Source organism: Gorilla gorilla, chromosome 6, assembly GCF_029281585.2.
Source record: "Gorilla gorilla gorilla isolate KB3781 chromosome 6, NHGRI_mGorGor1-v2.1_pri, whole genome shotgun sequence".
In the NCBI taxonomy this organism is placed as follows: Eukaryota; Metazoa; Chordata; class Mammalia; order Primates; family Hominidae; genus Gorilla; species Gorilla gorilla.
The window spans coordinates 119,112,344-119,256,522 of NC_073230.2; the positions used below are offsets into that span (position 1 = coordinate 119,112,344).

Genomic DNA, 144,179 nt, shown 5'->3' on the forward strand with positions numbered 1-144,179 from the left:
TCCCAACACTCTGTGCTGAGATGCTATCTATTATGAAATAGGAAGGACAGAAAAGCACCGAAGTAATAATTTTGGTTCGATTCTATTGAGGTATTAATGTCATTTCAATTGGATGCTCAATTTAAAAATTGCTAAATTTTTCTTGCCAGGCTTTTTCAGTTTGCAATCTTTTATTTGAACTCCCTGGGGTCAGATGAGTTTTCAAATTTTGGAATGTTCTACGTATCAAAAGAATTATACAGTGCCTTTACTGCAAATCAGACAACACCCTAGCAGAATTAGGGCAGCACCTCAGAGTCCAACACATTAATAATTTGGCAGGAAATTGTAGGAATATTCAGAGTGAGAGGGATGAAGACTATAAATAAAGCAATGTCATTTCAGCTAAATTTTGCAGCCAAATGAGTTCGATTATGTAGTTTCACTACCAAGAAAAGTTTAGTTTTCAGAGTTCAGATATCTAATTTTGGATATCAAAATTGTAGACTTGTATTGGACTTTTACTACTGGACTTTTTGTTATGAAGTTTGCATTAGAATAATTTGTCTTAAACTATATCAACTTCAAGCTTATTAGAAATTGAGCTAATGGAAACCTCTTATTGGCAAATAAATAGTGGGAGAAGAGTAATGAGTAAATGAAATGTGGAGAAAGGAAACACTGACATCTTAAATATTATCTGCTACAGAAATGATTTAAAGTGTTAGAGATTATGTATGTTTCGTGACATACATAAAACACACACACATGCGCAGGCACACTGATAAACAACAGAAAACACAGAACATTAAAGGGTATATAAGCACGATTAAAATTACTTTGGATTCATACATGTGTTAGAGGTTCATTGAGAAACTATGGGGGGAAGTGGAATATGGAACAATGAGATTGCCATGGCCCCTACCCTCATCACGCTTAATCTTCACATATGGAGATTAGATGTACACTCATGAAGCGGTTAAAAATGAAATAAAGGAGCAAGACTTTCTGAGGACAGTGATATTTAGAAAACCTCTGTTTATAGTGTGGACTTAGTAGTAAAATTGTCTTTGGCAGGCAGTGAAAGTGCAGTTTATGGGTCAGATGTTCCAGTTAAGACCTTTCGTTTCCTTGTTTTCACAGGATGATCTACTCTAAATGATATTCACTTTAAAAATTGTTGGAACAGGCCAGGCGCAGTGGCTCAGGCCTGTAATCCCAGCACTTTGGGAGGCCAAAGGAGGGTGGATCACCTGAGATCAGGAGTTCAAGACCAGCCTGGCCAACATGGTGAAACCCTATCTCTACTAAAAATACAAAAAATTAGCTGGACATGGTAGCAGGCACCTGTAATCCCAGCTACTCAGGAGGCTGAAGCACGAGAATTGCTTGAACCTGGGAGGCAGAGGCTGCAGTGAGCCAAAATCATGCCATTGCACTCCAGCCTGGGTGACAAAAGCAAAAGTCCATCTCCAAAAAAAAAAAAAAAGGAAATAAGATCCATCAATATAAGCATCCTATTAAAAAGTAATTTCAGATGAGTAGAAATAAAATATGCTAAGACTGTAAAATGAGAAAAAGATGGAGAATTCTTTCATGCTGTCATGAACATTTTTTAAGTTAAAATGTTTTTTCAATTAGAATTGACAATAGTAAAAAGACTTCTCAAGAGCATGTTCATCAAAACATGGGAAGACAGTTTACTTATTCGTGTGTTTCATTATGACAATGTGTTTATCAATTATCAATTACAATTTCTAATATAATAAAACTTTGTTCAGCCACATATTTAAAATGCAGGCTTAACAAAATTATTCTTGGTAATAATGTTTTCATAAAACTATTTCAACATAACAAATTATGATCATCACTTCAACAGCATTATTCCCCAAAACTCAAAGTAGCAGCAGGTGCAAGGGTAGTAACCGAATTCTATTTGTTCCTTATAGAGCAGTAATTCATGGAACTGGGATTTGGGAGACCCTATGATCTACTGATCAGTGTATTCCATCCCCCACCCCACCAATATCTACCCTTTTCTTCAGAATATGCCACCATATCATTTCTTCAGCAATTATCCAAGGAAACCAAAGAGATAGTATTTCTTTGAGGAAAAAGCAACACTATCAGCTTCCTAGTGGGTGGCTTAAGGAGAGTGACAGATGCCAGCCGTGCTTCATTATCAGAGTAACGTAATTGTAATTGATGATTGTCACAGCTTTCAGATTTTCCCCTTGGAGTGTTTCTTTCCTCTGTTGATGTCTTTTCTTTTCTCTAGATTTTCTCCAGAACCTTTTGCCTTTGCAACTCACTTTCTAATTCTTATTTTTATAACTCTTGTTCTTCTACCTCCCTCCAAAGTCTAGAGCAAGTATATTAGAATGGGAAATTTAAGAACCACAGAGAGTTTGAAAATAAATAAATGAATACAAACTCTTTGGATTACAGGATATTTGATTTAGAAACATTCTGTAATAATATGAAATATATTAATTACTATACTTACGTTGTCTATAGAGATTAAGATATGTATAAAATGTGTGAAAGACTCTATGTGAACTAGCATTCACCACAAGGAAAAATTAGTAAACACGTTTTAATCAGATTTTCTTTCCTGTCTAGATTAAAGGCTCAGATCAAACATCTATTATTGATTGAGCTAATAAGAATTTAACTGTCTATGAAAAGTAAATAGCCGTATTCCCAAATTTGAAATGAATACAAAAGAAAAAAATATAAAGTGATTCTGACAAAAGGAAGAAAAAATATGAATGACATTTATTAAAAAAAAAGTCAGTAATGTAGTTACTCTGAAATCACTGCTGAATGAAGACTCCATCCCCATAAAACTGGGAAACAGAAATGTTTTGGACCCCTATGAATTCAATTAATAAAACATCAAATTGAAGTTCTAAAAACTACCCAGTGGGAATGGTTTATATAGAATTCAATGCTGAAGTGTTTTTCTCAAATCATTTCTGCTCCCCTCAATGCGCGCACACACACACACACACACACACAAAGACACACACACAAAATATGATGTACCACTGTATCATGTTATAATAGCTAACACGTACACAGACACACACACACACTCATGGACACACACAAAACATAATGTACCACTATATCATGTTATAACATATCAGGAGGTCATTCTCTGTGAGTTAACAAAAACAAATGTAGAATTGAACACACCATTTTTCTCTGGGTCATAAATAACTTATCTTTCAGAGTTACTGCAAACTTTCATGAAATTTGTATGGCAAGTATTCAAGTATTTAACAGATGACTCACTCATAAGAGATTTCAAAGACATGGGTAAACTATGTAGTATCTTAGAAGGTAATTTGTACTAACAGAAAAAGAAAAAAAAGAATGGGGTAAAGAGATGAAAAGTAATAAGTTATTATAAAATGTATTTTGAGAAGTATAAAAAATACCAATCCTCATTAACAGAGAGATCTGTATCTGGTGTGATCAGGTTGAAGTTTTCAAATAACACACCAAAGAATCATTTAAGAATTTCTATTATCAAGGTTGGTTTTCTCATGTAAACTCAGTTCTTCCCCTAAGAAAAGTTTCAACATTGGTGTAGGTACATCACAAAAGTATTTTCTAATGATTCAGAATTTGCATGTAAATATTTATAGTATTATAATACTTGGGAAAACAGGAAGGCAAATTTAAGAATACACTTAACAAAGTTCTACTTAAAATAAATCTCCTGAGAATTTCAACATTATCTCAGCTAATTACAGATAATATGCATTTAAACTCTGGCAGTGTCTGTAGACACTTCAGGGGGTATATTGAAGCAAGCATAAAAGTTGGTCTAATCCTAATTATTTTGATATTTCAGTTGTGACAAATGCTGTGTAGATTCCCGGCAAGAACATAAAGAAGAAATGATATGAAATGAATAGGTAGATAAGTTGTCATGGGAAAGCACATTAGAAATTTAAAAAAAAAAAAGGATTGTAATCTTAACAAACGCTAACCAAAAACAGACAATTTAATATTGAAGAGATAAGAGCAAATAAAAATCTCCAAGCAATTAGATCCATTACAAGTGATAGTTAATGATGTATCAAGTGAGTGTCAAATAGGGATCACCACAGTAAAACAAAATTTTATCCATTCAGCCTGGGATTTTGAAGCCATGAAAAACGTAGACATTGTTTATTGTTACTGCTGCTTGAAATGATGCCTGATAATATGTAAGATGAACTGAGGTCTTTCAGTTAGAATTTGCTGGAGCATATTTGATGGTGACGGACAAACTGATATCTTCTTTTTTGACCCTTCAACTGACCTTCAAGTCCATCCACTTGAACACGACTTTCCATCAAAAATCTCTTCCTCCTCCCCTGCCTTTCCATTTGCCTTTAACATCCTCTGTTTCAGCTTCTGGCACTATATTGTATTAGAACAAATCATCAGGACTCTACAGCACTCCCTTGTTCTCACGTTTTGTCAAGGTCTTTCCTGTCTTGTCTACATATCACGTTTTGTCAAGGTCTTTCCTGTCTTGTCTACATACACTTAATCAAGCTTGTCCCACCTGCATTCCAGGGACCGCATGCAACCCAACGCACATTTATAAATTTTCTTAAATATTTTAAGATTTTTTTGCCATTTTTATTAGCTCATCAGCTATCATTAGTGTTAGTGTATTTTATGTGTGTTCCAGGACCATTCTTCTTCTTCCAAAAGGCTGGACATCCTTCACTAGATGTTTGCAGGTTTCTGTAGGTTCATACTTTAGTAGTTAGCAAGGAATATTTAAGATTGAACATTTGAGAAAGCTGCAAACTTATTAAAAATAATGTTTATAAATAAAACTTACTCATTCTTCCTTCCTTCTACAACAGCATCTTAGTTTATCTCCGAGCTAGTCCAGCAGGCCACATGTTTTTCACTCACAGATGTTGCATAGTGTTTCCTAAAACCTTACATTTTCACTTACTTCTCTTATTACCCCCATTCTGGAACCAGTATATAAGAAGTTTTATTAATAACTGACATAGACAGAAATGGTAATTCCATGGCTGGATAAAAGGCCTCAGATGAATTTTAGCATTATCCCTTTTACAAGATGGATTGACATTAAAGGTCATTACAGCAAAGCTCTTCCACCAATTCACTTCATAAAGAAGAATGGAATCCCAGCACTTTGGAGGCCGAGGCAGGCGGATCACTTGACGTAAGGAGTTTGAGACCAGCCTGGGCAACATGTTGAAACCCCACCTCTACTAAAAGAAATACAAACATCAAACAAACAAACAAACATTAGCCAGGCATGGTGGTAGATGCCTGTGCTCCCAGCTACTTGGGAGGCTGAGGCAAAAGAATCATTAGAACCTGGGAGGTGGAGGTTGCAGTAAGCCAACATCATGCCACGGCACTCCAGCTTGGGTGACAGAGCGAGACTCCAGCAAAAAAATAAATAAATAAAAATAAAAAAGATGATGAAGAAGAATTGCTCTCTAGTATATTTTAGTTAATCTATGGAACTACTGTTTTCCTAATTGTCATCACAAAGACTATTAGACAAACTTGAATCTAGTTAATGTTTTCACAGTATGGAAAGCAACAAATATTAAAAAGTTGGGAGCAACAATGACAAAAATTAGGCAGTTAACTAACAAACTTCAAATGAGAAAAATAGCCTTTATTATTCTAAAAGGCTAATACATTTTATATTATTAGTGCTTTATTAAAACATTTATACTTTAATCAGATATTTCAGTGAAGTTCAAGTGTCATTGCTTTCATTTATAATGAGAATCTAATCACATTAAACATTCTCTTAATTTTGCATTTGGTTACTCATTTTAGGTTACTAAGTTAAAGCTACTCTTTCACATAAAATTGCTTAAGAGACAGGTTTTATTAATATATGGGATAAGACTAATGTTCTTCATATGTCTAAACAGCACGCAAAAAGAAGAACATGATAAAGTACACTTAAAACATAAAAAGACTGGAAATTATAGTGACTTGTAAATCATAGTATAAAAGGAAGTCTTTTTATTATTATTATACTTTAAGTTTTAGGGTACATGTGCACAATGTGCAGGTTACATATGTATACATGTGCCATGCAATATTTGCCCTATATTCAATTTTATTCTATACAGTATCTCTAGCACGATAGCTAATTTAATTTTTTTTCTTAAGGCTTCCATGTCTTGAGTTAAGAAAAAAATTCAAATTAGCTATCATGCTAGAGATACTGTATAGAATAAAACTGAATATAGGGCAAATATTTTATTCATTGTATGCTAAGATGTAAAAAGCTGAAATAGTAGCATATATACATGCTTCAAAGACAAATATTAACAAATATATGTTCACATAGCAGATAGGAGAAAATCTATAGCAGTAAATCAGTCTAGGGTTTTTTTTTTTTCCTTTTTCTTTTGTCTGTTATACGGCTTCAATAAAATTAGAACTCTGAGCATTTTTCCAGGGTACATATTTTATAACGATTTCTAAGTGAAGTGCAGCTGGCAAGCTCCAAAGCCACAGCCACCTTTGATCACACAAATCTATACAGTCTTATACAGTCTTTATTCTTCCCACACATGAGTAGAAGCTTGCTCTTTACTGGACCAATATAAAAAGTATTAATACTTTATAATGTAATTAATATACCATTTTATTTTATATATCCATCTCATTACCTTTGCCTTTGAAATTCCTACTCCTAAGAACAGTGCATTTAATTTAGTCACACTCAACTCTTAATTAGTTGGTTCTAATTGGCTTTAAGTTCTAATTTATAAAAGATCACAAAGTCTCTTTATTAAATGAGTATGTTTATAACATTATGACATCTCATGCAGAATAAATTTACAATTATATTTTCTTTTAAATTTCTGAAAGGAAACAGCTTCAGTGATAAGAACGAAAAGGCCAATGAAGAACAAGTAGTGAGGCTTCAGTAATGAATATGAGAATAAGTAACTACCAGAATCCCTGATGATTGGGCCTTAGAATTTAAAACTGTCTCTGGACATTATATTACTACTAAGAAAACATTTATTTTTAAGATACATTTCCTGGTATCAATGCATGTTTGATTTGAAGTGTTCATATTTTAAAATTTAGTGTAATGGATTGCAAAGGTGTTTACAGAGTAATTTTTTAGGAGAATAAGAAAAATAATTTTTTTTCAGATAACATGTTGTTACCATGTTGCTTTGTATAGTAAATAATCTTGTACTATTTGGATTAGGGAATGAAATGAATAGAAATTCAAAATGTCATTCTCAATCAATATCTTATTTATCTTTAGACTCTTTCTTGCCCAAGATACAGCATAGCTTCTTGGTCATGGTAGTTATTTCCAAATATTTTAAAATTACAGTCTGTTTAGGGAGAGGAGAAGTTCATTTATTATAAATGATCAGAAGTGGATAGTTATATTTCCAAATATTTTAAAATTACAGTCTGTTTAGGGAGAGGAGAAGTTCATTTATTATAAATGGTCAGAAGTGGAGAGTTTTAATTGATAGCCTGTGTATCTGTGTGACTGGAATCCTCTAAAAATATATCGATGAAAAAAAGTTTTCTGGTGGGCTTTTGACTTACTGAGAGACAGCTTTTCTATACTCTGCTCTGTGACTCCAGGGTTGAGAATCTCAAACAATATTCCTCAGACCATCTGAAAAGAGGAACTATTAAAAGGAGATTGAAAGGTGGGAAGAGGGATTCCTACTCTTTTTCCTACTTCTGTCAGCATCACACTTGCAGGAGGTTGGCTCTGGCCATCACCTTTCTTTTAGCATCCATAGTACCAATAACAGTTACAGAGCTTCCTGTTAAAAATCTGGGCACTACATGGAGTAACGTGTGTCTGAGCCCCTAGAATCAATTTAACATCACTGTTTCCTTTATACTCAAAGCTCTAGGTAGTTATTGTAGTTTTCTGTAGTTATTTCTGTAGTTATTTTCCTGGGTTTACACCACTGATCCTTTATTGCTCCTTCTACCTTCCAAATCCCAAGTATACAATCCCATCTATTAAATTCTCACTACTTGAAATATCTCATATGGTTCCTGTTTTTTAGACTGTAGCTTAACGATAGAACTATGTTAGGACCTAATATTTACTTGACTGCTTTAACCAAAAGCTTATAAAAGTGGTTACTTTTTTGTTTTTATTTTCTTTTTGGTATCTCAGAGAAATATGTAAGTAATAGGTGAGCCTGGATGACTGTCTGGGAGTTAGTGTTCCATTAGCTGAACTGAGAATCAAAGCATCTTTATATCAGGGTCAGCAAACACTTTTTCTGTAAAGGTCAAGATACTAAGCATTTTATGCTTTGTAGGCAAAGAGGATATTATGCAAGTACTTTTATTACAAGAGAGAAAATAAGTATCTATAAATTTTATATTAATGATAATCAAAATTTCTGTACACACTAATTTGAATTTCTTGCAGTTTTCACAAGTCACAAAATGTTGGTCTTCCTTTTATTTCTTACCAATATTTAAAAATGGGAGAATCATTCTTAGCTTGCAGGTCAAACACAGTGGTGGACAAGATTTGGCTGCAAAATGTAGTTTGCTTACCATGTTCCTATTTTTGCTTCACCATGGCCCAGAATGTTGATATCTTCCCGGGATTTAAGATGGCTCAACAAAACTGTTTATATTCCAGCCAGTATTAAAACAGAAAACTCCCTTTTAGGAACATTAATTAAACGTGTTGCTATTTTTGAACTTTATACAAACTGAAATCTATGTATTATTTTATGTTTTATTTCTTTAGCTCAGTATTATGTATGATAGGTTTATCTATTTTGTTTTAGGTATTAACAGCTCTACATCATTAATTTTCCTTTCTATGCAACATTCAATTATAAGAATATACCACTAATTATTTATCCAATATAGAATTGATAGTATTTGGGTTGTTGGCAGTATTAGAGTATTTCAAATAGTATTTCCTTTTAAGATTGAGTAATTTCTATTATTTTATCTTTAGGTTCACTGATTCCTTCCTTTGTCATCGCCATTCCTCCATTAAATCTATCCAGTGAATTTTTTAAAAATTGCAAAAATCATATATTGTTTTAGGTCTAACATTTAAGTCTTTTAATCCATCTTGAATTAATTTTTGTATAAGGTGTAAGGAAGGGATCCAGTTTCAGCTTTCTACATATAGCTAGCCAGTTTTCCCAGCACCATTTGTTAAATAGGGAATCCTTTCCCCATTTCTTGTTTTTCTCAGGTTTGTCAAAGATCAGATAGTTGTAGATGTGTGGTATTATTTCTGAGAGCTCTGTTCTGTTCCATTGGTCAATATCTCTGCTTTGGTACCAGTACCATGCTGTTTTGGTTACTGTAGCTTTGTAGTATAGTTTGAAGTCAGGTAGCGTGATGCCTCCAGCTTTGTTCTTTTGGCTTAGGATTGACTTGGCACTGCAGGCTACTTTTTGGTTCCATACGAACTTTAAAGTAGTTTTTTTCCAATTCTGTGAAGAAAGTCATTGGTACATGCACACGTATGTTTATTGCAGCACTATTCACAATAGCAAAGACTTGGAACCAACCCAAATGTCCAACAATGATAGAATGGATTAAGAAAATGTGGCACATATACACCATGGAATACTATGTGGCCATAACGAATGATGAGTTCATGTCCTTTGTAGGGACATGAATGAAGCTGGAAACCACCATTCTCAGCAAACTATCGCAAGGACAAAAAACCAAACACTGCATGTTCTCACTCATAGGTGGGAATTGAATAATGAGAACACCTGGACACAGGAAGGGGAACATCACACACCGGGGCCTGTTGTGGGGTGGGGGGAAGGGGGACGGATAGCATTAGGAGATATACCTAATGTAAATGACGAGTTAATGGGTGCAACACACCAACATGGCACATGTATACATATCTGCATGTCGTGCACATGTACCCTAGAACTTAAAGAATAATAAAATATATATATAAAATCATATATTTCACCTCTAAAGTATCCACTCACTTTTTTATTATATTTTTCTCAGTTGATTTTTTAATTTTTATTCATTGCAAGCATATTTTTTACCATATTAAACATAGTCAATATAAGTTCTTTTCTGATAATTCCACCATCTGGAACATCTGAAGGCTGATCTCATTTACTTTTCTTCTCCTTTGAGAATAGTTACATTTTCTTTTTTATTCTTATGTTAAGTAATTTTGAATTGTATCTTCGATATTGTAAGGATTTGTGATGGAGAATCTTGATTTTGTTATATTCCTCTGAAAAATATTTATGTAATTTTTAGTAAATAATTTGATTAGGCTTAAACTGCAACCTTTCTCTCACCTGAAATGGATAGCAACCCAATTCTTAAAATGAGAATTTTTTTTTTAGCTTGTTACCAAGATGCCTATGTGTGTTGTTTATAGATAAGGTACAGACACTTATTGATTGTACACAGAACACAGGGTTTTCTTTCTAGGTTATCTCCATTCCAGGAATCTCTTCTCATTTTCCAGAACAACTGATAATTTTTTTATTAGAGCTTCAACTTTACCTTTCTGTGCTGTGAACATAGTCCACCCTCAGGCCAAATCCACAAAAATAGGGAGCATATATACTAGTTCCTTTCTTAAAGCTTCAACTTCCCTCCAAAATCCACCTACTTTTCTTCACTTCCTGGAGCCCTCAGGTAGTTGTTTTTTGCGTTGGTCCAGAGTCTATTCATATTATATTTGGGATGATCAGTATTTTAAAGGTTTACTCTGCCAAGATAGTAGCAGAACTCCACTAATTCTAATGCTGTTTTTAGTGCAATCTTCTGCCTAACCCATCAATTGATTCTAAAATTTGATAATGATCTCTTTCATTTCTCAATCTTTTGTTGTTGAGTTACCGTTGTTGTTGTTTACAGTTGGTCAGGTAATTTTTTACAAGTTCTTATTTCTTGTTTATAGTTTCTAAATCCATATTTTGCTGCTTCCAACAATGTAAAAATAATTATTTTATATTATGTATTAAATAATTCCAGTATTAACAGTTCTTAGAAATATAAATACAGCGCTGGGCGCGGTGGCTCATGCCTATAATCCCAGCTCTTTGGAGGCCAAGGTAGGTGGATCACTTGATGTCAGGAGTTCGAGACCAGCCTGGCCAACATGGTAAAACTCCTTCTCTACTAAAAACACAAAAAATTAGCTGGGTGTGGTAGCAGGCACCTGTAGTCTCAGCTACTCGGAAGGCTGAGGCACCAGAATCATTTGAACCCAGGAGGTAGAGGTTGCAGTGAGCCAAGATCATGCCACTGCACTCCAGCTTAGGTGACAGAGCGAGACTCTATCTCAAAATAAATAAATAAATAAAAAAGAAAGAAAGAAATATAAATACACTGTTCAATGTCAGTCATGGGCTTTCTTCCTTGTGTGTTTTATGTTTTATTATATGTTTATATTAGGCTTTTTAAAGGGATATTATTTGAATTTTCATCTGTCATATTTCTTCTAGTTTTGTACACCCAGGGCCTCTTCAATTTTTCTATGTGGGATTTTCTGAACCTTAAAATTTGAGTAAATTTACATTATAATTAATGTGAGGAAGGTCTATGGTTGCAAAATCTCAGTTTTGTGTGTTTGTTCGTTTGTTTTCCCATTCTGAATCTTCCTGAAATAAACAAGTTATCTTGTCATATTCATTGGCTTTCAGGCTACATTTTCTATCGCCCCCTTCATTGACATTGTAGCCTTCTGGGGCTTTTGTTTTATATAATTCTCAATTCCAATTTGTCACTTTGTAAGAGGCCTAGTTATTGTATTAATTTCACAATAGTGCCTTTAAAACTGAAGTCTGGTTTCTAGCAAAAGCAAATGTCCAAATAGCAACTATGGTTTCCATATTTGCTTACTTCTTTGATTATATTTCTAAATTTGCATAAGCTCAACAATTCATTTAAAGACTTTGCTTCAATTTTTTTATACCTAGGTGTTTCATAATATCTAGTCTACCTAGGTTTTTCAGAATATCTAGTCTACTGTGTTGGTAGAAGCAGAACTTTATACTTAAAGAACCTATAATCTTTAGGCTACAATAGCAATTAAGTATTTTATTTATCCCCTATAAGTTAACATAAAATAATATGAAACTATTAAAATTGACCTTATTGCAAACTCTCACTAACTCAATGATTTATTCATATTGAATAGATTGCCTTTTCTATTTTCCTTACATTTCCAGTTCCTTTCACCACATAATCTTTACTTTTTTTCTGAAGCCATTGTTTATTCTTCCAATTTTTCCTGGCTCAAATATCTGTATTCATATAGAAGCCCATTTCTTTACCTTCTCTCTGCAAGAGTCATTCAGCCACTTGAGCTCTACTTTCATCCTGTCTTTATAACTATGTTTTAAAAATTATTTTCATTACGCTTTTGAACACTTAATTTTCTATGTCATGTCACTCTTCATGCTTCTATATCTTTTCTTGAACTTACTCTCCTTCAAGCAATTATATTCCCTTTCTTTACTATCAAATATCTTGGGAATATAGTATTCCCTTTATTATCTCCCATTTCATTTGAAATTATACTGACACAATTTCACCAATGATTTTCTCCTTCTGTGTCCTATGGCCTTTTTCTTATCTCCTTAACCTGGCTTCAAAATACACTAGACTTATGTTACATTAGCTTTACATCATTAACTTTTTTATTTTTCAAAATATCCTTCTTACTAATCTGGTTTTTCATTTTTGTCATTTTGTTTCTAAAATGTAGGCATCCCTCAAGGTTTCAGATTTTGTCGTCAACTCCCTATCCCCATAACTCTCTATACTACATTACTTATTGATGTCTTCTCATCCTAAGGTCCAAAATGTTACCTGCATTAAATTAATTACTAAATTTAAATCTCTAAGTCCCTCCTTCTCTGACAGTCATTTAAGCAATAATTGCTTATGGTATTCTTTATTCACTCCTCTTTTAACTTTGTTATCTAAGCAGTTGCTTCGCTAAGAAATTATACTTCCACTAAAAGCCTTCTTCCTGCTGTCATCGCTCTAAATCACATCACCTATCAAGTCTCTTTTTTTAAAGGTCATGAAAATATTAACTATTTTTTTATAATTTCAAGTTTTATTTTAGATTCAGGGAATACTAATGCAGGTTTGTTACATGGGTATATTACATGAAACTGAGGTTTGGAATATGAATAATCCAGTCACTCAGTTGGTGAGCATAGTACCCAATAGGTAGTTTTACAGCCCTTTCCCCACTCCCACTCTCCCCCTTCCAGTAGTCCCCAGTGTTTATTGTTCCCATCTTTATGTCCATGTGAACCCAATGTTTAGCTTCCACTTATAAGTGTGAACATGTGATATCTGGTTTTCTGTTACTGAGTTAATTCATTTAGAATAATGGCCTCCAGCTGCATCCATGCTGCTACAAAAGACATAATTTCATTCCTTTTATGGCTATTTAGTATTGCATGGTGTATGTATAACACACTTTCGATATCAAATCCATCATTGATGGGCACCTATGTTGATTTCATGTCTGTGCTACTGTAATTAGTGCTGCAATAAACACACGAGTGCACGTGTGCTTTTTTGGTGGAATGATTTATTTTCCTTCAGGTATACACCCAGTAATGAGATTGCTCGGTCAAATGGTGGTTCTGCTTTTAGTTCTTTGAGAAATTTCCAAAACTGCATACCACAGTGACTGAACTGATTTATATTCCCATCAACAGGATATGAGCATTCCCTTTTCTCTGCAGCCTCACCAGCCTCTGTTATTTTTTTTGTCTTTTTAATAACAGCCATTCTGGCTGAAGTAAGATGGAATCTCATTGTGGTTTTAATTTGCATATCTCTGATAATTACTGATGTTGAACATTTTTTCATGTTTGTTGGCTGCTTGTATGTCTTTCAAAAAGTGTCTGTTCATGTCCTTTGCCCACTTTTTAATGGGATTATTTATTGTTTTACTATTTGAGTTGTTTAAGTTCCTTATAGATTCTGGATATTAGAACTTTGTTGGGTGCAGTTTTTGAATATTTTCTCCCACCGTGTAGGTTGTTTACTCTGTTGATAGCTTCTTTTGCTGTGCAGAAGCTCTTTGGTTTAATTAGGTCCCAATTGTCTATTTTCCTTTCTGTTGCAATTGCTTTTGAGGACTTACTCATAACTTCCTTGCTAAGGCCTATGTCCAGAATGGCGTTTCCTAAGTTTTCTTCTAAGGTTTTTATAGTTTGAGGTCTTACACTCAGATCTTTAATTCACCTTGAGTTACTTTTTGTATACAGTGAGAGGTAGGGGCCCAGTTTCATTCTTCACATACAGTTAGCCAGCTATCCCAGCACCATCTATTAAACAGGGAGTCCTTTAGCCATTGTTTATTTTTGTCAACTCTGTTGAAGATCAGGTGGCTGTAAGTGTGTGACTTTACTTCTGGGTCCTCTATTCTGTTCCATTGGTCTATGTGTCTGTTTTTGTGCCAGTACTCTGCTGTTTTGGTTACTACAGCCTTACAGTAAAGTCTGAAGTTGCATCATATGATGCCCTCAGCTTTGTTCATTTTGCTTAGGATTGCTTTGGCTATTTGGGATCTTTTCTGGTCTCACATGAATTTTAGAATAATGTTTTCAAATTCTTTAAAAAATTATGGTGGTAGTTTGATAGCTATATATTTGAATATGTACGTTGCATTGGGCAGTATGACATTTTAATATTAATTGTTCTAATCCATGAGCATGGAATATTTTTCCATTTGTTTGTGTCATCGATGATTTCAGCAGTGTTGTGCAGTTTTTCTAGTAAAGGTGTTTTACCTCCTTTGTTATATGTATCCTGGGCAGTGTGTGTGTATGTATTGTAAACGGAATTGCATTCTTGATTTTGCCCTTAGCTTGAATATTCTTGCTGTGTAGAAGTGCTACTAGTTTTTTGTATGGTGAATTTGTATCCTGAAACATTGCTGAAGTCATTAATCAATCTTAGGAGCCTTTTGGTGGTGTCTTTGGAGTTTTCTAGGTAAAAAATCATATCATCAGACAAGCGAGATCATTAATTTGAGCTCTTGTTTTCCTATTTGGATGAGTTTTATTTCTTTCTTTTGCCTGATTGTGTTGGCTAGGACTTCCTATTTAGTTTACTAGTCTATTTGACCCTCTTCCCTTAATTTACTCTGCATATTCAAGTTGTTAATTTTTCAAGAATATAGCTCTGATTATTTCACCGTCTTGCTCAAAAACTTTATTTTATTGTTCCCAGAGTAGAAAAACTGATTGGAATCAGAGAATTCAATAATTTAAGATGCATTTACCTTCACAAAGAGTTCCCACTGATTTGCTTTAGGCCCTCTTGGTTCTAATCAAACTGCATTCAACATTTCATTATAATATTTTAGTTAAGATGCTGAATACAAGGAACAGAAACCTGTGCAAGCTAATTAAAATAAAGGAAAGTCTGTTGAAAAGACACAAGATCTTTAAATAGAACTAAATAATTACATCCTATGAAACCTGGAGATGAGTCTTGGGAACCCATCAAAGATTGAAGCAATTTCTCAAAGCTTTTTTTGCTTCTCAGTAGCAAATGCATCAAATATAGCTTCCACTGTCCCGATTTCAGGTGATATTTCTAGGATCTCTACCATCCTACTGCTGGAACTTTGTTTCTTAGTTCTCAGATTTAAAAGGCAGACTCTGATTGGCAGCTGGGCATCTAATAGAATGATTCCAGGTAGGCTGTATGTCCAAAGAAGGAGTCACAAGCTGGCCGAGCAATCAAAACTTGTCAATTTGAGAACATACACTATGTCTCCTGCTTTGGGGCCATTGTTTACATTGCGCCTTCTACCTGTAATTGTACCATTTCTTATTCCTCTTCTTTCCAAATACTCACATTATTCATTCTTTAAGCCCCCACACAAATGCAATATCCACCCTGAAGTTTTTCCTGATTGTTCAACTGAAAGTAATCTCTCCCTCCTGCCATGGCTCTTTCTCTGCATCTCTGCTACAGCAAGTCTTATCTCCCAAGTTAAGCTAAAAGCAGAAGCTAGAGTATCCCCTACAATGCTCAGGTCAGTACGTGTAACACAATACAGCTTGGTAAGTGTTTGCTAAATGGCAAATAGCATTCAGAAGGAAAATTAAAAGCAAAAGTACTTCTAAACCTTAAACTGAAATGTTTTTTTTTTTCAGAAAGTATGCCATGTATTGCCATAAGTATTCCCACAAAAAGGAAAAACGATGGACATTAATCTCAGTTACACGAGAGAGAGAGAGAGAGAGAGATGACATTTATGCCCCAGGTGGGAAACTCGCATGATAAATTTACTTTTACTTTTAAGAAGAAAAACAAGAACAGATTTAAAAATCCAATCATTTAATAAGAATTTACTGTAGAACTTAGAGGACTATTTCCATATGTTAAAACCTCACTTGTAGTAATAACATTCTTTGTTTCCTAGCAACAAAACTATTTTCTGTTAACCACGCAATTACCCTCCCCTAAACAGGACAACTGTTGAACTCTGCTGGATTGCTAATCAGTCTATTACCTTCTGCAGAGAAAGGCAATATGAACTCCAGGTCACAAGATAAGATATACAAGTATATTGCAATTTCTTAGTTTCTGCTAGTCTTTCGAGCTCTAAATTGCACAAATTTATTGTTCAGATTATCTAAGGCAAAAGTCTGTTTGCTAGGTAGGGACTGTGATCTATCATTAAGCAAAGGCTATGGAGCTACTGAAGTATGTCTGCACCAAACTATTAAAATTCATTAAAACATTAGCATAATAACCTTTACTATACTTGAAAGTGGGAACAGAAAATTTATGTTTACTTCAAGACAGTTGCTCTGTTCCTCCATAGTGTACAGTTGATACGTATGCTAGAGTTTGTTGGAATAGTCTGTTAGCTTTTGGGATGAACAGTTCAACATGACTTGGTCTCTGCGACATTCATTTAGCTCATTTTGGCATTCTTTCTTGAAATCTTACTCCTCATCTAGGGCCCTGTCTGGTTTATTAGAGTAGCTTATATTTCTCACATACTTTGCATAAAACTTTTGAACTGTAAACAATGAATTGTATTTGTAATCTCTATACTTAAGGACTTTAACTGTGAGGCATCTCCTACATGATTCTTAGATAAAGAAAGATAAGTAGTCTTTCAGTGTTTCATTCATTTATTTCTAGTAACCTCTCTATTCCTTGAGATTCCCAATAAATTGCATATTATTGTCTCTCACAATAATTTTGCTGGACATTTATGTTTCCGTGTCCAAAGTGGAGTCTTCTTTAGCAGAATTATATCAGGCGTTTGTGTTTTGCCTAGCCAACATTTCACCAGGGGATCCTTTTAATTGGATTTGTCCTAGGCTTGGTGAATGAAATTGCAATGAAAGTTTTTCTTTGACTTTTTTTCCTAAGCAAGTGTTTTGATTATAGTTAATGATGTCACCAAGGGGTGACATTAGCCCCATAAATAAACCCCCACCAGTCTCTCCAAAGTTCCCTTCTCCAAAATAAGCATGTATTATAAGTACAAATGACAAGTTTGCTATGCAAACACAGCTTCTGAAAACATCCCCTAGTGCTACCCTTTTCCCAACTTAATTATTATCATTATGTCCCTTATACATATGCATTATCTTCTAATACAGCTTTCTATGGGCTGTTTTCTTTGTAGAACAGGAAGAAGCAGCATTTTATCTGAGTTCATGCCTATCTTTAGCACCTACCAGTGAAACACACATAAACCATATACTCAATAGCTGTGTGTTGAAGAAAACTATTTTTGGAGAGGTTCAAGTTTACCTTTTGGCTGACAAATTTTGTGTATGAAGTGATGTGTGTGTGTGCGTGTCTGTGTGTGTGTGTGTGTGTGTGTTGTCAATCTGACCATTGGAGTAAATGTAATTCAGCATAACAATTTAAAAACTTTTCATTTAAAATAATGATAAAATCTATTATTTTCCCTAAGTTTAGTTTACATAGATATTGGTCAGATGTAGCATCTTTTGCATTTTTAATATGCAACGGTACCAGTGAATATTTAAGAGAGATAAAAAGTTATTTTATGCTTCAAGATTAATTATGTTACTGTGTGGCTGGCGACTTCATGTTCTTAGTCCTTTAATTTTTCCTGTTGGGTAATGATACAAACCTAAATGAAAGCAAAATAGAACTTTGAGATCTTAGAAATTTACAAATTCTCTTGTGTTTGGCTGACCCATTTGTTTTATGTATAATGTTTCTGGATTTGCTGCCTATAATGACCTCTACTTGCTCCTTCTTTTATGAGGAATAATTTAGCCCTCCCATATGTATACCTTAAGGTCCTGTTTAAAGAACACCTACTTTAAAAGCCTTTCTTATTTCTTTCTCTTCACCTTCACTTGTCTTACGCTGACCAAACTGTGATAGCAAAGACAGATATTGTACTGGAGTTGTTTTAGATATCTATCTCATTACACCAGAAGCTTGTTAGCATGAATGACTTAGTTTTATTTTCTTGGTATTCTTAAAGACTCAACTAATATCTAGACAACAGAAAGAACTCAGTAACTGTGTGTTATAGGTATATCACTTGATGTAAGTGTATTTTCAAAGGCTGAGTTAATAATATATGTCTATACATAACAAATATGCATACATGATACCAATGATCTTTTTAAATGCCACTTTAGAAATACTATGACAGTAAGTGTCAATGGTGGATTGCTAGCTCAGGAATGATTTCTGATTTATAAATAAAACCATTCAACCTTGTCATTGCAAGGTAATTAATGTAAATTTCATTTGCATATTCTTGGCTTCTTTTTTTTTTAATTCTTTAATCTTGTAATCACTCCTAGTAATACTCTGAAAAGGTGACCTTAGGAGGCGATTAACATATTTGTTTAAAATAATGGAATAATTGCTTGTTTAATAGCGTAGTGTTTCGACAAGTAAACAATTGATTAACCTAGAAAGAATGCTTCTCAAGCTGAAAAAATTAGTGTACAATGCTAATATATGTCATCTTTTAAAAGAACAAATAATAAATCTATTAAAATATTAAAGGAATCTCAGATTTGGTAGAAATGGACAGACTTGGCCGGGCGTGGTGGCTCATGCCTCTAATCCTAGCACTTTGGGAGGCCGAGGCAGGTGGATTGCTTGAGCTCACGAGTTCCAGACCAGTTTGGGCAACACGTGAAACCCCGTCTCTACTAAAATACAAAAGAAATTAGCCAGGCGTGGTGGCGTGTGCTTGTAGTCCAAGCTACTCGGGAGGCTGAGGCAAGAGAATGGCGTGAACCCGGGAGGCGGAGCTTGCAGTGAGCCGAGATTGCGCCACTGCACTCCAGCCTGGGTGACAGAGCGAGACTCTGTCTCAAAAAATAAAAAATAAAAAAAGAAGGAAAAAAGAAACGGACAGACTTCTAATAGTTGACTTCAATAAAGCATTGTTTTACCATCTTTTGTTTTCTTAGATTTTTTGCTTTGTTTTATTCCTTGATTTGTGTATCTCTTCTGTCTGAAAATTCTCACTTATACCTTAAGCTCAGCCCTGTGCTTTACCAATGTCTTTTACTACAGTACTTCCTGTTTCCACAGATTCTACAATCACTCTTCCATCCTTTCCCTCTTTGTCATTTCTTCTTGTTCTAGTTCTTACAAAGTTGTTATTTTCACTTCCTATGAAGCTTTTCATTTTTCTGGCATCCTCCATGTCACTTATCACATGTTTTTCTACTTTCTGCTGTCACATACTCTTCATTGTAACTGGCAATCTTTTTCCTCTATTTTGTGCCACTGTCCAATTCTTTTTTTTTTTATATATATATACTTTAAGTTCTAGGGTACATGGGCACATTGTGCAGGTTAGTTACATATGTATACATGTGCCATGCTGGTGCGCTGCACCCACTAACTCCTCATCTAGCATTAGGTATATCTCCCAGTCTATCCCTCCCCCCCGCCCCCCACCCCACAACAGTCCCCAGAGTGTGCTATTCCCCTTCCTGTGTCCACGTGATCTCATTGTTCAATTCCCACCTATGAGTGAGAATATGCGGTGTTTGGTTTTTTGTTCTTGCGATAGTTTACTGAGAATGATGATTTCCAATTTCATCCATGTCCCTACAAAGGACATGAACTCATCATTTTTTATGGCTGCATAGTATTCCATGGTGTATATGTGCTACATTTTCTTAATCCAGTCTATCATTGTTGGACATTTGGGTTGTTTCCAAGTCTTTGCTATTGTGAATAATGCCGCAATAAACATACGTGTGCATGTGTCTTTATAGCAGCAAAATCACAAGCATTCTTATACACCAATAACAGACAAACAGTGAGCCAAACCATGAGTGAACTCCCATTCACAATTGCTTCAAAGAGAATAAAATACCTAGGAATCCAACTTACAAGGGATGTGAAGGACCTCTTCAAGGAGAACTACAAACCACTGCTCAAGGAAATAAAAGAGGATACAAACAAATGGAAGAACATTCCATGCTCATGGGTAGGAGGAATCAATATGGTGAAAATGGCCATACTGCCCAAGGTAATTTACAGATTCAATGCCATCCCCATCAAGCTACCAATTACTTTCTTCACAGAATTGGAAAAAAACTAAAGTTCATATGGAACCAAAAAAGAGCCCGCATCGCCAAGTCAATCCTAAGCCAAAAGAACAAAGCTGGAGGCATCACGCTACCTGACTTCAAACTATACTACAAGGCTACAGTAACCAAAACAGCATGGTACTGGTACCAAAACAGAGATATAGATCAATGGAACAGAACAGAGCCCTCAGAAATAATGCCGCATATCTACAACTATCTGATCTTTGACAAACCTGAGAAAAACAAGCAATGGGGAAAGGATTCCCTATTTAATAAATGGTGCTGGGAAAACTGGCTAGCCATATGTAGAAAGCTGAAACTGGACCCCTTCCTTACACCTTATACAAAAATCAATTCAAGATGGATTAAAGACTTAAACGTTAGGCCTAAAACCATAAAAACCCTAGAAGAAAACCTAGGCATTACCATTCAGGACATAGGCATGGGCAAGGACTTCATGTCTAAAACACCAAAAGCAATGGCCACTGTCCAATTCTTCTGAGCCTATTCCTTCTCATACTCAAGAAGCCTGGTTCTTTTTAAAGAAGGAGAATTCCGGCCGGGCGCGGTGGCTCAGGCCTGTAATCCCAGCACTCTGGAAGGCCGAGGCGGGCAGATCACAAGGTCAGGAGTTGGAGTCCAGCCAGGCCAACATGGTGAAACCCCATCTCTACTAAAAATACAAAGAAAAAAATCAGCCGGGCATGGTGGCGCGCGCCTGTAATCCCAGTTACTCCAGAGGCTGAGAATCCCTTGAACCCAGGAGGTGGAGGTTGCAGTGAGCCGAGATTGCACCATTGCACTCCAGCCTGGGAGACAAACCGAGTCTCCGTTGGGGTGGGGGTAGGGGATAGTAAGAAGGAGAGTTCCAATTCAGTTTATCACTCTAACTCAGATTCTCTCTCTTTGAGTGGCCACATATAATTGCACCTGTTAATGCCATAAGAAGAGATGTCTTTGCATAGGGATCTTTCATATATTTCACAGACTGGAGTTTTTTTCTCCATTTCTAATAAAAACTCGGTTAATAACCTTAAGAAAATTAATCTAGAATGGTATATATTCTATCTTCAATTACTCCCCATCCTATCTCAATTATTTTTATTTTAATTCACAGAATATAATAATCCTAAGAAGTTGTATAATGGTTTTCTATTTATTTCAATGAAATTATGCTAGTCAACACTAAATTATTTAAAATATGCTGAACCTTTTTTATTCACAATTTATCGGCCTTTATGCAAATTAAAAATGTGGGCACTACAAACACTGGTAGTCAGGTATCCTCTTGAGTGCCCAAAGTGAAACCACTTAATACTTCTCAAAGAGCTATAAAATGACAATAATTTTTCTAAGAAATAGCTTATTTTAATAGAATATTTTCTCTTTGCCAAAGCATTATTCTAAAAAAAATTTAATGTATTAACTGAGTAGGTCCTCCCTACAATGCTATCAGGTATAGATTATATTTAATCCTGTTTTTCACAGATGAGAAAATTGAAACAGAGAGAGCCTGAGTAACAACCAACCCAAAGTCATCCTAGATCCAGGCAGCTTGCAGTCAGGAACTACACGTAGGAGATGCCTAGAAGCATGCCTAGCCACCAACATAGTCTGTAGAGGTTGGCAGATATTCTTTGTTCAATGAATACTTATTAAAATGAGTAGATGCAGTAAGTGAATGAAGTTCAGAATATAGGCAACTGTAAAGAGGTAGGATTCGTTGGTTTAGATTTCCTCAGTAGCTTAGGCATGCTTTGTGAGAATTTGTTTATAGAAATAATATAGGAAGCATCACATATAACTTAAATCATCTTTTCTTAATGAATTAAAAATAGAATCATCATTCAGCCCAGCTATCCCATTATTCAGTATATACACAAAGGAAAATAAATCATTCTACCAAAAAGACATCTGTACTCACTTGTTGACTTCAGCACTATTCACAACAGCAAAGACATGGAGTCAACTTAGGTGCCAACAGCAGTGGATTGAATTAAAAAAAAAAATATGGTACATATACATATGGAATACTACACAGCCACAAAAAAATTACATCATGTCCTTTGCAGCAACATGGATGCAGCTGCAGGCCACTATCCTGAGTAAATTACCACAGAAACAGAAAACCAAATACCACATGTTCTCACTTATAAGTGGGACCTAACCACTGGGTACAGACATAAAGATGGGAACAATAGACACTGGAGACTACAAAAGTGGGGAGGAAGGAAGGGGGCAAGGGTTGGACAACTACCTATCGGGTACTATGTTCATTATTTGGGTGACAATTTCAATTGAAGCCCAAACCTCAGCATGATGCAATATATTCATGTAACAAACCTGCATGTCCTCTGAATCTAAACCTTTTACAAAACTGATTAATCATCCAATGTAAGTAGTATGTAAGTTTGAGTCATATACCAATTTCATGAAAATGTTATCAATAAAATTGCAATCTTACATTGATTATAAAGTTAAATGTTAATTACATATACATGTATTTATGCAAAAAAAGGTTTTCTACCTTAGTATTTGTTAGAGTAAAATTATTTGAGAAAATAAATGACAAAGATTTCTGATTTTAATTATGCATTGTTACTTCTTTTGGACTTCATCCAATCCAGTGGATATCCAATGCTAGTTCTTTGCACACATTACATAATTTTATTCCCCAAACCACCCTTTGGATTATTATTGTCATTAGGAGAAATGTTCACAACATTAAATATCATGCATAGCTAGAGCATGGACTATTCAGAATGCAACCCAGCCATGAAGGGGCTGGGTTCTGAAGGGCACTTGCTGAGTCTAGTCCTGCCTTTTTCATTGATAGGTAGGGCAAATTCTGGGCAGGGCATTCTAGAGGAGCACTCAGGTGACCAGGTTTTTGGGGTGAGGCACTTAGAGGATTCAGAGCAATAATTATTTACCAACTGCTATCCCTTATGAAATAATTTTAATGTGTTTGTGCAATTAGCTGTCATTAGTTGCACAGCTGTTAAATAATCTTCTCTAAATTTCCATTAATTTTAATGGGAAAAAATTATGATGCATTTCACTCTGACCAAAGACACTCAAATAACTTTCAAAGACAGAAAAAAAATGAACAATCAAAAACAAGCCAATATCACATAAGCTTATCATGTTGACCAAAGGAAGAAGAGAAGTGTCAATAGCAGGTGGAGGTAGGTGGATAAAAGTACTAAAGACTCATACTGGGGAAGGAAATAAAGAAAGGAAAATCCAAATGACTGACTTTCAAACATTTTGGGAGGTACATGATTATTGTGCACTCAAATTGCACTTAAAAATGGTTATAACACAAAGGGAAAATACCCGTAGCACACACGTAAAGATACTAAACCTGAGATCACTTGGAAATTCGTGAAACTAGGGCATGCTCACAACAGACTGAAATGTCATAAAAGTACCTACTTCTTCATACCTCTCACCTGGTATAAGAATACAAAGCAAGCATACTAACACAGTTTATAACTGAAAATTGTTTTGTATGATAATCTCTGACCAAAAGCTGATGTCTTGAATAAATTGGTAAACTTCTGTCTCTTTGCCTGAAACTGAAGTGTTAACATTTTTCTTCATAGAGAGTATTCATTTAGTAAATTGTGGGACAGAAAAATGATTATGCTGAGATAAAGTAGTTGATATGGTTTGACTCTGTGTCCCCACCCAAATCTCACCTTGAATTGTAATAATCCCCCGGTGTCAAGGGTAGGTAGAGATAATTGAATCATGGGGGCGGTTTCCCCCATGGTGCTCTCGAGATAGTGAGTGAGTTCTCACTACATTTGATAGTTTTATAAGGGAGTTCCCCCTTCGCTCTTGCTAGGCACTCATTCTCTCTCACCCTGTGAAGAGGCATCTTCCAACATGATCATGAGTTTCCTGAGGCCTCCCCAGCCATGCAGAACTGTGAGTCAATTAAACCTCTTTTTTAAATAAATTACCCAGTCTTGGGTATTTCCTTATAGCAATGTGAGTACAGATTAACACAGTAGTCATCTGAAAAGTGGTACAACTTTTTAAGTGTCATTATGCCTTTTAAATATTTGAGGATTTAGCAACAAATAGAGCCATATGGGGCATACAGCTGAGTATTAGACTTGGTCATTCCTATTTCCCATTGAGGCAAATAAGAACAGTGAGAGGTTAATTAACCAAACCTCAGTAATAAAACTAGTAAGATATAGAGTCAGAACTTCAAACCAATTCTGTCTGATTTCAAAGCCTGTGCTGTAAATAGTTTTGCTATGCATAAAGAGTTTTCCTGTTTATGTCTGTTGCCAATATTTGAGTGATAAAAAATAATTATAGAGTTTTCTATTTAATAAATGGGTAAGCAAGTTATCAGATTTGCAAAGCTCTGTTTTATGTGCAGGTAAAGTTAGTAGATAGTGTCTGGCGACCAGAAGAATACTAAGATGACCCTTGTGACAATATTTCTCCTGCCAATACTCTCTTGCTAGCAATTAAAACTCTACTATGTAATAGTCTTCTACCAGTTCATAAACTTGACTTGGTTTAGAAATTGTCCACAATGTAATATACTCTGGGATAAATAGTAAAGGAAGTTTCTATCATACATAAACATCACATTTGAATTAACTAACCAGTTTCTTTCCAATGTAATGCCATTGGGAGAATGTTGAAGTATGAGTCAGAAGACCTGAGTTTTTGTTCTACCTTGGTCATTTACTAACTGATTGGTATTGGTTATGTCACTTAACCTTTCCAAACCATATTTCTTTATGTAATGCAGGTAACAACACCTTTACTACAGAACATTCCATGTGACCATGCAGGCGACAGTATTCTTAAAGCTATATGCCCCATCAACAGGTAACCTTTCAATTTTGTCATGTGAGAGTGCCATAGAATCATATTCTACAGAGGAAAACTTTATTTTAAATACTGAAATAAGGAGAGGCAGGCAAGGTCCTTAGGTACTTAGTATCAGAGAAGGGAGCTAAAAAATTGTGAAAAAGAGCTAAAAGGAAGGGAGAAATAAAGCAAACTTTACTTATTTTACAATTTTGTTTATAGATGGCCATGAGATTTAGTGTACAAGAAAACAGAAGTAAAGCTGACTAACTAAATGAAAAATAAAATGTAAGTTCTTTTTCACAGGCTGTCTAGAGTCCATTCTTTTGTGTTTCTTATCTTGGAAATGTGGATTTATTTAAAGTCGAAATCATTCTTGCATACTGTTTACAAAAATAAATCATTTCTAAGACTAAGTTAGTTGCCAGATAGAACAAATAAAGAGGGAAAAGAAAGGAAGAAGGAAGAAGCAAAGAGGGAGGGCAGGGAGGAAACAAATTTAAATATGAATATGAAAAATGCAACTACTTGTAGAGAGTTCCTGCTGTGGACATTGGCTTTAAACTTCCCCTGCCACATTATTCCTCTTGTGTTATGGGATTTTATTTGCCAGCACACATCCTGAATGTTGAGCCATTTAGAAATCATCCATTCATAGCTTGGAAAGCAAATAAGGTCAGAACATTTTCAGAGTACAAATAAATTATGACTACCACCTTCCTGACCATCGTCATCTCTGCTGAACTGCTGAATGAATTTAAACTAATCTCTGTCAGTTTTAACCCATAGCAGATATGACCCTGAGACTTTTCTTCAATAAAAGTCAGTCGCAGCAAAATAACTTTGCTTCATTAGTAAACAGCCATAACTTCAGCAATATCTAGCTGTTAGTTAATAAGCAATGACTTTTCCTGGAGGTACCCGGAGCACAAATCATAAAAAATTGCAACCATTGCCATTTAGTTTCATTTCAACATATAACTAAAGTTAATGCTAGTTTCAGAAAAACATATAACTTACTAATATATCTATCACTGTGCTATATTTACTATAGTCAGTGCTTTTACTTTTATTTTAATATCATAAATATCTTTTAAACTTGAGAAACAATGACAATATTTCTAAATATTACAAAATGTTAAAAATACTTGCAATGTAAACTCATGATTCTAGTGAAAAATGAGAATATTTTATTCACTGTTGTACATCCCATATGTTATTGTAAAGTAACTTATCCGTCAACCATAACTTTAAATGTGTTCGAGTATTTATATCTGTCAACTCTACCACTACTTTTTTCTTCTCTAATTTCATTGAAAAAAGCTTACAGATATAGATGTAACACTATTTTTAATCTTCCTTTCAATTTTGGCCATAAGAGAAACCTGAAGAACTGAGAACTCTTACTATGTCTAAGAAACAGCTGAGTGAGGTTGCTTTCATCTGTAATCCCAGCACTTTGGGAGGACGAGGTGGAAGGATTGCTTTAGGCCAGGAGTTCAAGACCAACCTGGGAGACAGAGTGAGACTCTATCTCAAAAAAAAGAGAAAAGAAACGAAATAGTATAGGTTGTGGTAATCATTATACAATGTATGAATACATCAAATCATCACATTGTATACTTTGAATACATACAATTTTTATTTGACAATTATACTTCAATAAAGCTGGAAAAAGTAAAGTACATCTTTTATAGGCAAAAAAGAGAGACTCAGAAAGTCAGTAACATCCTATGTACTTTTTATTCCTTTGGAAAGACAGAGGAGATATGTAAGGGAGAAAGAGAGATGTTTCAGTGTCCAAAGATGCCCTGAAGATATTGTATTAGTGATGAAAATATGAACACATTTGATTACAAAGACTAACCACCTGTTTAGTCTATCCTTAAAAAAGTGTCCTTACATGACCCCCAAAGCTAGAAAGTGCTAATGAAGGCCTAGATTCCGGGATATCCATTGTGTTCATACTTGACCTTTCTTCTCTCACCAATAGACCTATCAAAGCAAGCATTAATAATACATGTAATGTGATCCTTCTATTAGTATTCAGTCTTTATTTACCCACTGGAATCATTTTCTTTCTAGCAGAGTGGAACAAAACCTCGTTGACAACACAGTGACAAAATCATAACCTCCCTTGAAATAAATGTGGGCGTATTCCATAACTTACGATGAAATTGTTTTTTTCATACAAAACATATCCCTGAAATTTTATTAATTTCAAAGTAGAAATATGAGTCTACAAATATATAATTCATGTTTACTTGCCTTTCAATTATATATATGTTTATGTAAGTTTGTGTGTATTATGTATGCTTACCATGCGCCAGGCTTTCTATTCAGTGCTGAGCACCTAGCAATGAAAATCAAAGTCAAAATTCCTTTCTCATAGGAAACCAAAATCAACAACAAAACAAATAATAGAATCTCATGTAATGATTAATACTATAAAACATTTCCATCAAAATGAACATATTCAAATTATTAAACCTGGCTAATCACATATGTATAAATACATTTTTCTTGAATTAGGGTAAATAAATTTTATATTTAATTAAAAAACAAAAACAAAACAAAAATATATTTATAGTATAAAAACATTATTAAATTATTAAACCACATGGGTCATTCTTTTATGATTTTGAGTGCTTTTTTTTTTTTGAGGTGGAGTGTCACTGTGTCACCAGGCTGAAGCAATCTCGGCTTACTGCAATCTCTGCCTCTCGGGTTCAAGAGATTCTTCTGCCTCAGCCCCCCGAGTAGCTGGGACTACAGGCACACACCGCCACACTCAGCTAACTTTTGTATTTTTAGTATAGATGGGGTTTCACCATGTAGGCCAGATTTTTATAAAAAGTTCAAATTAATATACATAACATGTATAAATACTATCCTTCAGATAAAATACTAAATGGTTTTATTTAAAATGTTCCCAAAATAATTTAAAATGGATTAAAATTATTACTGCAAGTCAAGCTTTTTGAGTGTGTATGTTTTGCTAATATTTGAGCAATAGGAGGGTTATCAATTTCAGTGTAAGATCTACTCAAATTTATTTTATGTTATACATGTGCCTGTACCAAAATGGCATCTGGTATACTTCATTTTCTAGAAAGTATCATGCTTTAGGTAAAAATATACATTGATTATTGGTAAGATTTGTAACACAAAATGCCAGTCATGGGAAAGTCAGCCCTTGTTGCAGTACCAGCCAGACGAAATGTTTCTGATATTTTTACATAAGTGGCTTTTGGCGCTACTCAAATCATACCCAAGTGGTGACTTCCTATTTTGCTTCCCCCCAGGATATGCTGGATATATCTCTCAGAAGAGATCGTTCACTATTAAAATAAATTGCTTTCAGCTGTGAATATTTAATTGGCAATAATAAGCAGCAACGATGGTGTAAAATATCTGTTACTAGTTAACCATGATACAAGTAGGTTGGAATCGAGACCACGTTGTCCCTAAATTATTCTACTCTTACTTGGTGGGATAATTTAAAGAAACGTCTGACTGAATAAAAACCAAAAGTCCTGCTTCAGCTGTACAATTTAACAGGAAAATACCGAAACATTAAGCAGAAGATCCTGTTATATTCATTTGGGCTATGATGCGTAATTCGGGAAACACACTCTTAATAGGCTCTTCCAGAATACAGAGGCATCCCATTACAGCTGGCCAGGTGAAGCTTTCTGAAGGAATGAGTGACAGATGTAGTGCATCTGCATTGACCCCTGTAGGATCAAGGGATCCATCCAGGTTGATGAGGTCTTGGTAAGGTGTTGGTAAGGTGTCATGTGCAGCACCACAGGCAAAATACAGTATAAGATACTTTTCAAGAGACTCAAAAGGGTAATGAGTGTTCAGGTGCTGAGACAAACATCCCCCAGACGAGAACTGTACCCAACTGATAACGCAAATTTTACACACACTACATTAGGACAGCAGAGGGGTAACTTGCATTAGGAAAGGATTTTTCACTTCAAGTATCTTTTTAAAAAAGAATCCCCCAGGCCAAATGCAGTGGCTCACGCCTGTAATTCCAGCACTTTGGGAGACTGAGGCAGGTGGATTGCTTGGGCCCAGGAGTTTGAGACCAGCCTGGGCAACATGACAAAACCTTGTCTCTCCATCAAATACAAAGATTAGCGGGGTGTGGTAGTGAGTGCCCGTAGCCCCAGCTACTGAGGAGGCTGAGGTGGGAGAATCACTTGGGCCCAGGAGGCTGAGGCTGCAGTGAGCCAAGATCACGCCATTGCACTCCAGCCTGGGTGACAGAGCAAAACCTTGTCTCAAAAAAAAAAAAAAAGAACTCCCCTAGTATACTTTGTTCAGTAACTTTGTTAACAAAAAAAAAAAAAACTATATATATTTAAAGCATATCAGTTGATAAGTTTCAATATATGTATGAAATATTACAATCATGATAATAAATATATTCGTTACCCTCAAAAGATTGCTCACACTCCTTTCTAATTCATTCCACTCAGATTTACCCCTGTCCCCAGACAACCACTAGTTTCTTTCACCATAGATTAGACTGCATTTCCTAAAATTTTACATAAATGCAATCATCTAGTATGTATATCTGTAACTAGCTTCCTTCACTCAGCATAATATTTCAAGATTAATTCATGTTTCCACATACATCAATAGTTACTCTTTTTTATTGCTGAATACTATTCATGGTATGATACGTTAGTTTGTTTTTTCATTCATCTGTTGATGGCAATATGGGTTGTTTTCTGTTTTGGACTATTAGAAATAATGTTATTATGAATGTCCATATACAAAATTCTGTATAAATATATGCCTTCATATACCACATATTTGCAAGTCACATGCAAAATAACGTGTTTTTAGAATATTCAAGAAATTCTCAAAATTCGGTAATATGAAAACAAATGGTAACATCAATAAAAGTGAACCAAAAATCTGAACAAATACTTCACTAAATAAGATATATAGATGGCAAATAAGTACATGAAAACAATACTTAAAATCATTAGGAAAATACAAATTAAAACCACAGTGCTATTAGTCCCTTATCAGACAGATGGTTTGCAAATATTTTCTTCAATTCCAGAGATTTCCCCCCTTTCATTCTGTTCATTGTTTCCTTTGCTATGCAGAAGTTTTTTGTTTGATGTAGTCCTGCTTCTCAGTTTCTTATTTTGTTGCCTGTACTTTGGGTGTCAAATCCAATAAATCATTGCCAAGACCAGTGTCAGGAAGATTTTGCCCTGTCTTCTGAAAGAAGTTTTATAGATTCACATATTTACTTTTAAGTTTTTAATCCATTTTTAATTGATTTTGTGTATGCTGTAAAATAAGGGTCAAATTTCATTTTTTTGCATGTGGATATCTAGATTTCTCAACATGATTTGTTGATGAAAACATACTTTCCCATTGTGGGTTTTTGATACCCTTGTTAGAAATCAGTTGACTCTACATGTGTGGGCATAATTCTGGCTTCTCTATTTGGCGTATGTGTCTGTATTATTTTTACATTTGAAATTTCATTTTAGATACAGGGTGTACCTGTGCAGATTTGCTACATGGGAATATTGCATGATGCTGAGGTTTGGAATACAGATCCCCTCAACCTGGTAGTGAACATAATACCCAATAGGCAGTTTTTATAACCCGCCCTCCTCCGTCCACCATCTAGTAGACTGCAGTGTCTACTGTTCCCATATTTATGTCCACATGTGTTCAAAGTTTAGCTCTCACTTATAAGTGAGAATATGCAATATTTAGCTTTCTGTCTCTGCATTAATTTGTTTAGGATTATGGCCTCCAGCTCCTTCCATGTTACTGCAAAGAATATGATTTCACTCCTTTTTATGGGTGTGTAGTATTCCATAGGGTATATGTACCACTTTTCTTTATCTAATCTACCACTGATGGGCATCTGGGTTGATTCCATGTTTTTGCTGTTATGAATATGTGTCTATATTTATGCTGGCACCACACTGCCTTAATTACTGTAGCTTTATAATAAGTTTTGAAATCAGGAAGTGTGATTTCTCCAGCTTTGTTCTTTCTCAAATCACTTTGACTATTTGTGGTGTCTTACGGTTCCATATGAATTTTATATTATTTTTTCTATTTCTATAAAAAATGCCATTGGGATTTTGATAGGGAGTGCATTGAATCTGTAGATTATTTTGGTAGTATGGACATTTTAACAATATGGATTCTTCCAATTCATGAATATGAGCTGATTTTCCATTTATTAGTGTCTGCTTTAATTTCTTTCATATTTATTTTATAGTTTTCAGTGGACATGTCTTTCACCTCTTTGGTTAAGTTTATTCCTAAGTATTTTATTTTTGATTCTATTATAAATAAGATTATTTTCTTGATTCTCTTTTCAGATAGTCCCTTGTTAGTAGACAGAAATTCAACTATTTTTGTATGTTGATTGTGTGCCCTGAAAACTTACTGAATTTGTCTTTTAGTTCTAACAGGTATGTGTGGAGGGTTTAGGGTTTTCTACAAATAAAATCATGTCATTTATAAACAGATAATTTTAGGCCGGGCACGGTGGCTCATGCCTGTAATCCCAGCACTTTGGGAGGCTGAGGTGGGTGGATCACGAGGTCAGCAGATTGAGACCATCCTGGCTAACACGGTGAAACCCCGTCTCTACTAAAAATACAAAAAATTAGCTGGGCGTAGTAGCGGGTGCCTGTAGTCCCAGCTACTCGGGAGGCTGAGGCATAAGAATCTCTTGAACCTGGGAGGTGGAGCTTGCAATGAGTTGAGATCTTGCCACTGTACTCCAGCCTGGGCAACAGAGTCAGATTCAGCCTCAATAAATAAATAATAAATAAATAAATAAAAACAGATACTTCTTTTAATTCTTCCTTTCTGGTTTAGATGCCTTCCAAATCTTTTTCTTGCCTAATTGCTCTGGCTAGGACTTTCAGTTTTATGTTGAATAGAAGAGAGGATATTCTTGTCTTGTTCCCAATTTTAGAGAATAAACTTTGTCCTTCACCACTGAGTATGATGTCAGCTGTGAGCTTGATATATATGGCCTTCATTGGGTTGAGATGCATTTCTTCTATACCTTCATTTGTTGAGCCCTTTTTTCATGAAAGGGTGTTGCCTTTTGTCAAAATCTCCTACGTTTCAATAGCAAAGAAACAAATAACTTGATAAAAATATGAACAAACAACCTAAATAGACATTTATCCAAAGAAAACATACAAATGGCTAAGATGTATATGAAAGGTGATCAACACCATTAGTCATCTGAGAAAAGCAAATCAATATCACAATTAGATATCACCTTACATCTGTTAGGATGGTTACTATGAAAAAAAATAAAAGATAACCACCATTGGCAAGGGTATGGAGAAAGGGAACCCTTCTACATTGTTGTTAGTAATGTAAAACTACACAGCCACTATTGTTAACAGTATAGAGTTTTTCAAAAAATTAAAAATAGAGCTACCATATAATACAGCAATCCCACTTCTAGATGTATAAATCCAAAAGAATTTAAGTTAGAATCTTGTAGAATTTTCTGTGGTTTTATGTTCATTGCAGCATTAATCACAATAATCAAGATATGGAAACAGCCTGAATGCCCATTGACAGATGAGTAAATAAACAAAGTGTGATATATAAATAGGTACAAAGGAATATTATTCAGTCTAAAAAGAAGAAAATTGTATCATTTGCAACAACAGGGATGAACATAGAAGATGTTATGCTAAGTGAAATAAGCCAGTCACAGAAGGGCAAACAATTCCAATTATATGAGCTATCTAAAATCATCAAAGTCATAAAGGCAAAGAATGAAATGATGTTTGCCAAGGGCTAGGGAAAATTGTTGCTCAATGGATGTAAAGTTTCACTTATGCAAGATGAGTAAGTTCTAGAGATCCGCTGTACAGCACTGTACCTATAGTTGACACTATGGTGTTGTGTGCTTTAAAATGTTAAGACTGTAATCTATGTTAAGACCATAGATCTTAAAACCCATGTTAAGTATTCTTACTATAAACACACACTACACAGACTACACACACACACACACACACACACACATGAAATAAGAACAGAAGGAATTTTTTGAGGTAATGGTTATGTTCAATGTTCTGTGATGATGGTATCATGGAGTTATGCATATATTCAAACTCATCAAAATGTATGCATTAAATATAGGCAACATTTTCTGTATCAATTACCTCAATTAAGCTTAAAAAATAAAATTTTTAAACACAACAAAAAAGAACCCACAGTGAGATACCTCTGCATACTTGTTTGAAAGGGCTAGAATTTAAAAAGCCTGGCCATACCAAGTGTTGGCAAGATCTGGAAGAAATAGAAACTTTACACAGTGCTGTTGATAATATAAAAACTACTCCTTTGGAAAACAGTTTAACACTTTCTTAAAAAGTGATATAATCATTTAACATGTGATTCAACTATTCAATTCTTTAATATAATCCAATTTTATTTAAAATTATATTTTTTAAGCTTCAGCATTCTGTAATTTACTCGATTCTCACTGTGCTAGAAATTAAAACCCATTTTTTTCTGAAGAGAACATTTATATTTTTGTGGGTTTTTTACTGAACTAGCGTGATAACTTCAAAGCCTTTTATCCCACATCACAACCAAGGTAAAGTTGAGAAAAAGAGAGTAATTATTAATAAACTACTTCATTTTTGCCATTATTTCAGTCAATTTGGTGAGTTAAGCATCAGAATTGTGAGAAAGGGGATCCATCATTATATTTTTTGAGAAAATAGAAAGCAGCTGTTCTCTTTTCTGTTTGGAAATCCTCCAAAAACATCTTCTAATGGATTCGGCTGTGAAACGAAGTCTACCTCTGCTCTTTTCTTTTTATTGAAACTCAGTGCCATCAAATCAATGTCACAGAGAGCTCTAAGGGGCACTTGAACACTGCAATTTTGAACAAAATATGTCTTGAGAACTTTTAAGGAGGTCAGCAAAACCTAAAAATCACTAAAGACATGTATTCATCAAAACTTTTTTGCTATGTTCCAGTAGCCTACTTCGGTGCGTTCTTACAAAAGATTGCTGATTAGGGTCAGATATTTAGCTCTGCATAAAGGGAACCCTCCTGCCCTCACCATTCCCACAAACATAAGAGAGAATATCATGAAGTTGAGGCATTAGATATGTAGCCAGATGTTTTTTGAAGGGTCAAACTAAAACTTAGTTTGAAGAGAAAAGAATCTTTTAAGGTCACATGGGCTTTAGTTGCCTGTCATTTCATTTTAAAATGACTAAGACTGTGTTATCTTAATTTGGGTGACATGGAATCAATATTTATTATGCACCTATTACTCTCCAGTCGATTCTAGGAACACAGAGATGAGTCAAACATTGTTCTGCCTCTATGGACCTAACACACTAATCATGGGATATGGAAGAGAGACAAATCAGTGAATATGCAATCACAAGTCACCGTGTAGTTACACCAGACATTTGGTTTCATTTATATATTTTTTTCTTACCTAGCATCTAAGAACCTTTTCTACGTTTGAAAATCTGCTCTTGGATAAGCCTGTTTGGAAAGTAACTTCCCCAGTCAAATGGAAGTACTCAGGACTTGAATCTAGGATGCTGGATTCATTCCAGGAGTAGAAGATATACTGTCTACAACAGCCACCAATATCCAGCAGGACATGAGTACCCAGGAATGAATAACATCAGCATTCTGGCTAGGCTGCTTCTGTGGTGTGACCAAGACTGAGGTCATCTGGTCATCTACCTTCTTATGGTTCCTCTCTATTTTCTGAGTTTGCTTCTCCAGACTTTGTAGCAATTTTGGAAACCACTCAAAACATTTTTAAATGTTAATAGAGAATAATTAACAGTGATGACTATAAATTAGGTGGACAGGGAAGGCATATCTAATGTGACAACATGTAAGATGAGACTTGAAGAGAAGCTGACAGCCATGTGAAGAGCAAGGGTGCCTGCAGGATGAGTGATGTGCTAAGGTTCTAAGACAAGAAACATTGATTGTGGCATAATAAGGGAGAGGGGTTGGCGAATGGGTACTAATATACTGTTAGACAGAAAAAATAAATTGTAATGTGTGATAGAAGACTAGGGTGATTATACTTAGCAACAGTATGTTGTATGTTATATATTTCTAAGTGGATAGAAGACAGGATTTGAAACATTACCAACAAATAGAAATAATAAATACTCAAGGTGATGAATACCTCAAATACTTTGACTTATACATTCTATGCATGTAACAAATACCCACATGTACCCCATAATTATGTAAAATATTATGTATCAGTGAAGGGGAAATTTTTTTAAAGAACTTTTCGAGGCTGATACTACAATGGGAAAGTAATGAGCAAGACAGAGAGGCAGAGATTTGTACAATTAAAGACTTAAGGGGAGGCCAGATCATGCAGGACTTTGTAGGACATAAGGATATTAAATGTTATTCCAAGGATAATAGGAAACTTTTAAAATAATTTCAGCAGTAGAGTAATATAATCAAATCTACATTAAAAAAACACTGTGTCTTATATGTGGGGAATGGTTTGGAAAGACAAGAGAAGAATCAGGGGATAAGGTAGGAGGTAATTTCAAAAACTTTAGGTGAAAGATGGTGTCAGCCTAGACTAGGAATGATAGTGATGGATACCAAAACCTTTGCAAAGGGAAGATTTGCACCATATCTTGAAATATTTCTAATTCAAGTATAAGTGCATTCGATGGTAGAATGAGGGAGGAGAAGGCTATGAAGGAAAGAGAGAAATCAAGGATAATCTAGAGATATCCCAGTGAAGAAAACATATGAACCTTGGAAATAGCCAAAACTGGAGGCATCTATATTTGGGAATCACCAGCTAGAGAGGCTATTAAAGTGATGGAAGCAGATAAGGAAAAAACTGTGAGATATGTAACTTGATTTTTATTTTTTATTTTTTTCTAAAAGAACCTGGGATCAAGCCCTGAGGAACTTCAATATTTAGAATCTGGATGAGAGCAGGTAGTGCAAGAAACTGAAAGTCGTTCAAAGAGATACAGTGAAACCAGGAGAATATTGTTTCACATAATCCAAAAGAACTTGATTCATTGAGGAGGAGAGAGAAGTCACCTGAATCCAGTTCTGCTGATAAATTGAAGATTAGAAAAGAAAGTGTCCATTGAATTTAGGAATGGGATAATTGCTGACATTGAAAAGAGCAGTTCCAGCAGAAAACACGTTCTGGAAGTCTTATTAGAGAGGTTACAGACAAATTAGATTTTAAAGTGAATGAAGTGAATCTAAATGTGTCAACTTTTTTTTTAAATAGATAAATTAAACTTTAATAAATTAGCGACTTTTGGTTATCAAAAGACACCACCAACAGAGGGAAAGTAGCAAACCACCTGATGGGAGAAGATATTTACAATACATATAATCTCAAAGTATCCCTACCAAGAATAGATATAAAAGTCCTACTAATCAAGACAAAAATATATATATCACAATAGAAAAGTTGACAAAAGTCATTAACAGGTACTTTACAAAAGAAGGTTTTCAAATAATCATTAAATATGTGAAAAATTACTTCATTAGTCATTAGGTAAATTAAAATTAGAACCACTAAATATCATAGAATGGCTAAAATTAAAAACAGACTGACAATACCAAGTGTTGATGAGGCAATGGAGCAACTAGAACTCTCATGCACAGCATGCAGGATTAAAACTGGTATCCCTTGGCTGGGCATGGTGGCTCACACCTGCAATCCCAGCACCTTGGGAGGCCAAGACAGGCAGATTGCCTGAGCTCAGGAGTTCGAGACCAGCCTGGGCAACCAAAAAATAAATAAATAAAAGAAAAAAAAATAAATGTGTTAACTTGAATAAAACTCAGAAACCCAATGATGAGTCAGAAAAGATAACAGTATGATAAGATATTGATATCAGTTTAACAAAGGTAAGATGACACTTTACATTATTTATGAATATTACATATATATGGTAAAGGTTTAAACACATGGACAGGAAGGACTCACTCCCAATTTTACTATAGCAGTTAATCCTGGGGAGGAAGAGAGGGTTATGACAGAGGAATAGAGTTTCTTCAATTTTATTTATAGTGTTTTATTTTTTAAAATCTTGTGAAAATATGGCAAAAATGATCTGAGTGACAGATTGTATAGCTTTATGGATTACTGTATATTTAAATTTTGTGAAGAAAAAATAAAAATAGAGAAGTTTGAGTAAGAAGGAAAGCAAAGAAAGAAGACAAATTCTAGAGTTAGCAAGATACTAATTATTTTACCAAGTTAGTGCCATTCCTTGATAATGTTCCACACTTCCCACATTTCTTCTTTGGATAATCTTTTTCTAAAATTGCATCATATAGATAGATACACACACACACACACACAAACACACACATCTCTATCCTAAAATACATATAAATAGGCCAGGCACAGTGGCTGACACCTGTTACCCCAGCACTTTGGTAGGTCAAGGCGGGTGGATTGCTTGAGCCCAGAAGTTGGAGAATAGCGTAGACAACTTGACGAAACCCCGTCTCTACAGAAAATGTAAAAATTAGCCAGGCATGGAGGCACATGCCTGTAGTCCCAGTTACTAAGGAGGCTGAGGAGGGAGGATTGCTTGAGTCCAGGAGGTGGAAGCTGGAGTGAGCTGAGATGGTGCCACTGCACTCCAGCCTGGGTGACAGAGTGAGACCCTGTCTCATAAAATAAAATAAAATAAAATAAAATAAAATAAAATAAAATAAAATAAAATAAAATAAAATTTTGATACTCCCTTCAAAGCCAACTTAAACATCAACTTCTCTATCAAGCCTTCCCTTAATCTCTAAAAATAAAAAAGATTCATTTTCTGTCAATACTGTAACCACTTCATCTCTCAGACTTTATATTTATCAAATATTACTTTTGTTTACTACAGCAATATTTATTCTCATCCCCAGCCAGAATGGAAGGTACGGTAACAACCTACTAGAAGTTACTCAGTGAATTTTGTTTTGAACAGAAACCTTTATTCCAGCACATATTACTTCACTGTTTCAATTTTTAAGGAAATTCTTGCCTTACTTGTAATAAATGTGTCATATGTAAATATAAACTTATAAGGATACAATATGCTAATACAATACGTAAATATAAACTTATAAAGATACAATACAATACAATATAAGAATATGTCTGATGTGTGAATAAATTGAAAATACAAGGCACTGAAGTTAATGCTTTATAAAGATAATCTCATTTAGTCTTCAAAACAATCATTACACCTAAGCTCATCTCCTATCTTCACTTTATAATTGAGGGAACTGAGGCTTACTGAGGATTACCAAGCATAAGTAATTACAAAGTTTCCACAACTAGTTAGTGGAGTTTGACCTCATATTCCTGGCCTTCTAACTCTTTCTCACTCTCTCTTTCTCACCCTTTCTCTCTTACACACACACACACACACACACACACACACACACAGGGCTCCATATCTCTTGGTCCCTTTAAATGTAGATTGGAGCTGATTTAAAAGAGAAAACTATCACAATAGCTGATCAAATGACTGATTCACTAAAGAGAGGGATTAAAATTACTTTACATCTGTTTAGTACTTTAATATCCTTTCAGATTTCTCCCATGTCCATCATTTACTTGATCCTCACAAGTAGTTATTAAATTTATTTACATGTAATACATAGAAATGAGTCTCTAACAAAGATCCATACAAATCCTTCAAATATTGCTCAGTTATTTCTAATAAACTCAACATAGAACTGTTTTTATTACTTTGCCATAATAGATTTCATCCAAATTTATTATATAATGTATTTTCCCTTTTTGGACTTTTGGACTGTTCTGTAGAGTCCATTGCATATTCATAGGTTTATATATTTTTGCTACTGGAAACAGAGTCTATGCGTGTGTGTATATATATATATATATATTTTTTTTTTTTTGAGATGGAGTTTCACTCGTTGCCCAGGCTGGAGTGCAATGGCGCTATTTTGGTTCACTGCAACCTCCGCCGCCTGGGTTCAAGCAATTCATTTGCCTCAGCCTCCTGAGTAGCTGGGATTACAGGCATTCCACCACCACGCCCGGCTAATTTTTGTATTTTTTTTTTTCAGTAGAGCTAGGGTTTCACCATGTTGGCCAGGCTGGTCTCAAAGTCCAGACTTCAGGTGATCCACCTGCCTCAGCCTCCCAAAGTGTTGGGATTACAGGTGTGAGCCACCACACCTGGCCTAGAGTCTACATTTTGAAAGTATTAGTTCTTCATTCCTCACTGTTTTTTTTGAAATAAAATCAAATAATTTTTCCATAACTATAATTTAGACATTTCCTCCATGATCTTAGATAATTGGCTTTAAAAGCCTTTCAAAGTCTTTTAAAGTAGCACAGTTGGATGCTACATGTCATGGTGTCATCTCTTCTCTATATTCTTGATTTAGTTTGAGACTATCCCTCTCAACCTGAAACTCATTTTACCCTTACCCACAGCTCAGAGTGTAAGGCATCACATATGAACCTTTGTTTTATTCAAGTCCCTCTAAAATCACCTGCCTAGCAGGGATATTTTCAAGATTAAATAAAATAGCCCATATAAAAATATTACAGCAGCGACAGACACACAGTAGTTACTCAGTAAATAGTAGCTATTAATTTATTATTGTTGCCTTATAAATATATTTTAATAACTCCATCTTCAAAACTGGTATTTTCTCATTTACCTAGAAGCATGCTTTATATTTTCCTAAGCAATAATTTTCTGCCTTCCCACAATTTTCAATTCCTTAGGATTAACTATCCTTATAATGTTCTTTTCATGGCTTGGTTTTTTGTTTTAAAATGTTCCATTTAGCAAAACACTTTCTTATATTACAGTAATACCTGGTAGAAATTGAACCTGAGTAGTCATTATCTTAAATTATTTTCTGCTTTAATATTAAAAAATAAAACATCATACCTAAAAACAATTCTATATCAATCATGCCAAGCTCTCTTTCTTCTTGTGAAGTGTGCTATCTTCCAAATTGTAATTATATTCCATAATACATACAGGAATACAAGATGTCCTGTAGTATAAGGATTAAATCAGAAGATGTACAGGAAATGTTTAGAATCATGCCTGGGACATAATTGCTCATTAAAAGTTAGTGTCTTACTGTGGTATCAGTGCATCTGTATTAGTCCATTTCACACTGCTACAAAGACATACCCAAGACTGGGTAATGTATAAAGAAAAAGAGCTTTAATTGACTCATAGTTCTGCATGGCTGGGGAGGCCTCAGGAAACTTACAATTATGGCTGAAGGGGAGGCAAGGCACATCTTACATAGCAACAGGAGAGAAAGAGCAAATGGAAATGCCACACTTTTAAATTGTCAGATCTCATGAGAAATCACAAGAACAGAGTGGAGGAAACCACCCCCATAATCCAAATACATGCCACCAGATTCCTGCCTCAACACTTGAGGATTACAATTCCAGATGAGATTTGGGTGAGGACACAGAGCCAAACCATATCGTTCACTAAAGAACTGCATCTTCTGTGGCAATCCTTTATCATGCCTCCAGCCTTAATAAGGAAAGTTCTAGGAAAATCTGTAATCCCTGCTTGCAGATGCAAATGAACCCCACTCCCAGATTCTAATATCCTTTCCTATCACTTTTTTTTTTTTTTTTTTTTTTGAGACGGAGTCTCGCTCTGTCGCCCAGGCTGGAGTGCAGTGGCGCGATCTCGGCTCACTGCAAGCTCCGCCTCCTGGGTTCACGCCATTCTCCTGCCTCAGCCTCCCGAGTAGCTGGGACTACAGGCGCCTGCCACCACGCCCGGCTAATTTTTAGTATTTTTAGTAGAGACGGGGTTTCACCGTGTTAGCCAGGATGGTCTCGATCTCCTGACCTCGTGATCCACCCGCCTCGGCCTCCCAAAGTGCTGGGATTACAGGCGTGAGCCACCGCGCCCGGCCTCCTATCACTTTTATTAAATATCACTGACATACTTCATCTAATAGGCCCTTCATTCTTGTGCTGAACATTTCACCTTTCCCCCTCGTGCTACTGAAGAAGGCAGCGAAAAGTTGGTGCTGGCAGACTTCGGGATTTATGTGGAGATTCAAAGGGCGGCCAGGGCCCTGTGGGCCCACAGGTGGCTCCTCTCCACAGCTTCATCCTATCTCTCAACTCCCAAGCTGCAACATCTTTTGTTAAATTGGCTCTTCACTCTGACTAATATCCCCATTCTCTCATTAAATCTCTACCTGTGTCTGGAAAAACAAACAGAAAAAAGTCTAATTTTTGTGTTTTTAAAGAGTTCCATAAGGAACTGAATTTTCTAAAATTGCTTGTTTGTTGCCGTTGTGACCTAGCTGTTTCTCCTTCAACCTTCCCACCATCTTGTTTTAGTCCTATACATTCAGATATTAATCTGTGGCATTTGTCCTTGCTTTCTAGTACATCTCTAATCACTTTGCCCTGGTCTCTACAGAAAGATTTTATGGGTAGTTCATTTTTTCTCACTTTTTTTCTTTACTTTTGTTTCTGTAACATATGCTTTTCATTAATTGCTTTGTAGCTGTAAAAAACAATTTTCTTATCTAAAATTTTTTATTTAATTTCTTTCCTTGAGACTTTTCTCTATGTTTTCATCTGTGCTGCTCTTCTGAGCTCTTCACAAGTGGACAAAGAGAAACATTCTGATTCTGTCGGACCAGAAATTTGCTATCTTACATAAACCTATGCAAAATGTATACACTTTTGTGAAGTACATTCACCTACTATCAATAAGCAAAAACTGTGACGTCTTTCTTTCTCCTTCAATTTCCATTTTTAAAAATATATATTCAGTTCCTATGGACCCACCTTCCTAATTTTAGATAATATTTGATTGCTATCACATATTCAAATATATGTCTTTTGATTTGAAGGAGTTATGTAATTCTTATTCTAATGGACATTATTTATAACTGTAATAGTATATTTCTTTTTTTGGAAAATTTTCCATGTGATAGCCACTGCACAAAATGCTTTACCAGCAACTTCTTGTTAAACACTAACATACATTATTAATGCTCACTAATAGATAGCTTTCTGCACCTTCTTGGAACCTCTACTTCCAGCCACCCCTTGCACTTACGTAAAACTAGGTGATCAGTTGTGGCTAGCAAGCCAAAGGGTTTATGAGTGGAATCTCCATGCTCACTTCTGCTCCAGCCAACGAGGGCGCCAAGATGCTGGAGTCCCCATTAGCTGAAGTTGCTCTCTAATTGCATGGTACAGAGCATTCAACCAACTCACAGTGCCTGTGCAGCATGCATGGAAAGTACCACTTAGTTGTGTAGTGCCATTGAGATATGGAAGACTAATTCAGCATATTCTTACTAGAACAGCCCCATGGTGAATAGTAAATATTAATCTACTGCTTCTTAGATGAAACTGAGACTTAGAAAGTTAATTCTCTGAGGCTCAGTTTGCTTACATGCAAACTAGGAGGTATACAATATTACAGAGACGAAATAGTAGATGTAATTAACTAAAACCACTTCATCCACAAAAATAGCAGTTTATTGATGCTGTCGCTGTTCTTACTCATCATCCTGATTTTTTAAGATATTTTCTTAAAGTAAGAAGAGTCTCTTTCCTTGGCCTGATCAGTGAGTCTAAAACCAATTTCTTATTGAAATCCTTGTCCATTTTGACACGTGGGCACTCACAAACACACATATATTCATACACACTCATATACCTGTTCTCTTTACTGGAAACGTTAACACTGTATGTATATTTGTATGCCCCACCATCACTAAGTTAAAAAAGTTAAAACTTCCTATGTATCATTGAATATTCTTTTCCATCCTAATGTGATTATATTTTTCTATTTGCATTTTTATTCTTTAATTAATTTCACCTTCTTTTCCCACTTGCTTTAGCTTGTCCTTCCTTTAGTCAATTTGTCAAAATGAGTCCTGTGATCCTTTGCTAGTCACCATTATTTTTAATAGTATCTGCTGAATTTATAATTCTGCTCTATATCTATCCCTTGCCTTATTTTTATTTTACAAACTTGAATACTTTCTGTTAATTTTTATTGTATTTTTTCCTAACTAAAAGAAAAGCCCAAGAAGGGTGGAGATCTTACTCACTGCCGCATCCTCAATACTGAGAAAGGTGTCTTACATCCCAGAGGGGCTCAATGAATATTTGTTGAGCAAATAAATAAATGAATTTAAAACTATAAATTCTGATTACAGTGAAATTAAATTATAACGATGTCCAAATGTTTGAGTATGAAATGCGTATTTTTCCCCAATTGCTTTTTATTTGCTCTCAAAAACTTTATTTGATCATTTAAAAATATATATTTAAGTTTTTGTTCCTTCCTCAAGATTTAAATGAGACTATTAGTTCTTAATACTTAGGTATTTAAATATTTTACTATTATTTCATTTTTATTTATAATTATGAAATGCTAATTGTAAAATGTATACTTTTAAAAGTCTGTTTTGTTTTGTAACCAGTCACATAATGTACTTTTTTGAAAACTTCCATGAAGACAAGAAATAGGTTTACATTCTTTCTATAGGATGCAGATCTCTCACACCCTCTCAATATATATTCTTACGTATGTCCAAAACACAATCTATATGATCTCTATGTAATCGTTTGTTTATTGATAGATAATCATAATATTCCTTATTTTTTATCTAGATATTAACAATTCTGAAAAAGTTTTTTCAGTATCTCTCAGTACATTAGCAACACTATGTTTATTTCACAATTTCACATTATTTATATAAACAAATTTAGCTGTTCTCTTTCTCTTTTTTTTTTTTTGAGGCAGGGTCTCACTCTGATGCACAGTCTGGAGTGAAGTGGCATGAACACGGCTCACAGCAGCCTTGACTTTCCAGGCTCAAGTGATCCTCCCACCCCATCCTCCTGTGTAGCTGAGACCACAGGTGTGTGCCACCATGCCCCACTAATTTTTTTATTTTATGTTTAGTATTGATGGCATCCCACTATGTTGCTCAGGTTGGTCTCAAACTCCTGGGCTCAAGCATACCTCCAACCTTGGCCTTCCAAAGGGCTAGGATTACAGGCATGAGCCACCATGCCTGGCCTACCTGTTCTATTTTTTTAAAATACACAAATATGTGAGAATAATATCTAGTTTTTCTTTTGTCACTGCATAATGTCCTTTTAAACTATTCAGTTTTTTTAATGGTTTTTTCCTTAAAAATATAACTTGCATGTAATTATTTTTACTTTTGTTTTCCTTTTGATTTTTGAATTTTCCTATTTCTCATGTTTTTATTTTCATACTTTGCTAATTACTTTCTTCTAAATGTCTTCGTTTTCAATGAATATTTTATAACCATTCTCAGTCTCTATGTTTTAGCAGACACATTTAGATTATTCACATTTAGCATAGCAAATGTTATATTTAATTTTATTTCTTGATCTCACTTATGTTTCTTATTTATCTGATTGGGTTTTTGTTTACTCCTTTTTTATAGAATTATTACACAATTTGATAGAGTTATTACACAGCCTCCTCTTGTTAATCTGGAGATTTATGACTCTCCAGATTAGTTATATGCTCATTCTGAGGACAGTCAAGAACACATATCTCTACTCTTATTTGAAAATAAAATGTTAACTATTTCTCCCCAATTCAGGAAGAGACTTGGGGTGTCAATACTTCCCCCTGACCCCAACCCAATGTCAGAAAAGAACTTTGCAGGCTCTTACATCTGCCCCTTTTCTCAGACCAAAACCTTGGATTCACTGAAATGGCTTAGAACTTTTCATTGCAGACTCTTATTAGATTTTCTTTGCACTATGGCTCCTTGACTTTCAGAATCTTCATTTAACCTATTAATGTTTCCTCTCTACTTTGTCTTTCATGCTCCTGAGGCCTCTGATGTGATTCATGTATTCGTTTGCTTGGAATCCTTGCTCAAATATTTTCTTCATATGGTTTATGTTGGCCTTATATTCTCTGAGGGTTTTTTTTTTTCAATTTTTAGAAAAATGTTACTTTTAATTTTTGCATGTACATAGTAGGTGTACATATTTATGGGTTATTTGAGATCGTTTGATACAGGCCTGTAATGCATAATGACCACATCAAAGTAAATGGGGTATCCATCACCTCAAGCATTTATCCTTCATGTTACAAACAATCCAATTATACTATTTTAGTTATTTTTAAGTGTACAATTAAATTATTATTGACTATAGATACCCTTTTTTTCTATCAAATACTAGGTCTTATTCTATTTTTTTTGCACCCGTTAACCATTTCCACTCTCCCCCAAATTCCCATGTTGCCCTTCCCAGCCTCTGATAACCCTCCTTCTACTCTTTATCTTCATGAGTTCAATGGTCTTAGTTTTTAGCACCCACAAGTGAATGAGAATGTGAAGTTTGTATTTCCATACCTGGCTTATTTCACTTAACATAATGATCTCCAGTTCCATCCATATTATTGCATAGGATAGGATCTCACTCTTTTTTTATGGCTGAATAGTATTCGATTATGCATATGTTCCACATTTTCTTTATCCATTCATTTTGTGATGGACATTAAGATCGCTTCCAAATCTTGGCTGTTGTTAATAATGCTGCAAAAAACATGGCAGTACACATATCTCTTTGATATACTGATTTCCTTTGAGTATATACCCAGCAGTGTCATTGTCACATCATATAGTAACTCTATTTTTACTTTTTCGAGGAACATTCAAACTGTTCTCCATAGTGGTTGTACTAGTTTATATTCCCACCAACAGTGTACAGGGTTCCCTGCTCTCCACATCCTTTCCAGCATTTGTTACTGCTTGGTGTTTGGATAAAAGCCATTTAAACCGGGGTGACATGATATCTCATTGTAGTTTTGATTTGCATTTCTCTGATGATCAACGATGTTGAGCACCTTTTCATATACCTGTTTGCCATTTCTATATCTTCTTTTGAGAAACATCTATTTATATTATTTACCCATTTTAAATAAGATTATTAGATTATTTCTTACGAAGTTCTTTGAGCTCCTTATATATTCTGGTTATTAATCCCTTGTCAGATGGATAGTTTGCAAATGTTTTCTCCTATTTGTGAGTTGTTGTACCACTTTATTGATTGTATCGTTTGCTGTGCAGAAACTTTTTTTTTTTTTGAGATGGAGTCTCGCTCTGTCACCCAGGCTGGAGTGCAGTGGCACCATATGGGCTTACTGCAAGCTCCGCCTCCCAGGTTCACGCCATTCTCCTGCCTCAGCCTCCCGAGTAGCTGGGAATACAGGCACCTGCCACCACGCCCCGCTAATTTTTTGTATTTTTAGTAGCGACGGCGTTTCACCGCGTTAGCCAGGATGGTCTCGATCTCCTGACCTCGTGATCCACCCACTGCAGCCTCTCAAAGTGCTGGGATTACAGGCATGCGCCACCATGCCTGGCCACTGTGCAGAAACTTTTTAACTTTGTGTGATCTCATTTGTTCATCTTTGCCTTGGTTGCATATGCTTGTGGGGTATTTATTTACTAAAGAAATCTTTTCCAATCCAATGTCCTGGAGAGTTTCTCCAAGGTTTTCTGCTAGTACTTTCATAGTTTGAGGTCTTAGATTTAAGTCTTTAATCCATTTTAACTTGATTTTTGTATGTGGCCAGAGATGGGGGTCTAGTTTCATTTTGCTGTTGAATTTGGCTTGCTAGTATTTTGTTGAGAATTTCTCCATCAACAACAATCAGGGATTTTTGCCTGGAGTTTTCTTTTTTTTAATGTGTCATTCTCTGGCTTTGGTATCGAGATAACACTGGCTTTGTAGAATGCATTTGGAAGTATTCCTTCCTCCTCTATTTTTTGGAATAGTTTGGGTAGTATTTGATACTAGTTTTTCTTTAAATGTTTCATAGAATTTAGCAGTGAAGCCATTGGGTTCCAGGCTTTTCTTTCTTGGAGGCTTTTAATCATGGCTTCAGTTTTGGTGCTTGTTTTTAGTCTATCCAGGTTTTGGAGTTCTTCATGGTTCAATAATGGTAGGTTTTATGTGTCTATGAATTCATTCATTTCTTCTAGATTTTCCAATTTATGGGCATATAGTTGCTCATAAAAGCCAGTACTGATCATGTGAATTTCTGTGGTATCGGTTTTGATGTCTTCTTTTTCATATCTGATTTTATTGATTTGGGTCTTCTCTTTTTTTTTTCTTAGTCTGGCTAAATGTTTGTCAATTTCGTCTATCTTTTCTAAAAACCAACTTTCATTTTGTGGATCTTTTGTATTGTTTTCTTTTCAATTTCATCTAATTTTGCTCTAATATTTATTATTTCCTTTCCTCTACTAATTTTGGGTTTGGTTTGCTCTTGTTTTCTAGTTCTTTAAGAGGCATCCTTAAGTTATTTATTTCAAAATTTTCTTCTTCTTTGATGTAGCCCCTTATACCTATAAACTTCCCTCTTAGTACTGCATTCACTGTATCTCATAGGTTTTGATATGTTGTGTTTCCATTATTATTTGTTTCAAGAAATTTTTCAATTTACTTCTTAATTTCTCCATTCACTCACTATTCATTCAGGAGCATATTGTTTAACTTCAATGTATTTGTATAGTTTCCAAAATTCCTCTTCTTATTAATTTGTAGTTTTATTCCATTGTGGTCAGAGAAGGCGCTTGATATTACATCAATTTTGGGGACCTTTTAAGGCTTGTTTTTTGCTTTAACATATGGTCTATGCTTGAGAATGATCCATGTGCTAAGGAGAAGAATATGTATTCTGAAGCTATCGGAAAAAATGTTCTGTAACTATCTATTAGGTGCATTTGGTCTACAGCGCAGATTAAGTCTGATGTTCCTTTGTTCATTTTCTCTCTGGAAGATCTGTCCAATGGTGAAAATGAAGTGCTGAAGTCTCTAGCTACTATTGTACTGTAGTCTATCTCTCTCTTTAATAATACTTGCTTTATATATCAGTGTGCTCCAGTGTTGGATGCATAAATATATTTAAAATTATTATATCTTCTTGCTGAATTGATTCCTTTATCATTATATAGTGATCTTCTTTGTCTCTAATTATAGTTTTTGTCCTGAAATCTATTTTGTTTGATATAAGTATAGTGAATCCTGCCTTTTTTTTTTTTTTAGTTCCCTCTACCATGATATATCTTTTTCCATGCCATTATTTTCAGTCTATGTGTGTCTTTATACATGAAGTATGCTTCTTGTAGGCAACAGATCATTAGGTGTGGTTTTTTAATCCATTCAGCTACTCTTTTTATTGAAGATTTTAGTCAATTTGCATTTCATGTTATTATTGATAAGTAAGTACTTATTCCTGTTATTTTGTTTATTGTTTTCTGGTAGGTTTGTGGTCTTCTCTTCCTGCTTTCCCTTTTTCCTGTCTTTTTTTTTTTTTTTTTTTTTTTTAGTGATGGTAATTTTCTCTGGTGGTATAATTTCTTGCTTTTTATATTTTGTGTATCCATTGTACATTTTTTGATTTGAGGTTACCATGAGACTTGCAAATGCTATCTTTTAGCCCACTATTTTAAATTCACGATGATTTGACACTGATTGCATAAACAAAGAAACAAGAAAAAAGTAATAGAAACTCAACACTTTAGCTTTGTCCCCTTTTTAACATTTTATCATTTCTGTTTATATCTTGTTCTGTGTATGTCTTGAAAAGCTGTATCTATTATCATCAGTTAATCTTTTAGGATTCTTTTAATAGTTTCTACTTATAATAAACGTAGTTTACACACCACAATTACAGTGTTACAATGTTCTGTGTTTTTCTGTGTACTTACTATTACCAGTGAGTTTTGTACCTTCAGCTGATTTATTGATTTATTAATGTCCTCTTCTTTGTGACTGAAGAACTTCCTTTAAAGCATTTCTCGTAGGACAGATCTGGTTGAGGACATTTCTTAGCTTTTGTTTCTCTGGAAAGTCTTTATTTCTCCTTCATGTTTAAATGATATTTTCACTGGATATACTCTTCTAGGGTAAAAGTTTTTTCCTTCAGTACTTTAAACATGTCATGCCACTCTCACCTAGCCTGTAAGATTTCCACTGCAAAGTCTGCTGCCAGACGTACTATAGCTCTATTGTATGATATTGGTTTCTTTTCTCTTGCCACTTTTAGAAGCATTTATTTTTCATTGATCTTTGAAAGTTTGATAATTAAATGCTTTGATGTAGTCTTTTGTGGGTTAAATCTGTTTGGTGTTCTATAACCTTTTCTACTTGAATATCAATATATTTCTCCAGGTTTGGGAAGTCCTCTGTGATTATCCCTTTGAAAGAGATTTCTCCCCCTATCTTTTTCTCTATTTCCACTTTAAACCAATTGCTCTTAGATTTGTCCTTTTGAGGCGATTTCCTAGATCTCGTAGGTGTGCTTCATTCTTTTCTATTTCTTTGTGTTCTCTGACTGTATTTTCAAATAGTTTGTCTTCAAGCTCACTAATTCTTTCTGCTTGATAAATTCTGAATTAAGAGACTCTCATCCATTCTTACATATGTCAATTGCATTTTTAAATGCCAGAATTTCTGCTTGATTCTTCATTATTTCAATCTCCTTGTTAAATTTATCTAACAGAATTCTGAATTTCTTCTCTGTGTTATCTTGAGTTTGCTCAACACAGCTATTTTGAATTCTTGTCTAAAAGCACACATATTTCTGTTTCTCCAGGATTGTTTCCTGATTCCTTATTTATTTCATTTAGAGAGGTCATATTTTCCTGGATGGTCTTGATGTTTGTGGATGTTTGTCAGTGCCTGGGCATTAAAGAGCAAGTATTTATTTTAGTCCTTACAACCTGGGCTAGGTTGTACCCATCCTTAATGAGAAGACTTTCTAGGTATTTGAAGGAACTTGAGTTTTGTGATCTAAGTTGTATCTTCTTAAGGGGGTACCCCAAGCCTAGTAATGTTGTGGTTCTTGCAGACTAAAAGATATACTGCTTTAGTGGTCTTAGATAAGATCCAGAATAATTCCTTGGATTACCAGGCAGAGATTTCAGTTCTCTTACTTTTCCCCAATGAATGGAGTTTCTCTCTTTGCAGTGATCCAAGCACCCGTGTGGCCACCAGCACTGGAACTGCACTGCCTTAGACATGAAACATAGCACTGGGTCTCACTTAAGGCCCACTATAATAACTTTGTGGCTACCACCTATGTTCACTCAAGGTCCTAGTGCTCTACAATCAGAAGGTGGCAAAGCCAGCCATGCTTGTGTTCTTCCCTTCAGGATGGTGCATTTCCCTAGGCCCTGGGTCCAGAGGTGCGGTCTGGGAGCCAGAGACTAGAGTCAAAACACATAAAAATCTACTTGGTACTCCATACTACTGTGGCTAACCTGGCACTCCAACCAAAAGACAAAATCCTTCCCACTCTTTCCTCCCCTTTCCACAGAGGAGACTCACCCCATGTTACTCCTACCACAGACCCATGGGGAGTGCTGCACAGCTACTGTCACCGTTCACTTAAGTCCCAAGGGCTGTTCAGTCAGCTTGTGGTGAATGCTGTCAGGCCAGAGACTCACCCTTCAGTGCAGTAGGCTCCCCTCAGGCCCAGGGCAGGTTCAGAAATGCCACCCAACAGCTAAAGCCTCAAATCAGGGAACCTAAGAGCTCACTTGGTGCTCTACCTCTCTATGGCTGAGGTGCAAGACAAAGTCCCCTTTACTTTCCCCACTGCTTTTCTCAAGTGGAAGGGGTCTTGCTTTCTAGCCACCACAACTAGGAATGTGATGAGTCTCATCCAAAGCCAGCAAGTCTCAGAGTCTCACCCAAAATCCTTAATGTAGTATCTGGGTATCACTGCTGTTTATTCGGAGCCCAAGGGTGCTTTAGTCAGAAGGTGATGCATCCTGACAGGAATGGGTCCTTTTATTCAAGGCAGTGAGTTCCCTTCTGGCCCAGGGTGTGTCTAGAAATGTCATCTAAGAGCTAGAGCCTGGAATGGTAGTGTCATGACTGCCCAGTGACCAGTCCTACTGTGGCTGAACTGGTATCCAAGCTGCAAGACAAGCCCTCTTTATTCTTCCCTCTTCTCTCCTCAAGGAGAAGGCAGGAGGCATTTTCCTTGCTGTGAGCTAGTTTCCTGGGGTTGGGGAGCAGTGGCACAAGCACTGCCTTCCCTACTCAGCCAGTGTCTCACTAGGTTGTTGTGTCCCCCAAGTCCAGTAGCTCTAAGCTCATCACAGCACTGGGACTTGCCTAGGAGTTGCAGTCCTTGTGGCCTAGACTACCTTTCGAGTTTATTTAGAACCCCAAAGCACGTAGGCCTCTGTGGCAAGCCTTGGAGAATCTCAAGCTCTGACCAGTAGGATGGGCAATTCCCTGCTGGCTAAGGCTGATATAAGCACTCCCTCTATGGGTGGATGTCAGCTGAGTTCGGCCTGATTTTGCTTTCCACAGTGGCAGGACAGCACTGAGTTTCTACACAAAGTCTCACAATCTCTTCACTTTCCCTCCCGCAAGTGCACGGACTCTGTCCACACCAGGCAACCCTTGAGGGGACAGGGGAGGGGTGACATCTGCAATTTAAGACTGTCTTTCCTACCCTCTTCAGTGAATCATTCAGCAATATGAAGTTAAAACTGCCTACTGGCATGCTCACCCGATTCTTTGGTCCTTATGAAGGTGCTTTTTATGTGTAGAGACTTGTTAAATTTGGTGTTGCTGTAGGGGTTATGTTGAGTGGAGACTTCTGTTTGGCCATCTTGCTCCAACCCTCTCAGTTCTTACATCTTCTTACCCTGATAGGTGAATGTTATCTCATCCATGTGCGGAATGGATGCTTGAGTTGCAGTGCTTTTCTTTCAGTAATTAGCAGATGTTTTTAGACTGTGCTTTTATCTTCTAGCATTAAAGACAAGAAATCCCATGAAAGTTTACATGTTTTTCTTTGTGTGTAACTTTTTGTTTGAAAACTCATAAAAATTTTCTCTTTATTTTTTGAATCAGAAACTTCAGGACGATTTGCCTAAATGTGTCTTTTTCCATCAGTCCTTCCTGGAACTTAGTAAACCCTTTCAATTAACAAACTAAAATAATTCTGCAAACCAGAGAAAACTGCCTTTTTCATTTCTTCAATTATTATAGTAGTCCATTTATTGATTATTCTTCTTCTAAATTTCTATTATCTAACACTTTCCTAAGTCTCTCATCTTTTTCTTTATAATTTCAGTGACTTTGTATTTTTGCTCTGAAATCTTGGCTGTTTCTTCTGCTAGATCTTACAGGCCATTAAACTGATCCTGAATAGTAATTATTCTATCCTCATCTTTCAAGATAATTTATAAACGTATTGTCATGGAAAATTCCAAAGTTGTACATAAATTAAAAGAATCCTAATAACACACCCTTTTCCATGTACCATTCATTACCTGTCTTCAGCAACTACCAGCAAATGGCCAATTCGATGTCATTTTTGTGTCAACCTACTACCTTCTAAGCCAATTGGATTATCTTCCAAAACATCCCAGACCTTATATCCTGTCACACATAAGTATTTCAGAATCTAAGGTAGTCTTATCTAAGGTAGTCTTTTATGCCATCTTATGCCTTTATGTGTCCAATTATTTTGTGTTAAAGTTCCTCATTTCTCCTCCATATTTTCCATTTTTTAACAAAAGCCAACTCTTCTGTGGGCTTTTTTTTCTTTGTATACACATGGTTCCAGTCACCCTGAGGTCAAGCTGCTGCAATGCTTTACATTGTAGGTATTGGGTATATTTAGTATTCCTCTTATCTGCAAGCTAAGGAGACAAAAATAACAAAACTTCTTAATCTGCTTCCTTTCCTTTTTCTCCTTGTTTGACTTCCTACTCTCTGCCTCTGGAAGCTGGCAAACTGACAGCTCATAAATCGTCATTCTCTGAAACCAGGAAGAAGCCTCTTTTCTCTTTCTTCAGCTGCAAATCAGTGGTCTGCATGTCTCAGAGTAAAGATGGGTTAAAGCCATCTGTTTCTCTACTGTGTAAATCCTTGGGGTCTAAGGAGACTGGCAGGTCTTCCTCCCATGACCACTTATGCAAGATAGAGCTACCCTAACTCTTATGGGTCAGTGAATCTAGACAGGCCCCAAGACCCACAGAGTTCTGAAGTTTGCCTCAGAGCTTTATTCCCAGATTTAGTCAGGCCTAGAAGAGAACTGAGTCCTGAGCTCTAGTCCTATCCCTTATCAAAACCAAAAAGCCAATTGTTCCCACATACCTGCCATTCCCCGCCTGCCTGCTAGCATTGATAGCTGTGCTGGTGGACAGATCAAAATTCATATTGGAGGGAGATAAGGGTATGCATTTGCACCACCCTTTCTCCAGAATTCCTCTTGTCCTTTATTCATGGTAGTATTTCTCAAACTGCATGAAATCCTTTGGGAGTTTGAAACATAATAAATACCTTGTGCCTATGAATCTGAACTTAAACATATATGTCTTTTTGGCCCATCAGAATATAACAATATGTGTTTTATACTGGACAACATGGAAATGTCATTTTTTCCCTAGATACAAAGTTATCAAGTCTTCACTCTATGCCACTTTTCTAAGATAGAAACTTTATAAGAAACAGGATAGGCTGGGAGTGGTGGCTCATGCCTGTAATCCCAGCACTTTGGGAGGTGGAGGTAGGTAGATCATCTGAGGTCAGGAGTTTGAGACTAGCCTGGCCAACATGGTGAAACCCTGTGTCTACTAAAAATACAAAAAAAGCCAGGCGTACTGGAGCACACCTGTAATCCCAGCTACTCAGGAGGCTGAGACAAGAGAATTGCTTGAACCTGGGAGGCAGAGATTGCCATGAGCCAAGATTGTGCCAAGATCCAGCCTGGGCAACAATAGCAAAACTCTTGTCAAAAAAAAAAAAAAAAAAAAAAAAAGAAAAAGAAAAAGAAAAGAGACAGGTTAAAGTGTAAAAGAAACCTCAGTTTCTGGCCTGGCCTCTGATTCTAAGAATGCTCACAATGTCTAAAAGGAGGCTTTTCCATGACTGATCACCTGCATATGGACCCCACGGGAAGATGACTTAGTCCAACACTAGAAAGACTTGAGTATTTGAAAACTATAGTATCATGAAATTCTGCAATTTTAGCATTTGAAAGGGTCTTAAAGATCATCAAATCTCTCTCTCTCTCTCCCACACACACAAACTTCTACACAACTTCTATTTTCTCCTCTAGACTAACAGAATTAGAATAATGTGATTTTTATGAAAGTGACTTATCCAAATTACCCAAAGGTCATCAATATGTGTTTTATAATGGACAACATGGAAATGTCATTTTCCCTAGATATAAACTTATCCAACTTGGTTTTCTGTTATGCTTGGTTAAAAATACATAATAAAATAACATTACATGTGTTTATATACACAAAGAAGTCCATCAAAATTATGTCTGGCAAAAATAAGTGTAATACATAAGGGAGGTAAATGTATGCTATAAGGAAAAAAAATCCATAAAACTCATGTAGGCATTTTTTTAGTGTAAAAGAAAATAAATTGATGACACTATCTGCTTGATAATATTTGAAACTGAGGTACCTAAATGAGCCATAGAAAATCTGTGTCTACTCACTTGAATTGCTATAATGCAATTTCTCTGAGGATTTATATTAGAATCAGATTGACCTTTATACCAATCAGAATATAATAGGTATGGGGAAACTACATTGAACCACACATTTCATCTTTGACTTTGCCAAAAATATGAAATCCATATTGTTTTTAAATAATAGAATTAAATGCATGTGAAATCACAACAAAATCTTAAAGAAAAAAAAATTTATCCTTAGCAAGACATATGTATTAAACTGAACTACAAGGCACAGAAAGAACCATTCATTAAGTCAGGAAAGTACAGTGGGTTCTTTCGGAAACAGAATTATGGCTGAGGAATCTGTGTGTGTGTGATAGGCCTCTAACATTAGCCATTATTCTGTCATATCTACTTCATCAGTGAGTAAGAAATCTCATAATGTTGAATGAAATTGATTGCTGTTGTTCCAAGGATTCTGTATCAAAACTCTGATATAATATTCTTGCCAAACTACAAATCATCTCTTCAATGCCTCTTTCACAATGCAGTGCGGTGTATCTTCCAGGTTCTTTCAATGAACCAATCTGATGAATGCAAAATTGTAATCTGAAAATATAAAAACTATCTGTACAAAGGTATACAGTTTTTAGAAGTAATAAAATATTTTATATCAAGTACATTACTTTTATGTGTTTGATAGGTAAGGGTTAAATATGGATATTAGTTTGTCAAATAATAATAAAATAAAATAGGTTCTCTCGTGTTAAATGCATTTTTAGGTTTCGAAGGACCTTTTAATATTAATGAAACATCGTCATCAAAAGATACATATTAATAGTTGAAATCATTTAATTTTTTTCTAGTATTGCAAATGGACACTATGTCCCTTAAAAAACACATAAAACTTGGCTGGAAAAATATTGAAAACCAAAAAAAAACGCATGCCATTCCTACACATCTTATGAGGCACAGTTATTTTACCCCATAATCCATTACAATTGTACCAGTCTTTAAGACCATGGACAACCAGTCTTTAAGACCATGGACAATTTTTTCTCATTAATCTGGGAAAGGGAAGAAAAGTGAAGCTAAGACAGAATTCTAATGCCTCCAACTGCACATAAAAGAGGGATATAAACAACAAAAGATTATGGCCACAAGGCACAATTCTTTCACTATGGTATCAAGGGGTCATCGTATGAACCAATTCTAAAACATAACAAAGATTCTCATTTAAGAACAAAATCTTGGGCAAAGGAAATGCATAGAAATTTAACAACAAAGAAATCATAAAGACAAATGGCCACAATTAAACATTTAATTATATTTGTAATTAAAGAAATGCAAATAAAAACAGAAGAAAATTGCTATTTACCTTTCATATTAGCAAATATGAAAAGATTGAAAATACCCAGCATTATAGACGGCACAAAGCACTGTCTATCCCACATAGTATAAGAAAATAAGGTGCCTCTTATCCTAGAATTTTGTTACTAAAAATATATCTTAAGGAGACACATCAATAATTATACAAAGAATTTTAAGCAGGAATGTTCACAAAACATTTTTTAATAGCAGAACTTTGGAAACAACCTAAATTTCTATCAATTAGGAATCTAACTATACAGAGGTATCTAAACTACATTTTAAAATGATTATGAATATTGTTTTTCCTGTAAGCCTTTAAATTTACTGCTTTCCATGTATAGATGTGCTCCCCCATACATCTATGTGCTCTCCCACATTTTCCAACACCCTTTTAGTTAAGCCAGATTATATGACTACTTATGGATCATCAGTGGTGAGTAGAAGTGTTGGGTGATATTTCCGTGATGAAACATTTAACAGCCAGTACGCGACCCTCCATCACTCTCTGCCCTTGATCTAGAAACTGTATGTTCCAAATAGCAAGGCACATGTTGTCCAGATCAGTGAGTCACTGCTTGGAAGATAGCTACTAGGTCCACGACAGACTTTATAAAATCAAGAAACAAACTTAAATGTGTCATTAGTGAGATTTAAGCATTTATGAGTTACTATCACAGAGACCAGCTGACTAATAAAAAGACATTTATAGCAAAAGTAGGATACTTTTGTAATTAAAAAAAAAAAAGAAAATACGTGGCATTGGCTTAGTCGTCAGATGGAAGGCAGTAGGAAAACAATTCCCAGACAGTAGTGAAATATTGATTTATGTTTGCAGTAACAAAACATTGGACAAAATTAAAGACTTGATAATTTGAAAGAGATAATGTATCTAATAAACTTGTACCTCTGGGTTCATGATCATGATTAAATGCAGCCAACAGTAAGGGTTAATTGTTAATTGACTGTGTATGACGAGATATCACAAGAAAACAATGAGCTCAGGATAGAATTAGTAAATGCACAATAATAAATAAAAAGTAATTTGGGCTTTGCAAATTTGCAGAAGATATTTATCCTAGACCTTAAGAAGTGAAAATGAAATTAAAGGTGACTTTGAGTGACACAACAGCTTGAATCCTGCATGAAGCTGGAACGGAAGGTTGTGCCCCTGCAGCTCCACCTGCACAGGCCTTTGCCCTTTCTCAAGAGCACCAGCAAATGAACACACCATACCAATGAGTGACACTCAAGAATATAGATTTCAGGTAATTATGGCAATTCCTAGATCCTGCTCAAAGGACCTTGTCAAAAATCTAATGATACAGATGTAGACAAAATTAATCTCAGTGAGTTACCATGGGACTAAACTCACACTCCGGTTGGAGCAAGGAAAAGAACTCAAGTCAGTAGAGGAGGAATTTCCAAGTTAGACTTAGCTAGAAGAATTATGGAGAGTTAATGATTAGATGACAGAGAGAAGGCAGGGTAATCATTCAGTGTGTTCAACAACAGCAAAATTTTGATATGTTCATCAGCAGCAAAATACTGACAGAGATAATGTATTTGAAAAATATAAACACACATATCTAATCTGGGTTTAAAACCCCTTCCTTCAAAAATGTTTCCTGTGAATATGACTCCTATCAAAAGGATATAAAATGTTATTCAGAATCAATGTTTTCAAAGAAAAGCCTTTCAAGAAACCAAAGTTTCAATGAAATTAATTAACCTAGAAAATCAACAATTGATTCCAACAGTGAGAAAATGCATACTCAAGCAAATTTTTACAAATATAGTCAAAGTAGATGTTTTAGTTATTTACCACTTGTCTCTGAGTCCCAAATATATCAATCTTTGCTATTCTCTGTGATTCTGGAGCTAGGACTCTACAAACTACATTTATGTGCAGCTGGCTTTCTGTTAGATCTGATAAATGGGGGCACTTGAATAGTTAAGAGAGAAGTGAAAAGAAGTTTGCTTTTTTTCTGTGCACTTGCTGTTACTGGAAGCATTGTCTCAGCAATGTCTCCTGACCTCAGCAATTGCTGACCTCAGCAATTGATGCCAGTCTCCAATTTCTTTCAGCTCCTTCAGAATCAACTTCATTGCACCCTCTTCATGGTTTCCAGCAGAATCCATCTAGGCAGCACCGGTCCTCAGAGGCTGAACTCCAGCTCCATAAGTTACTTCCTCCAAAATCTTGAAGTACTAGCAGTAGCTAGGTGTCCTCTTCTAAGAAGTTAGAGTCTCAACCCTGCTGGGCCCCTTTTCTGAAGACCCATCCTGTTATATATTCCCATTTTCTGGCTACATAGTTTATATAGATGTACTCAGCAACTGACAGAATCCCCACATTGGTTCCCTTCCTCATGGAATTAAGGCTATTATGAAAGACAGGACGAAGTGTGATCCACTGGAACTTCCTCTTCCTACCATAAGCCTGGGAAATCTGCAGAGAACAGACACCAGAAGAAAGCAGATGGACCTTGGCAAATAAATATGTACTACTATAAATTTAATAAGGCAATTACACCAATTACGGCAGCTGTTCTGGAAACATTGTTTTTATTAGAGCAAATTTTCAAAGACCCTAGTACCTGGTATGCACTTATTGATTTGGAAATTGCTATTTTTTTTCCTTAAAAATTGTCAAAAAACATGAAGAGTAGCCTACTTTTTCCTGACATGGTCAAAAATTGTTTAGAAAAAATTAACTTCTGTTCTTTGCATAACTCTAGTCTTCCTAGAGTTGGATTATCACAAAATCACTCAGAATACCTCATTTCTTTGCCACATTAATATTATCATGAAAATTGGGCCTGAAGAGCAAGAAGCAGAATTACCATAGATGATTTAGTAAGATAAACATAAACTAGAAAGTAAAGGAGATAAATCCCATGGAAATTCAGAGACTAATCACTTCAGTGATGTTTCTGGAATCTGGTCATTAAGACATTTCCTCTAAAGTAAAAGACAAATTGCTATATTTTCTCCTTTTATTAAAAAAGATGCACAGTGTTTGGAGATATCTTTGAATTCTTGAAACAATGTACAGCCAGTCCTCCATATCTGTAGGTTCCATTTTCATGGATTCAACCAATAGCAAATTAAAAATATTTGGAAAATAAATAAATAATACAATAATAATACAGATTATAAAACAATTAGTATAAAAACATTACATAGCATTTGCATTGTACTAAGTATTATAAGTAACCCCACCTCTACTAAAAATACAAAAATTAGCCAGGCACAGTGGCGCGCACCTATCATCTCAGCTCCTCAGGAGGCTGAGGCAAGAGAATTGCTTGAATCTGGGAGGTGGTGGTTGTAGTAAGCTGAAATTGTGCCACAGCACTCCAGCCTGGGTGACAGAGTGAGACTCCATCTCAAAAAAATAAATAAACAAGTAACCCTGAGATGATTTAAAGTATACAAAAAGATGTGTGTAGATTATATACAAATATTATGCCATTTTATATAGGGCACTTGAGCACCCACATATTTTTGTATCTGTGGAGTTCCTGTAACCAATGCCCTACAGAAACAGAGGGATGTCTATCTATCACTTTGGAATGTGCTATTCTTACTAATTTACAGAGGAACTTTAAGATTAACAGTTTTGAATGGGACTCAGAGCAAGAGAGGGGCCTGTAGTTGGCCCAGGCTTTAATGTGAATTACTCTGCTCCTTGAGCCTCTCGACACAACAGATCTAATGCTACAGTGTCTAAGAAAAATAGGGATATTATATACAGCTCTGGAAATCCCCAACAGTGCAGACCCATAGGAGTTGGGAACAAAACCATGGTTCTCTTACATGGGAATTTATTTTTTTGAGAAATACTTCCTTGCTTGCTAGGTGGTCCTGTTCCATTTTTCCTCCATGAATGTCAAGTGACAATGCTCTCTCAGCATACACTGAGCATTATCTGATACACCAGACCATAAAGATCAAGCATGTATGGTGGCAATTCATCATCAAATAGCAATGATTCATAAGAGATTGTACTCAAGTCAGGCAAGAAGGCATGCGAGGTGCCTACAATTCCCGCAATACCTACTGCTTCTCCACTGTCTCTTCTCCTTCACTCTACATTGTTGCAGGAAGTCAGAGACCCCAGATGGAGGGACCGGCTGAAGCCATGGCAGAAGAATGTGGATTGTGAAGATTTCATAGACATTTATTAGTTCCCCAAATTAATGCTTTTATAATTTCTTATGCCTGTCTTTACTGCAATCTCTAAACATAAATTGTAAAGATTTCACGGACACTTATCATTTCTCCGGTCAATACCCTTGTGATTTCCTACGCCTGTCTTTACTTTAATCTCTCAATCCTGTCAGCTGAGGAGGATGTATATCGCCTCAGGACCCTGTAATAATTGCATTAACTGCACAAATTGTACAGCATGTGTATTTGAGCAATATGAAATGTGGACACCTTAAAAAAAGAACGGGATAACAGCAATTGTTCAGGGCATAAGAGAGATAACCTTAAATTCTGACCACCGGTGAGCCGGGCAGAACAGAGCCATATTTCTCTTCTTTCAAAAGCAAATGGGAGAAATATCGCTGAATTCTTTTTCTCAGCATGGAACATCCCTGAGAAAGAGAATGCCCACCTGGGGGTAGGTCTCTGAACTGGCCCCCCGGGCATGGTCGTCTCTTATGGTCGAGACTGCAGAGGTGAGATAGACTCCAGTCTCCCATAGCGCTGCCAGGCTTATTAGGAAGAGGAAATTCCCGCCTAATAAATTTTGGTCAGACCGGTTGATCTCAAAACCCTGTCTCCTGATAAGATGTTATCAATGACAGCGGTGCCTGAAACTTTATTAGCAATTTTAATTTAGCCTCAGTCCTGTGGTCCTGTGATCTCACCCTGCCTCCACTTGCCTTGTGATATTCTATTACCTTGTAAAGTACTTGATGTCTGTGACCCACACCTATTCACATACTCCCTCCTGTTTTGAAACTCCCTAATAAAAACTTGCTGGTTTTTGTGGCTTGTGGGGCATCATGGAAACTACCGTCATGTGATGTCTCCCCCAAATGCCCAGCTTTAAAATTTCTCTCTTTTGTACTCTGTCCCTTTATTTCTCAAGCTGGCCAATGCTTAAGGAAAATAGAAAAGAACCTATGTGAATATCGGGGCAGGTTCCCCGATACTACATCTATGCCCTCATGAAAAGTTCTGATGACCTATTGACAAGGGAAGAAAGAAAAACTCAGACTTTCAGTGATGGCTCTGCACTATATTACTGAATCAACAGGAAGTGAACTTTGTAGCATCATAGTTCCATTCAGAAGTATCCATGAAAAGCAGTGGTGGAGAGAAATTCTTTCAAGAGAAGAATTTTGAACCATAAATATGATTTTTCAATTTGTCTGGACTAACTGGATGGCCTGAATATGGGTCTATCCTGATGCATGTTAGAGTAGTTAACAGTCCAACAAGATTTTTAGTGACTTGCAAAGGAGAGATTAGAGGATTAGTGAGAAGGTTTGGAGAAGAGACATGTAGATGAACCACTGCAACAGGGACAGCATATAAAGATCTTTGTAGCCCATGTTAATGTTTGTCAAAGGCATTCATTGTCAAGGAGTCTTTCAAAACTCAGTTGGAAAGGATAATATGCTTTATTGTTCTCAGACAATCTCCTTCCTCAGCCACTCAATAGTTGTTCAGTGGATCATGGACATACTAAAAGTGTCTATGGTGGCTGCTCTTCATGGGTCAACAAATGAACATTTCCTCATCAATTCTAATCTTTATATTGCTACTGTTGCTACTTAGTCTGCCAACATCAGAAACCAAAACTGAACAGCATTCCTCAGGAGTGGTAGAAAGACTGGCCAGATTCTGCTACGTGACACCAAAGAGAAGATTCCCACAAATGGGGAGAACTATGAGACTGTAAGGCAAGAGGTTGGAAGATGGATTTAGTCCCTCATAGTTTCTTTCTATTCTTGTCAGCATTCATCCCAGCTATAGTCCTTCATCCCAGAAGCAATAGTTCCTAGTCCCTGGCTATTTTGATATTCCTAGGACCAGCCTGATTATAATCCATCAAAGCTACCAGCCACAGACAAAATGTCCTCTTCTCACAGGTCTGAGCCCAAGCTTTTCAAGGATCTTCCTTTGATATTCTGCCAACATCAGCCAACAACAATTATCTCTTAAATGTGTGAATTCCAGTTTGACAAGCCCCTCCTTCATGTTTCTAGCCTATAATATCCCCAAACTCTTCCTATTTTTCCCTAGCCGTGGTGGTGATCATTTCTTCCTGCAGTTATTATCTCTGTGGGACTTCAGTGTCCTTTCTGTTCAGTCTCCAAAATCTTTTTAAATTAATCCCTACATTAAATTATTTCTACACAAACACCTACTATGATTTCTGTGTCTCTGACTAGAACTAGAAAATACAATGAGAAGGTCCATATTCATAATCTTATTCAGCATCGGATGTTTGAAAATTTTTAGCGCCACCTTGTCTATAAGCATGAAAAAGGCTTTGAAAATAATAAGGTTTTTATTTCAACTATGAAGACTCAGATGATGGAGAAACTCTATGAATGTAATAATGAATGTGAGAAGGAGAAACTCTATGATTATAATAATGAATATGGGAAACCTTCCAATTTAAGTCAGCCCTCAATGATTATCAGAGAACATAAAAATACAGGGTGAAAGAGCCCTAAAAATATAATAAAAGTGATGAACATCTTCCATTTGAAATGTATCTCGCTAAAAATTAGTCAACATCTACTGAGGATAAATCCAATGATTGTCACATATGTGGAAAAATCTAACTACAGCCAGCATCAACATTTATTACAAACAAAACAGAAAAAGTGTATGAATGTACTAATCGAGATAAAACTTTTCATGTGAACACATATGTCACTTTACATAAGAGAACATACACAAGGAAGAAACATATAAATGTAATAAATGTGGGAATGCCTTTAGCAAAGAGTTTCATGTCATTATTTATTGAAACACTCACATCAATAACATCTTTAGATCCAGGAAACTGGTGGTTTTTCTTAAGTACCATAATTTGAAAGACTGCTTTTGATCTTCTTGAAGCCATAGCCTTCCATGGTGCCTGAGCCCATAGAACCTAAAAACCTGTGGCATCTCTTCTAAAATATGCTTTCTGTATCCCAGAACTCATAACCTCCTGTCCAAATAGCCCAGAGCCAATTGTAGGGCTTGCAGCCTGTTACTCAAGTTTGTCCTCCAGGAACAGAGGACATGCAACAGTATGTAATCCTTTAGGCTTATATAATGGACAGGAAAAGACTTTTGGAAAAAGCATGAATATACACAATGGAGTGCCACATGCCCTTGCAAAAGGTCTCTCACAAGTCAGGATTATTCTTGATAGGAGAAGAGAGGGGGCAGGTAGGATCCAGGCCCAGAGGAATTCAGCCACCTAGTGATATCGCCTACGAATGCAAGAACCAACACACAGGCACTGATGAATGAGAGAATTAAAATAGGAGTAAAATGTCATAAACATTTGAAAGCGTGAATGTGTTCAATGATAAATCAAAACCTATTATATATCAAAAGGTTCATGCTTGGGAAAAATCTTATCAAATATGATATTATGAAAAAATATAACTTTTCTGCTAGATATAATTTTGTTATAAATCATGTTTCAGGTGTGATACCAAACTTTTTATAGAAAATTTCATACTTTTTTCATTAATAGGTTTAGTCACTGTGAAATATGAAGCTATTTAAAAAGAATGTGAATAATTTAAATGTCAGGCCATATATGTTAGACATATACATAAATTATTCTTGGAATAATAATTTATACAACGAAAATATAGCTATATTGGATTTACTTGTTAATCCACCTAACCATGACTATGAAATTAATATTGTAACTGGATAAATCTATTAATATTTTCTACATTAATATCACCAGTATAGTATAATATACAGTGAAAATAAAATAACATTTAAGTACTTTAAACTGTCATTCCACAAACCGTTTCTCCTATTACTTTTTTGGCAAATATAAGTAGCTCTGACTAACTAACTAAATTGTACCTTCAATAAAAATCTACCACTTTGTTAAAGTTGAAAAAAAAAGAAGTTTGAATGAAAAATACGCAGCAAAACATATCATAAATTCAAAGTTTCAGGGCTAAAATTAAAGATATTGTCAAGAGGTGTTTTTGAAACACATTGTACTAAAACCTAGATTAAGGACAAGACTTGGCAGCAAAAAGATAACTAAGTAAATACTGTATCTGAGGGAGAGATTGGAGACTTATCTCCTTGGTGGCATGTGTTATCTTCCAAAGGGGAATGAAAGCTGGGGCCATGGAGATATTCCAGCAGTTGTAACCAGTAGAAATTTGCTGTATCCATTCCCAGCCTTGCAGATGTTTATTTATATTCCAGAAGGTGAAGACTAAGGATATTTGCCTTCTCTTTCCATTGAATATTTGTTAACAGAAGGAATAAAATGTTTGTTTCATTTCTCCGGAGGACAAAAGAAACAGCTGTCCTTCTATATAATGTTTCAGATTCATATTTTTGGGGTTCCTCATTTAGAGTATAGATCAATGTACATGTAAGATGACAGGTATGTGTATTTCCTCACATCACCCAAGAATAGAAAATAATTAGTGAACCAAAGCAGTAATTAATATAAGTAATAATATGTTCACACCCCAGAAACCTTGTGTCTACTTTCAGAATAATACAGATATAGATATTAAAAACTTAACTGGTTTCTTTAAGCAGTGTTTTGTGGTTCTCCTTATGGGAATCTTTCACCTTCTTGGCTAGATTAATTCTTAGGTATTTCATTTTCTCTGTGGCTACTGTAAGCGGGATTGTGTTCTTGATTTGGTTCTTACTTAGAATATTATTATTGATAGAAATGCTACTGATTTTCCTACATTGATTTCGTATCCTGAAACTTTACTGAATTCATTTATAAGCTCCAGGAGCCTTTTGGCAGAGTCTTTAGCATTTTCTCTGTATCAACTCATATTGTCAGCAAGAGAGATAGCTTGACTTATTTTTTTTTTTCTATTTGGACACATTTTATGTCTTTCTCTTGCCTGATTGCTCTGGCTAGGACTTCCATCATTATGTTGAGTAGGAGTGGTGAGAGTGGGTATCCTTGTCTTGATCCAGTTCTCAGGGGGAAAGGTTCCAGCTTTTGCCCATTCATTGTGATGTTGGCTGTGGGTTTATCATAGATGGCTCTTATTATTTTGAGGTATGATCCTTTGACGCCTAGACTGTTGAGGGTTTTTATCACAAAGGGATGTTGGAGTTTATCAAAGATTTTCCGAGTCTCTGAGATGATCACAGGGTTTTCATTTTTGATTCTGTTTATGTGATGAATCACATTTATTCGTGTATGTTGAACCAAACTTGCATCCCAGAAATAAAGCCTACTTGATTTTGATGAATTAACTTTTTGATGTGTTGCTGGATTTGGTTTGCTAGTATTCTGTTGAGAATCACTGCATCTATGTTTATCAGGGATATTGGTCTGAAGTTTTCCTTTTTCATTGTCTCTGCCATATGTTGGTATCTGGATGATGCTGACTTCATAGAATGGGTTAGGGAGAAGTCTGTCCTCCTCAATTTTTTAGAAAAGTTTTAGTAGAAGTGGTGTTAGTCCTTCTTTGTCCATCGGGTAAAATTTGGCTGCAAATCCATGTGCTCCAGTGCTTTTTTTGATTGGTAGGTTTTTTATTACTGATTCAATTTCAGACTTCCTATTGGTCTATTCAGATTTTCACTTTCTTCCTGATTTAATCTTATGAGGTTGTGTGTCTGAGAATTTATCCATTTCCTCTAGATTTTCTAATTTGTGTGCACAGAGGTAATCATAGTAGTCCCTAAGGGTCTTTTATATTTCTGTGGGATTGATTATAATATCATCTTTGTCATTTCTAATTGTGCTCATCTGGATCATCTCTTTTTTTTCTTTAATTTAGCTAATGGTCTATCAATTTTGTTTATTTTTTTAAAAAAACAACTATTGGTTTTATTGATCTTTTGTATGGACTTTTAGGTCTCAATTTCATTCCATTCTTCTCGATTTTAGTTATTTCTTTTCTTCTACTAGCTTTGGGGTGGAACTGTTCTTTTTTTCCCTGGTTCCTCTGGTTGTAATGTTAGGTCATTAATTTAAGATTTCTAACCTCTTGATGAAAGTGTTTAACGCTATAAGTTTTCTTCTTAACACTGCTTTAGCTATGTCCCAAAGGTTTTGATAATTTGCGTCTCTACATTCATTTATTAAAGAAAAAAATCTTAGCTGATATTGCCTTCCTAGTTCCTGTTCCGGATAGTCTCAAATTACCCGTCATTAAATTGTGAGAGAAAAATTTAAAGGGACGAAATGCAACAGATGGAAGAAGTGTGCTTATAAAAGAACTATAGATGAGATTGCTGCACGTAGAAATGAAAGTAATCTAAAAAATGGGAAGCCTTTTGAGATTATGAGTAAGTTTTACTCTCAAGTAAATCATATTGTGTCTTTAAAAGCCTGTGATTGTTCATTGCTTAAAACAGCTCTTGACTCTACAATCCTTGTGGAGTAGCCACAGAGGATTTACAGTAGCCACAAAGAAAATGAAATATCTAAGAATTCATCTAAACAAGAAGGTGAAAGATTCCCACAAGGAGTGGGCAGAAATTAAATTGAAAAATCTATGCAGCCACCAAGGAAAACAAAAGCCTGACACCCACTTTAAATGTACCTAAGATCGATAGAAAGAGTCTCCAGATAGACAGAATCTGGAAGCCTCAGAATCAAAGGCAAATAAAGATATTTTGTCTTCTCAGAGTCTAACCTCAGGACTCCCCACACTCCTAAGGTAAGGAATTTTCACAGTACCTGCCCAGCAGAATTTCAGAATTGTTTTACACCAGTGATATACAGTACCCAAAAGAAAAACAGAGATATTTATTGGTCACCAAACATTCATGTGTTCTAGTTTTCTCAGCCCCTTTGCAGTTAGAAAAACTATGCTATACGTTTTAAGCAACAGACTGTAAGCAGAAAAGATATGAGTTACTTTTTGGGGGTGCAACAAAGGAATTAAAAGCTAGTTCGCTCTTCTCCACTATGGTCATCTAAGGGCCAGATGGTGTTCCTACATAATACGACTTGGGTCCCACACCTTAGAAGAAAGCTACTCCTGAGAACTGTTGAACTGATTGCAAACTTTGCATGAGTGAGAAATAAGTATTGTACTATGTTAAACTACTGAAATTTGGAGGTTTTGTTGCCAAAACATTGCCTATCCCTCTAGGTCTCCATCAGGAGTAATTCCGCCACTCCTGCCTCCCAGAGACCTTTGGCCATGTCTGAAGATATTTTTGGTTGTCACAACTAAGAAGAACATGCTACTGGCCTCCAGTGGGTAAAGGTCAGGGATGTTGCTAAGTAACCTGCAATGCACAGGAAAGCCCCCCAAACAAAGAATTACGTGGCCCAAAATGTCAACAGTACCACTATTGATAAACCCTGACCATGTCAAACCTGACTAACACAACATTGAAACGGCCCATGACATATCATTCAGTGAAAAGTTGCATATTTATTCTGATAAAATTTATATACCATTTTGAGAGTATGTGAATCTCTGCATCCACTCATGCATATGTTCTATTCTTCCCATAGTAATCAGAGTAATTTTTTATTTCAAATGTAAAGAAAATCACATCACTTTCCTGCTAAAAATTTTCAAGGATATCAGTCACACTTATAATAAAATCTCTACTTTGTACCTCGGCCTAGAAGACACCTGCCCTCCTACCTAATCCAACATCATTGCTATCCCTCTGGTCCATTTTTATAGGCCTTTCTACTGTCCTTCTAACTCGCCAAGAACATTCCTGCCTTGGAGCTGGAGGATTTTGTTTTATTCCTGATCTGTTTATTTTCCAGACAGTTGACAACTCTCTCCTCAGGTGAGGATTCTGCTTCAATGCCTTCTCCTCAGAGGGTTCTTCTCTGATTACCCTTACCTGAAACAGACCCCTACCTCAGTTATCCGGGGATTTTTACTTTCTTATCATTTTGTACATCGTTTAATTTTCTTTGGCACATATGTTACCTTTTGGAAACCAGTTTTTCTTTTCAAATTTGAAGGACATATGCAAAGGTTGAATTTTGGAGGTGGTTCCTCTATTATATCCATAAATAGAGAACATTTGTGAGAAATTTCACATTTTGGCCTATTATACTCTCTTGGAATCAAACGCAGCATCCTAGGTTCCTCTAGTTTTGTATTTTAATAAGAATTTCTTCGGTGAATACTAAATCCATTTGAGTAAATAAAGGAGTAGAAGAAACATTCCCTAATACCTCAAAAAGTTTCAACTTAAAGTACCAGGATCAAGATAAATACTTTTTTAAAGTCCCACAAATAACACGTGGTTATAAAATAATAAGATTTCTACCCAGACTCAAACTTCAGAACAGCTCTTAGAAACTACAAGCAGTCCTATATTCAGCACTAATGGGCTCTGAATGAACTGTAAAACAATGATAAGGAAAACATGAATTTGTCCTAATGAGAAACTCTGGGTACAAGGCACGTTTGAGATAATTTAAAAATAATGGTCATTGAGTATTAAGAAAGGATGTTAATCTTCACTAATGAATGAGACTGTATTACAATGTTATAATTAAAATGCCTGTAGTTTCTTTTTAAAATTACAAGCTTAAACAAATTATGTAAGCTTTATGGGAAAGTCCAATCACAGTGTACCTCTGAAGAAAAATCCGTGCTGTATATGGGCAGTAAATGAAAGAGAACATGCTTTCCTCATATACCAGAATGAGAAATTTTCAAGGGGTGAAAACAATATTGAAACTAAAACAGTGTATGTTATCAGATTATAAACAGTTGTAATAAAAACAATATCCTAAACAAATAATGTAAAAATAAAAAACTTTCAAGTACTGTTCTTGGAATAGCTCAGTTAGTGTGTTCAGATTTTTTTCTTTATGTCTAATTGGAGAGGAAAATACATATGGAAGGCTGAAAAGCATTGCAATTTTTTTTAAAAACTAGATACTATTGACAAAATTGATACAGAATTCTCAAGCAAGACCCATGTTAGCATGTCTATTAGATTTGTAACTTTAAGAACATGCCTACCAAAATACGGAAACATTTACAAAAACTACAGCTCCCTTAAAGAGGTAAAATGCCTATTTATGTAAATGATCGTTCAATCAAAATAGAACAAATAATATTGAGATGATTTGTCCAAGTATCTGAGCAGGTAATGAAATCAAATTCAATAAGTCAGTAATGTGACGAAGCTATATTTAATCGATTTTTTTTTTTTTTTACTTAGTAGACTTACGCCATTGAATGATGTGAGTATAAACAGAATACAATAGATGCTTTCTATTAAGGTTTTATTAATGGTTTTGACATGATTTCCCCTGATATTTGACCTTCAAAATTAGTACAAATTATTTTAGATATGAACTCAATCCTGAAAATGGAAAACTGATTTTTGGATTAAGCAAAAGTTAACCACAAATTAATATTAATGGAGCCAATTGGATAAGGCTTCAATCAGCTCACATTAGCAGTGAACTTTGGGATTGGAAAGCATTGGATTTAATGGTAAACAAAGCATTTAGTTGAGTACTTACTAATGGGCAAAAAATGAGGTTTAATTACATTTGCTGATTATATTAAAATGGGAAAGTGGTGAGAAATGACAGAAGGTATTGTGCTGTGCTTTAGCAAAAATGAAATTCTAGGTGTGGGAGACAGGTAATTTAAACTAATATTGATTGGGATTCTGTCTCAGTGAGTTGATATTCAGGAGCTTGTTTTATGTAGTTTGTTCTAAAGGAGTCATTTTTCTTGCCTGGGAAAAGCAACAATGATAAAAAACTAGGCAGATTTGGAGGCTGTTTATAATTCTATATTTTGTGAATTCATAAAACTTATTTTAATGTAGAAGTTGCTTGACAGATTTTAGGTGGTCAAAAAGGGTCAAAATGGAAGTAAAAATATAATTTGGTCATTTATTTATTCTATGCATATTTATCTTGCCTAATCTGTGCCAAGCACTGTTCTAACAGTTTAGAGTATTTGTGAACAAAACAGACTAATTCCTGACACTCCATGAAACTTAAATTCTAGCAAAATTATTTCCTCTTGGGTTTTTTTTCCTTTCCTGTTGACACCATAGAATGTTTCACAGGAAGGCATGATAGCCATCCCACATGCTATCAGACTAGAGTCAGAGACAGGAATTAGCATTTATGCAGCATCTACTGGTGTTCTGAGTTGGATCTTAAGGGGATGCAGAGATGAAAACCACCTACAGCTGCTAGAAAGTATTTAGGGACAACAAGTTGTCAAAAAGAGTTGCTTGAGACTTGATAAGAAATTCTTTTAACATGTAGATAGAGGAAGAGAGACCTAGAAGGAGAGAATAGCATATGCAAATACAGAGGGGCATGAGAAAGTGTGACATATTCCATGCAACACAAAGAATGGTAAAAGATGAAGGTAGGCAAAGGCCAGATCATAATGAGCCTTGCGCAGCATGCAAATAAGTTTAGAATGATAGCATTGTGAAAGGGGACTCATTGAAGGATTTGTGACAGGGAAATAACATCAGATTTGTATGAGGCTCATGCTGGTGAAGAAGAAAATGAGCCTAGGTACAGGGAACTGATAAGTCTATTGCAGCAGCCCTGGGAACAGATGAAAAACCTGTCATCCAATATAGGAGCTACTAGTCACATGCGCTATATAAATGTAAATTGAAGCTGAATGAAATTGAAAATCTAGTCTCTCAACCATATTAATCATATTTCACCTATTGTATAATGCAAATGTGGAACATTTCTATCATCCCAAGCATTCTACCTAACTTTGGACAATAGTCACCCCTTCTGGGGAAGAAAGTGAGATTATCCTTAGGGAGGAAAGAAGGGTATTTCAGGGCAAAATAACTTTAGAATTTACCCTCTGTATGTCACTATGTTTTTTATTCTTTTACGACAAAAATGTTTTCAAGTGCCATTTGAAAAAACTGAAAAAAAAATCAAAGCCTACAGTTGGCATTTATCATGGGGATGAAAAGGAGGGAATATGGTCAAAGAAGTAGATCAAACCTCTCTTCAAGTGTTGTTGCCCATGTTTAATGCTATTTGACCTTGACTATAAAATCCAGAATTTAGAGTATAAACTCTGAATTTGTGAAATACTTACTAGCACTTACTGTAGAAAAGTTATATTTAATATGAAAACCATTTATGTCATATGATATTAAACCGTCTTTATTATTACTGGCATTTGAGGAAGAAGTAAACACTCAGTGGAATGGAATTACACTGACCGTAAATTATACATGGAGATTTGGACAGAAGACAAATATATTTACCTAATCACTATCTAGAGAGCAAGCAGATAAGCAGACAGAGATGTGGCATGGCCCTCAGCCAATATGGACACATACCAGCACAATCACCTGTCAGTGATGCCATGTTTCTTGGGCAGGGGTGCCACTCTTGCTGAGTATTTGGGGGATTCCCAGTGAGCTCAACCAGAGTAGGCAACAGGGAGTTCTTGCTCTCTAGCTGCCAGACTGCCAAGCCAACAAGTCAAGGAATCCTTCACAACATGCTGCCAAGGAAGTTTTTGCACTTGATTCTTATCTAGCTTTCCTGGTGTGGTGAATATTATGTTGCTTCTTTAGCCAAAATAATGCAAATCAAAATTAAGGGTAAAAATAAAATGAATACATACATTGGAAAAATCAGCAGGATTCAGAGCTAAATTCGAAAATGGTTTCAGATGGTTTCCAATTCACATTTCCTCTCAAAATACAAAATGCATACTTTAAAAGAAATTATTTTTAATCCTTGAAATTAAAAGATGGACCCCCTCCTAGAAGCAAACTTAAAATTTTATGTTATCTGTAATAAATGAACCACTTATCAATAAACTAAAAATCTTAAGCATTCCCTAATTCCTGTCAGCTGCAGAATCAGTTGGATTTAGATTGCTTCTATAGGGAATGTTCCAATTTTTATTTTTGCTACAAAAACAAGACAAGCTAGGAATGCAGTACAGAGATTAAATTACATAGTTATCCTAGCAAAGATGTTCTGCAACATGTTTCATTATAATTGTTTCAGAAGTGCTGAAAATCATTTATATTTACCATATACCCATGTTTGCCTAAGAAAACTGGAAGTGGTATCTAAATATAGATAGAAGTATATATCATCCAGCACATTACAGCTTTTTTCTTATTTATTATGTGAAAAGAAAATAAATATTACCACATGACTATTTTTTAGTTTCAAAAAGGAAAGATAAAATATTAATAACTCAAAAGTAAATACATTTCCTGTGATATAAGTAATAGAATCCAAGCCACCTGACCTTTTGTTTGAGATTGAAACTCTTAAATATGAAGGAAATATAAAAAGTATCCCTTAAAAGTAAAGTGAAAGATTGATGATATTCTCGTTATTCTAACACTATAATCAGTAGAGTATTTTCTCTATTGTTTCTAAGCAAGACCTCTGCTGGCTTTTCTGAACAGTGTGCTGGTCCATTTTCAGTCTCTGAAGGTCAACTGGAGTTTCTGCACCTCCACAGCCCATCTTTCATATCCCGAACCTGCTGCTATCAAAGACACACACCTCAGGCCAAACTGTATAATAGTGGTTTCCAGCAGCGACAGCGGGCATTTTGGCTGGGTCTATACAGACAGCTGGATGGTGGTTCACACTTCCCCAGCAGGGCAGGTCTGTCACACAGACCTGAAGCTTGAGGAATTTTGGAATTGTGTGTCCTACTTTGGTTGATTACAATTTTCTGCGAATTCAAAGAAGTGGCACATGAAAGACAATATATATTTTTCCACATCAGTATATATTTTTCATACTGACATGAAAGAATATGTGTGTGGCTGCGTATGTATATGTAAACATATATACATATGTATGGTACATGCATATATACATTTGATTCAGTTACACAAATATATATTGAATACCTTCTGTGTACCAGTTTATATATGCTTATAAGCTGAGATCCATGATTTTTTAAAGCTTACAGTCAAACTACAATGTTGGCTACCTTCTTGAGTTAAAAGTTTGCCTTATGTAATTTTATTTTGTTTCGAAAATAGAACATAACTTAAGCATAATTGGAAAAAAAAGTGTGATGCACTAGTCAAAATAATGGGTAGATTTTCTTCTATAAAGTTTCCTATGATTTGTTGAAAACATCTGATGATAAAATCCCAATTCCCTTAAATTCATTCACAAATATGAATAGCTTTTTTTATTTATGTACAAATCAAAGATTTGAAATGCTGTGCTGCTCATTAGTTTCACACTCATCTAGATACCTCTCTTGTTAAGACATCTGTCCGAGTAGTAAGGAGGAAATTCTTTAAAAACTTGCTCATTATTAGCCACCTTTAGTCTCACCCAGCCCAGAATTTCTCCTGAACTGAACGAAGTGCTTTTTATTCTGTATCATTTCCAAATTGCTTATTTAAAAAAATGAAAAACCACAACAAAGCTGCAAATAATAAATATGACATAAAATTAGTTAAAAGAGGTGATGAAAACCAAAATAAAACAAGATTTAAAATTCTATAACCCTGCACCATTTCTTTTGTCACTAAAACTTAATTTGAATACTAAGCAATATCGTGTGCTACTCTCTGTATCTAGTCTTCTCTCAATCTCTACAAGCCAACTTTCTTTGACTAGCTCTTACTCAAAAACAATCAATTATTTCTTGCTCATCTTTCTCCACACTATATTAATGAGTTGGAATAAAAAAAAAGCCTGTAAGTTGATCTTCTCTAGTGTGCCACAATTTTTTCTCCATTCATAAACCACAGCATCATACAGACTAACTCTTCAACCTGTCCCCAACTCCCTACCTCTCCTTTGTCTTTCAATCTTTAGTAACAACATCTTCCCCCTCAAGCTCTACTGGAATCACATCACCATTCTTGAACACCGTAATTTAATAGTGATTTCTATTTCTCTTTGTCATCACATTGACTCTTGATCACATGTTCTCTTGCCTCCCCCAGTTATGAAGCTCTGACTACACATTAAGAAAAGACTTTCAAACCCACTGCCTCATGTATTTCCTGACTTCATATCTGTACCAACTGCCACAAATCTAACATGCCATAAGGATGACTCTGTTTAACTTCATGAAGTACAGACACAAATCCTTCAAATTTCACACACTTTAATAAGACAATGTTTCTAATTATGTTAGCACAAATGAGGCATCTCTACAACTACATGTGCCAACACTCAGAGAATGAAAGCATTTCAGAGCTGAAAAGGACCTTAGAGATCAATGGGCAGGTCAGACATTCTTTTTCTCAATTAGGTTCACCACCAATTATCTCAAGTAACTTGCCTAAGGTCAGATGGGTAGCGACAGAAATGGTTCCAAAACCACAGCTTCCTAACTCTGATTCCAAAATCTTCCTTCGCAGAGGAACATGCATCAAAATGGTTTCCTGTAGTTAGTCTCTCATGAACACCCACTGCCCTTCTTATTTTCATCATCCTTCCTCCTGTTTACACCAACCTCCCCTACTTCCCTTCTGCGTGTTTTTCGTTCTATTTATTTTCTCTGTCTGGCTTTCTGTTAACTATTCCAAACTTGAAGTCTTTCAATTCTCTGCGGCATTTATTTTCTTTAAATACCTACAGTGTTTTATTTCTATTTCTCCTGTTGAATTTATCATAAGCTACCACAAACAAGGGTTATTTATATTCTTGTTGTATCTTGCTATTAGGAAAGCAAGTTATTTGAGGAAGGACTCATGGTTTCTTACAGGCCTTCATAGGCTTTTTGGCTCTTAATAAGTCAGTGTTCAACTGAATACAATTCCATCTATCATAGGATACAGCTGGATGAGAAGCAAATTGGTTACCACTCAACAGTTAATCTATCTGATTTGCCATGAGCCTAGGGCAGTTTTTTTGAGCTCAGTATTTCTTATTTTTTGTTATTTGCTGGGCCACAATAATAAACTATAGCAAACAGCAACAGAACTTTTTCAGTCACATCCAATTCAATCAAGTTGTAGATCATAAACTCCCAGAAATAAAGCATTTCTATTTTCTTCACTTCGTATTATCTGTAACAGGGTTACATTCAGAAAAGACTCAGTGTATATGTTTCTGTTAATGCTAGTGCTAATGCTGGAACAGGAAGAGACTATGAAACATCTGGGTTCAAAATTATCAGAATTACATCAGCACTCCAGAATTCTGACTTATGATATAAAAATTTTACTTTGTGCGTGTTCTGATTGACAGTAAATTTTTTAAAGGAATCTCAATTTGTGTTTTTTATTGTGTCTTTTTAATATTATGTAGTCATCTAAGATATACTAAAGGTGACCACAATTTTAGAATATGCATAGCAGAGATTAGTATGGAGTTGATTATCAACAGAAGCTAAATGAATAAATTATTGACTAATTTACACTAGCCTGTCCCCGAATCCATTATTTTGGAATCATCTGTGATACTTATTTCCTCCATGAGAAGACGAATTTAGAAACTCATATTCCATTAATTTTGTAGTGGGTGAAAGTAACGCAAGCAATTTTCCATAAGCACAATAGCTTTTCTTTTAGAACACCGTAAATCTGAAATACTTCCGGTCTGTCTTAACAACATTCCTGAATGATCATCTTAAGAGCTGGGTTACCCATTGTGCTTACTAGTCTGTAAGCACAGCAGTTGTTTCAGGATGTATGCTACTACTGCCTCGCTCCTATATGGTAGAACCTCACCATCCCAAATAAGTCTGGGCAACCCTTGTAAGAAAAAAAAAATACGCTCTATAATCTTTATAAACCAAAGCACTACATGTATTCAGTTCAGAGCCAGATTTTCTGGAAAGAAAAAAAAAAGTTGCCTAAGATATATCGTGTTTCAATAGCTCACATTTCTTAGGTAATGAAGAGAAAATATGAAATATGTTCTCAAAGATTGACTCTTTGATAACCTATTGCTAAGTAAAATGCCTATTGGCATAGACAAATGTATTTTAGCAGATAATTTCTATCTGATTATGTTTACATTCTTGTTTGTGGGTCTGCCTATATCAACACTTGTTTTTGTAACTGTCTCTGTTCTTGGTGTATGTATTACCGTACTTCATGCAAAGTAAAATTAAGTGGGGGTTACTAAGCATTTATTAATGATGCACAAATCTAAATGTACCTTGTAAATGTAAATTGACATTATATAGTTAGATCACCCAGTAAAACAAAGCCTATCTTTAAGGTAAACTTCTGATAAAAATCTACTCAAATGTTATAAAAGAGAAGTTACTGACCCAGGAGTATGAAACTTTTACACCCATGAATCTGACATAGAGGGAGTTATATAAGGGTTGGAAAACCCCTGTATCAAATGGTGCATTAAAAGTATTTATTCACCTTCGGGTAGTGCAATGTCTTTCTCCAGAAGTTATTTTTATCACCTCAGCACCCTTTGTACACATAGCCATTGAACTGACAAGTAATCCTATTAAGTAGTCAGTGGATGTTAGTAATCCAAGGTTTAGAAACGGCTACATAATAATTCATCCTAAATATATTTCATAAGGGTTAATTATAGAGCAATAATACTTGCATACAAAGAGACCACAGAGATGCAACGATGGGTTTGATTATGTCTAGAAAAGCTCTGAATAGCTTAGTGAGTAAAGCTATAATTATTTGCAGCAATATTTTATATCTATTGCCATGAGATTGTTAACTTGTGTTTATATAATGTCTTTCTTAGATTAATTGGAAATGCTCCATTTGAAATCACAGCAGTCTCTAGAGAATGCTGCTAAAATGTTTTATCCATTAAAAATAATTCAAAGCCAGTTAGCTGGCCAATGAAAAAATTTAATGCTTTAGGAAGTCTCTTCTAAACACTTATGTTGGGCCACCATGCATGTCTGTATTTGGTTTTTGAATTAAACCTCCATGTAGAATATTCTATGTTAGGCCACAACTAGAAAAATGAATAGACTCTGTGCCACACAAGTGATTACAATGATTGAAATGATCCATCACCTCTTTTCATTGTGTTTTCTTTGTGTGCATAGAAACAACTTGCTTGGAGACTGAGCTCAAAAAGAAAGAATCACCTTATATTTTAATTGCATATTTCATGGCCTTTAATACCGTTAAACAATTGTTACATATACTGTTAAACAATTGTTATATAATCCCATGGGATCCTCAGAAAAATTCTATAGATCTTCACAAGTAATAACAATAGCTACTGTTTATTTAGTAACTGAAATGTTACTAAATATGCTAGGCATACTAAACATGCTAGGCATACACACAATTTTTTAACTTTCTTAACAATTGTAGTGTGCACTATAGTGTGCACCTAGACTTCCCCTTCAGGACCAAGACATTTGTTTGCAAGCTGTGAGGAGGGTTACCTTTCAAACTACATCCTAGGAATTTCCTTTGGCCAAAGACAGCTGTCTTCCTGGAGATTACACACCCTTTTCTCAGGGCAGCCTGCATTCAGTGCTTTGTTGGTAAGAAGTTATACAGTCCTGGATCCCTTGCTTCATTTCAGGATATCTTTATTCAAGGGTCATCCCAGTTCAAGACTCCAGGAGGAATTGGCTGAGGCCTTTGTTATAATTGTATAGAAATTTAATTTCTCCTCCTTTCCTCATTTCTTCACAGATGCTGTTTCCTCCCCATCAATAACCCGCCTTCAACTGCAGTGTCTATTCACTATTAAACCTAAGACATGACTCTTGTTATGGTTTGAATGTTTGTGTCTCCCTCCAGAATTTATGTTAAAATTTAAATCTCAAGTTTAAGAGCATTAAGAGATGGAGGCATTAGGAAGTGATTAGGCCATGAGGACTGTATCCTCATGGACGGGATTAGTGCTTTATGAAAGACGTAGAGGAAATTAGCTAGGCCTTCCATTCCTTCAGCCCTGTGAGGACACAGTATCCACTGCCTCCAGAGGATGCAGGAAGAAGGTACTATCTTGGAAGCAGAGAGCAGTTCTCACTAGACACCAAATCTGCCAGCTCCTTAATCTTGCACTTCCCAGCCACCAGAACTGTGATATATATATACACACATATATTTATTAACTTCCCAGTCTCAGGTGTTTTGTTATAGCAGTATGAATCTAATAAGACAAATCTCAACATGGTGGATGAAGAAACTGAGGATCAGAATGAATCCAAGAAATAAGGTTCAAACCCACAGCTTTTCATTATTGCTTAGTGATGCCTGGCTAGGAGGAGGTAGATCCAAAAATCTAAGAGTTCTTATTTCCCAGTGAAGGGTTATTTTAACTCTGGGAGAAGGTAGCGGTATATCCAGACCTGATCACATAAATTCCTTAAGAATCTTTTAAAAAGGAAAGGTTTTTAAAGAGTTATCCACAACACCTCTCTAAAGTAATGATTAAATCTTTATTCAATTTGTTTATGAAGGTAGCAAATTATAATTCATTCACATACTGTTTGTTAATTTTAAATTTAAAAAATCTAACACAAAGTAGAAACTATGGAACTCATAAAGCTTTTTCACTACTTAGGAACACAAGGAAAAACATTCTATGAATAATGAAATTCTATCTCAAATCTCTGTCTTAGTTGACCTATTTTTCTTATGACATTAAATGCAAATGTTATAGAACTTCGGTTAAAATATTTTTAACATTTGTTTTCTGTCTTCATGTTTACCTAGAAAGAGCATCGATTACTCTATTGATGTAAGTATGTTATTAGTAGAGCAGCTGAAAGTATCCTTTTCCTGGAAAGTTTACACTCAAGAGTCTAGAAACAAAAATACATTTAACATCTGATTTTGCATTTAAGTTATGGCCCCACACAAAGTAGTACTAAAAGTTCTACATAGTATACTTCCTGACAAGAGGTCATTTCCTTTATTCAACTAGAAAATTAGAGCAGTAAAGATTTTCCATAGCAATAAGACAACAATATACGATTTATTTGAATAATAAATGTGGAAACTAATACTATCCCCCTATATTAAGCAACAGTGTCATTTGTTCTACATGTCCTTGAAGCAACACTGTAATGCTGTACAAAACTTTGGATTCCTATCACTTACAAGGTCTACCTCCCTTTGTAAAACAAGTCTTCCTGTTCTACATCATATTATCTTGCTTATTCTCCTTCTAATGTTTTCAGGATCAGACCCTTGAAGCTCAACTTTTTTTGAATTACCAAATAGGAGAACTTGTTACATCAATTCAATTATATAATTTCACTAAAAGCTGTTTAATTTGTTGACTTTTTACATAAAATACAAAATTGTGATATATGGCAGGAAATAAAATAGCAGTAGATAAGGAAAAGTCAAAATATACTATACATTCTGAAAAACAGACACAAAAATTTGCAAGATGAATTTTTAAAGCCATCTAATCACCAATCTCAAGAATATATGAAAAATCAGAGATTGAACATATTCCATACAGATCAATTTGTCATTTCAATCAATTCATTGCCTAAGGTAATTATTATAACCCAAATCATCAAGAACCATGATGATAATAAAGTATATTAGATTTAGGCACAAGACTCATTCATTATTTAAATTTGGGCTAATGAGACACTTAATATACACATCTTTTTTGTTGTTTTTACTAGTACTTGGTTACACCAACAGCTGCATAGAAAAAATATGCTTATTCACTTTTATGGCATAGTACTTCAGACAGAATAAATTCAGTGGTAAAACTGTTCCAGCTCATAAATACAGCTGCTAATAAGTAGTCATTGGACATTGTAAGTCATATTGTGGATGAAGCCATCATATTCCACATAACCTTTGCTTGAAACTTTGCTTAGAAGCTTCTACTCTAGGAAGTCTGATGAATATCAGCACTTATAATGGAACTATATGTAAAGCCTACACAAATACAATGACTGAACTGCTTGTCCTTTTTAAAGAATCATTAAAATCACTGCAATTTTAACAGCCACAAAATGAGCCTCTTAGCATTTGGAACTTTTTCACGTGCCGGAACTCTGTGTTGTTAGAAATGCTCAGAAGGTAATATAGGGTTATATGAATATAATGAGCACAGTGATTTAAGCAAGAAAAGAACATTTGTTGCTACATATTAAAGTACTATCTTTGGTTTCCTATTAGCACCACTAAGAAGACAAATTTTCTAATTAGGGTCTGGGCTGTGTTGCTTGCAGGAGGTGGCCCATAGGTTGCATAAATGGAATACAAATCTAAACAGTCTTTGAATTCTTATAGGCAAAGCTAAGAAATCACTAAGAGCAAAGACACAAGAATTTCCACCACCTTTCTTGATATTGAAGACCATTTTAGGTTCATGTGCATAGAACTGGTATGTGAAAGAACATAGTTGACCCAGCTTTACTCAAGTTAAAAATAACAAGGAGTTTCTGCAAGTCTCCCTTCTGTGTATTTTACATCTTTGGTATTCAAATATGATATATGTATTTATGAAAATTACAGATAGGTGAACATATGACTTCCTCCCTTATGTCACACCCTGCACCCAGAGATCTTGGAGACTTTCCTGGTGTTACACAATAACCAGAGGATGAAGGCAGAGGGAATACTGCCCTGTGGTTTTTACTTGTTTTTATTAGACTAATTAAGGGAATTTTCCTCCCAGTGGGCACATTTTCCAGGCAAGAAAATTACCTACATTCATTTCAGAGAGAAAAAGAGAAAGAAACAAAATTACAGAGCTAGGTAACCACTGTCCTGGGGGAAATGTTTGTATTTGTCAACCTCCCAGTTTTTCATCTGTACAGGCAAAACTGTGAGAGACTTGTTCCACTTTCAACTGTGGAAAAAGCTTATCTTTGGCAGCTTTCAAATTATCAGTGCTCTATACACACTTGATGTTATTATTTTGTCTTTCTCTTCAAAAATCTATCAGGTCTGTCATGCTTGATGGCACAAATTTAACAGGAAGATAGGAGAAGGAAAAAGAAATAAAGAGATAATAGACCTGCAGTCAACTTTGTAGTATATTCTTTTCTCCCATTCCCCTGCTGCCAGGCTAGTAAGACCAGTGTCATAAGACTTCTAGGAAAATAAATAACATCTAAGTCCTATCTTTGTACAAGGTGCTTAGTACCTGAAAGATTAGTTTTCAAACAGGCAGTGAATAAAACAGGTGTGATGTTTAAAAATTATCCTATTTAGTAGGTATATACACAAACACATACATATATACACATACTCTCTCTATATATATATGTTGATAGAGATATATAATATATATGTTGATAAGGATATATTTTATATCTATCATATCACATATATCATACATTTATCTCTATCATATATATCATATTTATCTCTATCATATAATGTATATCATATATATAATTCATGTTGATATATATATATTAGAGAAAGAGAGAGGATCACAAAGAACGGGAGGAGTAACATTAGCAAAATTGAAAAATATGAGATTTTTACCATATCCTCCCATAAAAGCATCAATTTTAAGAGCTACCTACAGGGAAGAGTATCTCTGAGGGAGTCTAAAAGTCCAACAGAGAAGTTCCAGAACATAACTGGAGCAAAAATTCTGAGAAAAGGTGCATTGAGGATAGTAAGAACAGTTTTACTTTACCTGCATCACTCTTCCTCCAAGGTGGTAAAATTCAGTGCCAAAAAAGACCTACAATTTCTCTCATAGAGGAAAGTGAGAGCACAGTAAGTGAGCACCCAGCTCCCTCAGTCATGTGGGATGCTGCCAAAAAGACTTACTTTTTTCTTACCTAATTTAGATTACTGAGGTGATTAACAAAGCTGAAAGGCTGGGAAAGGCAGGAAACGGGAAAGAAACTCCAGATTCTACAAAGAGTTTAGCAGACTCCATCAGAAATCCCACCCTTAAGCCAGTATGGATCCCTTGCTTGCAGATTCCACCAACTGGCCAATGGGCACTGCAAACACTCCACACACCTAACCTCTAACTTCCTCTAGGCCACACACCTAACCTCTAACCAAAACTCCGGGCCATTTTTCCAAGTACACCCATGGAAGACAAGTGCAAACATCTCACATGAAAAATCAGATCAAGCCTGTGGAATTGGAAAAGGCACATAAACTTGAGCGAAGCATTACCCTAGGGGAACAAAAAATAAAAGGAGGCTCTCAGGACCCAGCCTGGCTTGATGGGATCAAGAGAAAGCATGCAACCTTAAGAATTCACCACCAAGAAAACAAGAGATGTGGAGTTGGTGCATCCACAGAAAATGTCTGAGAGAGCCTCAGAGTCCTTAGCAGGGCTGACCAGTTAAGGCATTTCTCTCCTGATGCCAGTTACAACATTTCTGTCCTGAAAACATGACTACCTCTTCAAATGCAAAGACAGCAAAGCAAAGCTTCAAGAAACAAACAAAAAAAATTAAGGAAACAAGATGCTACTAAAAGAATCCAATAACATTATAATCACTGACCCCAGAGAAATGGAAATCCATTAATTACCTTACAAAAAAAATCAAAATAACTGTTATAAGTAATCTCAGTGAGCTACAAAAAAACACAGACAACTCAATGATATTGGAAAAAAATGCATGAACAAAATGAGAAGTTTAATCAGCATATGAAAACCATTAAAAAGAACCAACAGAAATCCTGGACCTAAAGAGTACAATCACAGGACAGAAAAATGCAGTAGAGAGCTTCAGCAGCACATTCAATGATGCAGAAGAATTAGTAAACTTGAATACAGGTTATTCAAAATTAATCAGGTGTTCTCACCAAAAAAAGAGATAAGTTTATGAGGTAATAAATATGCTATAATAATTGGCTTAGTTGGCCATTTCCGTGTGTGTGTGTGTGTATGTGTGTGTATGTATAAAATATGCTGTAAACCATAAATATATACAATAATTATTTGTCAGTTTTTTAATATGAATTAGCTACTTTTAAAAATTCCAGTGGCTTTTTTTTACAGAAATAAAAAAAAATCTTAGAATTAATATGGAACCACAGAAGATCCTAAATAAGGCAATCTTTAACAAGAATAACAAATCTGGCAGCATCACACTTTCTAATTTCAAATTATATTACAAAGTTATAGCAGCCAAAATAGCATGGCTTGGAAATTAAAATCAGACACATAGACAAATGGAACACAGTAGAAAGCTCGTAAATAAACCTACACACATACAGTTAACTAATCTTCAATAAAGGTGCCAACAATGTACAGTGGGAAGAGGACATGCCATTCAATATATGGTGTTGGGGTAAACATCATATCCACATTTTAAAAAATAAGATTGCATCATATAATAACCACTAAAACATTTAACATAATGCCTGAAACCACAAAACTTGCAGAAGAAAATATTGGGGGAAGTCTTTATGAAATTGTTCATGAAAAGCACAGGCAACAAAAGAAAAAGTAAACAAGTAGAACTGTATTAAATTTAAAACTTTCTGCACAAAATGTCTCACTTGCCTCATAAATATATACACCTACCATGTACTCACAAAAATTTTCTTATAATAATAAAAAATAAAATAAAAGTTTCTTCACAGCAAAGGAAATGAAATGGAAAGGCAACTTATGGAATGAGAAAAATATTTGCAAACCATATATCTGATAATGGGTTAATATCCAAACTATACAAAAACTTATACAACTCAATTACAAATGTACAAATATCCAGTTCAAAAATGGGCAAAGGATATGAACTGACATTTTTCCAAATAAAACCTATGAATGGCCAATAGGTCTATTAAGGGGGGAGGGGCTCAACATCAATAATCATCCAAAAAAATGCAAATCAAAACCACAATGAGATATCACCTCAGAACTGTTTATAGGATGACTATCATGAAAATGTCAAAAAGTTACAATTGTTGGCAAGAATATGGAGAAAAGGGAACCCTTGTACCCTGTTGCTGGAATTGTCAATTAGAGCAGCTATTGTGGAAAACATTATAGAGATTCCTCAAAATATTAAAAATAAAACTATTATTGGATCCAGCAATACTACTTCTGGGTACGTGTACAAGAAAAATTAAGTTACTAACTCAAAGATGTAGCATCATGTTCACTGCAGTATTATTTATAAAAGCCAAGATATGGAAAAAAAACACAAGTATCTGCTGATGGATTAATGGGTTACAAAAAAATATAATCATACCTCACCTTATTATATGTCACAGATACTGTGTTTTTTCTTTATAGATTGAAGTTTGAGACAACCCTGCATCAAGCAAGACTATCAGAGCCATTTTCCCAGCACCATATGCTCATTCCCTGTCTTTGTGTCCCATTTTGGCTATTTCTCAGTATTTCAAACATTTTTATTACTATTATTAATCAGTTATGATGACCTGTTATCAGTGATCTTTGTTGTTCTTATTGTAATTGTTTTGGGGTGCCACAAAGAGTGCCATACAAGATAGAATACTTAACAAATATTTTTTGTGTTCTGTCCGCTCTAGTGACTGGCCACTTGCCCACCTCTCTTCCTCTCCTCATGCCTCACTCTCCCTAAATACACAACAATATTGATATTAGGCCAGATTTGTAACCCTACAATGGCCCCTAAGTGTTCAAGTGAAAGGACAAGTCACATGATTCTCATTTTAAGTCAAAAGCTAGAAATCATTAAGATTAGTGAGGAAGGTGTATCCAAAGCTTGGACAGGCAAAAAGCTAGGCCTCTTGAACCAAACAGTCAGCAGAGTTACAAGTGCAAAGGAAAAATTCTGGAAGAAAGTTGGAAGTGCATCCAGTGAACACTTAAATGGTATTAAAGAGTTATTGCAGTTATGGAGAAAGTTTGAGTGGTCTGAATTGAAGACTAAATCAGCCACAATATTCCCTTAACCGAAGCTTAATCCAGAGCAAGACCTTAAAACTCTTCAATTCTATCAAAACTGGGAGAGGTGAGGAAGCTGTACAAGAAATTTTGAAGCTCACAGAGGTTGGTTCATGAGGCTGAAGGAAGAAAACCATCTCTGTAACAAAAAAGTCAAGGTGAAGCAGTAAGTGCTCGTGTAAATGCTGCAGCAACTTACCCAGAAGACCTAGCTAAGACCATTGATGAAGGTGGCTACAGTAAGCAACAGATTCTCAGTGCAGATGAGATGGCCTTTCTTTGGAAGAAGATGTCATCTAGGACTTTTATAGCTAGGGAAAAGTCAATGTCTGGCTTCAAAGGACTGGCAGACTTTCATTTAGAGTATAATGAAGTGGTGCCTTTAGGTTGAAACCAATGCTCATTTACCATTCCAAAATTCTTAGCGCCCTTAAGAATGATGCTGAATCTACTCTGCCTGAGCTCTATAAATAGAAAAATAAAGCCTAAATGACAGCACATGTCTACATCATGGTTTATTTAATATTGTAAGCCCACTGTTAAGATCTGCAACTCAGAAAAAATACATTTTTTTCAAAATATGACTGTTCATTAACAGTGAAATTAGTCAGCCAAGATCTCTGATGGAAAAGAATAAGATTAATGTTTTCATGCTTGCAAATACAACATCCATTCTGCAGCCCATGCATGGATTAAGGAGTAATTTTGACTTTTAGGTCTCATTATCTAAAAAACACATTTTGTCAGGCTATAACTTCCATGGATAGTGATTTCTCCGATGGATCTGGAAAGGTAAATTGAAAACCTCTGGAAAGGATTTACCATTCTAGATGTCATTATAACTTTCTTGTGATTTGTGGGAGGAAGTCAAAATACCAACATGAACAGGAGTTTGGTACCCTCATGGATGACTTTTAAGGGTTCAAGACTTCAGTGGAAGAATTAACTGAAGATTTAGTGGGAATAGCAAAAGAGCTAGAATAATAAGTAGAGCCCGAAGATGGGATTGAATTGCTGCAAACTCATGGTAAAATTATTGTACATTTTAGAATAACTGAAGAAGCACAATGTTTGTGACACAAAGAAATAACGAATGCTTGAGATGATGGATATCCCATTTACCCTGATATGATTATTATACATTGTATGCCTGTATTAAAATATCTCATATATCCTATAAACATATACATGTACTATGTACTCATAAAACTTATTTTGGGCTGGGCACGGTGGCTCACGTCTGTAATCCCAGCACTTTGGGAGGCCAAGGTGGGCGGATCATGAGGTCGGGGGTTCGAGACCAGCCTGGCCAACATGGTGAAACCCTGTCTCTACTAAAAATACAAAAATTAGCCAGGTGTGGTGGTGGGTACCTGTAGTCCCAGCTACTCGTGAGGCTGAGGCAGGAGAATGGTGTGAACCCAGGAGGCAGAGCTTGCAGTGAGCCAAGATATCACCACTACACTCCAGCCTGGGCAAGATAGGGAGACTCCATCTCAAAAAAAAAAAAAAGAAAACTTAAAAGTTTTAAAAATAAAAAAAACTTGAAAGGATGATGAGTTGCTTCTTAGGTATGAGCAAAGAAAGAGGTTTCAAGGTTTCATAGAATCCACACCTGGTGAAGATGCTATGAACACTGTTGAAATGACAACAACAAAAAAAATGTTATATAAACTTAATTGATAAAGCAGCAACATTAGAGGATTTACTCCAATTTTCAAATAAATTCTAATGAGGGTAAAATGCTTTCAAAGAGCATTGCATCTCACAGAGAAATCTTTCACAAGAGGAAAAGTCAATTGATGCTGCAAACTTCATTGTTGTTTTACTTTAAGTGATTGCCACGGCCACTCCAGCCTTCAGCAACCACCACACTGATCAGCCAGCAGCCACCAACATCAAGGGAAAATCCTCCACTAGCCAAAATATCCCAACCTCCTGGAGGCTCAGATAATTGTTAGCAATTTTTTAGCAATAAAGTATTTTTAATTAAGGTACATACATTGATTTTCACCACAATGCTGTTGTATACTTATTAGAATATAGTATAATGTAAACATAACTTATATATGTCCTGGAAAACAAAAAAAAAAAGTTGTTGTTTTTACTTGCTTTATTTAACTTGCAAATGACTTGCTTTATTGTGATACTTGCTTTATTGTGGTGGCCTACCATAGAACCTGCGATATCTCCAAGTTATGCCTGTGGGGGGGGGGGGGTGTGTGTGTGTGTGTGTGTGTGTGTGTGTGTGTGTGTGTGTCTGTGTGTGTGTACTTGAATACTATTTGGCCTTTAAAAAGAACTTACTGTCATTTGTGGCAATACTGATGAACCTGGAGGACATTATGCTATATGAAATAAGCCAGACATAAAAAAACAAATACTGCATAATCTCACTTATATGTAGAATCTAAGAAAGTAGAATGCGTAGAAACAGAGAGTAGAAAGGTGGTTACAGGGGGTTAGAAAAACAAGGAAATGTTTGTCAAAAGGTACAAAGATTCAGTTATGCAGGAAGAATCCATTCTGTATATCTAATATACAGCATGGTGACTATAGTGAGTATTATTGTATTGTGCACTTGAGATTTGCCAAGAGATTAAATTGTAAGTGTTTTCAGCGCCAAAAAAGAAATAGTAACTATGTGAGGTGATGGATGTGTTAATTAGCTTGATGGTGGTAATCATTTTACAATTTATGTGTACATAAATACATCATAATTAAATATATATGATTAAATACATTATAATTAAATATATATAATTTTGAATTGTGAATTATACCTCAATAACAGTAAGAAAAAAGTCAAATATTATATTATAAAAGAAAAAAACAGTAAGAATTTGAGAACAGCTGGGGTTTAAGATAAGCTGTGAATTCTATAGAGCTTTCACAGGGCCTATGACATGGTAAAGTTGGAAGTTTGGGATTATGGGAAAATGTGAGTAAAGGAGCAGAGGAGAGAAAATGAAGAATGGCTTTGAGAAAATAATCATGATGGAAAAGACCATAAGAGCAAATGGTGTGATAAAATATTGAGATAAAAGGGAACTTATAACCAGGGCCTGAATGACAAAAGGAGAAGCTTAATAATGATATACTAAGTGAGAATTTATTGAAGGATGCTTATCAGAAGAACAGAACAACACATTTAAGAAGCGGCATGTGCCTATATACCATGGAATACTATGCAGCCATAAAAAATGATGAGTTCATGTCCTTTGTAGGGACATGGATGAAGCTGGAAACCATCATTCTCAGCAAACTATCGCAAGGACAAAAACCCAAACACCGCATGTTCTCACTCATAGGTGGGAATTGAACAATGAGAACACATGGACACAGGAAGGGGAACATCACACACCAGGGACTGTTGTGGGATGGGGGGAGGGGGGAGGGATAGCATTAGGAGATATACCTAATGCTGAATGACGAGTTAATGGGTGCAGCACACCAACATGGCACATGTATACATATGTAACAAACCTGCACGTTGTGCACATGTACCCTAAAACTTAAAGTATTAAAAAAAAAAAGCAGTATGTGCCTATTTCCCTGTCTTACACATATTTGGATTGTGACCACTTAAATTTCCAAAGAATATTAGAATAAGATTTTTATTAAGTATTTGGTCCTCTTCTTCATTTGTCATTAGTGATCCCCAGGAAATATGGCTGAAGATAGAGAAAAGGCATGGTCAAGAGATTGCCTTTGAATAACACAATGTGCTCATTTTATTTTTGTTTCTTCAGAAGAGATTGTGAATAGCAAGTGAAATTGTTTGAAACATTTGAAAAATAAAGAAGAAATCTATCCATTAGACTAAGAATAGAAGAACAATAAACTGAGAAAGAATTTAAATTTTCTCCTTAAAACTACAAAGCCACAGCTCTAGAAAGGAGCTCTAGTGCATTCTATTTCAAGCTTTGTACCTCTCCACAAACTCAGAGATGTCTAAGGAGACAAATGAGGACCTCAGTGAGACATATGATCCTCTTGACCACAAGAGACACATATTCAAAAGTACAGGACAAAAGGAAAATTTTTAGAAGATGCAAACTTGACTTTAACACTCCATGGACCAATTACCTACACCTGCCTACAATATTAGCCAATATCTGAGATCATTTTTCTGACAAAGTTGCAAATATCAGCAGTCTTTTGAGTTTGTTAAGAAGGAAAGGCTTATAATTAGCATTAAGAATCTTTTGAAACACTTTCCTGTGATGCTTACCTTGCCCTGGAGGACACCATTATAGTGGCATTGTCTCCAAAATATGATTTAAACCCGCCTAAGATTTTCAAAAGGCCTGAGGAATTTCTAATTATTTACAACAGGCAAAAAGCAAGCACGCACAGATGTCTATGAAAACACATGAACACAAACCTGGGCAATAAATTAGGAATGAAATCTGTAATTTTACAAATTGGAAAAGATTAATAATTAACCCGTGTTATGGAAATGGACAGAAATACTTATAAAAGTGTCAAAATGGTGCAAAATAATTCTATCCATGAGAAACCAGCAGAAATAATAAAAATATATTTTAACTTTAAGTGGAATTTTATGACTCAAAGTTGGAAACTAATCACTATGGAGTACTTGATCACTAGTCTTAGCAAATATTTACTGAGTTTTTTTAGCTTCTTGTAGTCATGAAAATAACTTCTAATTGGAGAATATAATGAAAGAAGTATAAGTTAAAATTTACATTTTTATTAGCATGTAATTGACTATTCAAGAAAGGGGCAAATTGAACCATTTTGAAACATATGTATGTTTATTTTATAGCATATTGCCTGTGTAGTATAAGCTAGAAAACAGGCAAGGACAAACTAATATCCTTTTCCAATTAAAGTTGTAAGGCATAAACTGAAGACTTGTGCATCTGCTAAATAAGACCTACTACACACTAAAGAAAAAAATTTAAAACTAAGTGACATTTTTTTTAAAGTTGCTTTAAAAGCATCGACAAAATAACAAGACAAAAATTACTAGATGATAACCTAGGAAAAATCAAGAATCTGGAGATGTAAACACAAAACTCAGAACCATATATATCCTAAGGGTATTTCTAACCCTAAAGAAACAGCTACAACACTGATGGCGGCCTCACAGAAATAGGGAAACATCCTGGGCTTGGGCAGGGTGGAAAAGCTGGCAACATCCCTTGTACCAAACTTTCCCTTATATACTCGGCGTTTTGATACTGCAGCCAGGAATCTGCAAACAACATTTTTCTTCAACTGGCCAGATCCTTATTTGACTCCCCCAGTAGAGAAGGCTAAAGAGAGCCTGAAAAGCAGGAGGGGAGAAGAAACTTACTCCCGTTTATTTGCTGCTCCTTTTACTGTAATCCCAGCAGTGGCTCTTTACCACAAGCTGTGGATTGCAGTCACCAGATTTTTTCCAGCAGTCCCAGAATGAGAACCAATCTCATTGTGCGCTTCAGAGGTACCAGCACTTTCCAGGTAGCATCGTCTCTTCCAAAGTCTGTGCCCCAGTTCTGTGGGGCCTCTCCTCTGAGAACTCTGTCTCCATCCTTTGTTCCCAGCCATTTCAATGTTATTAACTCTATCTTAACTCTATGTTCTTTTTCTGCTTTTTACTTTTCCAATATCCGTTTGATCGATTCCCTCATATTAATTTATCTCTGTAAAATATCTAGCGTAATCTCATTTTTTCCTAAAAGAATTTTTGACTGATACAACTGCATACTTTAAGTTGGGACCTTGAGGAGTTACATTCCCATGGAAAGGATGAACTGCACAAAAATAAGCCCTTATGTGACCCAAGTATTCATCTACTAAGTGGCCCAAGAAACATCAAGCCTTGAACTTGGGTTAAGGTGGTCTTGAAGTGGCAATACACTTATATTCACCCATACAGCAACAAATGAAAATTATCTCTGTAGAATGAGACAACAATCCTACAGTTCAAATTTTTCTCAATATAATTTTCAAATACTAAGCAGGTCACACAGTCAGGGATATATCAGGCACACAAGGAAACATGACACGATGAGGAAGAACCAGAATAAATCACAGAAGAAAGAACGTACGAAGTATGAATCATTAATTATCAGAATTATTAGTCATAGAATATAAAATATCTGTACTTTATTTAAAAATACAAGCTTGAAAATGTATTCAAGGAATAAGAAACACCAAAGAAAAGAGAATATTTGAAAAGTCTTAACAAAAACTCTAGAAATGTAAAATACAACAGTCAATATAAAACTTCAATATATGACTAAAGAGAAAATTGGTAAGCTGGGAGATAGAAAAGAAAAATGTTATCTGGAATGTAGCACAGAGAAACAAAAGAATGAAAAAACACAGAATTTGGGTAAGAAACAAAGGATACAATCAATAGTCTAATCTTAGTTTCACAAGTGTGCCAGAAAGAGATCGAAGAAAGGAAATGGGAGAAACAATCCATGAAGAAATAATAATAGCAAATTTTCCAGAATTGATGAGAATGATAAATCTACAGACTCAAGAATGCAATAAACCTAAGAGTATAAGCAAAAATAAATCCATACTTAGATCTGTTCTATTGAACACTGCAGAAAAATATAAATTTATTAGAACACCTTAAAAGCAGCTAAAGAAAAAAAATGGTTATCTTCAGAGAAATGAAAATTAGAATGAGAGGTAGTTTACCAACAGCACCGATAAAATCAATGAAACAGTGGGATATTTTTAATGTGCTAGAAAAGTAACTGTCAACTTAGTAATCTATACTCAGCAAAAAAAAAATTCTTCAAAAAGAAAGGTGAAATAAAGGAAGAAAAATAAAGCATTATAGAGTTTACCACCAGCAGACCCTCATTAATGGAAATTTTAAAGGATGAACTTCAGGCAGAATACAATATCTCAGAGGTGTAAGAAAGTATGACAAAAATAATGTAGTAAATGGGTAAGCATCAAATCAGTATCACTGGCCTGACAGTATTTTGTGTATATTTCTCTCCACTGTGCTAAAATCAAATCTCCATTTTATTTTCTAGGAAATTTAAACAGTGAAAAAGAAGTGCTGAGTACATTCTTTTTTCCTCTTGGCTGAGAATCATTATTATTTCAGTTACCCACATAACTTAATCAATTTCACCTATTAAATGGCTTCACCTTTCATTCTCATTGCATATACAGTTTTTATCAATGAAGCATTATTATTTCAATTACCCACATAACTTAATCAATTTCACCTATTAAATGTCTTCTACCTTCCATTCTCATCACATATACGGTTTTTATCCATGCTTTAAGATAGAATATTTTAACAAAAAGAAAGGCAGCGGTTGTGTCTGTATCCCACTTGAAATGATAACACAGAAAATATGTACAACATGGTGCAAAGAAATATGGATTTCACTTAAATCCCAACTAGAAATGCCCAGAGACTCAGATTTAGCTTTGGTTGGGCCAAATATGCCAATTAGAAAAAGGCCTAGTTGCTAATGTTTACTTTAACCTTATTTCTGGCATCCCTGAACTTGTGCTTAGTCAATAATTTTATGATTCCATAAATTACCAAAATATATAATCTGTTTAGCAATGACAGTAATATGAACAAAGCAATCCTTTGGATATAATACAAATATTTAGAATGAATGAGTGTGCTAGATAACTTTAGAAAAACATTCTTTCTGTGGAATATCACTAAATATCTAAATGATAACAAATGACAGAATAATAGAAAGCAAATATTTTAGTAGTTTTAGAAATATTATTTGGTATCAACATTCATGACATTAAGCAAAATAATCTTTAACAAATAATGTCATTAAGCCATGAGTCATGAAGTTCTATTTGGGAATTCTTCAAATTTTGGGAGGACAAATTAAAAGCAAAATGTCAACTCTGCCTCCTCACAATTTTACAAAAAGGAAAATCTCCAAAATCATGTACAACAACATCCTTGACAAATTATCTTCCAACTAGTTGTAATAGAATTTAAAGAATATGAAGAAAAGACAAAAGTGTTAGTAAGTAAAAAAAGAATCCAAGATATAGCTTGCTCATCCATTGACCTCATTTGAAAGACAATATGTTTTATTCTTACAAGTATTACGCAAGGAGTATATTATCAACTGATAGTCTGAGAATTTATTGTCTTTACACAATAACCGTTTAAAACTTGACCACCACAATTTGATAATAAAACGGTAACAATATTTAAATTTTTGATATAATTTTTCCTTTAATCATTTATACTATAGTGGAGATGTTTGCTCATTTTTCAGCATTAGCCAATATTTTCTTTAACAAGCAATCATTTAGCAATTGACAGAATGCACATTCAGTGCTGCTCTACCTCTGTTCCAAACTATTTGTTTGACTTTAAGTCAGTTACACTCACGGTTCTTTATTGCCTGCATCAAAATTGGGAATTATTTAAATTTTTAAATAAGGTTATACATGTAAAATCATTTAGCACAATGTTTAGCAAAGACTTTATTAATCTCAATTTTCTTGTTTATGTTGATGGTTTGGATTTGTTTCTTACTATATGTTTCAGTGTAAGCTGACTATAAATCTATTTCAGAAGAGATCATTTGCTGGGATTAATCCTTGTTGAAGGAAATGCAATAATAGAAGCTAGTGACTTGGCTAACCTAGGTTGTACTCTTACATATGTACCAAATCTATAATCAGATTCAAATATCTTTTTGAAACTTCTAAAAACTTCAGCGCTTTGCTCTGAGAGCCTTTATATAGGAAAGACACATTATATTTCCAACTTATTTGATCTAATTAAACAGTATTTTCCATTGTGAAGTGTGTGTTCTGACTCTAGATGTATAGGACTGAAATTCAAAACTGACTGAAGTATTCCATTTGTAACAGTAAACGAAAACAACTCCAAATTTATAATTTATCTGTTAAAAACAACAGCCTTTTTAAAGGGGGATAAAGATGATCAAGCATTGAATACAAGACAATTTTTTCAGAAAAGTAGATAAAACCTGGATTAGACTAAGTTGTATAAAATGATAGTTACTAGCAGTATGTAGCTATTTTAATTTAAATTAAATTAAAATTCATTTCCTCTCACACACTAGGCACATTTCAAACGTTCACAATCCACATGTGGCTAATGGCTACTATATTGGTCAACATAAATACAGAACATTTTCATTGTAGCAGAATATTCTGTTGAATAATGCTGATCTAGATGATGGTAAAATAATTTATGGGAGATTTCTCCCCAAAAGAAATAAAATATTAAGAATTTAAAGAGGAAATCAACTGTTTGAAGGGTAAACACTCCAGCTAAATGTTCTGTTGATCTGATGATGTTTATACAGGTGTGTTAGGAGGCAAGGAGCAGAAAGAATGATAAAAACAGGAATTAGGACTTTCATATTCTAATCACTTCTCTCTGCTATTAATAAGGTCTAACCTTGGACTTGAGTATGTATGGCAACGTTCAGCATTGTCCACTACCACTGTCGCTATGACTGCTTTCTTCCAGCTAAAGAGAAATTGTCTATTGTAAGTCACTGGTATTACAACTGTGCAGAGATGCCTATCCAAGCAAGAAGGATGGACTGATGACCACCAGTAGTGTGCCAGATATGAGGAACACTCCTTTTTCAGCAGTAATGCTGGTAAACATTTAATAGCAGGCTCTGCATGACCAAAATTCCCTGATTTACAGAATTGTTTTTTATTTCTCTGGTATAAATTCGCCTAACATGGCAGATGTCAAGCTACCAAAGTGAGGTAACTAATGCCGAGCTGTGAAGGTATGTGTGCAGCAGATTTGAGGGCAATGTGAGCAAGCGGCAGCTCACTGCTGACTTCTGCTACTCAGCCATTTCATTTGTCTCCACAAGTTGAGGCTTTTGAACTCTGAACAGCAAAAAAATGGGATTTTTATACCAATCCTCCTTGACTAATTTAAGGCCTTCAATGAATTAAAACAAAAGAATGAAAAGCTATTAAAATCAAAATTAGAAACTCTCCAGACATCTCTCCAGCTTTAGTATAGAACACCAAACCATTAAGGATAACTCTACCTTCTTAAAGACAAGGTAGATATTCATAGTCATCTTCATCATTGTGGATGCATGAGGCTGAGGTGCACGTATGGGAATAAGCTACATAGGATACCAGGAACCATGTTGCTACTTAGCACCTTAGTATCAACTTTCTAAGAAAGTAGAAAAGTCACTAAAGATTCTTTACTAAGCCTAATCCCACCACATGTACCTCTTCTGAGAACTTCAGCCTGGAATAGGGTCATAACTCCTCATCCTTGATCCTAATTAGATGCATCTTAATTTGCTTTCTACTTAACAGCATACGTATATTTTTCCAGTACTCATGCATAGTGTTTTTTTTTAAGTCTGTTCCTCAATGTTTAGATAATGTTTAACAATCTTAGAGAAGGAAATCTTTAACCTGCATCAAACTGCTACAAGAAAATAAAGAACAGAAACAACGACATAATCTATGTCTAACTTATGCACATCTACGCAGTCTTCCTGGGTCTTTTAAGTGAGACCCAGAACTTTTTTCCCTGAAAAAGTATGTAGAAGCTGGCAAACATTTATGATTTAAATAATATTGGAGTAGAGGGTGAATAAAGATCTGACTCTGTAGATATGCAAAAGTTACAATTGGAACAATAATACATCCAATGAAAAGGAAAAATTACCCATAATTAACAAATGACTGTTAAGTATATAACGAGCTCAATAAACAACAAATTTAGATAAGCAAAACAAGCTTTTACCCAGAAATGTAAGTGCGAGAAAAATCTAAAAATTACAAAATATAATACTTATTAATCTTGACTTCCATCTTTTATTATATTTGCATTCTACTTATTCTGAACTGTTTACCAAGCTTCAGTGGTGCCTACAGTTCCTAGATATGTCCACAGAACCCTGCATCTTCCAATGTGCCTGTTTTAGATAGATTCATTCTGCTCCTATCTAACCTTCAGTAGTCTCATTCATCATTAATTATGTGGTCAGACATCCTTATGTTGACCATTGTAGCACTGCATAGAGTAAATATGAAGTAAGCCTGTATCAACTGGGTTATTTCTTACTTAGGTTACAAATAATAATAAAGCCACATATACCCAGTAATGTATCTCAGAAGCCCCCTGAGGCCTGAGACTGTGGTTGATCCACAGATTCATTTCCAATGACTAAAGACTTGATAGACTGTCAATAACTATTGTTGAATGAGTGAACACTGAATCCTTCATAAAATCTCTACTGCTTGTCACTTTGGGGGGAATAAAATATTATTTGAAATAAGATTTTATTGAAATTAATATATTTACTAGAATGGGATAACCCTAACATTTTAATTCATCATGAAATTTCCAAAATTTGTCTGAGCATAGAAGTCACTTTATATACTCAGAGTATTCAGAAATTTACTCTAGGAATCTGTTTATCAGGTGCCTCCAGTGCTTATTGCGATCTAGTGAGTTTAGCAGATATTTCTTTATCACACTTGCTCACTGTCACCAAGCCAAATGTATAAGACTTGAAAGAAGGAGGAAAAGCTCATCTGGAAGTGCTGCTCAGGCACAGTAGATATAGGTGAATTTTGACAATAGAGCAGAGTTCAACATCCAGAGAAGACCTGTGTGTCTACAAGGAGCAATGAGGCAGTTAGAGGTCCACAAGTACCCTGGACCAACTTGCCTCCTACATAGATTGTTATGCTAAAATTTTATGCACTGTCTTCCAATCCCACAAAATTAATTCTCAACATTTTCTACCCTAATTCACTTCTTTATGTTTATATTATTTGTGGTGGCTAATATGTTGCTTTTTGTAGCCTAAATGCTTATAAATGGTCAACATGTAAGAAATGATCAAAATTTGCTCATGAATTTATGAATATCAGAACACTTGCCATGTCAGACCCAAAGCTTGAATCTAGAACAGTAACCACAATCTTTTCTGCTACAGAAGCTTTATCAGTTTCTGCTTACTACAGCTCAGATCATACCTTAGTTTTATCCAGCATCCTAACTACAGTCATATCCAACCAGAGTATCACATCTGCCCTCTTCTTTGCCATATCTACCAATATTTATTTCACTTAAGATCCATGGCTTTCCTGTAACAATTTAAAACAAGGTATCTTTCTAACAATTTTGCTTTACTCAAGATTGTCTCTGAAAATGAAAATACTGAGAAAAATTGTTTTTGATAACTCTATAAAGAGTTGGGCAACTGTCTTTCCATATTAGGAGTTAGGTATAGATGCCTTTAAAGCATTCTGAGATAGCAAGAGAACACCAGGTTTTGCTGTAATTACTAAAGGCACTGTTTGACAAAACTTTATTAAAGTTCAGCACTGTTTCAGATTCCTTTAGTCTCTAGACTGATCATTCAGCATCTGAAGATAAACTTATCTGGGAATGTCAAAATAATACAGCAATAATTGCATCTAACTGATGCAGAATATAGGCATTCCAGGAAAGGCAGTTTAAGAATGAAAAGTCTACTAGAGGAGGGAGGCAATTTGGCCAAGGTTTAATTTTGCCTCACTGATTTCTCCGCGAGTGATTTTCTGCCTTACCGTTTTCAATGCTAATAGGGTAACATTCCTGTCCTTTGCCAGAATCTCATCAAATGAAATGAGAAGATTTTTACCTGTTTGTTTATTGATTGGTTATATCAATTTCTTTCACTAATAGGCTATCTCAAACTACAGCTGGCTGCCTTTGATAATATAATCAGAAGTATGTCCCTGCCTGAAAACTGGAGAATGAATCAGATGACTTGCTGTGGTCCCCTGTCTGGCATGGGAGCTTCGTCAAATGTTACGCTGCTTAATATTTGCTTTTCAAAACAAGAAAGTAAAATGGTGCTTATTGAAAGAAATCATTTAACAGAAGTATAAAAGATATGTTAATCTAGGATAAGCTGAAATTACTATTCAACAGTTTGGTATTACCATAAGGATAAATGAAAACTATGGGAAAATTGTTTAAAGTGTTCTATTTTACCTTATAATAGATAACTAAAACAAGCTAATATTTAGTCATAAGCCAACATAAATATTAAAACAAGCTTGAAAGACATAATCTTTATCTTTGAATTACAGCAGCAAAGTTCACTGCTTCTTAAAAAATATTTACTTAAGAAGGGAGAAGAAAAAAAATCTATTTTAAATATCTGAAAGGAATCACTGGAAAATTTGAGGACAGAGCTGGTTCAATGTAAAATTCCTGAAGAACTCTTTAAGGTCATTAACTGTGGTTTATTGGGTAAGCCTTCATGGAGAGAAATAATTTCAGCACATTAATATCAGGTTTCATTATCCCACGCTAAGACTGAAGATGAAGAGCTAAGCAAACAACTCAGATGATACCTTTATGGTCTTTCTGAGTGATGGAAAAATTCCCACAGAGTCAGTTAAAGTCTATTCAAATTGTTGCTTGAGGAACCAAGGAAAACATTTTGACTTGCCACCACTATTCCCTAGTTGCAGAGGCATTAAATTGAAAATCTGGTTGTAGGGGTAGAAAAAGTACTTAAATATATGTATGTATATACACACATACACATACACACACACCCACAAATATGTTATGTGTTATTTAGGAGCCTAAAAATGTATTCAGTGATCTTTGTAGCAGGTGTTATCCTTTAGCAAATCGACTGGGGTCCCACCAAAAGTTTAGATGTAAGGAGGAAGACGGGAAAGGTTTTTTACTTTCCTCAAAGGGATCAGATTTAGATGAGTATCTCCTTCAAATCTATCTCCCCTTTTGTTGTTTTCCTGTGATGAAAAAGAGAACTTAACAGGGTAATCAGAGGCACACACAAATCACTTATCAAGGGACTGTTGAAATTTATTTCAAGGCAGTACTGATAAATCTGGACAAAAGAATAATACTGTACTGATCTCCCAAGTGAAACTGTATTCCAACATACCCCAAGCATGAAAGGCATTAAGGTGTAAGGTCTTATCCTTATACTTAATTTTGAAGTATCTAAGTTTATTTTTTAAATAAGAATAAAATTACGCCTTTTTAAATTTTTTTAATGGTGAAAGAGATATACATAGCTTTAAAAATAAAATAATCTAAAAGGCTTTAGAATCATTAAGATCTTAATCCTACAGACTCCAACAGCATTTAGGGTATTTGATCTTTATGTTCTTTCTAAGTAGCATCTAATTTAGTAATGTGCTTAGAGTAGGAAGAAGTAGGCAGGAGAATCTGAAGGTAATATATGAAGCATATACTCACGCCTGAAATCCTTGCTTTCTGTTTTGTCAAACTCTAAGGTTGAAGAGAAATGCCAGACCCAAGGTGTGTTCTGGTAAACCTCCAGACTGCCCTAAGTTCAGAAATACACCACAACGGCAATAGGAGAGGAAGAGAATCATGTTTCTAGTGAGTGTGATGAGCCCTCACTTTCTTAGGCATTATTGTCATGAGATGGTCTCCCTACACTGATCTTGAAAGCCTAGAATTGGCAGCTGTGTGTGTATAATCATAATCTTCAGAAATTATTTAGAGAATTAAAATATTTAATTCGTAATGCATAGATTAGATCCACCACTAGCTTTCAGTATATCAGGCAGATGCAGAATCTCAGCAAACCGTGATTAATGTCTGTCACACCAAAAAGAATTTCACGAGCGAATGCTTGAAAGCCACTCAAAACACTGCACATCTGTTTTCTGTCAAAATCACATGCTTGCTTTTTGATTCTGCAGAAGCCATGACAGCTTTAGCTCTGCTTCCCAAGCTCACGAAAGTGCTTCTCATTGGCATGGAAGCTGCTGGCAATACTTCTGAGAAATAAGGTTCCCAGTCTTCTAGTTTCTGTGTTAGAAGAGAAATCATGAAAGGAAATGTTGTTGCCAAAACGCAATCTGACACTATTATGGTTATCATTAATATTAATATTTTCCTTTCAAAATGTTATTCTGAATTCTACATTGACTCTGTTTATTGCTCAGTTCTTTCTTCTCTGTGTTTATAGCTCTTTCATCATTGCTGTTATTATTTTCTCAAATGCCTGGTAGCTCTGATTAAGCACTAACGGCCTCCAGGAGCTCTGTGTACATTGGTGGGGCTTATCTCCAGGCAGATGGGGCTTATTTCCAGGTGGTCTGTCTATGTTGGCATTGAGGCAGTCAGGTGGTTTTTATGCTGGGAACTACTAAATGCCAGTATCTTCTTCTAAGTTCATTTTCTCTGTAGCTGGGTCTTCCAGACTTCTCATTGAGCTGGATAGCCTGAATGACAGTATTAAGGATGGTGGGATCAGTACCTCAGCACTGAATATCTAGCTCAAGGTGGTCCAACCTGCAGCCCATGAGCTGCATGTGGCCCAAGAAAGCTTTGAATGTGGCCCAACACAAATTCATACACTTTCTTAAAACATGAGATTTTTTGCCACTATTTTTTTTTAGCTCATCAGCTATTATTAGTGTATTTTATGTGTGGCCCACGACAACTCTTCTTCTTCCATTGTGGCCCAGGGAAGTCAAAAGATTACACATCCCTGATCTAGATGTTCATATAATTCCATTTTCAGTACCATGCCTCATTTCTGCCTTTTCTTCTTGAGTTTGGAGACTGTCTGCAGAGCTGGCTTCATGGGTGTACCACCTATGCAGTTGCACAAAGATGGGGCCTTCTAAGGATAAGGCCCCATACTTTATTTCTGTACTGTAGCCATGTTGAAATTCTTAACGGGTAGCCCAAAAGCTCGTGGTGGACCTAATCTATGTTCCATAGTCCTTCCACAATTTTAAGAATGAATTTATTTGAATTAAACACGTTCCTATTTGAAATGTCTAGTGAGTTTTCTATTTTTCTGACAGAACTCAAAATATGCAGCCTTTTGAACAAGAGGACTCACATCTTTATTTTGCACTGGGCCCCACAAATCATGTAGCTGTCCTTTGCTCTGTTTCAATTTCTACAAAGGCTGACTCCTGACTTCTGCAGGAGCTGGAAATAGGTAGTTGCCATACTCTTCTAGAGATGGGAAATAGGATGGAGGAATGAAGAACAGGATCCTAACTGTTCCATACATAGGCTTCAAACAAGCAAACAAATGGACTCCACCTCCCCAGTATCTAACACCTCAAATTCTGGAGACTTTCTAAGAATTCCTGGGGAGTTCCCCCACTATAAACACCGAGTCTGACCTCTTTTTGGTCACTAAGTCATTCACTGACTCCACTGGTTCTTACATCCTGTGGTTAGGGCTACTGATATCTCCTAGTTCATTCAAGATTATGAACTAGGATGATGTATTTTTGTTTCTTTTTTGTCTTTATTGTTTGGAGGGGTAATATTAGAAAGTAGAAGGGAGCAGAAAATTATTTATGCTACCACCTTCAAACCAGAAACCCACATAATATTTTTAGAATGTTATCTAGAAACAGAAAATTTAAAAGTTTCTGTAAGCTAATCCTTAGATTGAAATACATGGTTTTGAAATATGCAGCCAAAAGGTGAAGCCAACTTTTTTTCTTTGCATTTTAAGTATGTCACTCGTTTGATATCTTCTAAATGTTACTTTGTTTTTTTATAAATTTTAATTTTATATTCCAGGATACATGTGCAGGATGTGCAGGTTTGTTACACAGGTAAACATGCACCATGATGGTTTGCTGTCAACCATGCTATCAACCCATCACCTAGGTATTAAGCCCCGCATGCACTAGCTATTTATCCTGATGCTTTTCCTCCCCATGATACTCCCCAAAAGGCCCCAGTTTGTGTTGCTGCCCTCCCTCTGTCCAGGTGTTCTCATTGTTCAGATCCCACCTATAAGTGAAAACATGTGGTATTTGGTTTTCTATTCCTGCATTAGTTTGCTAAGAATAATGTCCTCCAGCTCCATCTTTGTCCCTGCAAAGGACATGATCTCGTTTCTTTTTAGGCTGCATAGTATTCCATGGTGTATATGTACCACATTTTCTTTATCCAGTCTATCATTAATGGGTATATACCCAGAGGAATATAAATTATACTATTATAAACGTACATGCACAAGTATGTTCATTGCAGCAGTATTCACAACAGTACAAATGTTATTTTCTAGACATTCTTTTTTTTTTTTTTTTTTTTTTTGAGATGGAGTCTTGCTCTGTTGCCCAGGCTGGAGTGCACTGATGCAATCTTGGCTCACTGCAAGCTCTGCCTCCTGGGTTCACGCCATTCTCCTGCCTCAGCCTCCCCAGTAGCTGGAACTACAGGCACCCGCTACCATGCCTGGCTAATTTTTTTTTAATATGTTTTAGTAGAGACGGCGTTTCACCATGTTAGCCAGGATGGTCTCGATCTCCTGACCTCGTGATCTGCCTGCCTCAGCCTCCCAAAGTGCTAGAATTACAGGCATGAACCACTGCACCCGGCCAATATTCTTATTTATTAAAGTCAAATAGATGACACCTTGTTGCAGAAAAGAAATATTTCTCTCACTAATCCAAGTGCCATTTGCTAGACTTTGTTGTTAATTCTTTCCAAACTAAAGACACTAGGCATTAGTGGCATGTAGTTTTTATTTTGTCACATACAGCTCATTCATTAAGAATGGGATTTAAAGTATTTATGATACACAAAACAAATAATTTAATAAAATAAAAATATAAAATTATGATCATGAAAACAATGTGGAAAACTTGATAACTGTGAAAACTTAATGATTTCAACGACTGACCATTACATTAAGATCTTCATTTCCTGAGAGTCATAACCAAAGGAGAAACATTAAGCTATATAGTTATTATTAATCTTGAATCTCTATAACAGCAGATGATTTGCTCTTTAGTTTATGCATCCATTTCTTCCCTAGTATGCTTAGTAGAAACCCTCAAATGCCCAAATGGAAAGGACTATCTAGTTTGCTCTATATAAAGTCATGGAGGGGTCTATTCCTCACAGGCTCTCTGCTTTTTCACACTGTCTGAGCCAGAAGCCAGCACCTTGATGTACGCAGTTGGTGTTCATCATGCCTTGGTCTAAAGATTGAGAGTTTTTTCTCTTCCTTTCCATATAAGCATGTATTTAACGAATTTGGACTTCTGATATACCAATAATCTTTGGGTTAGTGACACACTCTCATCAATACTCCATGTATTTTCATCTATTTTATTATTTAATTAGTTATTTGTAACATGTAACAAGTATTCTTGAAACCATTATCCAAGTGAGGGCTAGAACTTTAACAATAATCTTCATCTTGCCACTGAAACCAGAGTGACCTCTCCAACTCACCCTTTATACTCCTCTGCAAACTGAATCATATATTTACCATTCCTTTGATTTTCTTTAACTTATTGAACTATTTCTCTTTAATATTATATTGCTAAGATTCAATCATGTTATCATATAGAACAGTAGTTTATTTTTACCAGTATATAATATTCCATTAGGCAAATATGTCTTCCCTTCTTTGTTCATTCATCTAATCAATATCTATTGAGCATATATACTCTTTTAAGCATTATCAATGGAATAGGAAACAATTATTTTCTAGCATCTCAAATCCCAGTCAGGTGACCAATGCTTTCATGCCTCCCAGTTTCTTGCCCTTTATATGGACAGAAACTTGTCTAGTAAACACTAAACTATTAGTATGTTCATGTACAATAGCCTAAAGCAGTTTAATATCAATAGTGGACTTTAGGTTATGGCCCCAGTGTAAAGATGGTGCTTCAGATCGGGGAGATGTTTTTACTACCACTCAGATCTTACATCGTAGAACATCTATGCCATGTCCTTTTAACTAGCCCAGACCAGAGTAAAATCTTCCTCCTTATGAATGAACACAGAACAGTAGCTAAATTGTGATCGTGCTTATAAGATATAAGAAAGCACACAGGCCCTAAATAAATCCTCAATGCTGAAAAAGGACTTTGAATCTAGCACCCATCTTATAGGGTAGAATACAAAATTTCTGATAATATGGGTACATTTCAGAATTCATATAAAGTGAGAATGAGAGGATAACAGTATGTTCCTTTGAAACTGAATGCATCTTTCTTTTTCTCAAACTATGTAAGCCATCTTTTCATCCTCCCTCCTTTCAGACCACTCTACTGAAGAATTGTGCTTTGCCTAAAAGGTAGCTCCCGAATATTTCATCAAAATTGTCCTTGCTTTTCTCCTCCTTCACTAGAGTTGTCTTTACTTCTGACTTTATCTGCTTGTATTATTTATGTTTTCAGTAATTCCCTGGTTCTCCTACACAACTCATCACCTGGTGTCTTCCCTCCTACCCTCGCCTCCATTAAACTGGCCTCCATACAGCAACACCTACTTCATTCTGAAAGTGTCTGTGGTAACACTCCAGCCCTGCCCTTGAGATTGCAGAAAGTGTTGGCTATTATGCGTATGTATTTAAAACCTACCTAAATACATTTTAGCTTTCCAGGGTGGCAGTGATGTCAGGTGAACTACGTTACACATCTCTCATTCTTCACTACCATTGCTGAGCTCCTTTTCTTACTGTTATTTCCTGGCTCTTTCTTAAATCTTGCTTCTGATGCTTTTATGCAGGTCCTTTCAATTTTCTCCATCACCCCACTTTTATGTTCTCTTACCTCTTCTAGTTCTGCATTCTCTTTCCCTGAAAACCTATTTCTTCAGGCTGTTTTCTTTTTACAACATCAGTAGGAGTGGTGTTTTTTTTTTTTTTCATTTTACCTTATCTTGTTATGTAAACACTACTTTATTAACAAAGTTTTCTTTAAAAAGTGAACACACTGGCCAGGAGCGTGGCTCACGCCTGGAATCCCAGTACTTTGGGAGGCCGAGGCAGGCGGATCACGAGGTCAGGAGATCGAGACCATCCTGGCTAACACGGTGAAACCCCATCTCTACTGAAAATACAAAAAAAATTAGCTGGGCGTGGTGGCAGGCGCCTCTAGTCCCAGCTACTCTGGAGGCTGAGGCAGGAAAATGGCATGAACCTGGGAGGCGGAGCTTGCAGTGAGCCGAGATCGCGCCACCGCACTCCAGCCTGGGCGACAGAGCGAGACTTCGTCCAAAAAAAAAAAAAAAAAAAAAGTGAACACACTGACAATGAATATATTCTTCTGAAGGAGTATATAGAGACATAAAAAATTTCAACATCATTTGAGAAATCTGTCAAAGGTATAGACTGAATTTCTATTATCTGTGTTGGAGATAATAAAGAAATGATTCAAGTCACTATGATCCTTCTATGAAAGTATTGCATATGTCTTTTTAAGATAAGGAATTCCATTTAAAATTACAGTAACATATTTTCTAATGAAAAAATGTAATGTAAGAATATATCTTTATAACTGAATCTTTGAATCTTTATTGTAGGTAACTACAAACAAAATTAAAATTTTTAGAGTTATTTTTTATATCAGTACATGTTGATTTAAATATACTCTAACTCTAAGAAAAGGTACTCAATCCAAGTACCCTCAGAGCATGAGGAAGAAAAAACTGATATAAGAATACAGCAAAGTATATATATATATATATATATATATATATATAAATTCACATATTCTTCCACAATACTGTAGACATTTTGGGTGATTGAAGGCTGCAAGCCTAAAACAGAACAGTTATGTATCCATATTTTGATTTTTGACAAAATCCTTTTGGTTATTTGTATGTGACCATGTGTATTCATTATTTTCTTTGTATAATTTTCCAACGCTCTTTAAAGTCAAGATTATCTTCTTATCCCTTGATAAACGAATGTTCAAATATATTTCATGAAGTGGTTTTACAATTTTAAGATTTACTTTATCTCAATCAGGTCCAATTTTGTTAATCTTACAGACTGTGATTTTTTGTGTGTATCTAAGAATTCTTTGATGTCAAGCCTAAGAGTGTAGCTAGCACATCATTTCAAGAATTAGCAATGTATGAGTGACTCAGTTTTTCTTTATCTTTGCCAACATTTAATGGTGTCTTTTATTTTTTTTTAAATTTTAACCATTCTAACAAGCGTATAGTGATAATCTCATTTCAGTTTTAATTTGCATTTCTTTAAAGGCTAATCATGTTGGACATCTTTTTATGTACTTGTTTGTCATATGTAGAACTTTTTAATAAAGTAAATGTTCAGGACTTTTGCCCATTTTCTAATTGGATTTTTTTTTATTTACTTTGGAGTTTTGAGATTTCTCTATAAATTCAAAACATGTATTAAAAATAATAGTATCATTTTCCTAAAAATTTTAGTTGTATATTTGTTATATAAAATATAACAAATATTTTATATTGTTTATAACCTGTTTTCAATTACTTTTTGTATAAGGTGTAATGTTCGCGCTGAGGTTCATCTCCTTTTTTTCCTTTGTTTTTTATCTATGGATGTCTAATTGCTCCAGTTCCACTTGTAAAAGCTATCCTCCCTCCACTGAATTGGATTTGCACCATTTCAAAAATTTCAAGGCATATTTGTGTGGGTTTATTTCTGTGTTCTCAATTCTGTTCCATTTATCTTCATATCTGTCACTTAGCTAATGCCATATTGTTTTAATTAATCCAACTATATAGTAAGCCCTAACATTGGGTAACGTGATTCCTCTCAATTCTTCTTTACCAGAATTGTCTTAGCTGTTCTAGGTCCTTTGTTTTTCTATTTTAACTTTAGAATAAGTTGTTTATGTTTGAAGAAAAACCTTGCTAATATTTTCATAAGAGTTGAATTAAGTTTATAAGTATTTGTGAGAGATCCTGTGGAGTGAATGAAAATACAAGTTATAGACTGGAAGAAAATATGTGCAAACTACGTATCCAACAAGTGACTCATATTTAGAATATATAGAGAACTCTCAAAACTCCAAAGTAAAAAAAAAAATCAACTAGAAAATGGGCGAAAGTCCTGAAAAGACATTTTATTTAAAAGGATCTACATACGACAAACAAGTACATGAAAAGATGTCCAACATGACTAGCCTTTAGGGAAATGCAAATTAAAACCAAAATGAGGTATGACTGTATGCTGATTAGAATGGCTAAAATTAAAAAACAAAATGACACCATTAAATGTTGGCAAAGATGTAGAAAAACTGAGTCACTCATATGTTGCTAATAAGACTGTGAATTGGTATGGCCACTATGAAAAAGAGTACGGGAGTTTTTTTTTACAAACTAAATATGCAGTTACCATTATGACCCAGCAATTGCACTTTGGGTATTTATCTCAGAGAAATGAAAATGTATGCTCACAGAAATACTTGTAAACTAACGTTCCCAGCAGCATTATAATCGCAAAAAATAAACCACCCAAGTCTCCTTCAACAGGTGAATGAACAAGGTGAGGTACACTAATATCAAGGAATGTTACTCAGTAATAAAATGGAATAAACTGTTGATATGCACAACAATTTGCATGTACCTCAAGGAAATTATACTCAGTGAAAAAGCCAATTTTCAAAGGTTATAATATTATATGATTCCTTATAATTCCATATTAATATAACATATATTCCAATATTATATGATTCCATATGATTTATGAGACTTTTTTTGAAATGTACAGAATGTATAGAGAAGAGCAGATTGGTCATTGCCAGGGATTAGAGAGGGGGGAAAGAGGGAGGTAGCTGTGGCCATAAAAGAATAACATGAGGGATCCTTGTGATAGAACTGTTCTGTATCTTGGCTGTAGTGATTTTAATTACATAAATCTATACATGTAATAAAATTGCATTAAACTAAATACACACAATACACACAAAAATGAGTGCATATAAAAGTTGTGAAATATGAGTAAGGTTGGTAGATTGCATCAATGTTAATTTCCTGGTTGTAATGCTGTACTATAGTTATGCAAGATGATACTATTGGGGTAAACTGAGTGAAGAGTATAGGGAATCACTATTCTTCCTTACAACTGCATGTGAAGCTACAATTATCTCAAAATTAAATGTTGATGAATTATAGTAGAGAGGGAAGATAGAAAAGTACTTATTTTTTAATAGACTAGAATTTATTTTATGATTAGTATAATACAAAAACTTGTAGCTAAACTTGTCTCATTCCAACATTCACTCATGACAAAAACTCTTGGCAAAGAAGGAATGGAAGGAAACTTTCTTAATTGTAGATTTTCACCAAAAATGTTCCATAAATTTATTTTCTGATAAATAAGTACCATTATGTTTTAGTTGAGAAACAAGACGAGGATATCAGCTGTTTTAAGGACTACTCAACACTGTACTCAACGATTTTGTATTGGCTAGACACTAGAAAACAAAATTAAAAGTGAAAGAACAATAAAGAAATAGAAGCTTTTTCTCATTTCCAGATTATGAGGTTACTTATGTTGAAAACCCAAGTGAACTAAAGGTAAAATATGTAATCACTGATTTTAAAATTCAGCAATATCATTGGGTACAAAATCAACTGCAAAACATAAAACATTCTTATATCCAAGTAATTAACAAAGAAAATAGAGTAGAAAATGATACTGTTCTCTGTATCAACAAAAACACAAAGGTACCTAGAAATGTATCTATAAAGAAACACACAGGCCATTTCATAGAAACATTATAAAGATTTTTGAAGGACAGAAAAGAAACTTTGAAGAAACATATATAAGATGATATTTATTTCTCAAATTAATGTATAAATGAAGTGTTATTTTGATAAAAATCTTAACAGTTATTTATGGAATTTAGAAGTGGATTTTTAAATTAGTATAACAGCATAAAACACAGAGGATTGTCAAAATAATCCTGAAGTTGAGGAGCAATCTGGGGCAATTGTCCAACCAGATATCAAGGCCTACTTACTATAAACTGTGTTAATTAAGAGAGTATGGTACTGGCGTAGGCAGGAACAAGCACACTTCTGGAACACATGGGGAAGCCCAGAAATAGACCCATGCATCAATAAAAACTCAACTTGTGAAGAAGTGGCAAAAGTTGATATGTGGCACAGGTGGCATTACAAGATATGTGGAAAAGATAAACTAGTTTCAATACATTGCACTGGGACAGTTGGTTAACCATATGAAAATAAATAGAACTATATTCCAACCTCACACTACAGGCAAAAATAACTTTCAGTGAATTACAAACTTAAATATGAGAAGCAAAACTTTACAACTTTCAGAAGAAATACAAGAGCCTATTTTTATACTCTTTGGATAGGAAAAGCTTCTTAAACAAGATACAAAGGTTATAAATTCTGCAGGAGAAAAAGATAAGTAAATGTAACTGCCTTAAAACTTAAAACATATTTTACAAAAAAACATTGCCAATAAAAATTTAAAAGACAAAGCCTTGGCCTGGGAGAAGATATTTGTCAGCTTTTAACTGTCAAAGGATTAGCATTCAGAATGTATGAAGGACTCCTAAAACCAATAAGAGAAAAACAAATAATCACTAATTAAAATCTGAAAATTTGAAAATGCATGTAAGAAGAGTCCATTTACACAAGAGAGAATACAAAAGGAAAAAACTTAAAACCTCATGAAAAATCAGAGATGTGCAATTTTATATATACACACACACACACAAACACACAAACGCACATATAACTGTGTGGATACAGTCAAAATAGTCATGAGCTGCGTAATGATGTTTTGGCCAACAGAACACGATGCGATGGTGGTCCCCTAAGATTATAATGAAGCTGAAAAATTTTTATCACCTAGTTATGTCATAGTGCAATGCATTACTCACATGTTTGTGGTGATGCTGGTGGAAACAAACTTACTGTGCTACCAGTTGTATAAATGTCTAATACATACAATTGTATACTTATTAAAAATATGTTAACTGTAAAACAGTTTCAGGTGGGTCCTTCTGGAGGTGTTCCAAAAAAGGGCATTGTTATGATAGGAGATGACAGCTCCGTGCATGTTATTGCCCCTGAAGACATTCCAGTGGGACAAGATGTGGAGGTAGAAGACAGTGACATTGATAGTCCTGACCCTGTGCAGGCCTAGGCTAATGTGTGTGTTTGTGTTTTAGTTTGTAACGAAAGAGTATAAAAAGTTAAAAAAGAAAGGCCAGGCACGGTGGCTCATGCCTGTAATCCCAGCACTGTGGGAGGCCGAGGCGGGCGGATCATCTGAGGTCAGGAGTTCTAGACTAGCCTGGCCAACGTGGTGAAACCCCATCTCAACAAAAATACAAAAATTAGCCGAGCTTGGTGGCATACGCCTGTAATCCCAGCTACTCGGGAGGCTGAGGCAGGAGAATCGCTTGAACCTGGGAGGCAGAGGTTGCATTGAGCCGAGATCGTGCCATTGCACTCCAGCCTGGGTGACAAGAGTGAGACCCCATCTCAAAAAAAAAAAAAAAAAAAATAGTTACAGTAAGCTAAGTTTTATTATTTTTAAAGAAAAAAAATTATATAAATTTAGTTCAGCCTACACGTACATAAAGTCTATAGTTGGCTACAGTAATGTCCTAGGCCTTCATCTTCACTGACCAGTCACTCACTGACTCACCTAGAGCAACTTCCAGTCCTGCAAGGCTCTGTTCATAGTAAGTATTCCACACAGGTGTACCATTTTTTAATCTTGTTTATCATATTTTACTGTATTTATGTTTAAATATGTTTAGATATACGAATACTTATAATTATGTTACAATTGCCCACAGTATTAAGTGCAGAAGCATACTGGACTTCAGCACTATCTGTAACATTTTAATCTGTGCAAAATTTCTAAATAACAAATCAAAATACTAACATTTGTTAAAGCATCTAAAGGCACAATGAAGTGGATATGACAAACCATCAAAAGAAGAGATCAGCTAGGGAGGTAGAATCCAAATATAGGCATCTTAGCATGAAACCTGGAAAATATGAAATGGAAAGTATGCCAGAAAAGATCCCCTGAGGCACGTAAAAAGTACTACAGGATCTTTATGTAAGTTACATATGACATCTGTTAAGTGATGGTTCCCTTTGCCCTCATACTGACAGAGATAAGCTGGCAGAACACCTTGCATGAAACCATACATTGTCATTTTCTCAGGCATAGCAGCTGAGAATGCCTGGGAAACTGCTAGATTCGGATTGATGATTGCTGCCTGCAAGCAACCCTTTGCTTAATTGGGGGCAGAAAGAGTGTGATACCTTTTCTCCTTATCATAAGGGTCACCAACCCTCCTATAACAAAAGACAGATTAACAGGAGAAAAACATAATGAATTTATTTAATCATAATTTTATGGGACAAGAGATACCTGCAGAATGAAGACCCAAAGATAGAGGGAAAACAACCCACATTTATCCTTAGGTTTGATGAAGAATGGACAGTCATGTAGATAAATGTGACTAGACCAAAGGTATAATCAAATGAGAATAGACTGAGTGGGAAAATCCATCAAGGCCTGTCTTCAGATTCTTCTTGGCCTCTCTGTGCAGCATTTCTTCCTCCTGGGTATGGGGTACAACCCTTCCTGGAGTGGGGGACCTTTTGGCCTACTGTCATGCAAGATACATCAGATAATTTCTTTATAACCAGCCCTTGCACAGACAAGTGAGGGAAGGTTAGAGTAATATGTTAGGTTTTATGGCTGGCTTTGGGGGACAGATGTTCTAGTTTCCATGACCCTCCTTAGGAACAGGAATTCTGATTTCTATGGCCCAACTTAAGGAAGAGAGATTCTAGTTTCTATGGCTAGCCTTGAAGGAGAATGAGGGGTAAGAGACACGAGAGCAGGAGAAGATCAGAGACAAACTTTGCTTCTGAGGCCTCCATATGGGGTGTCATTCTCTGATCCCCAAGACTTATATGAAAAATGTAATAGCCTGTCCCATGTGGCAGCTAGGAAACTGGGAATAACAAAACATCAATTACCCCACGACAAAAACCCTGATAAGTAGGGAGGCCAATTGACCCTATAGTCACTAGAGTTGTCCTGTTCTGTCTCAGATCATTTGAATTCAGACAGAAAGACAGGAAATTTTAGAAAACCTGTATTAAATTCACCAAGCTCATTACGATACTCCCCTTGCAAAGTGCCTGCATGAACTACTCTGGCTCCATGGGTATCAGCTTGAAGGCCTGAGTTATTTGCATAGTGTGGCAAGGTCTGAGAAATGTTAGATTCAATCTACCTCTTGCCTCCCTCTTCTCCAAGTAATACCTTCCTGCAGTGCACTTGGTGAAAGCCTTTCCTGGAGAGATTAATGAGGTTAGGAGATGAGTTAAGTCATTTATTTTCCCATTTCATCATGAAAGGGTTCAAGGTTACCACTTTCAATAAGCAGCCAATTGATCACATGACCACTAAGCATTTCTGTGTCTCTCTCAGTATATCTGAATTTATTCGTAAGTACAGAAAACATTATAAAAAGCCTTGGATGAGGCTACATGAAATTCAATAGGCCTGATGCCTTTCTTAAAAGCATTCCTATGTGTCTAACCAGCATGTGCATTCTGCAGGGTAACCTGTGATACTCTATAGGAAATACTGACATTCATGAAGCAGAAGTCCATTTTGCCTCCTCAAAGGGGCTGGCTTCAAGACTTCAGTCATGTACAGAGAATGGAAATACCAAGAAAATGTTAAGCAGAGATTACTTTTGCTCTCACAATGCCTTCAATTCTATATCTAAACATCTCTAATTTTGTCTCAATAGGTATAATTTAAATTGGTTTTTCAGAAAATATTTTAAGGAAATTTACAGACACTTTGTTATTTTCAGTACATTTTCTACTCTTCTCAATATTTAACTTAGCCATTAAATGTTGCTGATGCAAAGGTCAAATAGTCTTGAGGACCCAGCCTGCTTTCCCAATGAAAATTTCTTTTACATTTTTTCTCCCTTACGTAATCTCTATTTCACAATCAGGCTGTGAAATTCCCACTTCTTTTTTCAATGTCTTTTCAATCTTCCCCAAAAGCAAGCATGTTTTACTGACAGAAGCCTCTTTAAGATTGTTGGTTGCATACCTGGAAGTCTCTTGTTCTTTGGTTTCATAGGAATAGGAAAAACCAGTTACCAGGATGATCATTTTCCTCATACAAATGGGAAAATTCACATTTAGAATTAGAAAATCTTTAATCAGTATAAATTCTCAGTCATCACCCATTTCCATTAACCATGGGCCAGAGAGGAGGTTGTATTATCTAATAAGTCATTTGTTTCTATAACAGTTTTGACCTGTCCTATGACTATAATTTCCCTAGAGGTTGTCTGAATTGATACAGTTGGATTTTAGGTCTTGAGTTGGTCTCTCATACTTTGTCATCTGTGCGTGCACAGTTACAGCAGATGCCAAGCTCTACCTGGGAGGTAGCAAAGCCAAAATTGCCCTGCTGATTAAATAAGATACTGTTAACATCCCTAACTCTTAAATAATACGCCAATATCTCTTCCTTGTCTAAGCCATAAACTCAGGAATGAACGTCCCCCTTATTTCTCCAAAACCTCTCAGGAATACACAAAATAAAAGCTTTTTGCCTGCGAGATAATCAGTCTGGGGTGGGTATAGAATCTAGTATTGAGCATTTTAAGAATACCAGCACTAGAGAGAGTGAATAGTAAACTATTAATAGTCTTTTTAAAAAAATCTTGAAGCAGCAGATGATGGTTATAAAAATAATTTGAGAAAATCTTAGTTTATGTTCAGTAAAAAAATCTGGTCTTTCCTCAACGGAATATTAGGAACTTATTTTGGAGTTCCAAAATTTTAGATTTTGCTTTATATTGATTAATTACTATAAACTGGTTATTGGTTTATGTCTAGAGTTTATTAATATAGCCAATTCTCTGCCTTACACGTGAGAAACTAAAGTTGATTGCTGCTGTTGCCTTAAGAGGAAGTTCAGTAGACATCATTGGGTATGGAAAAATGTCTGTCTTTCTTGTGTGCCATCTGAAGGAAATGGGAATTTTCTCTTATTCCCAGCAAAGGAAGTTCTAGTTTTATGCTCTGTGGCACATTGTAGGTGTAAAAGTTGAAATATTTAACATGGATTTACATTATTTTGTTGTAAGGTCTTTGGTCTTTAAATTGCCCCATAACACATATTGTAATCTCTGTCTGTGAGAATAGACAGATAAGTATCTTACTTCATAGCAAAAGAACAAACATTTGGAATATATGCTAATACACATGTACACACAGTGTTTACAAAGTCACCACTAGAGAACAGCCCCATACATACACACAAAATCACTAACACTTTCAATTAAGTTGATGTTACCTTTTTAAGTCAAAGATATATGGACACGCCATGACAAAAGAATGATAGTAAGAATTTGGAACACCCAAGTCTCAAATTTGGGTTTCAATTCCTTGATATCCTGTAAATTCTCTTTTTATCTGCTAAATTCAAGAATTGTAAAGTGAGCCAACAACAAATTTCTCATCCAGACCTGCCCTCCCATATTACCAATTCTGTTCCTAAAAGACATGAGAGTAAGGCTCTGTTTCTTAAAAATTGATATTTAAAAGCCAGACATTTCTCGAGAGTCTCTTACAGCTGACTTCCTATGAACAAAATCCTACCAACGTCCTTGTCCTTGTTCACAAAGTTCAGAAAAATCATTCTCTTTTTTCTGGAAATATCACTAAGCCATCTTTCCCAGATTCCCTTGAAGTTTGGTATGTGACTAAGTCCTTGCCAAACTCAGATTATAATGAAAAGTGATTTGTGTGCCTGGCACATAAAACCCCTCATGGGCTCCTCCAGTTTCTTTCTATGTCTTCCAGTGGATACCGATGATCACAAGGCTTTAAGGGATAATGGAACCACAGTGTGGAATGGGTCCCTGAATGACCACATGCAGAAGAACCAACCCAACCTGAAGACACTCCTGGAACTATTAAGAAAGAAGTACATTTATTTTGTGTAATGTCACAGAAATGTCTAAATCCACCTGCTAACACAACCAGGTCTACTCTAATGAGCGTAATTAGAGTTGAGAAGGGTTCTTAGAATAACTTACAGGACTGTCTTTGGGCCAGTTCTATTTCCGGCACAAGACTCTCCTGTTTTTCCTTAAGAGGATAATGTATCTATTTGCCAAATATAATAACAAACCTTTTCCATGTTTCAGTCTGAAAATCAGCTGATGACTCATTTTTGGAGCTTCACATACCTGAGATATTGAACCATTTAATATAACATATATAAAAATTATTATACACATATATTATAATCTATATATTACATATTATTTTTATATTATATAATTTATATATAAAATATACATATAAAATGCATGTTTATATGTATATACATATACAGAGAGAGAGAGACAATAAGAAAGATTGTAAAATGGAAACTTTCTCTTGGCAAGTCAAAATGAAAAGTATAGCAAACTCACATGGGAAAATATACCAAATTCAGTAGGGAAAAAAACTGTGTTAAATAGTTTACATGAGAACAGAAATTCAATTAGAGTTTCTAAATTAATTTCTCTCACTGGTATTTATGTTGAAGCTACAGTCATTCTATTATTTCCTTATATGCCTTAATTGCAAGATTAGCAAGTCATTATTCACTCCTATTAAGAGTCTAAAGAGAGGGTGGTCTCTAGTCTTCAGCTGCAAAGATTCTAAATGTACTCATTAGGGAGCTGGAAGTACATGCAAAGAACCTAAAGATCCTAGGGGGAGTCGTCACCCCCAGAAGTAACATTCAAAGACTTAAATATGGTCTGTCTCACTGACATTCTCCAACACAGGTCTCTTATTCTGCTCCTTTTAGTTTCTCACAAAACTGATATCCTCTATTCTGTTGAAACATTACTTCTCCAAGATCAAAGAGGATGGGAGTCCTAAGCATACATATTTTCTTCTCAGGTCATCCAAACCCCATTCTTCCTTTTTACAAGAACAAAATTCTTCTCACCAACTTTCTTGAGCTGCTATAGTTTCTGCCTTCTTTATGAAGGCTTTACTCTTTCTAGAGATGCCACAGATAAAAACAATCCAAACTCAAAACCACAGCATTTCTCTATCCCTCTCCCACTGTACTTACCTAATTCATCTACCGACTCTGGTAGAAGATAAATTCACACGTTCTCTTCTCTCACATATCTGTGTATCCCCTCTCAATGCTCACTCACAACTAATGACTTTGATTCCAATTCACTGGGAATATACAAGCAATAGGAAAATGACTTCAATAGTCTTCCACCACCATATTTAACAACTTATCTGTACATGTGTCCATATACTCTGCTTCCTGCCTTTTGGTACAGATAAACTAATTAAAATGCATGTCTCTATTTCAGAAAACTGAAATCATGATTGGGAAGATACAGTAAAGAACATATCCAGTTGCAGTGTACATTACTTGAATTAAAAAAGTATTTGTAAGAACTTTCTTCTCTCCATTTGTATATTAGATTTCAAATTTTCTCACCTAGTCAAGGAAATTACTCCCACAATTGACCCTGCTCTTTTATATCATCAGTTTTCCCTTTCTCCTGACCATTCTCATCAGCATATAAATATGCTGTAATTTCTCTCACCTCAGACCTCTTTACATTGACACATATCCTCTTGTATTCCAGTTACTGACTCGGATCTCTTTTTCCTTTACAAAACATTGCCTCAAAAAGAGCTAACCACACTCTTCTCTAATTTCTCTTGTTATTTGAAACTCAGTTCATTCTAGCTTTGCCCAACCTCCCCCACTCAATTAGATCTTTTTGTGTCAAGGTGACCAAAGATCCCCAGTACTCCCAGCCAATTACCAGGCTTCATTTTACTTGACCTATCCAGAGCATTTGATATTGTCTTTCAACCCATCCCTTACACAATTTATTCACTTGTTTCCTGGGATGTGGCTATTTTGTTGGCATCCCTGCTACCTCACTAAAACTCCTCAGCATCTTTGGTAGGTGCCTGCTCATCTTCTAACCTCTAACTATTGGCATTTTCTAGGAATTCTTCAACTTCTCTCTTCTATCTAGAGTCACTCCATGGAGGATCCTTGAGCCTTAGAGAAAGGAGAGTTTCTGCCCAGGGTGCTCTGAGCACTGGAGTCATCTAAGAATTACAGCTGGAATAATAATGTAAAAGTAAAAACAAATAGATGTAAAATAAGTAAAACAGCTTTCACTTTTCAAAACTAGATATTTATATTCTCAAACTTTATTTCCACAGGAAAGCAGATGATTTCAGAACATACTTTGAGTGAAGAAATATAAAATTCCTATTAATTTTTATTTTTATTTTCTGCTTAAACATAAAGCACCATGTCCTTCTTTAGTAGGGTGTCTTATGTGTAGAAAAGAGAGATGGGCCAATTGTAAACCCCACCTTCACCCATGGCAATCAATATAGTAGCAATGGTGATAGAAGTATTGTGGTTATGTAAGAGAATGTAATTATTTTTAGGAAATATATGTTGAAGTATTTAAGGTTACACTATCCTACAAAGATGTTTAAATTGTTTAAAATTAGTGAGGAGCAACTAGGTGTCCATTGCATTGTTCTTTCAATTTCTTTATAGATTTGAACATTTTCAGAATGTTTTAAATGGGAGGGGGCATGTGAGAATAATAAGGATAAAGCAATAGACTCTACTTTCCTGCTTTCCCTCTACCTCTTCCTGGAAAAAATGTAAATAAAACTGTGACAATTATATTGCTTTCTACTTCAGTCCAACCTCAATGTTGTTATTCTAGGAATTAGTTTACTTTGGCTTTTTTGTCTTCTTTTATAAAAAGATGTGTTCCTTATTATTTTCACGTATCACTTCTAAGGAAAACCAACATAGAAAACAGAACATGTCTATTCATTGTGGAAAAAAGAAATGAATCTTTTACTTAAAGGCATCTAGGATTGGGAGGCTGAGGCAGGCAAATCACTTGAGGTCAGGAGTTCCAGACCAGCCTGGCAACATGGTGAAATCCCATCTTTACTAAAAACAGAAAATTAGTCAGGTGTGGTGGCACACGCCTGTAATCCTACCTACTCAGGAGGCTGAGGAAGGAGAATCGCTGTAACCCAGGAGGCGGAGGTTGCAGTGAGCCAAGATCGTGCCATTGCACTCCAGCTTGGGCAACTGAGCAAGACTCCATCTCAAAAAAAAAAAAAAAAAAAAAAAAAGGGCATCTAGAAGCTAGGAGTGCTAGCTACTCGTGACTCCAGAAACAATATTTAATCTCTTCCCTTGCCGAGTTTTCATTCCTTTGTTTTGTGAGTGGTTTGGGGGAAGAGTTTATCACCGTGAAGTTCACGCGTAAAGAAGATACAGTAGTGGGTAGGACTAAGGAAGGAGAAAAAGAAGGTGCTAGAGAAAACTAACATATTAACAAGTATAGTCAGAGGGAAAGTGAATGAATTTGACATTTGGTAAGACTATTCATAAGCTTTGGTTTCTAAGACTACATATAGTCTCCTCAGTCATAAGGGTTCTTACTGTCCTAAACTGTTTTAATGTTCCTGAGGGAAAGGGGATATTAAAGGCTCTAAAGAGAAAGAGAAGGTAAAAGGATCTTGAGAGTGAAATAATATTGAGTGTTGTTTAACAAAAAAAAAAAGAAAGGAGATGACGCTAAAGGATAGGAAAGAAATTCAGTAGTGACATTTTAAACAGTGAACAGTAAAAACTAAAACCACAATAACTTCCTCTTCCTTGGGTTAAACAGGACTCGGACCAGGCATACTTTCCCATTCCTATTTTAAGTGATACTGAGACTAAGCAAAAATAACCTAATTGGAATGACTGTTCCTGGAAGTTAAGACCGTGAACCAACCAGGCAGCGTACTTACCAAGACTAACGGCTTACTCATGAAAACTAACTTTGAGGCCCTCACTTTGCTTCATCCATCTATCCAAAGCTATTCATTATGTCATAAGCTTTTGCTAGACCCAGTTTCCCCCCTTAAAGATCCATCTTAAAGTGACACGTGATCAGTCCTAAATCTTATAGAGAAACCTTTCCAAATTTTCCCATTTTGAGACATTGCTACTAAAAGTTTGGCAGAGTGATATTCTCCCTTACTACAGTTCAAGTGTGAGAAGTTGACAGTCAATACATGGAAGGAGTATATTAAAATTGTAGGAGTAGAGATGGCTTAGGGTTCTAAAAAGAAAGACATTTGGGCGGGGCACGGTGGCTCATACTTGTAATCCCAGCATTTTGGGAGGCCGATGCGGGCGGATCATCTGAGGTCAGGAGTTCGAGACCAGCCTGTCTAACATGGTGAAACTCCATCTCTACTAAAAAATACAAAAATCTGGCACAGTGGCTCCCACCTGCAATCCCAGCACTTTGGGAGGCCGAGGCGGGTAGATCATCTGAGGTCAGGAGTTCGAGACCAGCCTGGCCAACATGGTGAAATCGGTCTCCACTAAAAATACAAAAAATTAGCCAGGCCTGGTGGTGGGCGCCTGTAATCCCAGTTACTCGGGAGGCTGAGGCAAGAGAATTGCTTGAACCTGGGAGGCGGAGGCCGGAGTGAGCCGACATCGCGCCTCTGCACTCCAGCCTGGGCAACAGGAGCAAAAACTCATTCTCAAAAAATTAGAAAGAAAGAAAGATAGTTGGGAGTTTCTAAAAATATACACAGTCCTAATAGTAAAGAAAGCTTGAGACACTTTGAACAGAGAACTGCAAGAGATAAAATGTTTAGAATCCTTTCTTTCTTCAGAAAGTTGAAAAAATACTCATTTCTTAAGATTCTGCATTAAAATTCTGTCAAAAGATTTCTCAAGAGCAGACTATTGGCCCACTTTCTCTTATAACCTCATGAGGTCTTACCATTTCTGAAAAGTGCTGAGGCGTCAACCTAGCACATTTTGGGGAAGTGAAGAAATACTTTAGTGGGACTCTCCAGGGTTCTTCCATCACCCTCCCTCTTCCGCCAGCTGCAGGGGCATTTTGCACACTGCAATTACCCCATTAACTCACCATCAAAACCTCTGAGATCATCATCTTCATACAAGGTGGAAGTCAGGATCCCAAAATACTAAATAGTTCATGGTTATTTTACATTAATAGAAGGAATACCCTAATGAACAGCTAATAGTCAAGTCTTTATTTGCCAGTAACTGTAATACTAAAATATATTTTTAAACTATTACTTTTTTCTTTAAAGCATAACTCCTAGGTTCAATACTAACTTCTACCAGTGAAGAATGTTAGTTATTTTCAAATATCCAAGAAGTACTTTTAAATGTTATTCACAACGTAAGCTACAAGAAACATATTCCCAAATTGGAAATTAAGTCAATTATACTTTCTGATCATAATTTAATAAAACTAGCAATCAATTGCAGAATCACACAAACACACACACACACACACGCACACACAGACACACACGCCCCATGCAAACTGGAAACCTGAAAAACAAAAAGAAAAAAAAACTAATGAGTTGGAAAAATACAAATACAAACATAGATAATTTAGAATATAATTAAGATAAAACAGTATACATAAAAATTAATAAATGCAACTAAGTGTGTACTCAAAGGAAAATTTAAAACTATTTATAGTATTTGAAAGAAAAAGTATTGAGGACATTTACTAAGCATTTAATTCAAAATAAGAAGAAACATGAAATAAAGGAATAAGCATAAATTAATGTACTAAAACTTTAAGAAGCGATACAATGGATAAACACATAGATTAGTCAGATTAGTTCTTTGAAGAAACTGAAATAAGGAAGATCTCTGACAACCTAACCATATCCACAATTACACCTCCAGACCTTGGTCTCTCATAAGAGCCTTGAAGTAACTAAGAATATTGGAAGAAAGAGAAAGAGAACTCTGAAAGAATGTTTCCTTCAAGACTCCCCAATACTGAGAGAAAAAAAGAGAAAAAAAAGGAATATTTAGTCTCTAATCAGGTTCAGTAATAAACTTGTCTTTTCACTTTGAAGCAAGTTATCTAAATCGTGTATGTGTAACCTGAATAAAATCCTTCACAAAACTCTCACCTTTCCAACTGTTAAATTACTGTCTTCTTTTCCAATCCTTATTGCTCTCTCCATCTTTCAAGACACTAATATATATATATATATATTATTCTTTTATAAATTAAAAAAAAGTGCTACAAATTCAAAAGGTGACAATGCATGGATAATGAAAAGCAAATATCCCCACTACCATTGTCCCCAGCCACCCAAATTCTCTTTGCAGAAGAAACCAGGATTTCCAATTTCTTGAATATATTTCCGTAGATATTTTATGCATACACAATTATATTCCTTTTTTATATGAGTAGTATAATTACCTGTTAGGTGGCAAACTTTTAGGCTTTTTTTTTTTTTGTAACATTTTAAAACATAGTTGTCTCATTTAATCCAAAAAAAACAAAAGTTGCATTGTATGCAATTTCTATTGTGTAGTGACTGTACCATAGTGTATTTTAACTAGACAACATGAGGGTTATTTCTGCTTTCAATTGTTTGCTATTACAAAGCTCCAATTAATATGGATGAATCTAAAGAATGCTGCTATCAAGTGAGAACAAATGTAACAAATTCCTAGATATATAATTGCTGGTTATGGTTATAAACGTTATTTTATTGTTGGTGAAGTTTTCTCTACTGAGGATGCACAGATAGAAGAGTTCCTCCTTTTCAAAACCTCTGTTAACACCCTTGCTTTTTGATCTTTGCCAACCTAAGTGAAAAATATTATTTCCCTTTAGTTTTAATTTGCATTTATCCTTATTACCAGTACAGCTATACCAAGTTTACAAGACATCTGAATTTATGTTTCTCTAAACTCTGTGTCATTATTTTTTTGGGTTTTAGGTCCTATGCTAATTAATTCACAAAATCATATATATTAAAGTAATTTGTTTGTGATAGGAGTTACTAATATTTTTAGCCTTTTGTTATTTATCTTCCTTTGTTTATGGTAGTTTCTCTTCCCATGCCGATTTTTAAAATATTCTTTATAATTAAATTTTTAATCTTCCCCTTTATGACTTCTGTGTTTGGTGTCAGAATAAAATTCTGTTCACAGTTTATACAAATATTTACCTAAGTGTTCACTTTAAAGACTTTGTGGCCTCTTTATGTGCTCCTCTGACTTATATGGAGTTTACTTTGTAAAAGGGGTGAGATAGGGATCCAACTTTATTTTCATTTTCTAGAGAGCTACCTAGTTGTCCCAACAGCATAGAATAAATAATCCATCTTTTCTCTCCATGGATTTGCAATGCTACCTACATCACATAGCAAATTCCCACATATTTTGGGGTCCACTTCAGGACTTTATATTCTGTTCCAATTTAATTATATTCAGTATAATCATGTTTTATTTCCACTTTTCAGAATGTATTGAATTATTATAAAGGTGTTATCATGTTATGAGGATAGTCTTCATACCTTTTTTTTTTAGAATTTCCCTATTATTGGTCAATTATTGTATATATGTTTTATCATTGGCTTACTTAATTTAATAATTCTGTTGGTATCTTCATGGGGTTTCTGGACTCCAAACTTTCTTTCTTGTCAGTTCTATTAATGTCATGCCTTCTTTCTTTAAAATGTAATTCCTAGGTCAGATACTAACTTCTACCAGTGAAGAATATAAGTTACTTTCAAGTGTGCAATAAGTATTTTTAAAAGTTAGTCCCAACATAAGTTACAAAAAATATATTCCCAAATTGGAAATTAGGAAAATCATACTTTCTGATCAGAATTTAATAAAACTAGCAATAAATAGCAGAATCACACACACACACACACACACACACACACACACACATCATGCAAATTGGAAAGCTGAAAAACAGAAGGGAAAAACTAATTAGTTGGGGAAATAAAAATATACATATAGATAGACTATAAGATAAAACAGTGTTCAAAACAGTTTAATTGGTGAACAGTTCAACTGATAAAACAATTCGATTGATGTCATGCCTTCTTAATATGTATACACTGACAGACTTAATGATATCCACAGTGGGACAATCTTCATAAATAATAAGTTATTCTTTGTTTTTGTCTCAGCTATTTTAAAACATATTTTTCAAGAATTTCTGGTGTCCCAGTTGAAAACCAAACAAAATATGACTGAATGCTTCATAAAAGAAATACAAATCACTAATAAACATTTGAAAAAATTTAATCTTGGCAGTGACCAAATAACTAGTATTACTATAACATGTTTTCCTTGTAAAATTGTCAGAGTAAAGAGAGGAGCTGTTTTTGTGTCACTATGAAAGTGTGAACTTTTGCATTTCTAGAAGGATATCAAATCCCTAAAATATCAGCATGACTTTTGGCCTATAATTTTAATTCTGTTAATTTATCCTGCAAAAATAATCAAAATGTGTACAAGGTTCTATGTACACAGATTTCAGTGTCTAAAGGTAACCAGTACACAGCAGGTCTAGCACATTTTAATTGGATAAATTTGGGTAAATATTTTTAGTGGCTTTGGAAAAAGATGACAGTAAAGCTTTAAGTAACAAAAAAAATCAGTACAAAATTGTACGTACAGCATAATCACAGGAGTCTGTGCGAGAGTACACATTAAAAAATGGATATGTACCTATATGTAAACAACAAGTGTCTCTGAATTATGCTATTATTTGTGATTTTTATTTACTTTTTTCCTTTTATATTTTCAACATCTTTTGGCACAAAAAGCTATAATCATAAATAGGCAGTACATATTACTAATAATAAAAAAATATTTTCTGGTACTTGTGAGTAATTACTATATGACCTATTGTATTATATATAGTTTTGTTTTCTTCTTTTGAGACAGCCTCACTCTGTCACCCGGGCTGGAGTGCAGTGGCACGGTCTCGGCTCATTGCAGCTTTGACCTCCCTGGCCCAGGTGATCCTCCCATCTCAATCTCCTAAGTAGCTAGGACTCTAGGCATACACTACAATGCCCAGCTAATCTTCTGTACTTTTTTTTTTTTTTTTTGTAGAGATGGGGTTTCGCCCTATTGCCCAGACTGGTCTTGAACTCCTGGGTTCAAGTCATCCACCTGTCCCAGCCTCCCAAACTACTGGGATTACAGGTATAAACCACTGCTCCTAACATATCTAATATTTTTTAATATCTAGTTTGTCAGGATTGTAAATGTTCATCTACTTCTAATATTTCTCTATTAATTTGGATGTTAGTTGTATCTGTAATCAAAGATTACTATGTGTCTCTATCTACCTATCTCTATCACAAATTTTATATCTATCTATCTCTATCTATTTACCTATCTTCCTAGAATCCTACTTTGATTATTTGTATGCAGAGGAAGATTTACTGTGAAGTTCGTGAAGCTTAAGCTTCATAGCCCCAACACTTCCATGAAACCTTCCAAGGGCATATAAGGCAACCATGCAATGTAGTCACATGGTAACATAAATTCATAAGATTTTCTAAAGGAAGATAACTTACCTGTCATCAGTATAGTCTATTATCACTTTTCACTCAGACTTTCCCTTCATCACACATGGAGTGGATATAGGCATGTGTAGTACTTACCTGTTTGGAAGCTGAGTTGCAGCTATGTTTGGTTTGGGTTTAGTGGAATATATTTTTGTGATTTATGGTTGTTTCCATATATAATCTAGTTACTAACAGCTGTCTAAGGAAGAACAAGCCTCCAGGGTTGAAACACAAGGGTGCAGGGCCAGAAGCAATCCTACAATATGAATTATTCTGTGGCACCTGGTACTGGAACCACGTGGACAATAAAGGAGAAACAAAATGTGTGATTTATTGAGCCAGCATCTAGTCTAGTTTGCAGGAAATTTTTCTAAATCTTACAGAACATAAATAATAGAAATAAGAAGATATCATTCTTAATTTTACAATGGTACTAAATTTTCACACAATATTACATAATGAGTTGGGAAGCCTAAAAAAACTTTCATAAGCTATCAATCAGATTTTTTTAAAAATTTCAATCAACTATGATATTCTAAAGATTGAACAATCTCTTAACTCTATGATAATAGATTGTTAATAGATGATATGATAATAGATATGATATTCTAAAGAAAAGATATTCTAAAGAAAAATCTATTATATCTATAATAGATTGTTAATATATGATATGATATATAATAGATATGATGTTCTAAAGAAAAGATTGAACAATCTATTATCTCTATAGAAAATAATGTAAATAATTATATGAAGAAGACATCAAAGAGAATGCTATAAAATGTAAGAAAAAGTGTTATAGAGATGTGTCAGCCAATTAGTACAATCATTAATTTTCCTAGATCTTGTGATTTTTGTGATATTTGTAATGTTAAATATTTTAAATTTACTCTGATTATTTTCCACATTCTAAAAAATATTTGCCATTGTACTTAATTTTGAATCTCAAATTTTGCATTTAGTATTTTTTCTTAAAGAGGGCTCTCAAATTTATGTAAGCTTCAAATCAATGCCTGGATTCACCTGTGTGGGTATCTGTGTGTAAATGTATTTTTTAAAAAGAAAAGCTATGAAAGGCATATCAAATTTTTATAAATGATCACCTCTTTGAAAATTGCAATAGAATGAGGTTTTGCGATGGAAGGCTTTCAGTTTTCATTTCATATAATTCACTTAAAATGAAATCCATAAATTATTTATTCCTAATTGTAAATTTAGTAAGTTAAATACAACATATTGCATGTCTGTGGATCATTTTGTTTTCTGTTTTTTATTTTATGCTAATATGAATTATTTTTACTTTTTCTTGTCATAAACAAAAATGTTCACATTAGATAAAAATATACGTTATTTGTTTCACCATTGGTTTTGTCTCCTTTCTCGCTACTCTTTTAGTTTCAATATAGATTGTCTTATTTAAAAAAATGCTTTTAGTACTTGCATGGTATTTTTTATAACAAGAAGTTAATTTGGAACTTGGAAAAGTAAAATCAATAGAAAAGAAGCCCAGCTCAATAACATGCTGGGGAGATAAAAATAAAACAAGTTCAGAAAATTGTAGAGAAGAGCTGACATACTTTGCATCTACACAATGTAATACACTGGAACCACACTGAGCTTCTTCCCTGGTGTCCATGAATGAAGCCACTTTAGGATTACTGGTTTATTACACAGACATCTCTGGGTGACTGCATTGGGTAATACATGTTCGATCTATATAATTTTGGAAAGGTTTTCTATGGCATGCCCTACAACCAAATGCCCATTCCCCATGAAGAAATCATAGGGATTCTGCCAAAGTTCATCTCAAACTGACATTCTGAATACACAAACCTCTTCTGGCTAAATCCTGGCATTGGCAGGAGTTTAGGGTCACCGTGTGCTGTTTACCAGCACTTAAGAGCTCAGGGAGCAGTTCTCTCCTTGGGCAGCTTATAAATCTCAATGTCTCCAAACCTATTTCAGACTGAGTCAGACTGAGGATCTTAAGATTTTTGAGAAGGACTTGTCCAAATTATAGGTATCCAGACATCGATTCAAAAATATTCTGAATAGGTTAAGGTTCAGAAACAATCATCAAAAGCATAGAAAATTATGTTAAGTGGAAAGTGGGAATCCTGTAAAATTCCTCTTACAGTCATTTGTGCATATCAGAAAGGTCTAGAATGATGGATGAGACTTCTTTTTGCTCGTCTTAGAGTTGCAGCACTTGAAAGCCCCTCCCAGCCAACCCCACACCATTGGCAGAGCGGTTGAAAGTCATTACTTATTTTCTCTCTGTTCATGAAGTCCAGGTCACAAATTACAGCAAATGTGGACTATGGGTTAAGCACATTTACTAATTTGTTTATGCGCTCTTTCTTTCAACAAATACATATTGAGTATCTACTGTTTTTCAGGCACTGTGTAAATGCTGAGAAAATAGGCATACTTAGGATCCAATCCCTGCACTTAAGGACTTACTTTGTAATAAGGAAGATAAATGTATAGATAACCACAGTAAAATGCCCTACGTTCTATAACAGAGAAATACGCAAAATCCTGTAAGAGCACAAAGGAAGATGCAACTACCTCTGTTGGAGACACTCCTAAAGCAGAGAAAGTAACTTTTAAGCAGTTAGCTACAAGGATTTCTTCATCTGCTCACAGCCAGAGAGAAGGAATTTGAAAAGTGGGTTTAAATAACACTCACCGAGTTGTTTGCCTTAAGGTATAAATTAGTTAATTGTTAATGAGTACTTCAGTAAAGATAACACCTATAATTCTGTGCTTAAGTAAACTTTAAACATCAAACAATATATAGAAAAAAATATTTGAGGGCAAAAGGCTTCTCTCCCTACTGACACTGTACCACATAGGTTGATAATTCTGATGCCATCATCTCCCCATTTAGACATACATTTTCACTAATCTGAAGTGCCATAGTACTGTACCTATTTCGTTCTTTCATGTGGTATTTATTTTAAGCCTGAAATAAGCCATTTCTAGATAAAATTTTTTAATTTAAGTTTTATGTCTTTTTTTAAATCTTCTGAAACACCTTACCAGATGCTTGCATATAGAACTGTTTAATAAATATTGATTGAATAAAGAATTAATACAGGAGATAATGCTGGAATTTATAAGTCATATTATCTATTAAATTTATGGTCTTTCTTTTCAGAATTGAGAGACTGATTGAAGAAGAAGTAACAAGTTCTAAAAAATGAGACAATCAGGAGGTGATGTGAGGAAGAGATGGTAACTGGAAGTATGATGGCCATGCTGAAAATGTTGACTGTCACAAGGAGAAAGACCCCATCTTATTTCCATGATTCCCTTGGAGCAACTCCAAGATCACCAAGATTTCTGCTTTAAATGTATTCTTATATCAAGTCTCACTTAAAATTTATTGTGTGTATGTGTGCAATTACTTGCAAGGATCTTTAGAGAACAGACTCCTTTGTCAATAGTCCCTAGGCACTGTGACAAAGAGAATATTAAAAGACTCAAACTGGCCAAGATCCAGCAGAAAGTAGACAGACTAAAAAGATAAGGCAGGTAGTTAATCTTCTGGAAGGTGCTGCAGGTAAAGACAGGTTTGTTCACCCAGCTTGCTGTCTCAACTCTACTTTTGTTTGATTTGTTATCTTACCCAGCGGGAAATCTATGTCTTGACAGTCAATCACAAAGCATAGAAGGCCTCAGTCACTAAATAAGGTTAGGCAATGAGAGAGAAAAACCCTTTAGTCAAACTTCGTGCGCGAACTGAAATCTGGGAAAAATTTGGCCCCATGTGTAAATGGCTCTAAGTATATTTATTATGACTTGAGGAAAGGAAACACCAACGAATTGGCAATGAGCCTTATTACAAATCAATCTTTTTTATCATCTTTCAATAACTCCAGAGAGATAGCAAGAAAATTGCGCTTATTGCAGAAAATTATATTATATATATTACCATAAAGATGATATCGCAACTGCCAAAAACATGAAGTGCTACCAGGCAGATAGCATAGATACTACAGAATTCTCAACTGATTGAATGTTTTACATTATGTGCATTTACTTAGGTTGCTATAAACAAATGTAGTATTTTAATAGAATTAATATTACATCAGCTTGCAGGCAAGCATGAATATTTTTATCATCTTCTAAACTGCAGCCTACGTGATTGGTATAATGGCATGATTTCCTTGAAAAATATACATGAGAAAGAAATTTATATGTTGTGTAGCAGATATTGTGGGGTTTTTCTTGACATCTGTTTTTCTGCCCACTATTTTTTAAAATGCACTTTAGGGGATTAATTTAAGTCAGTCAGAATAATCCTATGGACTTTGATAAAATGTTTGGTTTAGGTTGCAGAGGCATGGAAAATATTCTGAACATAGGTACAGATTGCAAAATGGATAAATGACTAACTCCAAGACATGAAGACCCAAACAGTGGTTTCCTGGGTACTTCTAGAAGGGATGCTTACTTTTTCTTATAAGGGTTGAAGCAACTCTCTTTCTCTCAGCATCGTGGTGTATGATCCAAAAGCCATAGGGAAAGAGCTAAGGATGAAAAGCAAAACTAAAGGAGAGAACAATCAAAGGATCACATATACACACAAAAAAAATTGAACTAAGGCCATTTAATTTTGCTTACTTTAAAGCTTGACCACCATTCAGACTTACGATAATGTGAGTAAATAATTCTGCCTCTGCAGCCAATCTTTCTTATATACATGCTTAATAGATAGCTACTTCAAATAACTTACACACGTTTTAGAGTTGCTTGAAAACTATCTGATCAAGACATAGTAATTGAAACCAATGAATACATTATATAAAGGAAAGGAAAGGAGAAGAGAGGAAAGGAGGGGAGAGGAGAGGAGGACAAGCGAGAAAGGAAGGAAGGAGAAAAGGGGAAGGGAGGTAGAGAGAGAGAGAAAAGTGCTGGGTCATATAGTAAGTGTACATTTAACTTTTTAAGAAACTACCCTACTCTATTCCAGAGTGATTGTACCATTTTGCATTTTTACTAGCAATTTATAAGAGATTCATTTTCTCTACAGCATTGGGTACTATCAGGTTTTTTTGTTTTATTTTGTTTGGTCTTGAGACGGAGTCTCGCTCTGTCGCCCAGGCTGGAGTGCAGTGGCGAAATCTCAGCTCACTGCAAGCTCTGCTTCCTGGGTTCACGCCATTCTCCTGCTTCAGCCTCCCGAGTAGCTGGAACTACAGGCACCTGCCACCACCCCCAGCTAATTTTTTTTTTTTTTTTTTTTTTTTTATTTTTAGTAGAGACGGGATTTCGCCAGGCTTAGCCAGGATGGTCTTCATCTCCTGAACTCGTGATCCACCCGCCTCGGCCTCCCAAAGTGCTGGGATTACAGGCGTGAGCCACCACACCCGGCCCTATCAGTGGTTTTTAAAATTTTATTTTAGCTATTCTGATTAGTGAGTAATAATATATTTAAGTGGTTTTTAATTTGCATACTCCTAAAGACAAGCAATGTTGGATATCTTTTCACATGTTTATTCGCCATCCATATATCTTTTTTGATGAAGTGTCTGCACAACTATTGCTCATTTTCTAATTAGATTGTTTTCTTACTGTTGAGAGTAAAAGTCAAGGAAAGAAGCAAAATTAGAGAAACCAACGAGGTAAGTGAAATATAAGAAATTATATAGACAGGAAGTGAAATAAGCTAAGACTTTCCCACTCTTATCTAGAGGGAGAAATAAAACTAATAACTGCTAACGCTTACAATTAGATTCATCTCTCCAGGTACTGCTTTAAATAGTCTCTATCAGCAGGTTTTTTTTTTTTTTTTTTTTTTTTTTTCTTTTTTAGACGGAGTCTCATGCTGTCACCCGGGCTGGAGTGCAATGGCGCGATCTCAGTTCAATGCAACCTCCGCCTCCCAGTTTCATGAAATTCTCCTGCCTCAGCCTCCTGAGTAGCTGGGATTACAGGTGCACACCACTACACCCGGCTAACTTTTTGTATTTTTAGTAGAGACAGGGTTTCACTATGTTGGCTAGACTGGTCTTGAACTTCTGACCTTGTGATTTGCCCTTCTCAGCCTCCGAAAGTGCTGGGATTGCAGGCGTGATATCGGCAGTTCTTAAACTGTGGCTGAGGTAACCTTGGGAATTCCCCAAGACTCTTTTTGACAATTGCAAGCTCAAATCAATTTCTATAATAATAATAAGATATCATTTGACTTTTACTCTTACAAGAGTGCTCAGTGGAGTTTTCCAGAAGCAACGTGACAAAAACCAAATGATTATCTCAATAGATGCAGAAAAGGTCTTTGAAAAAATTCAACAACCCTTCATGCTAAAAACTCTCAATAAATTAGGGATTGATGGGACATATCTCAAAATAATAAGAGCTATCTATGACAAACCCACAGCCAATATCATACTGAATGGGCAAAAACTGGAAGCATCCCCTTTGAAACTGGTACAAGACAGGGATGCCCTCTCTCACCACTCCTATTCAACACAGTGTTGGAAGTTCTGGCCAGGGCAATCAGGCAGGAGAAGGAAATAAAGGGTATTCAATTAGGAAAAGAGGAAGTCAAATTGCCCCATTTGCAGATGACATGATTGTATATCTAGAAAACCCCAGCGTCTCAGCCCAACATCTCCTTAAGCTGATAGGCAACTTCAGCAAAGTCTCAGGATACAAAATCAGTGTGCAAAAATCACAAGCATTCTTATACACCAATAAGAGACAAACAGAGAGCCAAATCATGAGTGAACTCCCATTCACAATTGCTTCAAAGAGAATAAAATACCTAGGAATCCAACTTACAAGGGATGTGAAGGACCTCTTCAAGGAGAACTACAAACCACTGCTCAATGAAATGAAAGAGGATACAAACAAATAGAACAACATTCCATGCTCATGGATAGGAATAATCAATATCGTGAAAATGGCCATACTGCCCAAGGTAATTTATAGATTCAATGCCATCCCCATCAAGCTACCAATTACTTTCTTCACAGAATTGGAAAAAACTACTTTAAAGTTCATATGGAACCAAAAAAGAGCCTGCATTGCCAAGTCAATCCTAAGCCAAAAGAACAAAGCTGGAGGCATCACCCTACCTGACTTCAACTATACTACAAGGCTATAGTAACCAAAACAACATGGTACTGGTACCAAAACAGAGATATAGACCAATGGAACAGAACAGAGCCCTCAGAAATAATACCACACATCTACAACTATCTGATCTTTGACACATCTGACAAAAAGAAGAAATGGGGAAAGGATTCCCTATTTAACAAATGGTGCTGGGAAAACTGGCTAGCCATATGTAGAAAGCTGAAACTGGATCCCTTCCTTACATCTTATACAAAAATTAATTCAAGATGGATTAAAGACTTAAATATTAGACCTAAAACCATAAAAACCCTAGAAGAAAACCTAGGCATTACCATTCAGGACATAGGCATGGGCAAGGACTTCATGTCTAAAACACCAAAAGCAATGGCAACAGAAGCCAAAATTGACAAATGAGATCTAATTAAACTAAAGAGCTTCTGCACAGCAAAGGAAACTACCATCAGAGTGAACAGGCAGCCTACAGAATGGGAGAAAATTTTTGCAATCTACTCATCTGACAAAGGGCTAATATCCAGAATATACAAAGAACTCAAACAAATTTACAAGAAAAAAATCAAACAACCCCATCAAAAAGTGGGCAAAGGATATGAACAGACACTTCTCAAAAGAAGACATTTATGCAGCCAACAGACATATGAAAAAATGCTCATCATCACTGGCTATCAGAGAAATGCAAATCAAAACCACAATGAGATACCATCTCATACCAGTTAGAATGGCAATCATTAAAAAGTCAGGAAACAACAGGTGCTGGAGAGGATGTGGAGAAATAGGAACACTTTTACACTGTTGATGGGACTGTAAACTAGTTCAACCACTGTGGAAGTCAGTGTGGTGATTCCTTAGGGATCTAGAACTAGAAATACCATTTGACCCAGCCATCCCATTACTGGGTATATACCCAAAGGATTATAAATCATGCTGCTATAAAGACACATGCACACGTATGTTTATTGCGGCACTATTCACAATAGCAAAGACTTGGAACCAACCCAAATGTCCAACAATGATAGACTGGATCAAGAAAATGTGGCACATATACACCATGGAATACTATGCAGCCATAAAAAATGATGAGTTCATGTCCCTCGTAGGGACATGGATGAAGCTGGAAACCATCATTCTCAGCAAACTATCGCAAGGACAAAAAACCAGACACCGCATGTTCTCACTCATAGGTGGGAATTGAACAATGAGAACACATGGACACAGGAAGGGGAACATCACACACCAGGGACTGTTGTGGGGTGGGGGGAGGGGAGGAGGGATACCATTAGGAGATATACCTAATGCTGAATGAGGAGTTAATGGGTGCAGCACACCAACATGGCACATGTATACATATGTAACAAACCTGCACGTTGTGCACATGTACCCTAAAACTTTATAATTAAAAAAAAATACAGTCCATACAACCAACAAAAAAAAAACATTCTCAAAACTTGTTTCCCTTATATAATACCCTAAATTCATACTTGCCACTACAAGTACTCAGCTCTTAACTTTTAGAACATGTATTTTCAGAAATCTGAAAGTATCTCTAAATTATTCCTACAGGCATAAGTTTTCTACCCATATCCTTACATGACCAATTAATCTCCCCCAGTTTTAACTAAAATTTTACCTCTTCAATTTGTGCTTAATTTTATTACTGGATGGAGAAGATATTCTTATAAAGGACAGTTGAGCAAACCTCTCCTTGTTTCATATATTGAATAGATATTGAACAAACTAATATACTAAATCTAATCTACAGTAAAATTTTAGTTTCACTCTTTAAGTTGTCTAAACTTATTGCCTTACTATGAAAACCACACTTTTAGAACTTGGTTTCTTAAATTCACTTTAAAATTAGCATATATATAAGCTAATTTAGTAATTACATTTTAATTTTATTTTAGATTTAGGGGGTACATGTGTAGGTTTCTTACCTGGATATATTGTTTGATGTTCCATGTATAAATGATCCCATCACCCAGGTACTGAGCATAGTACCCAATATGTAGCTTTTCAACCCTTGCATCCCTCCTCCCCATCCCTTCTAGTAGTCCTCAGTTTTTATTGTTGTCAGGTTTATGGCAATGAGTATCCAATATTTACCTCCCACTTTAAATGAGGACATTTAGTATTTGGTTCTCTGTTTCTGCATTAATCAGCTTAGGATAATGGCCTCCAGCCCCATCCATGTTGCTGCAAAAGACATGATTTCATTTTTTGTGGCTGCATAGTATTCCATGGTGTATAAGTACCACATTGTATTTATCTAATGTACTGCTGATGGGCACCTAGGTTAATTCAATGTCTTTGTTATTGTGAATAGTGCTGTAATAACATCTAAGTGCATTGTCTTTTTGGTAGAATGGATTTATATTCCTTTGAGTATATCCTCAGTAATGGGGCTGCTGGGTTGCATGATAGTTCTGTTTTAAGTTTTAATCTCTAAACCGCTTTCCACAGTGGCTGGACTAATTTATCCTCCCACCAACAGTTGTGTAAGTATTCCCTTTTCTCCACAGCCTTGCTAGCATCTATGGTTTTATAACTTTTTAATTATAGCCATTCTGACTAGTGTGAGATGGTACCTTATTGTGGTTTTGATTTGCATTTCCCTGATGATTAGGGACATGGAGTATTTTTTTCTCATTTCTTGGCTAGTTGTAGGTCTTCTTTTAAGTTTGTCTTTGTTCATGTCTTTTGTTTATTTTTAACGGAGTTGTTTTTTGCTTGTTTAATTATTTGAGTTCCTTACAGATTCTGAATATTAGACATTTTTCAGATGCATAGTTTGTGAATATTTTCTCCTGTTCTCTTTACTCTGTTGGTAGTTTCTTTTGCTATGCAGAGTCTCTTTAGTTTAATTAGGTCCCACTTATCTGGTTTTGGTTTTGTTGCAATTGCTTTTGAGTACTTAGTCATGAATTATTTCCCAAGGCTGATGTTTTGAATGGTTTTCTTTTAGAATTCTTATAGTTTGAGGTCTTACATTTAAATATTTAATCTTGAATTAATTTTTGTATATGGTTAAAAGAAAGGCATCCAGTTTCATTCATCTGCATATGGCCAGCCAGCTATCCCAGCACCATTTGTTGAACACGGAGTCCTTTCCCCATTGCCTATTTTTGTCGACTTTGTTGAAGATCAGATGGTTGTAGGTGTGCAGCTTTGTTTCTAGGTTCTCTATTCTGTTTCATTGGTCTATGTGTCTCTTTTTGTGCCAGTATCATGCTGTTTAATTATTGTAGCCCTCTAGATTAGTTTTAAGTTAGGTATTGTGATGCCTCTGTCTTTGTTCTGTTTGCATAGAGATGCTTTGGTGATTCTTGCTCTTTTATGGATCCGTATGAATTTTTACAATTTTTTTGTAGTTCTGTGAAAAATGACATTGGTAATTTGAAAGGAATAACACTGTATCTGTAAATTCCTTTGGGCACTATGACCACTTTAATGATTCTTCCAGGAAGTTCAGGAAGTTTCCTTACACCTTCTCACCCAGCCACACATATACAGACTCACAGACACATACATACGGTTTACTCTATTAGGAACCTCTTGCTCTAGTAGTACATTTGTCATAATTGATGGAGCGATATTGATTCATTGTTATTATTGAAGTCCATAATTTACATTAAGGTTCATTCTGTGTGTTATACAGTATATGGGCTTTGACAAATATATAATGACATTTATTCATTACAATATTATACAGAATAGTTTCACTCTCCTAGATAATCTCCTGTGCTCCACCTATTCGTATCTCCCTCTCTTCCCCTAAATCCACTGATCTTTTTACTGTCTCCATAGTTTTGCCTTTTCCAAATTTTCCTATAACAGAACTCATACAGTATATAGCTTTTTCAGATTGGCTTCTTTCAGTTAACAATATGCTTCAGTAGATGTCATTTTGTGGATTGGCTGCTGATTTCTTTGTATTCCCAAATAATATTCTGTCATCTGAATGAACCACAGTTTGTTTACCCATTCACACACCGAAGGAAATTTTTATTGCTTCCATCTTTTGGCAATGATGAATAAAACTTTTACAAACAATTGTTTGTAGAATTTTGTGTAGACATACTTTTCATCTCATTTGAAGATAATTTTTCTTTTTTTTCACAAAACCCTACTTAAATACAATTCCTTAAGCGCAGATGATGTTGAGTACAAAAAATAAAACCTCTGTAATATTGGTTCCTTGTGGTCAAACAGGCTCACTCACTGGTTAAGTCACTCATTTGTATATATCAGTGAATAGCAGTCTATATATTTAAAATCGCTGTTCATCAAAGTTACAAATTATTTTATGTTCTACACCTTCAAAACCCATAAAGAATAGTTGAGTCATCAAATGTTAAATCTGTCAAGTTAATGTTCTCTTACATCCAAGAGCTAGCTTCTCCTCATATACTTTATATATAAACTTGTAGTGTTTAAAGCTAAAATATCACATTTGTCAGTATGTGGTTGACTTCAAAGTATCTAATTCTCCAAAATATTTAAGTTAGTCTTTGAGTTACATAAAATAATCTGTGCCTGTTTGTAATTTTTTCAAGATTAAATACTATGTGACTTTAGCAAAGCATATCATTAAACCCATGGTATTATTTGTGCTGCTCATTGGTTCATTGGGATTTCACTATTTCTTCTAATTTCATATATCTTTATGATTGTTATTATTGAATAAGTTGCATTATTATATCATTTAATCAAAATACACAGGCTGGGTGAAGGGGCTCACACTTGTAATCCCAGTAATTTGGGAGGCCAAGGCAGGTGGATAGCTTGAGAGTTCGAGGCTGGCCTGGACAACATGGTGAAACCCGGTCTCTACAAAAAAATACAAAAATTAGCCAGGCATAGTGGTATGCACCTGTAGTCCCAGCTACTCAGGAGGCTGAGGTGGGAGGATTGCTTGAGCCTGGGAGGCAGAGGTTGAAATGAGCTGAGACTGTGCCACTGCACTCCAGCCTAGGCAATAGACCCAGATCTTGTCTCAAAACAAATAAAAAATAAAAAGAATGTTATTGCACTTTTTCTCCAATTGCTGTAGCGTTTACTTTTTCTTTTTAATATGTGTTTTTTTCTTGTTTACATAAAATAAATACAATTTTATTGGAGACTTAGAGCAATTTACGGCAAAAAAAGTAAAAATGAGAAGCAAGAGTAATCAACAGGATAAAAAAGTCAATAAGCTACAGTGATTCGTCTTATGGACTAATAATTAGAAGCTAATGTTTCTGTGAAAAAATTATTTCCATGACTATGTGGCCGTCGTTGCTTCTTCCTAGAAAAGCCTTTTTATTCAAAGTGGATTTTCTGGTTTTTATTGTTTTTTTTTTTGTTTTTTTTAAATTATACTTTAAGTTTTAGGGTACATGTACACAATGTGCAGGTTAGTTATGTATGTATACACGTGCCATGCTGGTGTGCTGCACCCATTAACTCGACATTTAGCATTAGGTATATCTCCTAATGCTATCCCTCCCTCCACCCCCCACCCCACAACAGTCCCCAGAGTGTGATGTTCCCCTTCCTGTGTCCCTGTGTTCTCATTGTTCAATTCCCATCTATGAGTGAGAACATGCGGTGTTTGGTTTTTTGTCCTTGCGATAGTTTACTGAGAATGATGATTTCCAATTTCGTCCATGTCCCTACAAAGGACATGAACTCATCATTTTTTTATGGCTGCATAGTATTCCATGGTGTATATGTGCCACATTTTCTTAATCCAGTCTATCATTGTTGGACATTCGGGTTGGTTCCAAGTCTTTGCTATTGTGAATAGTGCCGCAATAAACATACGTGTGCATGTGTCTTTATAGCAGCATGATTTATAATCCTTTGGGTATATACCCAGTAATGGGATGGTTGGGTCAAATGGTATTTCTAGTTCTAGATCCCTGAGGAATCGCCACACTGACTTCCACAAGGGTTGAACTAGTTTACAGTCCCACCAACAGTATAAAAGTGTTCCTATTTCTCCACATCCTCTCCAGCAGCTGTTGTTTCCTGACTTTTTAATGATTGCCATTCTAACTGGTGTGAGATGGTATCTCATTGTGGTTTTGATTTGCATTTCTCTGATGGCCAGTGATGATGAGCATTTTTTCATGTGTCTTTTGGCTGCATAAATGTCTTCTTTTGAGAAGTGTCTGTTCATATCCTTTGCCCACTTTTTGATGGGGTTGTTTTTTTCTTATAAATTTGTTTGAGTTCATTGCAGATTCTGGATATTAGCCCTTTGTCAGATGAGTAGGTTGCGAAAATTTTCTCCCATTTTGCAGGTTGCCTGTTCACTCTGATGGTAGTTTCATTTGCTGTGCAGAAGCTCTTTAGTTTAATTAGACCTCATTTGTCAATTTTGGCTTTCGTTGCCACTGCTTTTGGTGTTTTAGACATGAAGTCCTTGCCCATGCCTATGTCCTGAATTGTATTGCCTAGGTTTTCTTCTAGGGTTTTTATGATTTTAGGTCTAATGTTTAAGTCCTTAATCCATCTTGAATTGATTTTTGTATAAGGTGTAAGGAAGGGATCCAGTTTCAGCTTTCTACATATGGCTAGCCAGTTTTCCCAGCACCATTTATTAAATAGGGAACCCTTTCCCCATTGCTTGTTTTTCTCAGGTTAGTCAAAGATCAGATAGTTGTAGATATGCAGCATTATTTCTGAGGGCTCTGTTCTGTTCCATTGATCTATATCTCTGTTTTGGTATCAGTACCATGCTGTTTTGGTTACTGTAGCCTTGTAGTATAGTTTGAAGTCAGGAAGCGTGATGCCTCCAGCTTTGTTCTTTTGGCTTAGGATTGACTTGGCAATGCAGGCTCTTTTTTGGTTCCATATGAACTTTAAAGTAGTTTTTTCCAATTCTGTGAAGAAAGTAATTGGTAGCTTGATGGGGATGGCATTGAATCTATAAATTACCTTGGGCAGTATGGCCATTTTCACGATATTGATTCTTCCTACCCATGAGCATAGAATGTTCTTCCATTTCTTTGTATCCTCTTTTATTTCATTGAGCAGTGGTTTGTAGTTCTCCTTGAAGAGGTCCTTCACATCCCTTGTAAGTTGGATTCCTAGGTATTTTATTCTCTTTGGAGCAATTGTGAATGGGAGTTAACTCATGATTTAGCTCTCTGTCTCTTATTGGTGTATAAGAATGCTTGTGATTTTTGCACATTGATTTTGTATCCTGAGACTTTGCTGAAGTTGCTTATCAGCTTAAGGAGATTTGGTACTGAGACGATGGGGTTTTCTAGATATACAATCATGTCATCTGCAAACAGGGACAATTTGACTTCTCTTTTCCTAATTGAATACCCTTTATTTCCTTCTCCTGCCTAACTGCCTTGGCCAGAACTTCCAATACTATGTTGAACAGGAGTGGTGAGAGAGGGCATCCCTGTCTTTTGCCAGTTTTCAAAGGGAATGCTTCCAGTTTTTGCCCATTCAGTATATTGGCTGTGGGTTTGTCATAGATAGCTATTATTTTGAAATACATACCATCAATGCCTAATTTATTGAGAGTTTTTAGCATGAAGGGTTGTTGAATTTTGCCAAAGGCCTTTTCTGCATCTATTGAGAAAATCATGTGGTTTTTGTCTTTGGCTCTGTTTATATGCTGGATTACATTTATTGAGACTCTACTTTCTAATCCTTTACATCTTTTGAAATAAGGCAAATTAATATCAACTATACTAAGTGTGTCAAATATTGAAATTTCTTGTAATAGATGAACAAATATAGAACCTGAACTCAGAGTCAGGAAGGGTTTATCATGAGACATAGCATTTCAAAGACCAGCTTGATGATACAGGGCACATACAATGATAAATCCTTTAAAGTGGAGACACCATAGCACAGTTGAAGTCCTACTGGTTTATACTATACTTATACTAAATAAATATACTTAACTTCTACAAGCCTCATTTTTCTCATCTATATACTGAGGATAAAAATATCTATTCTTCACATAGAGAATGAGTGTAAAAGAATTAGTCTGGGATCCAACACCTGGTCAACATTTAAGACTTGGTAGTTATTATTATTTTGGAAATAACTTGTGGCTTATAACATCCCATATCCCAAACAGTGTAAGTGCCTTTGTTGTGATGTTTCTGAATGAGATGTATTCAATCTCCACCAGAACATTTCCATGGACAGGGAGCTTACTACCTTACAAGGTTGACCAATATATTAATCAACTGTTCTAATTTTTAAAATATTTTGTCTTATGTTGATCCCATCTCATGTGGACCTAACTTTTATTACTTAAATAATTGGTCCTATTAATGCCTTCTGGAGTATAATCAATATGGAGTACTCATTTTGATGTCAAAAGGCTTTAAGAATGTTCTCTGTGAAAGGTTATAACTTCATTACTTCCATATGCTCCACATTACTAAGTCTTCCTTTAATGTATTTTGCCTAGGTTTAGTCTACAAGATGCTCAAATAAGTGCTTAAACCATTGATTGCCACATAAAGAAGCAGCTGAAGGTAATGCATGTAATACATTTCAAGTACCTACTACAAAAAGAAAAATGATGCTCTTCTGAGAACTGTTCATTTGTTGCTTCAATTTAGCTTTATGTAATACAAGCTTGTCTTGAACAATCTCACATTTTGCAAAATTGAGCACTAAATGTAACAGGACTCACAGAAAAATAGAATTGGGGCTACACAGGAACTTTGTGACCAGAACACTAACAAAACAATAATAGCCCTAATAAAGGATCCTAGTAAAGTTAAATGTCTACTAGTGTCACTGTCAGAAATTCATTCGCAGTATTATATCCCTGTGCCCCCTGCTTCCAGACACAGGTTCTGAAAGTCATTCTCTTTTGATAAAGACTCTTCATCAAATTCTTCTTTAATACATTATTTTATTTCAGGGTGAAATGTCTCTACATCTGCCTCATCCACACTTCCCCAGATAGCTGAGCATAGTCGAAAGCCTAACAGTTCTTGAAGCAAGTAGACAGCTCGTTCTTGCTCTAAAGGAAGACACTTCTAAGGTTTTCCACCTTTTCTATTAGCTCTTAGCTCTTTATTTATTGTAAAGGTAGCCTTTTTAACTTTAAGAAGCTTGCCCCAAGTGCCCAAAATATTAATTGGCTGGGGATATTTGAGCGTAACCACCACATAACATAACCACCACATTACGCTTATACAATTACCTAATTTATCAATAGTACATGGGGTGGTTCCAAACAAGTAAATATATTATAGAAGACCAGACTACAATAACCATTTACTTCAAACCCTGGGATTTGATTTCTTCAGGTGCTTTTCAATAGTCACAGCACAGAGAGCCCCAAGGCCATATAGTATATTGGTCCTTCAGCCCGGGAATCATGAACAAATGCCACTCACTAATTCCAAAAAACAGAAGGTATTTAAGAATTCTTTGAGATAAGCAGAGGGCATTTTAAATTTACACACCACTTACTTCCAAAAATGACTTTAGGTAACTGCCAGAGAGGAAAGGCTGTATGCCAAAGAGAATTTCATGCTCTTTTTGTTTGTCATGACATATAAATCAGACATAATTTCTACCTAAATTTTAGTGGCTCCAAATGGATAGAGAGCTTAGTGATTGAGAACACAAATTTGGGACTCATACAAATCTAGGTCTGAATCTTGGCTTGTCACTCATTAGCTGTGTGACATTGAATTAGTTGCCTTTTCCAAGCCTTTGTTCTTCCTTTGTGAAATTAGGCTAATGATTATTATCTCCCTCACAATGATTTCATGGATAAGATAACATATGTAAACAACAAATTGTAACTATGAAACATATTATTACTTATTTATTTTCATTATTTTTTTAATCAAGAGTGGATCTCATTCAGTACAATCATATGTGCATGCACCATCTGTCTATAGGCATACCTCAGAGAGATTGCATGTTCAGTTCCAGCCCACCATAATAAAGCAAGTCACAGAAATTTATTGGATTCCCAGTGCATATAAAAGTTATGTTTATGCTATGCTATAGTCTATTACATGTCCAATACATTATGTCTTTAAAAAGCATTTTAATTTAAAAATACTCTGTTGCTAAAAATAGCAGCAATCATCTGAGCCATCAGATAGTCATAATTTTTTTGCTGGTTGAGCATCTTGCCTTGCTGTTGATGGCTGCTGACTGATCAGGGTAGTGTTTGCTGAAGGTTGGGGTGGCTGTCACAATTCCTTAAAACAAAACACAAATAAAGTTTGCCTTATCAATTCACTCTTTTTTCACAAAAGGTTTCTCTGTAGCATCTGATGCTGTTTGATAGCATTTCATCCACAGTAGAATGTCTTTGAAAATTAGAATTAATCTTCTCACACCTTGCTGTTACTGTATTAACTAAGTTTACCATGATATTTTAAGTCCTTTGTCTTAATTTCAACAATGTTCACACATCTTCCAGGAGTAGATTCATAGGAATCAACTTCTCATTCATTCAAGTTTTATCATGAAATTGAAGCAATTCAGTCACATTTTCAGGCTCCACTTCTAATTCTAGTTCTCTTGCTCTTTATACCACATCTGCAGTCACTTTGTCCACTGAAGTCTTGAACCTCTCCAAATCATTCATGAGAGTTGGAATCAACTTCTTTTAAACTTCTTTTCATGTTGATATTTTAATCTCCTCCCATGAATCATGAAAGTTCTCAATGGTATCTAGAATGGTAAATTCTTTCCAGGTTTTTAATTTATTTTTTCCAAATTAATCAGAGAAATCACAACGTATGGTAGTTATAGCCTTATGAATGTATTTATTAAATAATAAGACTTGAAATTCAAAATTATTCCTTGATCCAAGGGCTGCAGAATAGATGTTGTACTATCAGGCATGAAGCAACATTGATCTTCTTGTACATCTCCATCAGAGCACTTGGGAGACCAGGTGCATTGTTAATGAGCAGTAATATTTTAAAAGGAATTTTTTTTCTGAGCAGTAAATAGGTCTCAACAGTGGGCTTCAAATATTTAGTAAGCCATGCTGTAAACAGATATGCTGTCATCCAGGCTTTTTTTTTTTTCCATTTACAGACCACAGGCAGAGTAGATTTAATATAATTTATAAGGGCCCTATGATTTTCAGAATGGTAGATGAGCACTGGCTTTAACTTAAAACCACCAACTGCATTATCCCCTAAGAAGAGAATGAGCCTGTCCTTTGCAGGTGTAAGACAAGCACGGACTTCTCCTTTCTAGCTAGGAAAGTCCTAGATGACATCATATTCTATTAGAAGGCTATTTCATCTATATTGAAAATATGTTGTTTAATGTAGACACCTTCATCAATGAGTTTAGCTAGATCTTCTGGATAACTTGTTGCAGCTTCTACATTAGCACTTGCTGCTTCACCTTGCACTTTTATGTTATGGAAATGGCTTCTTTCATTAAACCTCATGAATTAACCTCCACTAACTTCAAGCTTTTCTTCTGCAGCTTCCTCACCTCAAGGAGCATTCGCAGAATTGAAGACAGTTAGATCCTTGCTCTGGATTAGGCTTTGGCTTACGGAAATGTGGCTGATTTGATCTTCTATCAGACCATTCCAACTTTCTTCATGCCAACAAGGGGGCTGTTTTGCTTTTTTATCATTCATCTGTTTACTGCAGTAGCACTTTTTTTTTCTCAAGAATCTTTTCTTTGCATTCACAACTAGGCTGTTTGGCACAAAAGGCCAATTTTTTTTTTTTTTTTTTTTTTGAGATGGAGTCACACTCTGTCACCCAGGCTGGAGTGCAGTGCCGTGGTCTTGGCTCACTGCAACCTCCGCCTCCCGGGTTCAAGTGATTCTCCTGCCTCAGCCTCCTGAGTAGCTGCGACTACAGGTGCATGCCACCACACCCAGCTAATTTTTGTATTTTTAGGAGAGACAGGGTTTCACCATGTTTGCCAGGCTGGTGTCGAACTCCTGACATCGTGATCCACCTGCCTCAGCCTCCCAAAGTGCTGGGATTACAGGCATGAGCCACCGCGCCCAGCCAAAAAGGCCGAGCTTTTGACTTAGCTTTTGACATGCCTTTCTCACTAAGCTTAATCACTTCTAGCTTTTGATTTAAAGTGAGAGACTTGTGACTCTTCCTTTCTCTTGAACACTTAGAGGCCATAGTAGGGTTATTAACTGACCTAATTTTAGTATTTGTGTCCTAGTGAATAGGGAGGCTGGAGGACAGGAAGATAGATAGGTAACAGCTGGTCATTGGAGCAGTCCAAAAACAGACAATATTTATTTTGTCATGTTATGGAGGTATGGTTTGTGGCACCCCAAAATTTTACAATAGTAACATCAAAGATCACAGATATTTTACAAAAATAACATCGAAGATCACAGATCACTATAACAGATATAATAATAATAAACAGTGAAGTATTGAGAAGATTACCAAAATATGACACAGAGATGTGAAATGGGCCACATTGTTGAAAAAATGCCACCAATAGACTTGCCCAATGCAGGCTTGCCACAAACCTTCAATGTGTAAAAAACATAATATTTTTGAAGCACAATAAAGGTGAGGTGTAGTCAAACAAG

General features: G+C 35.4%; 1 long non-coding RNA gene across 1 annotated transcript; it reads left to right on the top strand.

Moving 5' to 3' along the window:
- Positions 1-16,463: 16,463 nt before the first annotated feature.
- On the top strand, positions 16,464-97,976 carry LOC109027710 (uncharacterized). Its single transcript, XR_002006735.3, has 4 exons — positions 16,464-16,580; positions 24,442-24,524; positions 25,372-25,451; positions 97,955-97,976. It is a non-coding gene; the product is annotated as an uncharacterized lncRNA (long non-coding RNA).
- The last annotated feature ends 46,203 nt before the right edge of the window (positions 97,977-144,179 follow it).